Here is a 144,179-nt window from a genome sequence, read left to right as displayed (position 1 = left end):
GGCTAGAAGATAGACAAATTATGTATGCTCTAGGAAGAGATGTTCAGAATCCCATATGTGCAGTGAGGAGAGTGGAACAACCCAAATTCTACAAAGCATTGTACTTGACTATCACTTTCACATGGAATAAATACAATGTCATGATGCTTTGTACTTTTAGTTAAGTGTCTTAACTTTGTCAATCCTACACAAGATTGTGTTTATGAGTCCAAGCTGCCATCTTGGAACCTAATTCACTTGTTTGTCTCTACTTGTCTATGTCATCATGAGTTTGGTCCTCATCTTCCACCCGCCATAGCTTTTGTCATGCTCTAGATCTGCATCTTCTAACATGGTATCAGAGCGCAGATGAGCATGGCACACCTCCATTTTGCTCTTATTTAGCTCACTTTGAGCTCATTCCCAACTCAGGACAAGTCCAGGACCTCACCTCCCACTCCTTCTTCTCCACTTAGCAAATGATGCTTGCCCATAGAGACTAAATGTATGCCCTGAAGAGGCTAGAAGATAGACAAATGATGTATGCTCTAGGAAGAGATGTTCAGAATCCCATAGTGGAACAACTCAAATTCTATAAAGCATTGTACTTGACTATCACTTTCACATGGAATGAATACAATGTCATGATGCTTTGTACTTTCAGTTAAGTGTCTTAACTTTGTCAATCCTACACAAGATTGTGTTTATGAGTCGAAGCTGCCAACTTGGAAGCTAATTCACTTGTGTAACAGATTGTCTCTACTTGTCTATGTCATCATGAGTTTGGTCCTCATCTTCTACCCACCATAGCTTTTTTCATGCTATAGATCCACATCTTCTAACAAGTTTAGGGTAAGCTCACATGTTTATGGTGATGCCCTCTTTTTTTTCTAATCCTAGTTCTCCTTGTATGGGTTGTTCATAGGTTTCAAAATATTGTCAGGATATACAAACAAGATGGAGCTAAGGATGGTAAGGGTTCCATAGTAGGAGTTTAGAATGCTAGGTCTCTTGGGTAGGCACTTTGAGGTTGCCTTTTGTTTATGATCTCAGACTCAAAATAGCCTACTTAGTGGTGGCAATGATTGACCAAATGTGGGCTTACTTTGAAGGAAAGTCATGTTCCTAGTATGTTAGCTTGCATTTGGGTGTCAAATGTCCTCCCAAGGTTAATGCAAAAAACAAAGGAATGGTGGAGGAGAGGAGATCACATGCTTGTTAGGTATGATTCCTAGTTATTGAGCTTAGGGGTCATTCATAGTTATTGGATTTACTCTAGATTTGAGCACAATTGTAGTATGTCAACTTGCCTTTGGGTATCATATTCTTGCACATGCATGTGTTAAGTGTGGTTTGGTATCAATGTCACAAATGAAGGAAATGTGGATGAGGGGGGTTGTAGACTTGAAGGTCTTTTCTAGTTACTAGGTAAAGGGCGTTATCAAAGGACAAGCCACCTACATAGCTTGTGCCATCACAATGTTAAGGCCCTTGACTTCTTTAGACGTTATGGGGTTGTGAATGATTGATGAGGAAGAGTTGTGGGAAAGTGCCAAGTTCATTAACATTATAGCCAATTCGCAACCAAACTAAAGTGTTGAATTGCCTAAATAAGAAATAGAATAGTTTATAATTTTTAGGGATCCAAACTCTGCCACAAATAATAAGGGTAGCCATTGGTGGCCCAATTGAGATTATTTCATATGGTGGAAGCAAAATTGTACATCTTCTTCTTAGTAAGGTGGGTGTCCCAAGTGACATTATTTTATATGGCACCAACATAATTGTACAATAGGGTTTTGGTTACTCCTAGGTCTAAGTGGTTGTGACCACGTGCTCTTAATGTTTCTTTAGCTTGATGATATGCATTCTCTTCAAATTGCACTTTAAGGATATCTTGCTCATATAGATAGATTTTGTTGCATCTTTACAGGATTCTCATTATATGATTGGAATTTTTTGGCTGGTGGCATTATGTTATCACTTGACAAGGCTTGTAGAGGCGAGTACGAGCTTAACCGCGAAGACCCATGAACCGCTTATTATTCAAGCGTTCCAAGTCGAGCACTAATGGCTACCTCTCACATAGCCAACGTGCTATCCATCTCTACGAGTGTAGTGAGCTTACCTCCATGCCCGATCGAGTTGCCTCCTCTCCCAAGCACTCCGGTGGCTCCACAATCTAAGTGCAAGCTTTAAGCCAGCTCCATCCTCAAGCTCCACGCACCGAGCTCCATTGCCGCGAGAAAGATAAGAGAAGAGAAGAGAATAGAATAAGAGAGGAGAAGACGGAGAGCTTCTCCACCATGGTCGCTCACGCTCACGCACTCACTCCCTCAAGCACAAGCTCAAGCAAGCAAGAATAATAATAATAATAAGAGAGCTACTTTTGGCCACACACAAGAATGAGCTTCTCATTCACTTTTCAACTTTATATACAAAACCCTAAATCCCTTTTGGGAGGTCATCCCCTTATCCCCTTTTTTACATGGTCGGTCGTGGCCTAGGCCCTTTTTCCCATTGTCCTCCTATCTTCCTAGCTCCCTTCCCACGACCCATCTACCTTTACAATTTGCATAAGTGAGAGCTCGACGCTTTTAAAATAAATCCTGATGGGCCTCGTGCTCTTTTACAAAAGTATTGACTTGTACTTTTTCTTGTGCATCTTTCTCCTTAATTCGGGACTATTTTGCACTTTTTGTGTTTTCGGATTCTTATTTGGTGCGCCTTCATCTTCCATTTCACTTTTGCCTTAGCCTTGTCTTTTGCTTTAGATTTTTCGGATTTTCCACCTTGTTCGTTTGAGGGTTAACATTACCCCCCTCCTAGATGAGTGCCAATCCCATGGCACTCACCGTCGTAGGTAGCAGGCTTTGGCATGCATCAAAGACGTGGATGGAAGGGACATGTGTGGTTTTGCCTTGGAGAAGTTTTGGTGGTGGTCCAAATAAAGGTCGTTGGGGGCATGTTGTTGGCATGGGTGGCTAGTGGTCGGGTTGTTGGAGTTGGGGATAGGGCAATTTGTTGTTGGGAATTGCATGGAGGGCTGGCACATGTGTTGGTTTATGGGGATTCTGCACATGACGGTTCTTTGGTGGGCTTGCATGATGAGAAAGGACAAGAGTTAAGAGTCGAGTGGTGATGAAGAGGTGTCGGTACTTTCGTTGGAGTCGTCAATGCCTGCAATTGAAAACCTCTCATATGGTCTCTCCCTAGGGGTTGGTGCTAGTCTTCGTATTGTGTGCACAAGACGTAGTTTGATTAGTTTGGGAGATAGGTCGAACTCTAAGTAAGCTGAGAGTAATGGCCTGCACTTGAGGACCCATACTATGGATAGGTTGTGGTTCAAATATTATGTGAGTGCCTGTGTATACTTAGATATTAGGTAGTTAGAAGACTGATGGTCTGGTTCCTCGTAGCAATGTGTGGATGAAGCAAGGGTTCAATGGGGTGGAAAATTTTGTCGATGTTGAGGAGAAGTACACACGAAGGTTTGTTGAGGCATCATTTGTGATTGTGACAACACGATGTAGCATAATTGAGCTTATTGACACCTTAACTTCTGATAGCTAGTTGTGTTGTTTGAAGAGGATGGTGTACTTTCCATGGTCTTTTGTGCCTTACTTACCACTATTGATTGCAATTATACTGAAATGGAGTGCAAAAAAAGAATCATGCAAATGGGTCAGGGTGATAGGTCTAACCATAGGCGAGACAAGCTCTCTAGGCATGCCTTGCCCTTCATGTGCCCTGAACAATTGTGGGGGATGTGTAAGGGGCTAGGGGGGTAGGGACGGAGCTAGTCGACCAAGATCACTAGATGTACCTAATTTGAGGACCTCTAGGTGCGGTGCTCTGATCGTGAGTGTTTTTAAAAAAAAAAATAAAATTATAACATGAATACAACCATTGCAATATGTTGAGGCTATCAGCCTTTCATTTGGATTGGAAAATGTCGAGATCCAAAAGCTGTGAAAATGGATAATACAACGATGATTGTGTTACTAGTCTCGATGCTAGAGGAACAATTATTGAGATGGAGAGATACACTTGAGATTTTGCAAAACTCTTTGTAATATGTGAGATATCGGTACAATTGAGGTAGCAACTACAGTGAGCCAAATGTAGAGTTTGGCCAAGAAAGAGAGAGAACCCAGTGACTATGCTTTTGGCCATGCTCAAATGCAATGTGGGCGTTCTGCAAGGGTGATTTTCTCTTCTAGCAGTGGGGCTTCCATCATGGTTCTTTGTTCTTGGTATTTTTGTTGCTTTTCTGTAATGGCTCTTTCTGGGGCTAGTGGTCTTCTGGTAACTTGGACATTGGACACTTTTGTACAGAGACTTGTGTCGTCCTGTATCCACTTAACAACTCGTGAGAGTACATGCAAGTCATATGTTTCAACTATAATGAATATGTGCAATGCAAAGAGACATCACATATCTGAATCCCATGGTGTTGACTTCGATGCATATCATCTGTGCTTGATTAACTTTTTCGTTAAAGACGTGAAATGTATTAGAAGAGGTAAGGCAAGTTTGTACAATTGGGGAACCTGCCCCTTTTAACCACCTAAAGACAAAAAATCATGGCAAGATAGCACTTGGTAATCATCTTATACAAAATAGGAGCTATTCTATTTGTATGAGGCAGAGTGAGTTCGGGTGACCAGATGACTGGGGCATTGCTGGTGGTGAGCTCCTATTAAGCAAGGTAGGGAAGACATCGACTAGAACCCAAATGGTGTAGTCCCTGGCCACTGCCGTATCAAGAATGTGCTAGAACAATTCAACAATTTCATTATTTATTTTTGCTTCTTTTTCCTATTTGGAGCATTTGGTGCTCGAAGCGTTCGGGGAAGGTCTGCAAGTTAGGGTTCGCTACCCTCCAGACATTCCTTTGAACCTTCATTTTCTTGGTTTGGGCCTGCGTCCAAAGTGGTGCCACTTTGGGCCTCGTCTCGGCAAGTATCTCTTTAGGGTGGGCACGTAGCATTCTAGCAGTGAAGTCTGCGCCATGTGTTCCCTTCTACAAAGGAGACCTTCCTTGCAGACCAACAGCATGGGGTGCTTCATGACTGGTGATTGCTGAGAAACTTGCAAAATGTGAACCAAGGGTTAGACCCTGAGGCAGGACAGAGCTATTCGCATGAGAGAGATTACACAGCGGGTTAACATGCGCATATGATGAGGAGAGGTGAGGCGAGGTATGCAGTATTTGCTGTAGAGGGACGGTCCGGTGATGATACTTATTCTGCCTTAAGTGTGGGATGGATTCCAACCAGTAGCAGATCTTCGCTCATGCCAAGTTGTGTGGATTGGCCGTGATGGAATGGAGAAGGGCTCATCCCCAGAACAATAGATCGAAAAGGGAAAAAGCTTGTCGAAGGGGATGGCGCCATGTCTGCGCCCTCAGAGGTGTTGGCCAAGGCTTCCAATGGAAACAATGAGGGTTGCATGCCCTCCACCTGGAAGCAAAAATAGTCACACGACTTCTAGATACGTGGTGAGGGGAGGACCTGGGGAGCTCAGCTTGTCAAACCCAAAATTTTCTTCATACGCTTGACTATCATTGCTTGTGTGTTGGTATTATTTATACACAATCATAAAACTCATTGTTTATTTATGTACAATTTATGAATCCATCACTTTATGAATATAAAAACCTGTTGTAGAACTCAGGATTGCACTGGAGTGTGGCACATGCATCCAGTACTCGTGGCAACCTACTTAATATCAACAGATATTTGGCAACATCGAGTAGCATGGTACCTTGTCCGAGTCTACTCGCAACATGTAGCTCCTCCTCAGTGAGAATCTTATCAACCAAAGAGTTCTCTTGGCTAGTTTCGTCTAAGTCCATACCCTGAATGGTAGTTAGTACTCGAAAGGAAGTTGGCACCACATAGGTTGGGTCTCTTTGAGACCACCATTTGGCCAATCGCTCCCTTGAGACTGTCATAATCATGGCTCCAAGTTTGGCCATTGTAGCATGATTTTCAAACCAACATTTTTCAAATTGAGTTGGACTCTTTGATTTCGTTTTAATTCCTCTATCTCTAGGAGATTTGGTTGGCAAAGCGCTTCATTGAATGTCACATTTAGGGGTAGTTTGTCGGCCTTCTCATTAGAGATGAGTTGCATGCATTCATAATGGTCGTTAAGATATTCCTACTTTTCCCAAGATAGAGGATATGGCAAGTATTCCTCAAGCTGCTCATTAGGGAATATACCCATGTCTTCAAGGACGTAGACACATGCGAATAATTTGAGTTTAGCATCCAACTCAGTTAAGCATTTTGTGACACTTCTATGTTCAATGAGGGCTTACTCGGTTGCTATCTCGTGCAAGGTTTTGGGAGTTTCCCTAGGCTTTAGCATGACTAGGGGCTAGATGAGAAAGATTGGTCAACACTAGGATTGCTTATGTCCTCGGGGTTTTCAGGTTTCTCCTAAGGCTTTGCTACTATTGTGTCATGGTTCTGCTCGGATGTGATTGGTATATTTTTGTCAACTTATTGTGACAGTGTTGTATCCACTCATGATTGGTCAATGCAAGTTATGTTGTTGTCGGTGGAGTGAGATTTGCATGCAACCGTTGATGGTAATGGTTGCTTTGACTTATCAGAACACACATATGTGTCTGAGGTTTCATCGTTTATAGGAGAGATGGAAATGGGTTCATTCGTGGATGGACTCGATGCTTTATTCCTCAGCTCTTCAGCACTCTTGGTCTCAATCTTCTTGGCATCTACAATCACTTGTAACTACCATTGTTTTCTCCTCTTTTTCTTGGGCAATTGAGATATATCCTTTAAAGATTCTAGACCCTGAACTAAGTCAGTCGTTGATGTGCTTGGTTGGGTCTCAATCCTCTCTTCCTCTAATGTGTCCTCATGAGATGTAGCTGCAGCTTGTTGAACAACCTCGCTAGGTTGTGAGGGTACAATTGCCTCTCTTTTTGGAGAGTCTAAGTCTTCAGCTAAATTTTCTCCATTTAGCTCCTCATCCGATTGCATTGGCAATTGCTCCTGGTCGGGTGTTTGCTCTAGACTCTTGTCCTTACCCATTGTTGGAACATGCCTCCATTGCTTGTTATTAGTGCAGATGTTGTGTTTAAAGTTGTTTTTCTCTTGCTCAGGAGATTTGGGTGACTCCAAGGTAGAACCAAGAGACAGTTTAGGATTCTTGTCATGTAGGCTTGGACGGAACTAACTGAAGAAGTCAAGGTTGTATTGATGGGAAGCATAGAGATCTAGGATTGCAGGGTCTTGAGTGAGGCAGGATACATATGCGTTAACATCAAGAACCATGCCCCCTACTCCTAGCCTGCTAGCCACGTGTAAACCTTCTTCTACAAGCAGTTTATGGTACAAGGGATGTTTTTGGATAGTGGCAAAAAGCTGGACCTCATGGACCACTACCAACACTCGTAATGAGGTTGGGGCAATGTACGTGGGATCATGTATTGATGTCAAAAGGGATTTCCTTTGCTCATCGAGGGTCATTAGTTGGTGGCCAATTTTGGCTGCCAAACTTTGATTGGAGTACCATTTCTATGCAAAGTTGCCTTGTCCTTTCCCTTTTCGCTTGATTGCTTCGAGCTTTTCCTTGTTTATCTCACATTGGGCAGTATAGAGTGAGGGTATCAAGTGCAATTCTCTACCTGTGGCCTTTGGGATATCCTTTATGACTTTCTCATGTGCTTCTTCACTTTTGATACGATTTGCTGGTTTTCAGCTGACAGAGATGGTTTAGCCTAGGGTGTTGACACCCAAATCCATCCGTTACTAGCGTAATACCCTTAAGCACATAGCAATGCTTTGGATATCCATTGTAGCATTGTGTTGGCTCTCCATCTATACCTTCATCTATACGGCTTGGGCTTCTTTTGTGGCCTTCTACGATATTTGTAAGTCCAAAGCCTATCCTTGGCATTGTCTCCTAACCTTCTGGTTTCAAGCATAGCCTCACTCGCTGGTTCTCTCTTTTCAACATGTGCTTGTATCAACTCTTCCAACAAGTCCTTGCTCTAATTACTAGGTTTGCATGGTATGCCAGAGCATTCCTTGTCTTTCCCTCAAGGTTTAATGAGGCCAGCCTTGCTAAAGGTTGTGATTATCCTCACACCCGATAATGTCAAGTGTATCCTCTGTGCTACATAGTCGACCTCACACTTCATCGCTTTTTTGAAGGGTCTTCCTAAGAGGGTTTCCTTTCCACAATCAGTACTATTTGGGGGAACGTGGAATAGGATATGCAAGCTTTCAATTTCAATAGTTACAAGGATTTTGCACTTCCCTATAAGTGCTTGTGGGTGTCCCCTATATGCACTAAGAGTTGCATTAAACGGTGTGAGCTTTGGTTGGCCTAGTAGGGTCCATGCTTCATAGGTCAAGATATTGAAATCTCCTCCTTCGTCGATGAGAGATTCGATATTATGCTCTGTTTTTATGGTGAGTTTGACCCTAAGATAAGCAAGTCGTACTATGTCTTCATCTTCTGGGTCTTGGCTCATAAATTTAAGCCTTCTAATACATGCCTTTGAGTCCCCAACTGCACAACTGGATGTGGAGCCATTAGAGGTATCACAAACATAGCATCCTCTCTCTCTCTCTCTCTCTCTCTCTCTCTCTCTCTCTCTCTCTCTCTCTCTCTCTCTCTCTCTATCTATATATATATATATGCGTGTGTGTGTGTGTGTGTGTGTGTGTGCGCGCGCACACACGTGTAATGTCCATTCTCCTATTACACTTTCAATAACCTGTACCAAAGCAAGAGGGAGTCTCCAATGAGCACAACCAATAGAAATCTTCATAGTCTCTATTATGGATGAGATTTTATGTACATAAAGAGGTTGAATAATTATATGGAGAGAGCCCATAAGAGATACTCTACTCTATGAAGCTATTTTGGGCATTATTTTTTACATGTTAAGTGTTGTATAGATTGTTTCATCTTTTTCTACAATTTTGCACAAGTGATTCACAAACTACAAAACATATCAAGGCTTATAGTATTCATTGTAGAGACGTATATAGCTTACTAGGCATTGGTATTTTATGATAGAGACTATTAAAAATAAGTAATTTCAAGGTATATCCTATTTAACACATGTTGCAAAATTTATATTTCATAGTTTGGGAGGTTGTTATTGGATACTATTATATACAATAAGCGTTATTGGTATAGAGACTTTGATGCATATGCAAGAGCAATTATTGATATATATATATATATATATATAATCATCATGTCCATAAATATTTACATGTAAAAAAGCAAGAGCACTATTCATTGATGTATTGTAGTGGTTTCATGGAGATCAATCTTTCAATGTACTTCTAAATAGTTGGATGTTGTTATACTACTATATCTTAGGAAGCATTGATATTGTAATACCATGTTTTATCTAGATGTAGTGGTTTTCATAGCATTTAGACAATGATACATGCATTATTACTAAGCAATGGTTTGTTTTCTATACAGAAAGTTTACTAGTTTTGTAGTGCAAATTATTGATGATTGTCACTTAACAATGCTTATTATTTTGCACAAAGGGCTTTGTCATCTACAATGAATGTGGAACCATATAACATCAAGAAGTTTGATGATGGTACTAGCTTGAACTCATGGAAGGAGCAGATCCAAGAGATCCTTATTCAAAAGAAACAATTAAAGCCCATAAGAAACCCATGTATGTTTGAGGATGAGTGGTTAGAGCTTGATACATTGGCCAAATCCACTATTAGGCCGCACTTAGTTGAATCTATGTATTTCATGGTTGTGAATGAGACCCCTATACATAACTTATGAAATAAGCTATGCGATACTTATGAGAAAAAAACTACATCTAATATATGTATCTCATGAAAAATATGTTTGAGTTGCACATGTTGGAGGGCTCTACTATCACCTCCTAGCTTCTATGAATTCAATATTAAAGTCAATTAGATGCATGCCCAAAACTTGAAGTTTGAATATGATGTTAAGACAATCTTTTTGTTGTGCTCCTCGCTTGCCTTATGGAACATCTTTAGAATAGCTATCAATAATTTAGCTCTATATGGTGAGTTGAAGTTTAATGATATCATGGGTAGTTTGTTGGTTGAAGAGATACATAGGAAATCCATGGACCAAGAGAGAAATGATAAAGCATTTGCAACTTAATAAGATAAGAGGCATTGGATTATACACAATAAGAATCAAGTTTGTGGATAGCCATGCAACAAATCTAGGTCTAAGAAATATATTGAATGCTTCCAGGATTGATACAAATGGAAGCGAGAGCAAATGGATAAGAAGAAGAAGGATAAGGATGTTGATAGGAAAGAAGGTAAAGGATAGGTAATGATTAAAGAAATCAATGTAATGACTATACATACACTACAACATATAGGCCACATACCAACATCTAAAGTGATGAAAATATTCATTAAAAAATTTACCCCTATCATCGTTGAAACTGTCAATATATATGTCTCTACAAATTGCTATTTGCAAGGTGAATAGCAGCAATATTTTTCAAAACATTTAACGACATAGATAACGATATGTGTAGGGTTATTTGTGATGCTAATAGTGATGGTTGTAAATTTAAAAAATGGGTGGTAGGCATGTTGCCCTGCCACCCTTCTAGCCCCATGTGATGAACAATGTTCCATAAAGCATTTATAAATTTACACAATTGTCATTGAAACATATACATCATGAGATGCTCTGAATAAAGAGTTGTTGATTCAATATTCAAAAAAGTACAATATCGATGATGATATCTCATAAAACTACATGGAATGATACTGAGAGAGTCCAAAATAAATAAAGAAATGTATCTATAAAAATCATAAAATGCAAGTCCATACAAAGTATGAGAAATATATCCAAGGAAAGCTACATATAGAAAGAGCCTACATGGACCATGGAGCCAAAAAAGGAAACGATGTGCACTCCACAAATCCAAGTAACTGCTACAACTACTCACCATCTAAGAGCTTGTCCTGATGCAATGGAGCATCGAGCAAACTCTGCAATATAAACAACTAGAGATTAATCCAGCATATATAATGTATTACAAAAAAACTAATAACTAAAAATAGGAAAGAGGCATGACTTACTAGGCCACTACGCATATGTAATCTATCAATAATTGTAGTGAGACCATGTCTCTCTATATATCGAGTCTCCAAACCTGTAGAATTGCAGTTTGTGATCAAGTACTGCAATTAAAAACAAAGTAGCATTATTAGAAACAAGGTTATTAGTACAATTAGTATACCAAATAAGAAAGTGAATATACCCAAAAGAAAACTTATAAACTCCTCCAAATAAGTTATATGTCCCATGATGCACGACCCTAGCCTCTAATCGTGCCCTCGTTACCTCTCCTGCTAATGGCGCCATCGTCCTAGAGTATCTGTGGCCTCCTCTCTAAGTATTTGCTAATTCTTTATGTCCAACCACTCATGCTTTGGAGTGCCACTCTTGATTATCTTGCATGCATTTGACTGTATATGTGACATGTATACATGCATACAATCCATTATTCATCATGTGGAAATTTGGTCTGTCATTATAGGTACCAGAAACTCCTCGTGCAAGGACACTACAACATAGTCCTTGCTTCTCTCTAGTATATTTTTTCAATGGTCTAGAACATTGTGCCTAAATACTTGTTGGCACAACTCCTCATGCATGCCATCACCCTCCTCCCCTCATCATTCATGAGCATGGCATCAGTTTTCTCATCCACTAGTAGGTATCCATACCTTGGTATGGTACATCTAAGAAGCACCCTCTTCCACCTACAACTATGCTCATGGACATAACTAGGAGACCCTTGTCCATCTGACGTACTTGTAAGGGTGATATCTCTCAAAGTAGCATCCATATAGGGGTGCCGCATATGAACGACAGAGCGAAACCTAAAGTCAAGAGAGTAGACATCCCTACAAGTGTAGCAAACCCTGGAGGTGATAAGTATCCACTTGATTGTCGAGATGGAGACACTAAATTGGTGTCTCCATAGCACCCATCCGAGCCATCCTCTCTAGAATCAGTATGGGAGCGAGAAGGCAATCGACCATGGGGTCACAACATTTGCATTTCCCACAGGATGTCCCAAAACCATCCTTGGAATGATGAGGAGAGAAAGTCTATGGCTCTTCAAGGCATCCACCACAATCACCCTCTATCCGAGTCAAGTGAGGCATCCCTGAGTCTCCCTCTATAGCCCAGTCTAGAGCATCAACTCCACTATTGGAGATCAATGCATTGGAGCATATTGAGGTAGAATGAGTAGAATACCCAAATGATGAACTCTTGGTCTGCCATATATTTAAAGTGTATGATTTGACCCAAAGGTATATACATAAAGATCTCCTATAGCTTTCCATCTACTATCATCCCGCAACTAATCCTATTCTCTCGATCATTAATAGTAACCTATATAACGAGAAAGTAATGTTAGTGTAATCAATATAAGGATGAAGGTAAAGCATAATAACATAACTTTGCAAAGAAGCATGTTAGTTAAAAAAACAGATACTAAAGTATCAATAAAAGTGCATTATCAAACAACATTGACAAGTGAGCGCAAATATGATTGGGTCCTACAGATCTATGTTAAGCTTTTGGCATAGCTTAGCGTACACTAGAAGGTCTATGTAGAGGTCTCCACATAAAGAGAAGTCCACTTCATTCTCAAAAATTTATTGTATTCTTGTCTCTTTGTCTACATTACTTGTGCTGCATGCTCCAAGCCCTCCTCATCCTCCGCCCCTACAACATCGAATCCAAACTTACATACTCTTCTTGTCCATGCTAGGGACATTGCTTTCATTATACACTCAAGCACTCCGAGGTGTTAATAACACAACATATCACCAATGAGATTGTTGGGGGTTTGAAAAAAAGATTACATATTCAATATCACATATAAGCTTGCCGCAAAGAATGGAAAAGCATTTATGGCTATTTTGTGCTATGATTTTTTATTAAAAAATGACATGTATTATTCACAATAACTTGGCAAGACAAACATGTCGTGCAAATTGTTCCATCTTTCTCAGAATCTACCTTGAACAATCCAGGCGGTCCTCACCGAATGTTTTCCCTTGTTCTTTTCAATGCTACTTTAAACCATTGTATGTCAAATATGATCATGGAGAAGCTGCGATAATCTATTGAAATAACATGTTGCAAATTGCTAAAATACTCCATCTCATCTACTACAATATTCGGATATGTGGCCTGCCGTCGACCCTCTCACTCAAACTTTGTAATGACACTATAGTCTATCATGGGAGCTCATTTGATCAATGCACTCAACTCAAAAATATCACCCACATAACTATGCTACACTGTAGATTTTCTAATATATATCAAAATAGCTAGGTTAGTTCTCATATACAAAATCTAGATTCAAAAACAAAGAAAGCAGGCGGTCATCTTTGGACTACATTCCCTCGAGAATTCTCACTCCTCCCCAGAGAATTCTATCCCTTTGTGTGAAGCAGTGGTCAAGGCATCATGTAGACACCTCGTAGGCATGAATTGCGGCAACTCCTCCCTAGAGAATTCTTACTCCTCCCTAGAGAATTCTATCCCTTTGTGTGAAGCAGTGGTCAAGGCATCATGTAGACACCTTGTAGGCATGAATTGCGGCAACTCCTCCATGCCCTCAAGATATTGAATTAGCTGATGGAGTGTGCTACGCCAAAATTCTGATCGCATTGCCTCCCATTCCCTTCTGACCTACTCATACCTATCGAGCCACTTCTCCATGGATGCATGGTGTAATACACAAAAACAATTCACTTTCTCTTCTCTATTCCATTTCAACCACATCTCTTGTCAGCCTATCATCATCCTTTAGTGTCCACAATATCCTATTATTTGAATCCATCATTGATAGCCACTCTAAAATATGTACTAATGCCTCTGACACTAGCCAACCTACAGCCATGTTGTCCTCTAGATGAGCCCATTGTTGCACAAAGCTCTTCATGCTTTTCATGAAGAGCTCCAAGAAGAACATACATTGGGTATGAACGGGTCTTGCAATCTCCACTTTAACCACGAGATGTACTAGGAGGTAAGTTTGTATCATGAGCATGCTCATGGGTAGGTACTTTTCAAAGAGATAGCTCTACTACTCCTTGCCTTGCGAATTCAATGGAGAATGTATTGATCTCCTTTTGTGAGATTCATTGCACAAAATTTGATAACTTATAAATTATCGAATGTATCTTTGAAGTGAGACACCCTGCAATCGTGATCAATAGTATGAATTGCCAAAAATTAAAGCATTACAAACTTCAAGTCGACACAAAGTAGTGAAATACTAATTGTACTTACTATAAACTTGGCATATTTTGTGCCAATCATGGGATTTTAATTCTATTAATTAGTCATCTTTAGAAAATGTGGACCTAAGAGAACACATCATACCCATCAATTTGCGGATAGACTTGATAATCTGCTTCACCATGTGCTTCTCTTTAGTGGACAGGACCCAAGGAGCACGAGGTAGTTGCATACAACCATTAGAGCTTGACTATGGCCAAAAGTGCCTCCATCTTATTTACCTTCTTCAAATCCATCCGTACACTTACAAAGTTTCTTTCTTGTGATATGGTCCCACAATAAGCTACCAACATTTTGGAAAATGTGCATGGATCCAAAAAATGGTTGGGTCCAATATGGCAACTCGTAGAAAACTAAGAACCATGGCATTCCTCTTGGAAGTGAATCCTCGTGGACCATCTTCCACTCATACCAACTTTGGACATTCATTCATATTGGAGGTTGTTCAAGGAAAGTTTCCCTCAAATCATGGCCCTCTAGCAACAATGTGACATGCCCCTAATATACCATCTTCTTCATGGTTCACAACCTTTGGGAGTCCACACAATGGATCACAGATATGCATGATAACATGACCTAACCAGACATGCCACGACATCCCTACCTAGTAAACACAAACATAAACAAGCCATGTTAGATATCAACAATGAGAATGGAAGCTCTTTTACTTGAGTAATCCCCAAACCCCAAAAAGTAATGCATGGTCCACATAAAAATGTCTCTCATACTAATGGACCACATACCAACATGCTTGCTCGTGGTTTACAAGGACTACTAGCCAAACACTATAAGAAGTTAAGCGAAGACCGAATAGATTCATGCCATCCATTAGCAACTACCATGCTTGGGGTTTTAGCAAAAAAAAATTCTCAATTTGTCATTGCAGTTTGTGTCGCAACATGTGTTGCAAGCCGTCCCTATACATGTCGCAATAGGCATCGTAATGTGCATTGCTACAAAAAAATTGCCACGTAAATTGCGATGCTACTAATTTTTGTCAAAAACAAGCGTCGCTATTTGCCTATTCCCTTGTAATGATAATGATGACGATGATGTATTTTTTAATTTCACTCTTCTTGTACATGTAGTAGTTATTCTTAATTCAGGTGCATCTTTTCATGTGGCTCCTCACAAGGAGTGGTTCTATGTGTATGACACGGTAGGTGTGGATTAGTCCTTCCTAGTAAATGATTATGTATATGATATAATTAGTGCAAGTGATGTGCAATTTTCTTTTCGAAATAGATCTACCTTTATTCTTTGTAAGGCACACCATAGACCAAAGCTTACTGAGATTATTCATAGTAATGATCTGATCATCAATGAGAAAAATATACATAAGTAGCCTCTTAAGAAAGTGGAGAAAAGGAAGATCACTTTCCAAGATGTAGTGCCACCTATTCTTTTGCCATGCAACACAATTGCTAGTGCATCAAGTGTTTAGAAAGATGGCACAAGTAATACTTCAATTGGTGAGCAAGAAGCAGGGAGATTTATTAAGTACCAGGTTGAGAGCCTAATGGTGCCTAATAAAGAGAGAGTGAAAGCAAAAATTCCCACTCCAAGTCACCTAGTTGTCCTATGCAAATCTACTCATATCTCTCACTGCTAAGAGATTTTAGCTTGGTGTTAACTATGTGATGTTGATAGATTATGAGGAGACATCTTGTTATAAAGAGAGTATGAAGATAGTTATGCAATGTAAAATGGATTCCATTATAAAAATCAGAGGTGGGACTTGTTTCCTTTGCTAAAGGGAAAAAATGCTATGCCATCAAGTGGATCTATCAGTTTACTTGTTGCAAGTATACTGCACAATAAAATGGAGTTGCAAAAAGAAATAATAGGTATATTGCAAAAGTTGCATGGGCATTAAAGTCTTAAAAAATGTGCCAATTTGATTTTGGTTTTAGACTATTTACACTTATATCTATAATGAATAGAACTCCCATAGGTGTAATTCATGGTATGACCCTTAAAGAATGCTTTATAGAAAGGAGATCTAATGTATTTCACTTTATAGAAAGGAAATCTAATGTATTTCACTTAAAGGTGATCTATAGAAAGGAAATCTAATGTATTTCACTTAAAAGTAAAGATATACAAGTGTTTGGATACATGTATGTAAATTGGATGGTAGCATATCTGGTAGAAGATCTACTAGTGGATTCACATTTTCTCTAGGTAGTGCAGTGGTTACTTTGAGCAATAAAAAGAAACTTACGTTTGATTTATTGGAGTACAAAAGCTAAGTGTAGAGGTGTTGCCATGATAGCATATAAAAGGTGATATGATGCAAAATTTATTAAGTGATTTGGATGTACAAGGAGATAATCTAGTTGTCATTAATTGTGATAACATAAGTAGTATACATTTGGCTATGGACCTTGTGTTCCATGCTAGGATAAAATACATTAAGGTGCATGGCCATTTTTGAGAGAGAAGGTACTTGTAGGTGAGATTGACTTAGTGTATGTTAGCATACAAGATCCAATAGTAGTTGACATTTTCATGAAGGCAAGGTATAGGGAAGCTTCGAAGATTTTGAAGCTTACTTAGAGTTGCAAAGATGGAGTTAAGCTTGAGGGGGGATCAATGTGAACATGTACTTGTCCTATTAAGAGGGACAAGATGGAGCTTGTGTTTATTTTGGCCAATCAACCCTTTGAAAAATAGGAGATGGGCTTTATGGAACCAATGATCCCTACATCAATACATCATAGTCACACGATAAACTACATGATAAAATGAGTTGAGACAAGAGTGATATAGAAGAACAATAGTTAAGCTCCTATGGAAAAAGGTCATATCTTGCTGATGTAAATTTCTGATAAAAATAGTTAAAGACATAAGAACCCACTTTATTAATAAGCTCATAGAGTACATACCCTCCATGTATCTAATCATCCACCAAAAGTTAGCATCATACTACCCCAAATAAAATGGCTAAGCAAAGGCAACAAATAAGACCTTGATCAACATATTAATAAAAATAGTTTCAGAATTAAGAACCAACTCATGCAACAAACTCATAGATACTCTATTGGTGTACTAAGTTGTGTACAAGATAGCCATAGATAGGATGCCCTTTAGATTGACCTATGGTAGTGATGTTATCTAGAATTCTCAATCCTTAGCTTGCGCATTGTAGTAGAAGAATGTTGCAAAGGGAACAAAGCACGAGCTCAATATCTCATTGAATTAGAATAGTTGACAAAAACTCCACTTCTAGTCAATCATAGGAAGGTTTGATTCAACAAACACATCCAGTAACAAACATTTGATCAAGGGGCCCTAGTTCTCCTCTACTCGTTTAAGGAACATAAACAAGAAGTGAAGTCCAAAGGGCTAAGAAATTAATGAGTTTGTGCTATTAGCTGAACTAGAAATGTAGTGTTAGGAACCCTCAAGGAGGAGGGATTGGTTGCTTCAATGAGAGCCACATCAAGCTATCGCTTGTCAAGACACTTGAAACATGGACAATCTCTAGGACCTGCTAAAACTCTAGCTGACTATGGTACATAGAAAGCTTCCTTGTGATAAGACCATTATGACCTTGTTGAATGACAAAACTTCAAAGCAAGGGTAGTCTAAGCAACAATCTTGATGATGAGAGGGAGAAACTGGTTGTACCACCACCCCACCTCTGGGTTAAACTTGTAGTTGCTATGGAAGTCCTATCCCCACAAGGGCTCCAACTACATAACCTTGCCTTATCACTTTTGGCATCAAGCACGCTAGCCCATCACTTGTGTTGATTGATGCAAACCATCCATTGAAGGGTTGTGCCTACTGATTTGCTAGGAAAACTTAGACTTATCTTGACAATGAAACTCAAGGCATCCTCCCATTATTCTATGCTAACATTGAAAATCAAAACCATACGAACATTCTTTTAGTCATTTCTGCCAGCAAATGTAGATTGATGTTAACAATGATATTTGAAAGTATCCCATCATTCTTCTATATTCTCCTAAACAAATATATAGAAAAAAAAATTCTATTAGACAAGCCCTTTAACATTCAAATTCACTACCATGGTGATTAGTGGAAAGCTGCATACACCTAATGCTTCCTTGAGCCAAGGTAATCTCTACCTTTAGCACTATGATAGACATGAATGCATAGCAAAAAACCAATGAATCTCTAACATAGAAACACATTTTTTAGTGTACTCAATGTGGAGGCAATAGAACTCTTCTCCACAGTACACTTGTTTTTTAATGTGAATGCCTAAACAAGCCATGAATGTGTCTATGCATCATGCAAAGATATCAATGACAAAAAAAGACGAAATCAACTAATCATTATATGTAATTAAATCCCCATATATTGCACAAATGCAATTAGCCTAATTGTAGTTCGTCTAATTTCAAGCAAAATGTGTGTGAAGAGAAAATACAGTTATTGTACATTTCAGGGGGTCGAGAGTAGGCCACAAAGAGGAAGACCCTTAACCTAAAGAACAAATTTCCCCCTCAACAATGTAGGCATAGAAAGATGTGACATAGGTGGAGAAGAGTTGGGCAAAGTAAAATGTTCTTTTTTTTAAGAAAATAAAAAGGTGTAGTAATTATGATGCATTTATGTGAGAATTTGGCTTGAGGGGGGAGGGAAGGGAAGGGGATGAGATGAGGGAGACATTAATTACAAATGAAAATATCATCATTAATGTAGGGCAACATCTCAATGTGTGCAACTAACTCAAGAGAGGAATCGTCAAACAATGCAAACACAATATACTTGGGATATGGATGCAAAGAGTTAAATTGTCATCAATGTGGCACATGGTGTAGAGTCAAACAACACTCGATCCACAAGTCCTTCAAGATGGCAACTAACCTTGCTAATGTATAGGAGACAACTGGTCTCTCTCTCTCTCTAAATTGCAATTTCTCCCCTCAATAGGACATTCAATTTCTAGATGCATGATAGGCTCGGGAAGCTGTGACATAGGTGGAGATGAGAATGGCATAGTAAAACATTTGTTTGAGCTCTTAAATATTAGAAAATAAAAGCGTGTAGTAATAATGATACGTGCTTGTGAGATTTGGGGGGGGGAGAGAGAGAGATGAAGGAGACTTGAGTTTCAAATGCAAGTATTGTCATTGATGTAGCATAACATCTCAGTATGTGTAGTTAGCTCAAGAGAGGAATCGACAAACAATGCAAACATAGCATACCTGGGATATGAATGCAAAGAGTTAAATTGTTGTTACTACTATAGGTGCAAGGTCAAACAACACTTGATCCACAAGTCCTCTAAGATGACATTTAACCTTGCTAACATGCACGAGACAACCAACATCATCATCCTCACCTTCTTCTTCTCTCCACCCCCCCATCCCTCCCTTCCCCTCCCCCCTTGTGTGTGTGTGTGTGTAAAGGTGCATGTCCCTAACCGCCCGTGTATTCATTACATTAACAATAATTGCATACCTCTACACTATAGGTGATGGTTGCCCATCAGTATCACTTCATTCTTTATTCTTTCAGTGGCATTTGGATAAGGGAAGGTTGTTTATACATTGTGATTGTTGGAGTTTCTACATAAAGATTCTACATAAAGTGTGTCTCTCTCTTACTATCTTGTTCCATCTGCCATAGCTCTTACTTCCGCTTGCATGCTTCCACTTAGGCTTTACCTTTCAACTAGTATGAGAGCCAACTATTCAAGGAGATTCTTCATCCTTTGCCTTAGTCCAGATTCAAAGCTTCAGCTCAAGGTTTCATGGCAGCTATTATTTCTTTCTCCCAAGGTATGCATTGAGTCTTTCCTTCTTTCGGCTTGTTCCAACTTGCTCTGCATATGTTGAGGAGCTTTGTGGGAGCTTTCACTCAACCGCCAAGACCCACGGACTGCTTATTGTTTCAAGCGTTCCAAGCCGAGCACTAATGGCTACCTCTCACATAATCGACGCGCCATCCATATCTACGGGTGTAGTGAGCTTACCTCCGTGCCGTTCGAGTTACCTCCTCTCCCGTGCACTCCGGTAGCTCCACGATCCAAGTGCAAGCTTCAAGCCTCAATCCTCCCCCTCCAAGCTCCAAGCTCCATTACCGCGAGCAAGAGAAGAGAAGAGAAGAGAAGAGAAGAAGAGAGGAGAAGATGGAGAGCTTCTCCTCCTCGGTCCCTCACCCTTGCACACTCACTCCCTCATACTCTCACACTCCCTCTCTCTAGCACAAGCTCAAGCAAGCAAGAAGAAGAAGAAGAAGAAGAAGAGGAGAGCTACTTTTGGCCACACACAAGAATGAGCTTCTCATTTACTTTTCAACTTTATATACAAAACCCTAAATCCCTTTTGGGCGGTCATCCCCTTTTCCCCTTTTTACATGGCCGGCCGTAGCCTTGGCCCTTTTTCCCATTGTCCTTCTATCTTCCTAGCTTCCTTTCCATCGCCCATCTACATTTACAAATTGCACGGGTGAGAGCCCAGCGCTCCTTGAATTAAACCATGATGCACTTGTGCTCTTTTACAAAAGTTTTGACTTGCGCTTTTCCTTGTGCGCCTTTCTCCCTTATTTAAGACTCTTCTCCTTGTGCGTCTTTGTCTTCCGTTTCTCTTTTCCTTGGCCTTTGTCTTTTTCTTATGCTTTAGCTTTTCCGGATTTTCCACCTTCGTTCGTTTGAGGGTTAACATTATCCCCCTCCTAGACGAGTGCCAGTCCCATGGCACTCACCATCGTAGGTAGCAGGCTGTAACATGCACCGAAGACGTGGGTGAGAAGGACACATGTGGCTTCCGTTGAGGAGTGTTGGTGGTGGTGTGGCAGAAGGTCCTGGGGGCCTATTGGTGGCCAAGGTGGCTGGTGGACAGTTGTGGGAGTTGGTGGTAGGGCTATTCTATGTTGGGGATTGCATTGATGGCCAGCACAAGCGTTGGTTTGTTGGGGATTCTGCACATGACGATTGTTTGCGGGCTTGTCGAATGGTAAGGGATAAGCATTCGAAGTTGAGTGTCAGTAAAGAGCAATTGAAATTTCGTTGGAGGCTTCAATACCTCCAATTTGAAAACCTCTCGTGTGATCTCTCCCTAAGGGGTAGTGCTAGTCTTCTTATCGTGCACAAGACATATTTGATTAGTTTGGGAGACATGTCGAACTCTAAGCAAGCTGAGAGTATTGTCCTGCACTTGAGGACCCAAATTGCGCATATACTTTGGTGCAGATATTATGTAAGTGCTCGTGCATACTTAGATATTACGTAGTTAGAAGACCGTGGGCTAGTTTCTCATAACAATGTGTGGATGAAGCAAGGTTGTCCATGTTGAGAAGAAGTACACGTGAAGGTATATGAGACATCCTTTGCATTGTGATTGCACGACGGAGCATAATTGAATACAGGGACACTGCACTTTTAGTAGCTGGAAACTATTGGACTTGCTTGATGAGTACAGTGTACTTTTCATGGCCAATCGTGCGGTGCTTATCACCATTGATTGCAATGGTACTAAGGCAGAGTGCAAGAGAGAATTGTGCAAGTGGGTCAGGGTGACAGGTCTAACCATAGGCGAGACAAGCTCCCCAGGTATGTCCTGCATTTGATGTGCCCTAAACAATTGTGGGTGATGGTAAAGGGCTAGGGGACTAGGGACGGAGCCAGTTGACCAAGGTCATTGGACGTACCTAATTTGAGGACCCCTAGGTGTTGTGCTGTGATTGTGGGTGCTTTTTTTTCTTTCTTTCTTTCTTTCTTTCTTTATTTTTGTTTCTTTTTCTTGTGCTTTTTTCTTTCTTTCTTTCGGTTCTCTCTCTCTTTTTTTTTTTGGACTTTCGTGAGTACAACCATTACAATATGTTGAGACTAGCCGCCTTTCAATGGGTTGGAAAAAAGCTTCGAAGGCTCAGGAAATTGATATTACAATGATGATTGTGCCCTAGCCTCGTTGTTAGGGAAGTAATTGTTGAGATGGGGAGATACACTTGAGATATTGCAAACCTCCTTGCGACACACGCGATGTTGGCACAAGTGAGGTAATGACTGCCGTGAGCCAACTATAGAGCTTGACCCAGAAAGAGAGTGTGGCCCATGAATGTGTGTTGGTCCATGCGATGTGGGTGATTTTTGCTTTCGGCAGCATGGCTTTGTCGCGGCTCTTTGTGGGGTCAATGGTCTTGCGGTGATCAGGCATTGAACACTTTCACACAAGAACCTGTATTATCCTGCACCCACTTGTCACTTCGTGAGAGTATATGCTCGCTTGTGTTAAGTACATCAAACAAATGCAATCATGTTGAGACATAATTTTTCAGAATTCTATGATGTCTATTGGGATGCCTATTTCCTTGCTTGTTAAGGTCGCATACAGTAACGAGAGGTAACGGAAATGTGTACAAGTGGGGATCTTGCCCCTTTACTCATCAAAAAACAAAATGTGCTGGCATGCTGACTTGTCAAGCTACTTGTACATCAAAGGGGTTTAGTCGATAGGTACGAGGCGGGGTGAGTCTGGTTGGCTAGGCGACCGAGGCGGTGCTAGTGTGGGGCTTCCGTGAGGCTGGGCAGGGAACATGTCGGCTGGGACATGAATGGTGTAGTCCTGGGCCGTGACCGTTTTCAAAATGTCTTTAAACAGTTCATTAAATTCTTCCCTATCCCTGGCCGCCTTGTCACTTCGTGAGCACCTGGTGCCCGAGTGTGCGTTGGAGGTATGTGCAACTGGCGTTGCCACATTTTGTGTGCCTCCCTGAGCTTCTGCTCCCCTGGCCCATGAATTATTCGGCCTTCGTCCGGGGCGGTGTCGCTTGGGGCCACGTTTCTTGGCGTACCTTTTAAGAGTAGGCACGTAGCGCACCGGTGGAGGGGCATGTGTTGCATGTTCCCGTCGACTGCGGAGAGCATCCTTGCAAGCTAGCTGCCCTTGGTTCTCTATGTTTTCCTTGCGAGGGGCCTGTAAGATGCGAATCAAGGATTAGGATTTGTCACATGATAAGACCATTCATATGTAAGGGGTTATAGTGCAGATTATCAAGCGCATAGGACGAGAAGGGGAGGGGTAGGGCATGCAATGCTTGTTGCAGAGGGATGGCCCCCGTGATGTATATTTAGCCTCCTGCCATTAGTAGATCTTGGTTTACGCCGAGTTACATTGGCTGGCGGTCATGGATTTAGGCAGGGCTCCTCCTCGGAAGGATAGACCAGAAATGGGGAAAGGTGTATAGAAAGGGACGGTACCCCATCTGCACCATCGGAGTCGTCGGTCAAGGCTTCCTATGGTGGTAATGAGGGTTGCATGCCCTTCACTTGGAGGTGGGAATGGTCACATGACTTTTAAAAGTGTGATGAGAGGAGGACCTGAGGAACTTAGCCTGTCAAACCCAACTCTTCTCCCTGCGCTTGACTATCATTGCTTGTGTGTGTTGATATTGTTTATACATGGTGACACAAAAATCAGTGTTTATTTATATATATATTTATGAATCCATGTCACTTCACGAGGATAAGAACCAATTGTAGAACTGGGGGTTGTACTGGAGCGTGGCGCACACATCCAGCACTCGTGGCAGCTTACTTAATACCGATAGATATTTTGCCACATCGAGCAGCATGGAACCTTGTCCGAGTCTACTGGCAATGTGTAACTCCTCCTCAATGAGAACCTTATCAATCAGAGGGCTCTCTAGGCTAGTTGCAGCTAAGTCCACACCCTGAATGCCAGTTAGCACTCGAAGGGAAGTTGGTGCCACATAGGTTGGGTCCCTTTGGGATCGCCATTTGGCTAATCGCTCCTCAGAGACTGTCATGATCTGAGCCCCTAGTTTAGCCATTACAACGCAGGTTTTGCACCAACGCTGCTCAAATTGACTCTGGCTTGCTGTCAGTCGCTTTAGTTGCTCTATGTCTACGAGATTTGGTCGGCAGAGCACTTCATTGAACGTGACGGTTAAGTGCAGTTCATCAGCCTCCTCGTTAGAGATGAGTCGCATGCGTTCATACAGGAGCCTGTCATAGTGCTCGTTAAGATGTTCCTGCTCTTCCCAAGATAAAGGGAAGGACAAGTAATCTCCAAGCTGCTCCTTGGGGATTGTGTCCATGTCCGCAAGGACGTAGACACATGCGACCACTTTGAGCTTAGCATCCAACTCAGTTAAGCATTCTGTGACACTTCTATGTTCAACGAGGGCTTGCTTGGTTGCTATCTCATGCAAAGTTCTAAGAGTTTCCTTAGGCTTTAGCATGGCTGGGGGCTCAGGCCTAGATGAGCAAGATTGGTCAACGCTAGGATTTCTTATGCTCTTGGGGTTCTCATGTTTCTCCTGAGGTTTTGCTACTATTTCGTCATGGTTCTTCTCGAGTGTGACTGGTAGGACCTTGTCACCCTGTTGTGACAGCATTGTATCCACTCTTGATTGATCAATGTGAGTTCTATTGTCAGTGGATAGAGTGTTACAAGCAACTATTGATGGCAACTGTTGCTTTGGTTTTTCAGAGCACACGGATGTGTCTGAGGGTTCACCGCTATTAGGAGAGGCATTAATGTGTTCATTGGTGGATGGACTCGATGCTTTATTCATCAACTCTCCAACGCCCTTCGTCTCAATGTTCTTGGGGTCCACAACCACCTGCAACTGTTGTTGTTTTCGCTGTTTTCTCCTCTTTTTCTTGGTTAACGCAGGTGCATCTAACATCTCAGGACCCTGGGCTATATCGACCGTTGATATGCTTGGTCGGACCTCAGCATTTCCCTTCTCTAGTGTGTCCTTATGGGACATAGCCGTGGTTTGTTGAATAGCCTTGCCCGGTTGTGAGGGCACAACTGCTGCTCTTTTCGGAGAGTCTAGCTTTTCAACCAACTCCCTTGCGTTTAACTCCTCCGTCCTAGGCTTTAGGCACTTTGAAAGTGCTGGAGTTGTCGAGGAAGTTGGTTGCGACACCTCCTCCATAGGTAAACTACTAAGGACATGTTCCACAAGGGGCGTTGTCATGGCCAAGGGCTGTGACTGCTGTGATTTCTGATTGGAAATAGTGGTGGCTAGTTCAGTGGACTGGCTACCATTGGTAGCTTGCGGGGTCAAGTCCTTAGGCAGATCAAAAGTGGTCGTGCATTTTGTTGCCCTTTGCGTATTCACTTGTGCAGATTGAGTAGCGGTTGAGCTATCCACGGCGGATTGCACAGGCACATCCTTAGGTTGAGAGCTAAGGTTGGTGTCGTGTCTTGCCTCTTGGACATTTGGAAGCTCTGATGTAGGTAGAGATTGGGATTGAGTAGCCTCACTTGACGAGTGTTGTGCTTCGTGTGTCCATTTAGGGGAAGAGGGTGTAGGAGGCTTGGAACTCCTAAGTGGCTTTGACACTGGCTGGGAGATTTGCTCATGGCTGATAGTAGATGATTGTGCTATTTGCTTTGTTGAGCATTTAACATTGCCCTGAGCAATGTTATGCCTATGATGCTTGCTATCCTCTTGGGGAATCAAAAGCTCCTTGGGCACTAGCGGCTTCTGCGTATCCTCAATGACTACATCTGGCATTTGCTTGTCAAGCACGCTAGGCCCAGGATCTACCCTCTGATTGGTCCCGTTTGGTTTCTTGATTTCGACCATAAGGGGCTCGGTCACTCCACTGTTGTTGACTCGAGACTTGGTTTTTCGTTTAGATCTCCTCCTACGCTTCTTTGCTTTTGATACGATCTGGCCTTCAGTTGACGCGGAGGTTTAGCAAGGGGTTTTGGTACCCAAATCCATCGGTTGCCTGCATAATACCCTTGAGCCCGAAGCAATGCCTTGGATATTCATCGTGGTGTTGTGCTAGCTCTCCATCGAAATGAATATTTAATAAAGCTCAATTGGCTCTTGACAAATAGCCAAAAGAATCAGTCAACTGCATACTTCCCCCCATGCCTATAAGGCTTGGGCTTCTTTTGGGGTCTTCTACGATATTTGTAAGTCCAAAGCCTGTCCTTGACATTGTCTCTTGACCTTCTTGGTTCAGGCATGGTCTCACTCACTTGCTCTCATTGTTCGACCTGTGCTTGTATTAACTCTTCCAACAAGTCCTTGCTTTCGTTAATGGGCTTGATTGTTACGTCAGCACCTTCCTTGCCTTCCCCTCGAGGTTTGCTGAGGTCACCCTTGCTAAAGGTCGTGACTATCCTCACACCCGGTAGTGTCAAGTGTATCCTCTGAGCTATGTGGTCAGCCTCACACTTGGTAGCCTTTTTGAAGGGCCTTCCTAGGAGGATTTCCTTTCCACTATTCTCGCTATTGGGAGAAACATAGAACAGGAGTGGCAAGCTTTCTGTTTCAATTGTTACAAGGATTCTGCACTTTCCTAGAAGTGCTTGTGAGTGTTCCCGGTAAGGATTAAGAGTTGCATCACTCAGTGTGAGATCTGGTTGGCCTAGTAGAGTCCATGATTCATAGGTCAAGATATTAAAATCTGCTCCTTCATCAATTAGAGCATCAATAGTATGCTCTCTTTTCGCGGTGAGTTTGACCCTAAGATAAGCAAGTGGTACTATGTCTTCATCTTCCGGGTCTTGGCTTGTAAATTTAAGCCTTCTGACAGATGCCCTTGAGTTCTCGACTGCATGACCAGATGTAGATTCTCCACTGCTGTCTTGGATCGTCAGTGCAGTGCTATTCAAGGTACATCTCTCGTCAAGAGTGTCATGTCTAGTCATCTTCGCATTTGTAGCTTGCTGAAGTTGCATTTTTCTCTGACTAGTCACGGTTTGAACACAATGTCTTTGTGTTCTCGTGGTGTGGCCTTTTTGCCCTTGATGGCTAGATTGGCCATTGATGTTCTAGGGTCTCTGTTTCTCTCTGTTCGGGTATAGGCTTTTGGTTGCTCTATTGCAAGTGAGACTTCATGCTGGTGCAGAGCCATTGCTACACTAGGGTCTAATTTGGAGGGCCTGTCACAGCGCGTGTTTTCTCTCCAACCTACTTGGGGGAGGTGCGAAGGGGGAAGAGCCCCCTCTGCGGGGGTCCGGGGGGGCAGTCCCCCCCGGCCCGCAGGGCCGTTACGGTAAAATCCATACACAATCTGGAGGACCGTTTATAGCCAAATTTTGAACTACATGCTCTAATTTTTAGCCCAGTGATGGATCTGTGATGTGCCTTTAGCTCTACGTAGCCTTTGGGGTCAATCTCGGGGTTTAGATGTGTCAAAATTTGTGTTCTAGATACATGTCCGATTTTGACACTTTTTTGCCAGATTCTCAGATGTCCAATTTTCAGCAGTCCGATTATCAGAATCGGACGTCCGATTTTGGGTTGGTTCGATCGGCCCAGTGGTCCGATTTTGATCACGTCCGATTCTGGGAGTCGGATCGAAAAAGTGGTCCGATTCTGGGAATCGGATTGGACAGGGTAGTCCGATTCTGGCTGGTCCGATTCTGGGAATCGGATCGGACAGGGTAGTCGGATTCTGACTGGTCCGATTCTGGGTGGTCCGAGTGTCTTGAGTGTTCGAGTCTAACGGGTTGGTCCGATCGGACGAGCGTCCGAGTCCGAGTGGTCCAATTTCCAAAATCGAACGCGTTGGTCCAAGTCCGAGAGTCCGAGTGGTCCGAGCGTCCGATTCTCAAAATCGGATGGGTTGGTCCGATCGGACGGTTGTCCGAACGTCCGATTCTCAAAATCGGACGTTCGATTCTGGGACTCGGATGGCCTGCTCCGACGGCGTGGACGATGGCCTGCAAGTTGCACGCGATACCTCTAGGCTGACGTCTACTACACCGAATCGTCCAGTGCCTTCCAGAAAGGTGCAGGACACTACAAGGGAATGCCAGACATGCCTAGAACCACTGTGGTGCTCGAATCGAACGGCACTCCAAGGATCTGTGCCCCTATTTCCCTGTTTTAGCCTGTTATACAGCAACAGAGAACCCTACTGTTTGTTTCTTTTTCTTTGTTTTTTCCTATCCTAATGCATCCAATCACAAAGTAAATTCCTACACTACTTCATTCCACAACATAAATCTCAAGAAAGCAAAACACCTACTTGCCAAGGAGATCGAATACCATCTTCAACCCCCTCGCTTCCTACCTATCTACCTCAAGCACCGGTTCGGGGAAAACCCTACTCAAGTGCTCGATTCAAAGCGCACAAGCGCTCAAGGCTTGAATCCGTTGGTCCCGGCAACGGAACCAAAATGTGGGAGCTTTCACTCAACCGCCAAGACCCACGGACTGCTTATTGTTTCAAGCATTCCAAGCCGAGCACTAATGGCTACCTCTCACATAACCGACCCGCCATCCATATCTACGGGTGTAGTGAGCTTACCTCCGTGCCGTTCGAGTTATCTCCTCTCCCGTGCACTCCGGTAGCTCCACGATCCAAGTGCAAGCTTCAAGCAAGCTCAATCCTCCCGCTCCAAGCTCCAAGCTCCATTACCGCGAGCAAGACAAGAGAAGAGAAGAGAAGAGAAGAAGAGAGGAGAAGATGGAGAGCTTCTCCTCCTCGGTCCCTCACCCTCGCACACTCACTCCCTCATACTCTCACACTCCCTCTCTCAAGCACAAGCTCAAGCAAGCAAGAACAAGAAGAAGAAGAAGAAGAGAAGAGCTACTTTTGGCCACACACAAGAATGAGCTTCTCATTCACTTTTCAACTTTATATACAAAACCCTAAATCCCTTTAGGGCGGTCATCCCCTTTTCCCCTTTTTACATGGCCGGCCGTAGCCTTGGCCCTTTTTCCCATTGTCCTTCTATCTTCCTAGCTTCCTTTCCACCGCCCATCTACATTTACAAATTGCACGGGTGAGAGCTCGGCGCTCCTTGAATTAAACCATGATGCACTTGCGCTCTTTTACAAAAGTTTTGACTTGCGCTTTTCCTTGTGCGCCTTTCTCCCTTATTTAAGACTCTTCTCCTTGTGCGTCTTTGTCTTCCGTTTCTCTTTTCCTTGGCCTTTGTCTTTTTCTTCTGCTTTAGCTTTTCCGGATTTTCCATCTTCGTTCGTTTGAGGGTTAACAAGCTTCCCACCAAGGCTTAGCTAAGCCGAGTACTTACTGAGTTGAGGAGCAACCATTTTATCCATTTTGAGTGGATATAGAGCATGTTGTAAAAGTCATGGACAGTTATAGCAGCTTGAGAACACTATTGCATTTTAGCCATAACTTTTGTATATAGTATCGGATTTAGGTGTTCTATAGCTAGAAACGAAGAGCACCGTGAGAGCTACGAATTTGGGCACTCATAGAGTTGAGTCAATGCAATTTTCTATTCTTTTTTTTACACATAACATAATAGTTCTAGTTTGGATAGCAAACAATAAATTCCATAATGTATGTTTGATGCTTTGTGGATGTTATTTTGGTGCCTGGATGGTATGGTTATGCTTTCAGGATTGATTTGAGCTTGAAGTAACTCAAATTGTATTATCAGTTTAGTGCTACAATAGTAGGATAACAAGCATTTATCAATGAAAATATTATGCCTAATCCTCATTGATGGCTTAAAGAATCTATCGGGTTTTATACTCGAAGCTTATGCTTCATGTATATGGAAATACTTAGATATCATGTACTTGATGTTTTGAGCTTGCATTACTCATTTGGAATAAGATTTTGTTACAGTGGGAGTTACCTACACTACTTTGTATGTTACATAGAGCTTTGGATTTATGCAATTGAACTTGAGCTTACTTTCATCGAGGCTATGGGACACTTGCTTCATGTATATACTCTCTTGATATGTATTGGATGCGATTACCTTATAGTAAGATGATTTCATCACTTACTTTGGGCTTGACACTTATGTCTATCAGTGTGTTGTTAGCAATATTTATATGATTTTGGGTTATGTATTGATCTTTGCTTAGTGGGTTATGCATTTGGCGATTCTCCTCTCTTTACCCTGAGATCTCTTATGTATATGATATATATGTCTACTGCATGTATGGTTACTAACATACTACAATTGTGATATCTTTCAATGCTAGTTGTTCTTGGTCTTTCTTTCTTGGTTACTCACACATGGTCGTTGGCATATTGCTAGAGTTTATTATAGTAGCTTCTCATTTCAAATTTATGCATTCTATTTGAGGGGAGTTGGTTGGATTTGACAATTACTTGATTACTATTAGTGGATAACTCATCCTTCTCATAGTTTCTCTTAACTCTTGATTTGGTTGTGATATTGGGATTGTTTTACTATCATTTGTAATAGCATATTTGTCTTGGATGATACTTTCATCTATTGTATTATGGATGGTGGATTGAATGACAATGTTATCTTCAACATTGACAAGTTGGATGGCACCAACTAGAGGTATTGGAAGGCACAAATTTGGCAGGTTCTAGAGTAGAAACTATAGATTAGGCCATTGAGAGATGAGGTGTCAAGTGAGAGTACATTGATGTAGAGGATTATACATAAATCTACAATCATTTTATCACTCTCTACGTAGATCTATTATAATGTTGTCTCTGATTGATGGGTAGACCGCCTAGCAATTATGGAATAAGATTTGTAATGTCTATGATAAGCAAAGCCATGGCTGCCTCTTAGATGTATTAACTAAAGCAACTCATGGACCTTCATATGAAGGAGGGACTTTCATGTTCATCCACTTGAATGAGTTTCATTCTATTTTCAGCCACTTGTCTCCCAAGGGAATTGAATTTTAAGACAACCTTTCTCTCTCATTCTTACTTGTTAGATTGCATAAGTCATGGGATACATTCTGTACTCTTATGTGTGCAAATATGCCTATTGATGGGTTGAAATTGCAGAATGTAAAGGGTATGCTCTTAATTGAAGAGGTTAATAGAAAGAATGTCGATGGTTCTCACATCTCTCATGCTTTGATAGTCAAAGACAATAATGGTAGGAGCAGCAATGACTGTCGTGGGAGAGACTCTTAGATGTCTCATTCTTAGCAATCACATTAATAGTCCCCTTGTAAGTCCTGTGTTTGGTTGTAAGCCGCGTTAACTTGTTACTATTGTGTGAAGCAAGGTCATATTTGGCCATATTTCCATAAAATGTGTGATGATAGCACAAAGAAAATGGAAAGCATAAAGCACAAAAAAGAAAATACGATCATAGCATTGTCCCTAGCAATTCATGTGAAGATTAAAGAGATTACTATCATAGAGACTGATTATGATGATGACTACATCATTACATCTTCCTCTCGTGATGCTTTGCATTTAAGTGATAATGTGTCTACCTATGATGAGTGTTGGTTGCTTGATTCAAAGGCTTCATTTCATGTCATCCCTCATTGAGACTAGTTCTACTCCTATCACAAGAATTACAGGATCTATTAGATTGGGTATTGGCTTAGCATTTGATATTATTAGTATTGGAGATATCTAGTTTCTATTTCCTTCAAGTAGTATGTTTACTTTACATGATGTATGCTATGTTTTGGCTTTGACTAAAAGCCTACTTTTAACTAGATAGTTGGATGATACAAGTTGCTATGTTGTTTCTTTTGGCAATTCCTTATGGAAGCTTACCCATGGGAATCTTTTCCTAGCCTAGGTGCCAAGTTTGGCACTCTTTATCCCTTGTATCTAGGTTTATCAACTATATTTTGGCAATGGCTACAATACCACATATATGGTGATGGCATCATTGCCTTGGACACATGTCCTTAAAGGGAATGTGGGAGCTTTCACTCGACTGCTAAGACCCACGGACCATTTATTGCTCAAGTGTTTCAAGCCGAATGCTAATGGCTACCTCTCACATAGTTGTATGCACTCTCAAGCCTACGAGTGTAGTGAGCTTATCTCAATGCCCGATCAAGTACCCTCCTCCCTCAAGCATACTCACCTATGCCCATCTACTCTTTACAACTTGCATAGGAGGGAGCCTGGTGCTCTTTTACAAAAATTTGGGGGCTCCTTTACATTTTAAAATGCGCATTTGCCTTTGCCTCGACTTTTAAGGTTGCCCTTGCGCTTTTAGCATTTTCTTCTCTTTATCCGTGTGTCGAGGCCAGTTTTTTCCTCTTTGCTCCATATTTTTGAATTTTCTTTTGCTTCCTTTTTCTCTGTCTTGCACCGGGTTTAACTTTACCTCCCTCCTAGTTAAATGCGAATCCCATGGCACTTGCGGGACTTTCTTGATGAGGGCTAGGATGATTGAAGGGTGGTTGTGTAAGTTAATGATGGGGCCTTTGTGGGAATTGGACATGGGAGAGAAGCATGTCAAAATGGGTGAGGTTGTGGAGACCGAGGGTATATTGAGTGTGGGACAGGGGCCTCTAAAGTTGGTGGTTAGGCGCAAGGGTTGTTAGATTCACCTGAAAAAGAAAAGAGAGTGCACTGCCTAGGGGTATGCTTACCTCGCAGTGTCGTGCATTGTGTCCGTGCTAATGGAACTAGGAGCTGGGTCACTTGGGTTGTTGTCCTATACTTGAGGACCCAATTTGTGTACGGGGAAAGTGTGGTGATAAAAGCAGGATCAGGACAGGAAGAGAATTTGCTAAGGAAATGCAAGATGGAGGATCCTAGAGAATATAGGAGCTTCCTCCAGCATAGTAGCATTTACATTGTAGATTTTAGGAAAATCGTAACGACCATGGATGTTGAAGTTAAAGTCCACCCCTACCCTTCTTGGGTATGGCATGTATGTTGGGTCGTTTCTCTCATAGGATAGGGTGCTATAAAATGACATCCATGCATCCACATTCCCGTCCTAATTTCTTTGCCTCCACTTCGGCTATGACTCTACCCTTTGACGATCTTGGGCACCTCCATAACCTTGTCTTCCTAGTACTCCTATGCCTTTATCCCCCATAGTGTTGGATTCTTCTCTTTTTTTGTGCTCCATTGATCCCTAAGCCTTTTGCCCATGCTTATCACTTCCTCTACCACTTTAAGGGATAATAATCAGCTTAGTGGGGGTGAGCATCGAAAGGTAAATTCAAAGGGCTTGCACTTGTTTTTCCATTGTTCCCACACTTTGAGTTCTAGGTTCCAGGCGGCTAGAGATGGTGGAACATGGACATGACAAATGTCAAAATGAGTCCTTTAAGACCACATTGGAAGCTACCAATGTCATAGTTGGCTCCATTGTAGAGGTTGCTCATTGATCTATAGATTAGCTAGCTGTCCAATTTTTTTAAATTTTTTAAAAAATTTACTCCTTGTTTACGTGATGTGACATTGGCACTTCCCCTGGATATTAGATGTTCTTGAGACCACACTTTGCTTGTAAAATTATTTTTTATTTTGCACATTTTTTGTGTCTTCTCCCTTGGCTTGCCTTGTAATTTGAAAGATATTGATTAGTCGTGCCATGGATTGTCATATAACATTAGAATAGAATGTACTTCTTCGCTTACTTTTATTTTACGTAAAAATAACTAATATTCAAAAGCCTCATTGCATGTAATTGGCATTGCCATTGCCAAATGGGTCTTCTCTTATGCTCCGTGATGTCTTGCATATACCTACGCTCCCTGATCTCTATCAGTCAGTTACATGGTGCAAGATATTATGTCTCTCTTGGGGATACTTCATGGAAAATCTGTCGTGGTTGCTTGGTATTGGCCAGAGGTGCTAGATATGGCAGTGACTATGTAGTGCATGTCTCTCATGTGGGAGATTCTATGGTTGCAATTACGCAGATACCACATGCATTGTTATGGCATTGTCGCCTAGGCCATGTACGACACACTGACATGGATGCTTTATGTGATATGGGCTTATTGCTTGCAGATGGATTATGAGAGTCATGCTATCTCTCCCAGATTACGGATCTCTTGTCGAAAATGTGGCATTGATTTCTTATGCCCATGGTATTATGGGATTGCTCATGGCATGTGGCTGACTTTACAAGCAAAGGTTGCTTCTATGCTTACCATAGCTAGGTTGTCTTATGGCTTTTGGGTTGAGGCCCTTATGACGGCAGTCTACTTGGCTAATCGGACGTCGTGTTTCTCTTTGGATTTTATTACTCCGCATGAGGCATGGAGTGGCATGAGACCCTCCTATGATCACTTGGGGATGTTTGGCTACAAAACATCTGTCAGTATGCCACATGAGCCTATGTCACGTAGATGCATACTCCTTGGTTATGGAGATGGTGACTTTACGGCTTGCAGGTTTTGGGATTTAGATGCCCAACAAGTTCTATGCAGCCGTCATGCTGCCTTTTATGAGATGCAGACACCTCTCAAGCCTCTTGATGCACGTTCAGTGCGCTTTATGGCTGATTCTATAGTCGTATGTCAGTCTTCTGCTTTGCTGAGGCCGCATACTGTCTTGAGACCTCGTTTGACTTGTGTCCAGGATGCTGGCCCTCTTTCGATGATTGAACTTGGAGAGCCTGCATGCTCTCCACTGTCTTTTATGTGCTACTGACTCTGCTCTCATGTCTAGTGCAGCGCAATCTTTTTTGCTCTCTAATCCACTTGAAGCATTACGCTTCATATGCCTTGCCTTTCCACAATGAAAGCAAACAGAACCTGTAAAACCTGTAAAAGAGGACAATTGTTCTATAATAGTATGAATAGGGCTGTCCAATAATACATTCAAGGAGCTCAAAGAATCAGGGAAAGTCTCATCAGAGAGAACAGGCTCGTCAAGAGGACTGTCTGCATGACTAGAAGAGCTGGAAGTTGTCATAGCATACTGCAAAGGGGACTCATCCAAACCAGAAGGGGAGAACACAGAGGCATCAACCACGGATGCAAAAGCTCCCACACAGACAAGTTTAGCAGACAAAAGCATGACATATCCAACCACTGTAGCTCACAGCCATAAAAACATAAGCATGCCTCAGAGCCATAAATGCATAAGCATCCTCGAAACATAGGAGTATACATAACTTTCCAGTGTCTCATACCATGTACTAACATACATGTCCAGCCAAGAACGACAAATAAACCTGCAAGAATCAAGCTCCAATAAAAGCCCAAATATTTGTGTAAAAGCATTCAGGTAAGAGGCTCTGTAAAATACATAGCAGCAGACCATGTGCATACATGGGCGGCCATAAAGATTAACTGCTCCCTGACATACACAGGCAATAGCAGCCCAAATAGCATAGATGCCATACAACAGAGAAGCAGGATAGCCATAACTGTAAATCCCAAGCACTATCCAAGTCCACTGATCAATAAGTATCGCGTATATCAAATGCAAATGAGCAATCACAGCTCAATAGGCAACTGCCAAAACGAGGGAGCAGTTCACTGCTCAATACCTGAAGTGCATCCAAGTAATAGCCAAGATCCATAACCAGAGCATCTGTTAATCGGTAGACGAACAAGGTGGAAAATCTAGAAAAGCTAAAGCAGAAGACAAAGGCCAAGGCAAAGTGAAATGGAAGACGAAGGCGTGCCAAGAAAAATCTAGAAACACGAGAAGCGAAGAAAAGTCCTAAATAAGGGAAAAGGTGCACAAGGAAAAGCGCAAGTCAATACTTTTGTAAAAGAACGCAAGCCCATCATGATTTAATTTAAGGAGCACCGGGCTTTCACCTGTGCAATTTATAAATATAGACGGGCGGTGGAAAGGAAGCTAGGAAGATAAAAGGACAATGAGAAAAAGGGCCTAGGCCACGGTCGGCCATGTAAAAAAGGGGATAAGGGGATGACCGCCCAAAAGAGATTTAGGGTTTTGTATATATAGTTGAAAAGTGAATGAGAAGCTCATTCTTATGTGTGGCCAAAAGTGGCGTTCTTCTTCTTCTTCTTGCTTGCTTGAGCTTGTGCTTGAGAGAGGGAGTGTGAGAGTGTGAGGGAGTGAGCGTGTGAGGGTGAGGGACCGAGGAGGAGAAGCTCTCCCATCTTCTCCTCTCTTCTTCTCTTCTCTTGTCTTGCTCGCGGCAATGGAGCTTGGAGCTTGGAGCTTGGAGCTTGGAGATGGAGCTTGCTTGAAGTTTGCACTTGGATCGTGGAGCTACCGGAGTGCGCGGGAGAGGAGGTAACTCAACCGGCACAGAGGTAAGCTCACTACACCCGTAGATATGGATGGCGTGTCGGCTATGTAAGAGGTAGCCATTAGTGCTCGGCTTGGAATGCTTGAAACAATAAGCAGTCCATGGGTCTTGGCGGTTTAGCAAAAGCTTTCACATTTTGGTTCCGTTGCCGGGACCAACGGATTCAAGCCTTGAGGACTTGCGCGCTTCGAATCAAGCATTGGAGTAGGGTTTTTCACGAACCGGTGCTTGAGTAGGGCTAAAAATGAAATTTTGGGTAAATGTTAGTAAGGGAGGCAAGACTAAGGTGAGTACATCTTTGGGCAGGGTGATAAGGGGCCAGGAGTGGTAAGAAAGGCCACATTATGCATTGCAGGGTTTCAAGAGAGTAGGAGAGAGGGAGAAAGCTTCGTCGCATAGATCTGCTTCGATCAGGCCATCGAGAGTTATTTGCCCAGCCTTGGTAATTCTACACCTTCCCCTCCATGAGTAGGTTGGATATGGAGTTGCTCGACCAGGGAAAAGGCCTTCAACACTCAGCGCGGTGAATTTCGTGAAGTTCGACGAAAAAACGTACCGCACTTGACTTGTCCGAGTGATGGCGATTCTGGACCGAGTCCCAGAATCGCTCGGCCATTCGGCCCTCGGTCCACTACCACTCGGACCACTTGACTCGACCCACTCAACTCGAACACCCACCCTCGGCCCGTTCGAATTGATCATTCAGACCAACTTCGAAATTCGACCTCGGCCCACTGGACTCGGCCCACCTGACTCGGCCATCAAACAACCAGACTCGGATTGGCTGAATTTGACATTCGGACCAATTACATTCGGCCCTCGGACAGTCCGAATCGGACATCGGCCCCTACAATTCGGACCTGTTGGGCCGAATTTAGATTTTTTTCAAATTTTAACTTGTAGACCTTGAAACTGATCGAGAGACCATATAGAGCCAAAACCATATCATAGATCAATCACTGGGCTGAAACTTAGAGCAAGTAGTTCAAAATTTGGCTATGAACGGTCCTCCAAATTGCGCATGGTGTTTACCGTAACGGCCTTGCAGGCTGGGGGGGACTGCCCCCCCCCCCCCCCCCCCCCCCGAACCCCTGCAGAGGGGGTTCTGCCCCCTCCGCACCTCCCCCAAGTAGGTTGGAGAGAAAACGCGCGCCGTGACAAGTCCTCCAAGTTGGACCGTGGTGTAGTAATGGCTCTACACGAGCATGGATTCTCACTTGTAAAAGAGCGACCAAAAGCCCATACCCGAACAGAGACAAACAGAGACCCTAGAACCTCAATGGGCCAATCTAGCCAACAAGGGCAAAAAGGCCACACTATAAAAACACATACGTGTTACATTCGGACTGCATCTAGTCAGAGCAGAAATTAACAACATCAAGCTACAACAGCAAGGATGACTAGATATGACAGTCCTAACGATACATGCTCCTTGAATAGCATTGCACCACTAATGATCCAAGACACCAGTGGAGAATCGACATCTGGTCGTGCAGTTGGGAACTCAAGGGCATTTGTCAGAAGGCTTAAATTTACAAGCCAAGACCCGGAAGATGAAGACATAGTACCACCTGCTTATCTTAGGGTCAAACTCACCGCGAAAAGAGAGCATACTATCAATGCTCTGGTTGATGAAGGAGCAGATTTTAATGTCTTGACCTATGAAGCATAGACCCTACTAGGCTAACCAGAGCTCACACTGACTAATGCAACTCTTAGCCCTTATGGGGGACACCCACAAGCACTCATAAGGAAGTGAAAAATCCTTGCGACAATTGAAACTGAAAGCTTGCCTATCCTATTTCATGTTCCTCCAAATAGTGCTAATTGCGAGAAGGGAATCCTCCTTGGAAGACCCTTTAAAAGGGCGAACAAGTGTGAGGTCGACTATGTAGCACAGGGATACACCTGACACTACCGGGTGTAAGGATAGTCACAACCTTTAGCAAGGGTGACCTCATCAAACCTCGAAGGAAAGGTAAGGAAGGTGCTGACATAACAGTCAAGCCTACTAATGAGATCAAGGACTTGTTGGAAGAATTGATACAAGCACAGGTCAAACAACGAGAACCAATCAGTAAGGCCATGCTTGAAACAAGAAGGTCAGGATATAATGCCAAGGATGGCCTTTGGACTTACAAATATCGTAGAAGACCCCAAAAGAAGCCCAAGCCTTTTAGACAAAGGCATCGATGGAGGGTTAGCACAACACCGCGATAGATATCCAAAGCGTTGCTATGTGCTCAAGGGTATTATACAGGTAACCGATGGATTTGGGTACCAAAACCCCCTCCTAAGCCAGCTCTATCAGTTGAAGGCCAGATTGCATCAAAAGCAACAAAGCACGGGAGGAGATCTAAGCGAAAAACCAAGTCTCAAGTCAACAACAATGGAGTGACTAAGCCCCTCATGGTCGAAATCAAGAAACCAAACGGGACCAATCGAAGGATAGATCCTCAGCCTAGCGTGCTTGATAAGCAGATATCAGATGTAATCATTGGGGATATGCAAAAGCCACTAGTGCCCAAGGAGCCTTTGATTCCCCAAGAGGATAGCAGGCATCATAGACACAACATTGCTCATGGCAAGGTTAAATGCTCAACAAAGCAAATAGCAAAATCATCTAATAGCCTCGAGCAAATCATTCAGCCCCAGTGCCAAGTCCACCTAAGAATCCTAGATCTCCTATACCCTCTTTTCCCAAACAGATACAGGAAGCACAACAACAGTCGTCAAGGGCGGCTACTCAATCCCAATCTCTATCTCCATCTAAGCTTCCAAACATCCAAGAGGTGGGACATGACGCCATCTGTAGCTCTCGGCCCAAGGATATGCCTATGCAACCTAATGTGACTAGATCAACTCATGCTCGATCTACATAGGTGAATGCTCAAAGGGTAACAAAAGACACGACCACTTTCGATCGCCCTAAGGGCTTGGCACCACAATCCACCAAGAGTAGCCAGCCCACTGGACTAGCCGCTACTACTTCCAATCAGGGATCACAGCAGTCACAGCCCTTGGCCGTGACAATGCCCCTTGCGAAACGTGTCCTTAATAGTTCACTTGGGGAGGAGGTGCAACAACCAGTGTCCTTGATAACTCCAGCACTTTCAAAGTACCTAAAGCCTAGGCTTGAGGAGAAATCTCTCAAAGATGTGGCCAAGGAGATGGTGCATCTGACCAATTAACCTAGCAAGGCTGTCCAACAGGTCGCAGCTACGTCCCATGAGGACACACCAGAGGGGAAAGCTAAGGCCCAACGAAGCACATCAACGGTTGACCTAGTTCAGGGTCTTGAGTCATTAAGTTATGCACCTTTACTGACCAAGAAAAAGAGGAGAAAATAGCGAAAACAACAGCAGTCACAGGTGGTTGTGGACCCCAAGAACATTGAGACCAAGAGCGCTGGAGAGCTGACGAACGAAGCATCGAGTCCAATGAACCCATTGATGTCTCTCCTAATAGCAGTGAAACCTCAAACACATCCGTGTGCTCTGAAAAATCAAAGCAGCCATTACCATCAATGGTTGCTTTCAATACTCAATCCATCGACAATAGGACTCGCATTGACCAATCAAGAGTGGATACAATGCTGTCACAACAGGGTGACAAATTTATATCAGTCACATCCAAGGAGAACCATGACGCAATAACAAAGCCTCAGGAGAAACATGGAAACCCCGAGAGCATAAGAAATCCTAGCGTTGACCAATCTTGCTCATTTAGGCATGAGCCCCCAACTATGCTAAAGCCTAAGTAAACTCCTAAAACCTTGCATGAGATAGCAACCGAGCAAGCCCTTGTTGAACATAGAAGTGTTGCAGAGTGCTTGATTAAGTTGGATGTTAAGCTCAAGGTGTTTGCATGCGTTTATGTCCTGGTGGACATGGGCACATTCCCTAAGGAGCAGCTTGGAGAATAATTGCCATTTTTCCTATCCTGGGAAGAGCAAGAACATCTTAACGAGCACTATGACAGGCTCCTACATGAACGCATGCAAGTCACCTCTGACGAGGAAGTCGACAAACTACGCTTAACTGTAATATTCAATGATATGCTCTACCAACCAAATCTCTTAGAGATAGAGCAACTAAAGCGACAATCGGAGGGTCAAAGTCAATTTGAGAAACATTGGTTTGAAAACTGTGTTGCAATCATGACAGTCTCAGAAGAGCGATTGGCCAAATGGCAGTCTCAAAGAGACCCAACCCTATGTGGCGCCAACTTCTTTTCGAGTGCTGACTGCCACTCGAGATACGGACTTACCTGAAACTAGCCAAGAGAACTCTCTGTCTGATAAGGTTCTCACTGAGGAGAAGTTACATGTTTCCAGTAGACTCGGACAAGGTTCCATGCTACTCGATGTTACAAAATATCTATCAGTATTGAGTAAGCTGCCACAAGTATTAGATGCGTGTGCCACACTTCAGTACAATCCGGAGTTCTACAATTGGCTTTTATCCTCGTAAAGTGATATGGATTCGTAAATATGTATATAAATAAACAATGATTTTTGTGTGGCCCTGTATAGACAATATCAACACGCACAAGCAATGATAGTCAAGCGCAAGGAGAAGAGTTGGGTTTGACATGCTAAGCTCCTCAGGTCCTTCTCTCATCACACATTTAGAAGTCGTGTGACCATTTTCACCTCCAAGTGAAGAGCATGCAACTCTCATTACCGCCATAGGAAGCCTTGACCAACAACTCTGATGGTGTAGACGGGGTACCATCCCTTTCTATACACATTTCTCCCTTTTCGGTCTATCCTTCCGAGGATGAGCCTTGCCCCACTCCATGACAACTAGTCCACACAACTTAGTATAAGCCAAGATCTGCTAATGGTTGGAGGCAAAATGAACATCATCATGGGGGCCATTCCTCTACAACAAACACTCCATGCCTCACCTCTCCCCTCCTCATTATTTACGCTTGATAACCCACTGTATAATACCTTCCATGCAAATAGTTTTATCCTGCCTCAAGGCCTAATCCTCGGTTCGCATTTTGCAGGTCTCCCTAAGGTAGCCGACATGGAGCACCCAGTGCAGCTGGCTTGCAAGGATCTTATCGAAGGGAGCATGCAATACAAGCTCCTCCGCCAGGACGCTACGTACCTACCCTTAAAAGGTACGCAAATAAACGAGGCCCTAAACGACACCACCCAAGATGTAGGCCGAAAACCCCCCCAAGCCAAGAGGACGAGAGCTCAAGGGAGCACACAGGGTGTGGCAACATCGGTCGTGCAGGCCCCCAATAGACACTCGAGCACCAGGTGCTCGAAAGAGGAGAGGGCAGCTCGGGACAAGCAGGAATTTGACGCATTGTTTAAAAGCATTCTGGAAATAGTTGTGGCCCGGGACTACACCATCCGAGTCCCAGCTGACATTTTCCCTGCCCAGCCTCACAGGAGCCCCTCACCAACACAGCCTCAATCGCCCGACCACCCAGACTCACCCCGCCTCGTACAAATAGAGTAGCCCCATGTTGTATAAAAGGCTTATCAAATGCTACCTAGCCATGACTTTTTGTCTTTAAATGGTTAAGTACTGACATGTTCCCCAATTGTACAAACTTTTCATATTTGCGTTTAATATATTTCCGACTTTAGCAAAAGAAAAAGCTAATCAAGCGCAGTTGATAAGTATCTAAGCCAACACCATGGAATTCAGATAAGTGATATCTCCTTGCATTGCACTGGTTTATTATAATTGCGGCATATGCCGTGCATGTACTCTCATGAAGTGACAAGTGGATACAGGATGACGTAGGTCTTTGTGCGAAAGTGTTCAATGCCCAAGTCACCGCAAGACCACCGGCCCCACAAAGAGCTGCGACAAAGCCACATTGCCGAAAGTAAAAATCACCTGTGAGAGTGCCCACATCGCATAACCCAAAGCATGATTTTAACCACTTCCTGTTTCTGGGCTACACTCTCGACAGTCACTCATGGCAGCTGTTACCCCAATTGTGCCAACATCACATGTTCCAAAGAGGGTTGCAATATCTCAAGTGTATCTCCCCATCTCAACAACTGCTTCTCCAACAACGAGGCTAGGGCACAATCATCACTGTAATATCCATTTCCTGAGCCTTTGAAGCTTGACATTTCCCAACCCATTGAAAGGCTGGTAGCCACAACATATTGCAATGGTTGTACTCAGGCAAGTCCAAAAAAAAAAAAAGGAGAAAGAAAGAAAGAAAAAAGAACAAGAAAAAGAAACGAAAATGAACACGGAAAAGGAGAAAAGAAAAGAAAAGAAAAGAACGAAAAGATAAGAAGCACCCACGATCACAGCATAGACCCAGGGGTCCTCAAATTAGGTACATCCAGTGACCTTGGTCAGCTAGCTTCGTCCCTAGTCCCCTCGCCCTTTCGCATCACCCACAATTGTTCAGGGCACATCAAGGGCAGGACATACCTAGGGAGCTTGTCTCGCCTATGGTTGGACCTGTCACCTTGACCCATTCACACGATTCCCTCTTGCACTTTGTCTTAATACCATTGCAATCAATTGTGGTAAGCACCGCAGGAATGGCCATGAAAAGTACATCATCCTCATCAAGCAATTTCAATAGCTCCCAGCCCGAAAGTGCAGTGTCCCTGTGTTCAATTATACTACGTCGTGTAGTCACAATGCAAAGGATGTCTCATACACCTTCACGTGTACTTCTTCTCAACATGGACAACTTTGCTTCATCCACACCTTGTTACGAGAAACCAGCCCGCGGTCTTCTAATTACGTAATATCTAAGTATGCACAAGCACTCACATAATATCTGCACCAAAATATATACACAGTTTGGGTCCTCAAGTGCAGGACAATACTCTCAGCTTGCTTAGAGTTCGACTTGTCTCCCAAACTAATTGAACTGTGTCTTATGCACAATAGAGAAGACTAGCACTACCCCTAGGGAGAGACCACTTCTGAGAGGTTTTCAAATTGCAGGAATTGAAGACTCCAACGAAATTGTCGTTCGCTCTTTATCGACACCCAACTCAGAATTCTTATCCTTTATCATCCTACAAGCCTGCAAAGAATCATCATGTGCAGAACCCCCAACAAACCAACACTTGTGCTGGCCATCAGTGCAATCCCTAACAAAGAACAGCCCTACCACCAACTCTAACAACCCTTCCACCAGCCACTTAGGCCACCAACGTGCCCCCAAAAATCTTCCTCCACACCACCACCAACACTCCTCCACGGCAACCACAGGCGTCCTTGCCACCCACGTCTTCGGTGCATGCTAAAGCCTGCTACCTACGACGGTGAGTGCCATGGGACTGGCACCCGTCTAGGAGGGGGTAATGTTAACTGGTAGACGAACAAGGTGGAAAATCTGGAAAAGCTAAAGCAAAAGACAAAGGCCAAGGCAAAGTGAAACGGAAGACGAAGGCGTGCCAAGAAAAATCTAGAAACATGAGAAGCGTAGAAAAGTCCTAAATAAGGAAAAAGGTGCACAAGGAAAAGAGCAAGTCAATACTTTTGTAAAAAGAGTGCAAGTGCATCGTGATTTAATTTAAGGAGCGCCAGGCTCTCACCCGTGTAATTTGTAAATATAGACGGGCAGTGGAAAGGAAGCTAGGAATATAAAAGGACAATGGGAAAAAGGGCCTAGGCCACGGTCGGCCATGTAAAAAAGGGGATAAGGGGATGATCGCCCAAAAGGGATTTAGGGTTTTGTATATAAAGTTAAAAAGTGAATGAGAAGCTCATTCTTGTGTGTGGCCAAAAGTGGCTCTCTTCTTCTTCTTCTTCTTGCTTGCTTGAGCTTGTGCTTGAGAGAGGGAGTGTGAGAGTGTGAGGGAGTGAGTATGTGCGGGTGAGGGACCGAGGAGGAGAAGCTCTCCATCCTCTCCTCTCTTCTTTTCTTATCTTCTCTTCTCTTGTCTTGCTCGCGGCAATGGAGCTTGGAGCTTGGAGCTTGGAGATGGAGCTTGCTTGAACTGTGCACTTGGATCGTGGAGCTACTAGAGTGCGCGGGAGAGGAGGTAACTCAACCGAAACGGAGGTAAGCTCACTACACCCGTAGATATGGATGGCATGTCGACTATGTGAGAGGTAGCCATTAGTCCTCGGCTTGGAACACTTGAAATAATATGCGGTCCGTGGGTCTTGGCGATTGAGCGAAAGCTCTCACAACATCAAATTTCATATAGCATCTAAGGTCGTAATGGAAAAAGCCAAGTCATAACGTAAAAAGCCAATAAGTCAATGTCTAACTGCTCAAGGGAATACTCAAATGAATTTCGAGACGAGCTCAAACAACTGCCATCCACAGCCAAAGCATAAAGCATTCACCAACACATCATAACCTATACTGGGTAGCCTAGGCATAAACCATGTCATAGATGAAATGCCAGCTCCAAAGAAGTGACAGTCAAACCCAAATCGAGCTCTAATCTCATATCAAAAGCATTCTGGATCATAAATAAGACATGTGGCATAGTCCAAATACATCATGACAGCATACAGAGTAGCCAGGAGCACCTCGTGACCAATAGGCATAAACCAACTATAGCATAAATAGCTTCAGCCTCGAAGTTTCCAGCAGCAAATAACAGTCCAAAACTGAGTAAAATAATGCTCAAACCAAGTTCAAATCAAGTGCCAACTCATAAGCATACATTCCCATACATGTAAGCACCAACTGGGCATAATCGGGCATCAAATGACTATGTAGCATGAGCATAAAATGTAATGACAGGGGGCTGCCCTATTTTGGGGCTGCCTATGGACTGTGTAAAATAGTCAATGGCTGAGCAAGATCAGCTCCAAAACCATCTCACATGATAGGCATACATTCCCCATCATTCGGGGAGCATTCGGGACCAACCGGGCGACCAATGTCAATGCCAATGTGGCCCAAACATAAAATGCTAATGTAGCACTGCTGTAAACTATCTGTGAATAGTCCTGGACTGAAGTAAATCAGCCCACAAATCAATGCCAAGTCAAATGCCAAGTACCAAGATCAAATGCCAAGTGTCAGGGGCTCTCATGAAGCCATTTTGAAGTGCCAAAGAGTGCCAGCAAGGAGGGGAGCTGAAGGAAGAGAATCACGAGCTGCTTTCAAGTGTCAAAAATTGGCGCAAACTGTAGGGAGGGGGCTGATCACGTTTTTTATGAAGGGGGGGCTCAAGGAAGCCAATAGAAGCCTCCAAACCAAGCCTCAACAAGCCAAGTTCAAAGGGGGAAGCTTCAAGCTTCAAGGGGGAAGATGTGGACTGAAATGAATGAGAGAGAACAAGATCTCATGCCTTGTGTAGATGCTGGGAAAAGCTCGCGAAGGAGTGGCTCTGATACCAGTTGAAAGGGATGCAGGAGATGCGGGAGAGAAGAGCACACACAATGTAGGTGCTGTCAACAATGTTATGAGAGCCTTATTACACTTTCATATATATATGAATAAAGAATATGGGCGGTCACTATACACGGGTAGGCCCAAGGGCCTTTTACCCAACAACACACACACACACACACACACACACACTCTCTCTCTCTCTCTCTCTCTCTCTCTCTCTCTCTCTCTCTCTCTCTCTCTCTCGCATACAAAGAGACATTGGACATAAAAGGTAGCTCTCAAAATGTCTGACATGTACTTGAAAACTTAGTTGCCTTAGCATTTAAGAATCCAATACAATTATAGCATCATCAAACAACCAAATAATTTTTGACACACACACACACACTCTCTCTCTCTCTGTATAAGTGCGGGTGAGGGTTTCTTTCTTGTTGGGGACCAGCAATCAAGGCATGAAGTCCCAGGTTTAGGTTCTGTATGTCTAGGGGAGGTCTGAGTAGTCATTGCCTCCTACAAGGCATTGCCAGGCATTGAAAGACCTGTTTTAGATGGGAGCTTAGCGCTATAGACTTTGTGATGTACGCTTGGGTCACATTATGTATACTTTTCTCCTCAATTGTAGGCCTTATGGTGTATTGATGGGTAACATTAGCATATTTATTTTTTATACACTCTTAAACTTATCCAAAGTATTTTGAATTTTTTTCTAAAAATACAACATTAATTTTTAAAAAGAGATAACTTTTGGCTTTTTTGAAACTCATTTGCTATTTAAAAATATTTTTAAGTTATGAAATATTAATAGCATGACTCCTGAAAGTGGGTGGATACTTTTTTTCATGTTATTTCAAGTATGTCAAACCCTATCACTTGGATTGGGAATCAATCTCCACCTAAACTTGCAACATTTTTTGTCTATGGAAGGAGCTTCATGTCTCCATAATATGCATAGGCTTGAGAACAAAATTTGATTGCATGATAGTGTTATAGTTGAACTTGGGGATGAAAGGTGTTTGGTGGAGAGAGAGAGCCTATGTCAAATTGTCATTGATTTGTGAAGACTCAAAATTAAGAATATTGATGTCAATTCTTAATGAAAGTTTCCAATGTTTGGTATTTGTAAGTGTTTAGAAACACAATGAAGGTTTTTATGTGCATAGTGGTCTCGAGGTTGATAGTAGTGTGGTGTAATAAGAAGTGGTTTGCCTCCATGACTCCCATCAACAAGTTTAATGTTTGGCCACTCTTGCAATTTAACCAAACTATTAGAAAGTACATTTCCCTTACAAGCAATGCCTTCTCCTTTGGCCACTCTTGCAATTGCACCAAACTATTAGAAGGCACATATCCCTTTCAAGCAATTATTTATCCTTTGAGACAAAGGTCCTTCACTTAGATTGTTGAGGACATCTGTCTTTCTCTATCATTTGAGATTGACATTCTTGAAACCATTTGAAATGGTCTTCAACCTTTTTTCATGCTATATCCTATAAAGTGGGGAATGCTTTCCATTCGTATAATTCTTACTGCATCCCTACTATCTTCATATTCTTTACAAGATATACACATTTTCTTAAGCCATTGCTAATTGATTTTAATATTTGATTAACTAATAAGCTAACATTTATGGTCAATACTTTTAGAAGCATGTATATTTCATGTAATCTTACCACTTCTATACGTGCTCTTATGTCGATAAGGTTATCTCCATCATGTGAACATTGGTAGCCATGTCACTATTTATATTGTAGGATTGTATTAATATATGAATATTTACATATCCATGCGCTGGGGGACATCAAATAGCTAAAGCATAGTTCTATCCATACTCGACCCAAGGTCGTGGATGCTAGGTTCCACTTATCCCTATTCCTTTATGAGCGTGTATGTCAATTTAGTCAATGGACATACTCAAAGTACTTAGTTCATGATTAAGGTTAAAGCTATGGGCTCATATCAAAGTTGATTTCTATTGGCATGGGTGAAGGCTTCTCACACGAGTGTTTCATAAAGTTTATTAGTTGTGTTCACAACTTAAAACAAGTCTCAATATCTCAATATAGAGGCTCAAGGCAATTCAACATATCCTTGCATCTCATTCAAGAATGTGAGTATGAGATTGTAAGTCCACCAAGGTGATTGGTCACCATTCTAAGTGCAAGTTGTATTGATCTCCAATGTAAATTTCAATATCCACCTCCGTGTTGTGTGATGGAATCTTTGGATATGCTATACACTCCATCGTATGCCATCAATTTTCGATTGCCTTTAATATCACTTGCTTGGTCTTGGATGGCTTTCTTATAGAAGTTTTTCAATGAATAGTATCAAGATATTCAAACTATGTTTGGTTTGAGGGCTTGTTTTGATCAATTTTATTGGTCTCATAAGTAGGCCTTATTGCATCCTTCATTCCTAAAAAGATGTTGCTACCCACCAGGTTCTAGTTGCATTACATAAGAGGAACTCCAAATTGGACTTGGGAATTTATATTGCTACCACTCCTTGCTTGAATCAATAACCAATATATGATTTTGCTTGGATCAAGACCTTGGCTTGCTATATACAAGGTGACCAAGATTACTTGATTCAATGCACTCTACATTTTTGGTCGAGGGGTATGGTCACGTGTCCTTGTTATGAATCACATGTTCATTGCTTACTCAATTCAAATATATAGGAGGCAAAATCTCGGTCTATGCCATGCAATTCAAATACTTCAAAACTTGGGAATTGATATTCGCTTCTCATTATATGCTTTTCACCTATTTCTTCCTCAAAAAATTAGAAATGGCATGCCCCTTTCCAGGGGCATGGATCCAAGCCACTCTTACTAGTTTGTGTGTTGTACGAAGCTGCATTGAACATGGAAAAAGAAAACAATAATGGTCAACCTGGATGATTGCATGGCTTTTGAATGAATAATGCAATGTCCTCTATTCCTTGAGGCAGTTGTAATGTCAAAGAGTACATAAAATTTTCATGGTCGGACAGACATATTGCAATGCAATGGGCTGCATGGCCACACACACATAGGTAGGATAAATGAAACTCAATGGTATAGAGAAAGAGTGCAATAAATAATAATTTTTATCCATAGAAGTTGGATATTTTGTAAATCCATTGAGCCAACAAGGAAGACAATAAACAAATTAAAATTGCAAAATTGAAAGTGAAATGATAATAAATTTTAGGCTTAAAAGACAAAAATTGTGAAGACATGATGAGGACAAATGGTCTACTTGTAGGTGCAGTTGCTGTTACATACACATGTTTTTGAAACTCCTACATATCAATGTCTTCCTTCATTGTATTGGCATATTCCATGAGGTTGTTTCTCATTAACTCACCCTCCCTACACTAGCTTGCCATGAATATCTCATCATCCCAATTGAAGTGATATAGACGGGGATTGTCCACTAGTGGATCATTCAAATTGAAGTCCTTATGGGCTTCCACATTATTCCCATCATGGTCTATCAATATATTATGCAAGATGCAACATGCATTTATAATCTTGGGCAATGAGCGCAAGTTAGGTTTTGCTAAGGTAAAGCCATGATCACTTGAGCCTATCAAGAGCACATTCCACCATGATCCTTGTGGAAAATTTGTAGTTGTGCTTAAAATCGTTAGTAAGCTTGTCTTGTTGAGAAGAAGTTATCAACCCTGGAAGGAGAGGATACCCTTCATCAGAGCCACAATGTATTCAGTGATTCAAAGATCCCCAAATTCGAATGGAGCACCTACCAATCTTCTTTGGCCATGGCAAAGCTTAAAGAATGGAGTTGGGCATGACTCTAGTGTCATGAGCAGAGTCTAGCCACCCCATGTTGACATTGAGAAAACGCATCCTTGCATCCAAGATTCCATGTATAATCATGCTATAGTATCCATTGTGATTGTAGATAGTTAACAACATTTTCAAAGGGAGGCAAATTTAGCTTGAGATGGGTTGCATCAATGACCCCACAATAGTTGGAAAATGAATGGAGAGCTTGAAACCCCTCCTTTACCTTCACAAGCTTTGACTCTGTTTAAGGCCACTATAGCAAATGCCTTCCATTTTTTCCCATGTGAACATGCAAAGTTATTAACAATGTTTGAGACAGTCGAGTGGCAAAGGATTCATATGGCAACTTTTCACTCCATTGAGAATATTTTGTCCGGCACATTTTGAAAATACAATGGAATCCTATCTTGATGTGAGTCATTGCGAACAATTAAGCAAACAATATCAAATAATTCAAGAGGAAGACAAATACCTCTATGAATCTTGCATCATCGGCATGCACAAAAGGATTAATTGTATTAGTAACTGACCATAAAGGAGGTAGCTGTTGCAAAAGAAAGGTGTTGTCATCTTTGCTTTCTTCGCCTTCCTATGAAATATATGCATTTTGGATGCATATATCTAGAGCTTGCGTAAGAATGATCAACATTGCGAGTAATGTTTGTAGGAGTGTGAGAAGCACAAAGCTTGTCGTTTGCACCTTGGATGACAAATGTGGATCGACATTAATAGATTGCATGGTTGTGTCGCTAAGAGAGTCATTAGAGTTTGATGATGAGGGTGAGTGGCTATCCATCATAAATGAATGAAATCTTGGTTATTTCTTGAAGCTAAAATGAAAGGATTGGGATTTAGGTTATGTCTTTAAGTTGAAATGAAATTTGCAAAGGCTTGAATTTCAAAGACAGAAAGATTGGCTGGCTTGTAGTGGATATGTCATTTGATAGTGGTAGGGAGTGAGATAGGGAGATAGATAGAGACAGAGAGGGGAGATCTAGTAACCTTGTGGAAACGCAATGCAAGGGGAATAGCTACCTGTGTGTGTGCATGCACCCACATGCATAGAGCTGGTTACAGGCTTTGTTAGCACGCAGAGCCACCACTATGCTTCACAGGATTGGTGTCATTCACACGAGGGACAACGTAGAGAGAGAGAGTCATAGACACATGAAAGCGAAAGGAGATAGATAAGACGGGGGTTGCTGCCGGTAGTGCGCACCTTCCAAATAGAGGACATCGAGATATACCCTCATTATTTGCAAAGCAACGACCGTGTGAGGTTAAGTGAAAGACGTAGGTGTGACGCGCCTCTTACCCCCCCCGCCCCCAAAAAGAAAAATCGAACGCACACACTCTCCTATCGTGCCAAAAAGCCAGTCAGAATTAAAGCTTCCGTACGTGATTTCCAGACATGGCAGCATTCGGGGGTGGTCGAGGCCTGCAACCTCTTCCTCCAGAGAAAGGCGTGTTTCCACTGGATCATTTCGAACAATGCAAGCCTGTACGAAATAGCGCGTCTCACGTTGTGTCCATACAATTGGTACTTCCGTGTGTCCATAACCGTTGCGATGGTCAAAATACGTTTGCAGGTGATGAAAGAATACATGGCTTGCTTGAGTGCCAACAAGTATGACGCTGAGAAGTGCAGAAACTTGTCCAGAAGATACTTGGAGTGCCGCATGGAAAGGTATTTTGAGTAACATTCATGGTCGTACCTGTTTCATGTCAGTTAAGATGCGCTAAAAAGGCTTCCTTGGTTGCGTCCTTTTGTGGAATTTACTGCTGTTTACAGGAATTTGATGGCAAAGCAAGACTTGTCAGAGTTAGGCTTCAAGGATAAAGACAGATTCACAGACGAGATTTCTCCATTGCTACATTAACGAGTCGATCTTGCCATGCACGATGATAAACTTCCTGTAGATCTTCTAATGTAACTATTTTGTGAGAAGTCTGTGTTTCACAAAGTTACTAGACTTTAGCTGGGTTGAAACCTCAAGTTGTAACTATAACGTTTGCTAATGGATTCTTGGTGTATTTCCGGTCAGCTACAAGGTACATGTCTCTAAAGCGCACACCCACAAATTGCAAACCTTGAAGCCTTGAGCCACAAAAATCTATTGCAAAATCCTCCAGATACTAGTGCACATGTGCTTTAAAGAAGTCCTTAAATCGCCTTACTTATGGAAAATAGAGATTGAATTGATGAATCGTGTAAGGTGTCCTAGGATCCTTTTAGCAGATCGCAGTGGTTTTCTATCTCGGATTCTATGTTCCCAAATTGTTCTCTTCTTAGTTCGGGACTGAGCTCCATGGATAATTGGCTTTGCTTGTACTACTAAAGAATACTTCCAAGCTTCGACATTCTGGTAAGACTCAATTCGTATTAGTTGAGAAGAATTGACTTAAGAGAAATTCATTGCACGTTATAACTGTTATTCCTTGCCAGAGTATCTCTTATCATTTGCAAGTTCTAGGCTCAAAATAGATGCAACTCATATTACTCAAGTTAACTGTAGTTACAAGAGTAAAGTTTATTCCAATACAAGTTGTATTTCATGTCGACAAAATTTCTAGATTTCTAGTCATCCTGAAGAGGTGTTGTCGGTTCTAGGTCTTCATCTTCATCTGATTCCTCTATATATCCATAGACTGCACATGTGTAGCTTCGTTTTCTTGGAGGCTCAATGTCTTCTGGACCTAGATCAGGGCAGTTTGCTTGGATATGTCCTAGCTCATTACAATGGAAGCATTGACAATAGAGACATCTCCTACGGATATGCCCTATCTTTCCACGTGTATGGCATCTCTTACCCAGATCTCGGGAGTTATCTTTAATATAATTGTTCGATTTTAGTTCTTGGACGATTGGATTCACTCAGAGTAATGCATCTTGCAAGTCCGTTGGACGCGTTGCTTTAAGACGATGGTTCAGAGGAGTGTTTAGGCCATGGCAAAACTTGGATACTTGCTGCGTAATATCCATAGGTGGCGTATATTTTAGTAGGGTTATAAACTTTGAGTAGTAAGCTTCCAAGGTTAATTCTAGCTGCTTGAGCTTAAAAAATTCATTCATTCTCAAAGTCTGGTAGGTTGGCGGAGGGTATCGTCCGCGTACAACATCTTTCAGCTGAGTCCAAGTGATAGCGGCTTTGAAAATATATTGATTCTTGCACCATTGCTTCCACCATAATCGAGCTTGGCCAACTAGCTTAAGTTTGGTAATCATTGCTTGATTGGTAGAAGGAGTTCTCGAAGCAGAGAAATAATCATTCATTGACTCAATCCATATCTTTGCCTTTGCTGCGACGTCTATTCCTTCTTTATCAAACTTGGGTGCCTTAATTTGCTTGAGAAGAATTTCTTCTCTTGTATGTTAGCATTTGTGGGTGTAAGAGGTGTTTAACAATCAAGCCATACCATTTAGGTTATTTTGTTTAGGATATGTCTATGAACCATGCATTAATCAATCACCTATCATTACGAAGTTTGGCTCTGATACCAATTGTAAGGTGTCCGCCCATCAGCTATCCAGGCACGCTTTTAGTGGTCTATCGAGAAACGAATCTAAGTGTTGCTGCTCGGTACTCCCATGGAATATTCCGAGTTTTGTCGCCTAGGGTTTCCCAAATCCGTCTCGCAACGGAACGCTCACGGTCGAACCCACTAGGATCGACCTGAAATTTGGGCTCCTAGTGGCCAAGGTCTCCTAACAGCATTCTAGCGTCAGATTTGGACATCCTACTTTACGCAGAGATACCTAAGCCGAAGCAGATCCATGTTGCACTTAGTTCAAAGAGAATGGGAAACGAGAGGAATGCGCCGCTCAACCTCTCTGCCCATAGGGCCTAGTCCCATTCTGGTCCCCTAAAAACAGCATGAATCGGGTTCTAATCTAACCATACCTAAAGGTCGAACGATGGTAAAATCTTGTGAGAAGCCTCCCAATTCTCTAGGACTACCCTGTCGTAGGACAGATCCGTCACGGGGGTTCCGTCCACCTACTTCCCTTAATAGCTTTAGTTTTCTAATTAGGTCCTACCACATTTATAGGTGACACTTAAAGTCAGCTTCATTAATTAAGCCTTTTAGGAAATATGATTCGTTCGCATAACTTATAGCACAAACACGAAAACAGAGCAAGCAATCTATTGATAAACAAGTTCAAACAAGTTCCTTAACTTATCTTCAAGTTAATCTTTGTCTTCCACCCATACAGGAGAAATTATGTATCTCTTCTGTCCAAGAGAAGTATTCCTTCTGCTATGCAAAAGTAACTGGTCCAAATCACATGGCACCACAAATTGAATCCTTTATCTAGAATAGGATCTTCCAACATGCCCAGACGTTGGGGGCCACGGAGGTCTTCAACTCCATTCTAAACCTAGCAAGGGGTGTCCAAAGCTCCACCTGACCCGCAAGTTGTCTAGGAGCGAAACATCATTCCCGTGGTTGGCCTTTTCACCACTTGACCTTCGGCCCATGAAACGAGCAGTGTCCTCTTTGGGTTAATCCGCGGTGCGATCATGGAGATGATCCATCCTTCCTTAATTAAATCCTTTTGGAATCTAGCACAACAAGGCATTCAGCCCTAATATCATTTTCTAGGAAAACATTCCTTTATCCCCATGGCAACTTGTCATCGTAGATCCTTGCCATGCATTTACCATAAATCACAAGCACTTGGAACATCATCCAAACAACAATTAACAACCAGTTGAATGTAAAAGCATTTAGGATGTTGTTAGATCATCCAATAAAAAAATCAATTGTATTCTTCCCAAACAATGCGAGAATTGTTAGCCAGTGTCATTTCTTGGACAGTCGGCCAGCGTACGGCAGCAGGCGGGATGCCACGTCAGCAAGACTGTGCAGTCGGCCAATTTTTCTGCAGTTGGCTGCATTAAATGCGGCTGACATGGTGCTGGGAATTGCTATTTTTTTCAGCTATTTATAGTCGGTTTTGTGGACACTCCAACATTCATCTTTTCAGATTCTGATCTTGAGATTTGTTGGCTGAGACAGACTATGCTCGGGCTGACAGAGATCGAGGTCAAGTTGGAGACATACGTAGATATTTTCTCTGTCCCCTTGTGTATTTCTGCACTCTTATACAGCATACTATACCGCAGATTTTCTGCGTTTATACTGTCTCCTTCTCTCTCTCTCTCTCTCTCTCTCTCTCTCTCTCTCTCTCCTCTCTGTGTTCACTCTCTCTCAGTATTTGTCCTACGCTTCCGCATCGTTGCACTCTGACATGGTATCAGAACGGTGAAGATGAACTGACTGAGGGCTGAACCTATCTGAAGAGGAGATTTCAGCGCGACACAAGGCTGCGTTTTCAGGATTCGAGGGCGAGCAAAAAGGCTGCGCATCAGATTAAGCGAGTGTGGGCATGCAGGAAAGGAGTCTAATTGGTGAATTTGCTGCAGGTTATTGCTGTTCGAAGGGGAGGAAGGTTGCGTTCGAGTCTTTCCATTGCAGATTTTACATTTTCATCGCCTTTGGCGGGTGAGGAAGGTTTGGGTAGCGGAGGAATTAGCCCTAGAAGGCTGCGTTTTCATAGTCAGAGGGGGTTGCTTTTGCATTTGTGCAGGTATTGCAGGTTAACATGTCTACAAAGACTAATTTGGAGTTTCAGGCGATCATGGACAGGAAGGTGCCTGTCCTATCGGCTCTTCCATCAGATCAAAACCTTGATGGTGACAATTACCGCATCTAGCGGGTGATGATATCGGCCATTTTAGAGTTTTATGATTTGGCGGAACTGGTGATGGAGGAGATTAACAGGCCCTTGGTGAGGAATGAGTCCAAACTCTCTTCCAATGCTCGTGCAGAGTTGACCAAGGCCTAGTCTCATTGGGACAAATTGAATGCCAAATTTCGATCATTTCTGTTTCTGTCTCGCACCACAGTCGTAATAGCTCGCATATAGCACTTGATGGTGGCTCGTGAGATATGGCTGGAGCTCGACCAGATGTATAATTGGATGACCCTGATGAAGAGGATTTCTTTGGAGATGCAGATGCGGACTTTGTTCGTGAATAAGTCTTCTTCGCTTCGGGAACACATCAACAAGCTTCGGTAGCTTCAGATGCAGGTTCAAAATGCGGGGAAGCCTATTTCCTCCGAAGACATGGCGATTACTTTACTATCCCAGTTGCCGCCACGATTCGGTACTTTTTATTTCGCTTCTATTACATCAGGGCGAGAGTTGACACTTCGGTGGGAAGAGTTGGTTCCTATGGTCTTATACCAGGAGAAACAATTGAAGGGACAGAATGCTTCCAAATCGGAGGCATTGGTTGGTCAAGCCTCTCAAAAGAAGGAAAAGGACCAAAAGAAGAAAAAGGAAGACAACAAATCCAAGAAGGACAAGGAGAAGGAATCGACTTGCCATATTTGTGGAAAGATCAGTCACTGGAAGAAGGATTACCCCGACAAAGACAAGAACGATACCAAGAAGAAGGACACGAAGGACTCTGGAGCAGTGGCTACATCCTCATCAGCTGCTTTTCTACACTTAGCAGTCATTGAGGACACTACACCGACGACTTCTGATGCTGCGATGACAACTCCCCAGGCTCTAGAGTGGATTGTGGACAGTGGTGCCTCATGGCACATGACTCCTTCTGTTGGTGTTGCCCATTTGCGACCTTTACGTGGGTAGATTCTCATTGGAGACAGCTCTTTTGCGTCTATTGTTGCGCGGGGTGAGATGCAGCTTATTCCAGATGGACATGGTGATACCCATATCTCTGAGGTGTTGCATGTGCCAACATTGGGGTATCATTTACTTTCGGTTCATAAGATTTGTGCTCTTGGTCTCTTGGTGGAGTTTGACAGTGATATTGTTTGAGTCCTTGATCGTGGATCGAGGAAGGTTCTCTCTGCAAGGTATGAGGAGAATAGCGTCTTCAAATTGAAGTCTTCTTCAGCTCTTATTTCTCAGACACAGTTTGAGCTATGGCATGCTCGATTTGGCCATTTGAACTACGAGTACCTTCGGAAGGCGTTGCGAGGGTCGTTTGTCCAAGGCTTGCCGGACATAGTGGTGAGCCATCAACCATGTGTCTCCTGCATTCGTGGAAAACTGCATCGAGATGCGATTCCCAACAAAGCTTCTAGGCGGTCTCCTTTACCCATGGAGCTTGTATCTACGGATCTTTGTGGCCCGATGAGGATCGAGTTCCAAAAGGGGATCAGCAGGATGACTTGGGCCTATTTCTTGACTTTGAAATCGGAGGCTTTTTCTCATTTCAAGGATTGGCTTTTCTTTGAGGAGAACCGTTCTGGCCGATGACTGAAGACCTTGCATTGAGACAAGGGAGGTGAATTTATGTCTAATGAGTTTGCTCGTTTTTGTGTAGATAGGGGCATTCACTAGGAGTTTGCTAACACCAACACTCCCCAAGAGAATGGTATTTTGGAGCGGAAGAACCGAAGTGTGATCGAGATGGCACGCACCATGATGGAATACTGACAGACACCTCAATTTGTGTGGGCCGAGAAAGTGGCTACTGCAATTCACATCCTCAATTGATCTCCCACTTCGGCCGTTGATAGGATGATACCTTTTGAGGCTTACTTCGGGACTAAGTCTGATGTCTCTTATTTCAGGATCTTTTGGTGTGACGCTTATGTGCACATTCCGAAGACGCAGCGTGATAAGTTCGAGGCGGCTTCTTGACAACAGGTTTTTGTTGGCTATAGCTCCTAGTCCCAAGGTTATCGTTTGTTTGATCCTGTTAAGTGGGATGTCTACACGAGCCGAGATGTGTGGTTTGTGGAAGTTCCGGCCTCAGAGGGGGGTGAGAAGCACCCCGTCCTTGGAGATCCAGGGGAGAGTTGGCTTCCGAGACAGTTCCTTTGGAGCCAAAGCCTCTTGATGGAGATTCTTTTTCTGATTTAGAGTCATCTCTTTCACCGGCCGCCCCCGAGGAGTTTCCGCCGGTGGATGTTTCTGAGTCTTTAGCAGATGGAGAGCAACGGGGAGAGGTTCGCGTCCTCCTCCTCGTTGGACCCGTGCCACACTCCGAGATTCAGGGATCGAGGGGGTCCCTGAGGAGTAGAAACCGAAGGATGGATGTAACCGGCCTGTTCACTGGGAAGGGCGGTAGTGTACAACCAAAATAAGTAAATGCTTTCACCCAATTTATAGTTGTCCACTTTACCTGAACTTAAAGACACAGAATCAAGAAGACATACAGGAAGCTAGAATGCTCCTGTTGCAACACATACACCCTGTTGGCCCCTAAGTTAGGCGCCCCTTGCAGTATTTCTTTATTTTTAAAAAGAGAAAGTATAATGGGCTGTCTTTCACCTATTCTGGGTGAAATTTGACAGCATAACAGTACAATTACTGACCCAAATCAAGTTGACCAGGAGGGGAAACTCTGCCCAAGTCTGAATCTTCTGGTTGGAGTGCAGAATTGGCCATTTCAACCTGCTGTATTTACTGGTTCAGACCTATTTTGAAACCTGTTTTACAACTCATGCTGTTCCCTGTACTGTTCAGCCCACTATAATTACTGGTTCAGACCTGTTCTGAAACCTGTTTTCAGTTCATACTGCTCCAGCACTGTTCTGCATCATCTGTGCCAAGTGCCCCTTGATTCTGACATCAATTGGGCTCTGAAATAACCTCTGAACAGTCCAAAAACAGTACTGATTCAGTGCTGTTTCAGATATTTACTTGGTGAGGTTACCACCCTCACCTGTCCTTGCTGGGACAGCATACAACTGCTCCTGTTCCTGGAGAAAGGAGGCTCTTGCCTCATGCAAAAACAGCATATTCCACAGAGCTGTACCTGAATCAGAAGAAAGGCCCTTGATTCTGCAGCATAACCATATTGTCAGGGAGAGAAAGAGAGAGAGTAGGAAGCAAGCTCAGCCCTCTGTGCATCATAGACAAGGTAGACCAGCTCTCAAGAGCTCTCCATCTGCAGCTATCCATCTCCCTTTCACCAAAATGAGCCCCCCATGCATTGAAACTCGTTTTTGTGCTGCCCTCTCTCTCTCTTTTGGGAATCTATGCCCAAATTGTGACACATGGCATATATGTAACAATTTTCCTGTTTCAATCTTTCGGTCTAAAATTCTCTATCCTCGGTTCAAAATTTGACCTCGGCACAGACCAGAGGATTAATCCTCGTACAAAAACGAAGATAATGATGCGAACAGATTCTGAGGTTCAAAAATAGTAACTCCCTAAATTTTAGGAGTTGCTTCCATTGCATCCCACTAGTCTTCTGACCATCTTTGCTGACTATGGCTACATCCAACTTTGCAATGTAGCTCAACTGAAAGTGAATTTCCACTGATGACCCCACATAGACTAATCTCTTGAAGATTTGTCCATCTTCACTTTGAACTAGTCTCTTCCAGGCTAGTTCTTCAACACACTTGTCCATATACACTTTCACAAATCTCTTCCAAGCTTGTCAATCTACAGTGCCATCAGTCTCTTCCAGACTTATACTGGACCTTAACTGTCCAGTCTTGACTTACGAGACATTTTTGTCCGTTTCACAAACTGGCCATGCAACTCTCAGGCGTTTAGATTTCAAGAGGGATCCTTCCAAAAAGAAAAACCAAATAAAATATGTAATAAAGAAATCAACAAAAAGGTAATAGTTATCACAGTCTTGTGACAATGGACCGCGGAGGTCACGAAGGAACTAGGCCCATTCTTCGGAGCTTGTCTGCTCCAACTATTGTTTGCTGACCAGTGTTATGTAGGATCGAGAGCCCACTTCCGTGAAGGAGGCTTTGCAGTCTGATCATTGGCGGAAGGCCATGGAAGCCGAGTTGGAGGCTATTGAGAGGAATGGCACTTGGTCTCTTGTGCCTCGTCTCTCTCACAAGAAGGTGATTGGTGTCAAGTGGGTCTTCAAGACCAAGTGCCTTAGTGATGGTTCTTTGGATAAGCACAAGGCTCGCCTTGTTGCTAAAGGTTTTGCTCAGCGCCCAGGCATTGATTTCCATGATACTTTTGCCACCACTGCTCGTATGGCGACTATTCGCGCTGTTCTTGCCTTGGCTGGCCATAGGAGATGGCATGTTTATCAGTTGGATGTGAAGTTGGCCTTTTCTGAATGGTGACTTGTAGGAAGAGATCTATGTTGAGCAGCCTCCTGGCTTTGGATCCTCGGATGGGAAAGTTTATAGGTTGAAGAAGGCCTTGTATGGCCTCAAGCAGACTTCGCGTGCATGGAACGAGAATATTTACTTGTTTCTTCAGTCGAAGTTGAGATATCGACGCTCCAAGTCCGATCCGTAGCTTTATGTGCACACTTCCGAGGTTGGTCGTGTGTTGTTCGTGTTATATGTTGATGATTTGATTTTGACAAGGGATCATGCACAGAAGGTCCGAGAGACCAAGATAGCTTTACATCAGGCATTCAAGATGACGGATTTGGGGCTTCTTCATTTCTTCTTGGGTCACAAGATTTATTAGTCTCAGAGGGGGATTTTCATCTCTGAGCAGAGGTACATTTAGGAGCTCTTGGTGACTTTTGAGATGGAGACTTGTCGGCCCATTACTACTCGTATGGATCCAAATTGGAAGGCCACTTCACACTCCAATTCTCCCATGATGGATGCTTCACGCTATCGTCAGTTGATTGGATCCTTGATTTGGCTTCTCAACACTCGTGTTGATCTTTGTTTTGTTGTGGGTCTTTTAGCAGGGTTTATGACGGAACCCAAACAGGTGCATTGGCAGGTAGCCCTGAGGATTCTTTGGTATTTGAAGGGGACTTCTGACTTAGGGATTTCTTATTTCGCAGGTACAGATGCTTCAGATCTGGTTCTTGCAAGTTGGAGTGACTCGGATTGGGCTGGCGATGTGGACCACTGACGGTCTACTAACGGCTACTGTTTTACCTTGGGTATAGGTGTTATCTCTTGGAGTAGCAAGAAGTAGCCCACGGTAGCCTTTTCTTCTATTGAGGTGGAGTATCGGGGTGCGTCTTCCACCACATGTGAGGTTGTGTGGCTTCAGAGATTGTTGGAGGAGCTTGGCTGCCCCCAGATTCGTCCTACTCTTCTACAGTGCGACAATGAGAGTTACATTTCCTTGGTGCGAAATCGTGTATTCCATGCCCGGACGAAGCATATTGAGATCCAATATCATTTCATTCGGGAGAAGCTTCTGGATGGGACCATTGATGTGGAGTATTGCAAGACGGAGGCTAATCTTGCAGATTTAGTTACGAAGGCGGTTTTCTAGGCTCTTCTTCAGCAACATTCCAGCTCCCTCAAGTGTTTTGACCTGTCCAGGATTTGAGAGGGGGTGTTAGCCAGTGTCATTTCCTGGATAGTCGGCCAGCGTACGGCAACAGGCAGGATGCCACGTCAGCAACGTACGGCAGTAGGCAGGATGCATGTTAGCAGTGTACGACGGCAGGCAGGATGCCACGTCAGCAGGGCTGTGCAGTCGGCCAGTTTTTCTGCAGTCGGCTGCATTAAATGCAGCCGACCTAGTGTTGGGAATTCCTATTTTTTTCGGCTATTTATAGTTTGTTTTGTGGACACTCCAACATTCATCTTTTCAAATTCTGATCTTGAGATCTGTTGACTGAGATAGACTGTGCTCGGGCTGACGGAGATCAAGGTTATCAAGTCGGAGACATATGCAGATATTTCCTCTGCCCCCTTGTGTATCTCTGCACTCTTATATAGCATACTACACCGTAGATTTTCTGCGTTTACATTGTTTCCTTTTCTCTCTCTCATCGAAGATGGCACATTATTATACACAGTTCTTGAGCATATCAGAGCAGGGATTGATAGAGATTCCGAGGTATATGTAGATCTATATGCCACATCGATTGAGAGTTCTTATTGGACAGCTCAGGGTATCATCACATTAGCTTATGATTGAGAGTGGCAGAGCCAGTGGCATCCCACGGGAGGAGAGGATATGCCCCCTTTGCAGATCAGAGGTGGAGAGTGAGGAGCATTTTGTTCTCAGATGCCCGGCATACTCAGAGTTGAGATCTAGATACACATTGAGGAGCTCACTTCAGGGATGTATGACTGATATAGATCAGAGATCATTTGGCCGTTTTCTGGGAGAGGCATGGCACATCAGAGAGCAGAGCACACAGCGGGTCCCAGTCAGAGAGGGGCCCACCCAGACGACTATTACACAGTTCTTTCAGACAGACAGAGTGAGAGCTACTGTACCAACCTCCAGCTAGACCTCCGGGCTCACACTACAGCAGGCTGAGGACCAGCGTATCCAATGCCGCACGAGGATCCGTGGGTTTTGGACCCCACAGCCACACCGGCAGGAGATCCGGAGGATTCTTGATCTATATCGACAGCAGACTGAGATCCGACGACACTCGACACATTGGATCTCAGATCTCCAGTTTGCTCTTTCTCCACCGCCGATGTACCACATCCTGCATCCAGGAGGGATCACCTGCTATTAGCGACTTTGACGACTGCTACTACATCCCAGGATAGTATATCTCCCTGCATCTGTTACATATACACATCGCACCACTTTATCACAGCCGACAGTTGTTCCCCTATCACAGCCGACATTTGTTCCCCTTTTGTAGCCATTATCTGGAGTACCAGAGCTACATACGCACATACACATACACGACACTTATCACACTCACAGCATCGTATTTTCAGTTTTCAATTTTTAGCTTTTCATTCAGCACTTTTATTTTGGATAGCTGGACCTCATCAGTTGTATCACAGTTTGTCTCATAAGCCAGTTTTGGTCTTTAGAAGACGTTAATATAACTTTCTTTCTGTGACACTAATGTGACATTAAAAGTGATATTTAATGTCACGTTAAGGTCATAAATATGGAATGTGACATTAAAGTGATATTTAATGTGACATTAAGGTAAATCTAGGGGAACAAGCACGAGAATGACCGTCCGGGCTCTTGGGCGCCCGAACGGGGTTAAGGGGAGCCTAGAGAGTAAGAGAGTCCAAGAATAGTAGGACTCCAGAAAAGTGGACGGCTGGCAAAGGAATACGGGTGAGAGGTGCCAGCACTTATCTAGGCGTGGTTGGGAGGAGAAGAAGCTCTCGTGCTCAGGGTTTTTCATCGTTTTTGTCTGTCTATTCCGAAGCCATCTATCATTTTCTTTCTTTCTTTTCTCTCTCCCTCTCTCTTCTCTCTGTGTTTACTCTCTCTCAGTCTTTGTCCTACGCTTTTGCATTGCTGCACTCTGACAAGAATAGTTGCGATAATATTTCCATCGCATATCTGCTCTTTCCCTTGGGATCAAATAGCGATTCTATGTAAAATTTATTTAACTCTTGTATGCACAATTTTTAATGTCATGATTATGCCATCCATAACCTTTGACCGATTCCTCCTTGTAATTGCTCTATCAACGAACAAGCCATATGCAACTAGGTGCAATTAACTTTTCTTAGTACATGCACTTTGCAAGCTCGATCTTTTGAATACATGAGAGAAAATTTATCCCTTCCGATGACCTATACTCATGCATCATAGTATGGGGCCTAATGTATCTTATACGAGAATCAAAGCAAGCATCTATCAATTTGGAAATACATTACTTATGACCGGAACCGCAGTTGGATTGACGATGATGCCTTTGCCCGAAACTTGGTTTCTGGTTGTGGGATTGCCATCCACACGTGACATTCTTCGCTTGGGGGCTATTGTCGCAAGTAGACTCAAGAGATTAAAAAGGCGGAATAGATTCGAGATGGGAGAGTGCAAGAGCAGATGGTTAAGTCGAGGATCGAGATAGAGGGAATTGTGCAGCCTCTCAGGGCAACTCTTCTCTCTCTCTCTTTTTCTCTCTCTTTCTCTCTCTCAAGCTCTCTCTCACAATCTCTTTGAAGGTATTCTTCTTTATACCTCTCTCTAGCAGCCTCTCGGGGTCTCCTTATGCTCCCTTGTGCCTCCCCATGCCTCATATTTATAGTGGCTGGCGATTGTGAATTAGAGAAGAGGCTTGTGGCTGGCGATTGTGGCTGAGAAGAGGATTGGGCTGGTGATGTGGACCACTGACGGTCTACTACCGGCTACTGTTTTACCTTGAGTATAGGTGTTACCTCTTGGAGTAGCAAGAAGTAGCCCACGGTAGCCTTTTCTTCTATTGAGGTGGAGTGTCGGGCTGCATCTTCCACCACATGTGAGGTTGTGTGGCTTCAGAGATTGTTGGAGGAGCTTGGCTGCATCGTGTATTCCATGCCTGGACGAAGCATATTGAGATCCAATATCATTTCATTCGGGAGAAGCTTTTGGATGGGACCATTGATGTGGAGTATTGTAAGACGGAGGATAATCTTGCAGATTTGGTTACGAAGGCGGTTTCCTAGGCTCTTCTTCAGTAACATTCCAGCTCCCTCAAGTGTTTTGACCGATCCAGGATTTGAGAGGGGGTGTTAGCCAGTGTCATTTCCTGGATAGTCGGCCAGCGTACGGCAGCAGGCAGGATGCCACGTCAGCAGTGTACGGCAGTAGGCAGGATGCATGTTAGCAGTGTACGACGGCAGGCAGGATGCCACGTCAGCAAGGCTGTGCAGTCAGCCAGTTTTTCTGCAGTCAGTCGGCTGCATTAAATGCAGCCGACCTAGTGTTGGGAATTCCTATTTTTTTTGGCTATTTATAGTCTGTTTTGTGGACACTCCAACATTCATATTTTTAGATTCTCATCTTGAGATCTGTTGACTGAGATAGACTGTGCTCGGGTTGACAGAGATCAAGGTCATCAAGTCGGAGACATATGCAGATATTTCCTCTGCCCCCTTGTGTATCTCTGCACTCTTATATAGCATACTACACCGTAGATTTTCTGCGTTTACATTGTTTCCTTCTCTCTCTCTCTCTCTCTCTCTCTCTCTCTCTCTGTGTTTACTCTCTCTCAGTCTTTGTCCTACGCTTCTGCATTGCTGCACTCTAACAAGAATAGTTGCGATAATATTTCCATCGCATATCTGCTCTTCCCCTTGGGATCAAAGAGCGATTCTATGTAAAATTTATTTAACTCTTGTATGCACAATTTTTAATGTCATGATTATGCCATCCATAACCCTTGACCGATTCCTCCTTGTAATTGCTCTATCAACGAACAAGCCATATGCAACTAGGTGCAATTAACTTTTTTTAGTACATGCACTTTGCAAGCTCGATCTTTTGAATACATGAGAGAAAATTTATCCCTTCCGATGACCTATACTCGTGCATCATAGTATGGGGCCTAACGTATCTTATACGAGAATCAAAGCAAGCATCTATCAATTTGGAAATACATTACTTATGACCGGAACCGCAGTTGGATTGACAATGATGCCTTTGCCTGAAACTTCGTTTCTGGTTGTGGGATTGCCATCCACACGTGACATTCTTCGCTTGGGGGCTATCGTCGCAAGTAGACTCAAGAGATGAAAAAGGCGGAATAGATTCGAGATGGGAGAGTGCAAGAGCAGATGGTTAAGTCGAGGATCGAGATAGAGGGAATTGTGTAGCCTCTCAGGGCAACTCTTCTCTCTCTCTCTTTTTCTCTCTCTTTCTCTCTCTCAAGCTCTCTCTCACAATCTCTTTGAAGGTATTCTTCTTTATACCTCTCTCTAGCAGCCTCTCGGGGTCTCCTTATGCTCCCTTGTGCCTCCCCATGCCTCATATTTATAGTGAATTAGAGAAGAGAACTTGGTTAGAAAGCTCTCAGTTCACTCATTCTTCTTTTCTCTGTTCGAAGTGCTGTTTTCTGTTTGTAGATTGTGATCAGGGCGCGCACGATTTCGCAAATCCCTCTGTTTATTTCTTTCTTTTAATAAAATCTCCAAAACTAACTAAAACATCACTTGTCTTTTCTTTTAAATGACATTCAGTTCTAGAAATCTCCATATCTTTTTAGGACAATATCTAAAAGATTTAAAATATTCTAGTTTTGCCCAAAATCTAATATTTTTGGACCATCCAAACTATACACATTAATATTAGTGATTAATAGCTCATAAGCCTCGTTCATGTTGTAACTTACGTGAAGGGTGGCTACGGTCCTTGTCAATCCGAGAAAAATATCGGATTTACGACTCTCGATTTTTTAAATAAAATATTTTAATTAAATAAAAATTATTAGTTATTAATGTTAGTTAGTTTTTACGTTAGTTAGTCTTTAGTTAGTAACTTGACTAACTAATTAATTGACTAACTAACTTTCGAACTAACCAACTAACTTTTAATTGCATTGAAATATTACAAATCGGATCTAATGATGATACAATGGGAGCCTTTGGCCTCCATGTCTCTAGGACTGGGGTTGAGGTGTGAACCACAAAGTCTAGAGTTGAGGGAGTGGCTTGAGACGACTACATTGTCCTGGATGATCAAGCAACAACACTTGTGAAGGAGAATGCTCTATGGAGGGAGTGAAACATAGTCCTCTTGGTAGGGGGATGTTGGAGAAGACACAGGATGAAGGTGGACAGCAATGAAGGGAGTGAAACCAGTCTTCATAGTTGTAGGTGATAGCAAACATGACTTCCAACAGTCTATTGTAGCAAAAACGAAGTTGTCTGCTGATGGAAAGACCTATAGTGGCAAACACAAATGTCTGCAGATGGGTGGGGCCTCCAAGAAGTAGGGTGGCTGCTGTAGCACATCTATCACTAACTGTAGCAGCAAGAACAGCAGAAAATGCAGATGCAGCCCATGATGTTGATGGTGACAATCTATAGGAAAGGAATAGCTGTTGTGACTGATAGCTGACTGCTGTATCACAAAGGGAGCAACCTTTGATGATGGTTGCCAGTGTCCAAGTGGGATGAATCAGCAAAACGCAGGTAGCAACCACAGGATGATGATGGCAAATAGAGTAATGATGAGGTGGAGGGCCGGTGGCAACATATGACACCCTTCAAATGCACCATCAAGAGGAAACTTAGAATTTGAAGACGATTAGATGCAGAGTGAAGGTGGCTAGCAGGTCATCAAATTCTGGCAGCTGCTGGGCGACAGCAAAACTGAGATTGCAGCAGCTCCAGAATACTTTGAACAGGACAATAACAACTTCGACATCATAGCATCCGCCAGGCACTTGTAGGAGGAGGGGGGGCAACATCAGAGAAGAGGAAGAGCGGTGGAGAGAATGAATGAAGGTGTGGGTGGCCTGAGAATTGATAGTGGGATGCCCACGACATGCCTTTAATAGGGGATTTGGGGCATTTGTCATACTATGCAAATAAAAGCCTTTTAACATAAATAAAGCTTTTTGGGGCTGAATTAAGGAGCAAAAGTGAGGTGTAAATGTATGTTTTGGTTACTCAACACCCCCTCTCAAGCCCAAAAAGGTACCCAAGATGGAGAGAGAGACATGCTCCACCCATTGATTAGCTGAAACATGTAAGGCAATAAATACATAATAGGATTTCCATGAAGGACAATTATGTGGAAGGGGAGTCCGTGAAGATGATAATTAGTAGTTGAGATGGGAGTGAAACACAATCCACCCTAGCTATTTGAGAGAGGAATATTGAAAGAAACACATGTACAATAGTGGAAACCCTGAAGAACAATAGACAAGGTGATAGCTGAAGGTGCCCAAAACTCAACTTCAAGAGAGAAGTCAATATCTTTGTCTCAATGCTCTAAAGTACGAAGGCACAACCACCCAGTCATGGTTGAAACATACAAGGTCTGACGTGTTCATCTGTTGGTTGTGAGCTCCATCAAATCCTGATGAGGATTATGGAACTTTGACAGTCAGTGCATGGAAATTTTCCAGCCAGTCAGTTTTGTTTTCAGTTGTGCTCACACTGTTCATATTGTGTAGGACTGAGTGCAGTAGAGTTTTTGATGATGTGGCAGGCTGATTCATACTGTAGAGTGCAGATGGCAGCATTTTGACTAGGTTGGCCAGTTCATTGGCCATTCTCAGCACGTGGTCAGCCAGATTCAGCTATTTGCAGCTATGCCTATTGCTGGGCAGCCTTCCCCATTCATTTGCTGATTGCCGTCACACACACACACACACTCTCTCTCTCTCTCTCTCTCTCTCTATGCATGCAATATTTGCATTGTTTCAGTCTCTCTTCTCTTCTCTCTCATTGTTTGTGTATCTCTTTCGTTGCGCACTATCATATGGTATCATCGCCAAAGGAGAGGAACCAGAATTGCCTCAAAGAGGAGGCCACACCCTTGTTTGCTCTGCTTGTTGCAGGTTTCTTGTGTTTATAGCCCCTCAAGGCTAGGTGATTGGCCTTGAAGGCTATGTGTCTATTCTTGAAGATTGGGTGATATCAAATTGCAACTCCCATGACAATGACGAGTGCCTCGGCCTAGACAATGCATCTACAAGTGGCTGCCATCAAAACCAATATTTGTAGCACTTGCCTTCATCAATTGGAGCAGCCAGGCATCAAAACATAGCCTCTTTCTTGTATGTGTTTGTGCTTTGTGTAGATATTCCCAAATCCCCATCTGCCATCCATTAGTGGACTCCCATATTGGTTCGACTTTTGATCAGGCAAACCTTTGGGCTGGGCTCAATTCTCAAGTTTGTTTCTTTCTCTTTATGAGGTGTCAATGTGTGTCGTCCCCCAGAGACGGATCTTGAGTGCTCATCAAGATTTGTACCTATGAAAGGATGTTGCTATTGTGAAGAAGAAGAAGAAGAAGAAGAAGAAGAAAGGGGAGGAACCTTCAACCTTGCTCGTCATCTTCACACGTATTGTCCCACAATGGCATTTGAAGAACAAGAAGAAGACGAGCACAAGTGAGGCGACCTTTTGCCAAAGTGTGCTTTCTTGCCTTGTGATTTGCGCCTCCCCAGTGCCTTGTCTAATTGCCTATGGATCTGCCCGATATTACTCATGTGTCTTGATCTGATGTGCCGGTCCAGCCCTGTTTTGATGTGCAATCCTCACACATGTGATGCATGTCCACTTAGGGTTCGTCTCATTATCGGCAAGCCATGTTATCTTTTTTTAAAAAGAGGCCCGACTTAAGGTAACTAGATAAGTTTATTTTTTTAAAAAAAGTTATTAAAAAAAACACTTAGCTGCCTTGCTCTCACCAGTCGCCTTGCTCGCATTTGCCATGTGTGCTTGGTTGCCATCTACCTCAGATACTCCATGTCTCATTCTGGTGAATTTTTCTACCCGCATTTTGTATGACACTAAGCACACGCATTTGATTCTTCATCAAAATGTGGCCCTTTTTCATTTGAGCTCTCTTCATGGCATGTACCATCGAGATGTCGAGATATGACATCACAATTGAAAAATTCTCGGATGTCTGCTTCTCCATTTGGAAGACAAAGATTCAGCTCATACTTATGTGAGAAAGCGAATGGAGAGTTGTCTCCACTAACGAGTTAGAGGATGTTTGGGGCAACGCACAACTTCATCAAGAATGACTCGAGAAGAATGAAAGTGCACTCGCCATCATTGGGCTCGGCCTCTTTGACAACCTTCTTCTCACCTTGATATTGCAAAAATGGCAAAAGAGGTATGGGATGGCCTTCAAACCACATTTGGGGGAGATATTAATAATTCCAAATTAGTTGTAAAGATGCAATTATTTAGTATCTCCTACAATCCTTTGGAGACTCTTAAGCAACATCTTGATCATTTAAGTCTTCTTTATCAACAATTGACTACTCTCGATAGTTATCTTGATGATAATGATAAACAGGCTATTCTTCTTAAAAGCCTAATGAAAGAAGCACGATTCCATGAAACCGTGATAGCTCTTAAGGCGGCTCAAGAGATGAAATATGAAGAAATGGTTGCCATCCTTTTGGAGGATGAAAGACGCAACAAAGATGCTGATATAGCATTGACAGCCTTCTACACCAAGAAACAATTGCCGAAGTGTTGATACTGTAAGTATATTGGCCACATTGTTGACCAATGCTACAAGAAGAAAGACAAGTAGCAAGACAAGCAACATGCCTAATATGCTACTGCTAATATCTTATAGATAGTGACCTTAATGAGCCACCTACTAGTTTTGACAAGGCCCTTAATGTGTTTATCCAATCATTGTCTCTTGGCAATGTTGAATCTTATTTGTATGTTTTTTGAATCAATCCTCAATAAATAAATAATGTGTCTTGGAATTAGACATTGACCATGCTAATACATGTGTTAAGACCTTTCTAAACACATCCACTTATTGTGTGTGGTACTTTGCCCGGATTTTTATCCAAAAAGATTCGTATTTTTCTTTTATGATTCTACTAGGAGCTATATTTTGGGGGGGATTGTACCCACTTACCACATGACCTTTGAGTTGATCCCAAAAGCTATACCCATGTATTTGGCCTTTGGTCATGTGCCTAGTGCCTTTGAGCCATGTTGGCTTTTGGTCAGCCTTTGAGCCATGCACACACATCTCTAAACTATGCCTTACTTTAGGTCCTTGAGCTCTTTGGTAGACCATGTCATGATCTTTCTCAGAGTGCATCTCTCTCACTTATGTATCTCCTTTCTAGAATCATTGTACGGGATTAGACACTGTCTTTAGAGGTAAGGCCTTCCCTTGTCCTTTTTCCATATGTTTTGTGTCATGGGTTACCCATGACCTGAAGGGGAGATTTGCTAGATTTATTTATCCCCATGTATGAACACATATTATTGTGTGTAAAAGTGCGTGTTTAGATGTGAACACCTTTTATACCATTTAGTATTTAATAATAGTCAAAGGTGAAGGTGGATACCTCAGCCTATATGTTTAGGCCCTATCACTTATACTATCATCTCACAAACTATCACATCAATCTAAGGAGCTTGTACCATCACTTGTACTATCTCAATCTATATATTTAGGCCCTATCATTTTTACTATCATCTCACATCAATCTAATTAGCTTGTACTATCACTTGTACTATCTCGGTCTATATATTTAGGCCCTATCACTTGTACTATCATCTCACAAATAGTCTCTCTCTCTCTCTCTCTCTCTCTCTCTCTCTCTCTCTCTCTCTCTCTCTCTTGCCCCCACCATGGAGCTTCACCCTCCGTAGCTTGTTGGTCCATCTTCATGGGCTCCATACCAAACACTCTAACCACCAGTGTAGCAAAGGTGGATGAAGATGTCAGCGGAGTGCGCGAGGATCGAGACACGTGATGTGGTTCACACAATGAGAGCGAGTGCAGAGTAGAGAGAGAGCACAAGACTCGATGTGGGTACAATCTCAAAGTATCACTTTAGGTTTTTGATAATGTATATATAGTTCATGTGTAAGGGTACGTGCACACCCAAACAATGTAGAAGGCACGGTGACCTTTGTTCCTAACAACTTCCCACCTAAAGGCAATGTGCTTGAATGTGGAGGAAAGAATCGGCTAAGTCTATGTATGTACAAACCTGAAATACACATATACTATCCAACCCCCATCATTTGGCGGCAATGAGCAAATCACTCTGTTGAAAGACCCTTCATGAGAAGGTGTAGGGTTATCATCGGTATGTACCTTGACACGGTCAATGCTCTTGTTGTCAAGTACATTCGTGGTAAAATGATACTTCACCTATATGTGCTTTGTCTTTGCATGAAAGACAGGACTTTGTGCTAGCATGATAGCACTTTGACTATCACAGTGGAGGATAGGAACTTCTGTAATTAATGCCAAGCTCTCTCACCAAATGTGAAAGCCATAAAGCTTCCTTGCATGCCTCAGTGGCAGCCACATACTTTGCCTCTATAAGTAGATAATGCAACACACTTCTGCAGCCTAGGTATCCAAGAGATTGCTCCCCCTGTGAATGTGAACACATCTTGAAGTAGACTTCCTACTGTTAGGATGACCAGCATAGTCTGCATCCGTGAAGCCAACAACAAATGACTTTTGCTTCCCAAAGCAAATGCATAAGTCCTTTGTACCCTTAAGGTATCTCATGATACCCTTCATTGCTTCCCAATGCTTTTTACTAGGATATGCCATGTACATGCTAACCACTCCCATCACAAATGCAATGTCAGGGCGTGTAGCAACCATAGTATACATTAAGCTACCAATAGCTGAAGCATAAGTAATCTTGGCCATCTCAGCCTTTCCATCATCAGATGTAGGGTTGTTATTTGCACTAAGTTTCGCATATGGAGGTAGTACACGAACAGCTTCCCCCCTCCATGTTCAAGCGTTGCAAAACCTTAGTAACATACTCCTGGTGTTACAGATAGAGAAGACCATGCGATCTGTCCTTGAGTATACAGATGCCAAGAATATGATTGGCCTCACTAAGATCCTTCATATCAAAGCTACTGTGTAGGCTTTGTTTCAAGGAGTCCAAAGCTTGAACATCCTTGATTGCAATCAGCATGTAATCCATATACAAAACCAAGAGAATAAGGCTGCCATCTATTGCCTTCTTGGTGTATAAGTAGTGACAAACTTGAGATCTATGGAATCCTTTAGATTGTTAGCCTGCCCTATTTTGTATGTCAGTCTGTCATCTCCTAGTTGTGAGCTCTTGTCAGAGTCTTGTAGGAGACAGAGGACCTTTGCCAGTCTAGGGTATTGCTATTTTAGTGTGCATTTCTTTTTGGGGTGGCAGTCTGTCCAATTAGGGTATTTTCTATGCAGTCGGCCCATTTCTTGGGCAGTGGGCCAGTTTTAGGCCTGCTGCCAGCAGGTCGGCCAGATTTGGAGGTTGGGGGCTATATATTGCAGCCTCCCTATTCATTCTTACTCACTTTTTATTACAGATTCAATACACACTGCTCCCTCTCCTCTGCGACATCGGTGCTGCCATCTTTTCCAGCCCGATTTGGTGCTCATTGACGCTCCGGGCTGCATGCAAGGATTGATCAGTCCACAGCTTTGTATCTAGCATTCATTTCAATTAGTGCAATATTTCTTCCTTCATTTTCTACTTCCTCTCTCTCTCTCTCTCTCTCTCTCTCTCTTTGTGTTCGTGTTCCTACTGTAAAGAAATAGCTTAACACAGAAACATAAACAGAAACCGTACGACAAAGCACAGACTGATAAAAAAACACAGTTAGGGTTAGGTTAACTCAGAGACAATGAATACAGTGAATGAATGAAGTGATATGACTACTGAATATATGATGCTCATGTAGTAAACACACTATGCAGTGAATGAATATTGAACCTCGAACTCGTGTATCTCAAGGATCAAGGTATGGGTAATGAGCTGGAGAGTGTGTCGTACTCTGGACGGATTCCGAATCGCAGCAAGGCAGCCTTCGTGAGTCGAACATTAGTAAACGCGGCCAGAAGAGACTGGACCTGGTGCAGACGGTAGTGCAGAAGAGTAGAAAGATGCAAATGCAAAGCTGGCAGTACTTGACGGAGTAGTAGAAGCTATTCTGATGCAAATGCAAGCTAGGACACAGTAGGTGACAGTGTGGAAGATGTAGACGACTGACAAGGAGTGACAAAGGGCATTAGGAGACCCAAAATGCAGGCACTCCGGAGATGGGCGATATCTATATGATGATGGCGACAGCTACAGATGAGAGCGACAGTTGATGGAGGCCTTTGATGCAGCAAATGCAAGCTTGTGGATAATAGCGACAGCTCCCAAGCACTGGCGATGGTTGTAGAAGGTGGAGGGTGAAATCAAGCGCTCGATGACTGTAGACAACAAGGGGTAGCTTGTGCTGAGATGTCCTCCGCGAATGGGGTGTGGGCAGCAAAGCTAGATGACTTGAAACCTGCAAAAACGAGATTAAGGCTGAATGGAAGGCAACATACCTATTTATAGAAAGTTTGGGCCCTTCCAAGTGGGTTTGTGCTTATGGGACACAGAAACTCTCTAGGATCGCGTTTTTAAAAATAAACAAGGTTTCTTCATTAATTAAGCATGTTTTGGCATTGCTTAAGTAAACCTAATGCATTTTTAGCTCAACATCCCCTCTCAGGCCCAACAATGGTGCCACGAGAATAGAGGCCAACCAAGCCCTTTCTTGGTTTATCTTTTACCCCAAGGCATCCCACCCCAAAGCAGCTAGAGTATCAGACAAAGGGTGCGCTTCAGCTGCCCAGTGGCCTACTAGGACTACAGAGGTGATGGTTATCTTACCAAGGGAGCCCAAGTGATCACCTCAGAGAGGATAAGGCATCGGACAAAGGGTGCACGTTGGCTGCCCAGTGGTCTACCAAGCCCTACAAAGGCGGATAGAATCAGTTATGGATTTTTTTTTTGTTTTTTATTTTTGTTTTTTTGTTCTTTTTTTAAAAGGGCTTTTTAGGTTTGATAGATTAAGCATTAAGTGAGGGTTTCAAATCAGTTTTCGTCCTATTGAGTATCCGTGCTCCAAATGGGAGAGTGATAAGGGATGGCCAGACCCAGGACCTTCACAAGACAAGCATACTATCCCTACCATTACTGGGTCTCAGTGACGAAGAAAACGGCTAAGGTGTGTGTATAGCAAATATGTCAAGCAAGCAAGACAAGCAAAGCAAGTAAGCAAGCTGGGAAAGATTACCTTGGAGACTGCAATGTGCAATGCCACGAATATGGTGGATCCTAGAGTTGACCACTCCAAATGACCGAAAAGGGATAAATGCGCATAGATGCATGTGTACATGAACAAAATGCCAATGCATGGGGTAATGCAAAGGGAGATGCAAGATATCATGCTCATGCAATATGCAATGCAATGGTGCCATTGGACAGTGCTCTCGCAGGGGAATTGTTCACTTGTCCAAGCGCTCTTTTACAATCATGTTATCCTGACAGTATGGATGAAGTTATAAATGTCCATAATACAATAAAAGAATGAATGTCTAAAAACTATAAGCATCATCACTGTCACTATCAAGAGTAAAAGCCGCCTCCTCTCAAACTGGAAGGGAAAGCCAAAGGGAAGCATCCTCTTCCCATCAAGTTGAAGAAGTAGGGGAGGGTGTATCCAAGTCCGATCCTGGGTAGAAGATACTGAAGAACCGACCGGTTGATGGCTTTGGTCAAGAAATTTGCAAAATTATTTGATGATAGTACAAACTCTAGGCGAATAGTGCCTAGCTCAACCTGCTCTCTAGAAAAGTGGAAGTGGACTCCCGTATGTTGTGTTTGTGGTGTGATGATCGGATTGCCGACAAGGGCAATGGCACTCTGGTTGTTGTAGTAGACAACTGTGGGAGAGTCGCATGGAAAGTGAAGTGCCGCTAGTAAACTCCTCAGATAGATGGCCTCGGTGGTGCCATCGAAGAGAGCCCGGTACTCAGCCTCGGCTGTGGAAGTCGCCACCGTCTCTTGCTTACGGCTGGACCAAGATATGGGAGCCATGCTCTAGGTAAAGAGGTAGCTGCTATGGGAACGTCGAGTATCAGGATCTCTTGCCCAATTAGAATTAGTGTACCCCTGCAAACATAAACTAGAACCATATGTCAAGCCATAAGAATAAATACACCGCAAATAACACAACACATGAAGACACGCAATCCAATGTGACATCCTAGGTGTTGTGAAATACTGACCGAGTATGCTAATTGAGTAAGCTAAATTTGGCTTAGTGTGAATTAACCAAATAAGTTTTCCTACAATAGAACGATAGATATGCTCATTGAAGGGTTGTCCTAGGGTATCCTTCGACAAGTGGATAGTAGGATTAAGAGGTGTGGCCACTGGCCGTGTTTGATCTGGAGTGTATTGTTCCACGAGCTGAAGGGCGTACTTCTGCTATGACACAATAATACAATCCCTAGAACAAACTACCTCCATCCCCAAGAAATAGGGCAACAAACCAAGGTTTGTCATCTCAAATGTAGCTTTAAGCTTAGCCTTGATTGCCACTATGGCAGGAGAATCTGAGTCTGTGATGAGTAAGTCATCAATGTATAGCAGGATATGGCTAACCCCCTCTGTCGTAGATCAAACATATAAGCTTGGGTCATAAGGAGTAGAATGGTATTCGTGGGTCTGCAAGAACTTATCCATCCTATGGAACCAAGACCGCGGTGCTTGCTTTAGCTCATAAAGAGCCTAGGGTTCCCTGAAGGAAAGCCCGGTGGCTGCTCCACATAGACTTCCTCCTTTAAGAAACCGTTCAAGGATGCACTCTTGACATCCATTTAAAGTGTCAGCCAACCGTGGTGAGCAGCTAGCGCAAAGGTCTCTTCATAATCAATGCCATGCTTCTCTTGAAACCCTTATACTACAAGCGAGCCTTGTACTTGTCTAAAGTCCCATAAGCTTTTAGCTTGGTCCTAAAAATCCACTTTCTCCCGATGACTTTCTTGTGGCTCAGACGATCCACCAATGTTTGAGTCTCATTTCGGTCAATACTCTCTAGCTCCTTCTCCATGGCCTCTCGCCATTGAGGGTGCTGAAGAGCCTTCTGCTATGTATTCGGCTCAAGATGCGCTATATAATGAGTTGTAAATAGCGACGCAAATAATGCTTGAGAAGCAAGCTAGGCAAATCTTCTAGGTTTCTCTGGAGTGGAATCCGGTGGTAGGATCCCCGAATCTCGCATGGTCTGCTAGTACTAGTGAGGTAACGGGTCTCGCGAAAAGGAACCCGGGAGCGAAAGAATTTGCGGAAATGTCAGGAGCGGGAAGTAGACCAAACTCAGTAGGCACGATCTTTGATGATGTGGAAAAAGGAATCGGATCAGAATTCGATGCAAAGGACTGCATGATATCCCTCTCGTCAAAGGCGACATCCCGCCTAACGATCACCTTGTTTGTTCGAGGATCAAACAAACGATAGAATTTTGCTTCAGAGAAATATCCCGCAAAAATAAGGAGATCAGCTCGGGACGTGAGCTTCCCTATCTTGTCATCAGGCGCGTGTGTGTACTTATGACACCGGAAGACTCTGAAGTGGGAAATAATAGGCCGAGAGCCAAAAAATGCCTCATACGGGGTCTTCTGAGGAAGAGCCGTAGTTGGGCACCGGTTGAGGATATACACTGAAGTGTTAATTGCCTCCACCCAAAGGCGCTCAGGGAGGTCTATTGCGAACAACATAGAGCATGCCATTTCCATGACTGTCCGGTTCCTATACTCTATGACTCCATTCTGAGAAGGGGAGTTGGTAGAGGTGAGCTGGCGTGAGATGCTATGCTTCTGTAGAAACTGGGAAAACTCGTGGGAGGTGAACTCACCACTGCTATCACTCCTCATGCAACTGATACACGACCAGTTTGGTTATGAACCAGCAGCACCCAAGCAGAAAAATATGTGAAAGCATCTGACTTATGCTTGAGAAAGTACATCCACATGTATCTGGAATGATTATCCACTATCGAGGAAAAGTATAGCGCGCCGTTCAAGGCGGCAGTGGATGTCAGCCCACAAAGATCAACATGAATCAATCTAAGAAGCGTCTCAACACGATGTGAGGTTTGATGAGGGAATGGGGTACGGTGCTGCTTCTCGAGCTGACTTACTTTACAGACATCTCGAGCTAGCTTCAGGTGTGGAAGGCCCTCAAGTAGCTCACGGCATGATAACTCATAAAGAGAGTCATAACCAAGATGCCCTAAGCGAAAATGCCAAAGGCGTTCATTGTTCATTGGCTCCCGAGATGTGGCTAAGGCCTAGAAGCTATGGAACATGGAGCCCTCAGTTGTTGGCTCGGTCAAAAAATGTATCATGTGGTATATGCCATAAGACTATGCCTCACCGCGAGCAATCATTAAACTAGTCTGAGAGTCAAGGACCTTGACTGTGGTCGCTGTAAAGAAGACTGCTCGCCCCAATCGGCAAAGCTGTTGAACAGATAACAAGTTCACCCCAAGCTGAGGGACGTGATATACATTGTCCAGTGAAGCCAAATCCGGACCCTTGTCAGTGGCAAAACTGACGCAATCTTGAGCTTGAATCCTGACCGAGAAGTTGTTTCCTATGCGGACCCACTCAGCTGCAGGGGCTCAGTAACGGAAAATGTCTGCTATAGGAGTCATATGATGTGTAGCTCCACTGTCCACAATCTAAATAAGAGTTGAAGTGCTTGGCTGTGACGAGTGGGCCTCTGCAGTAACCTCGTCAAGACGCAACTCACAGATGTGGATGAGATTGGCATCTGCTGTCTCTATGGAGACGATGTGGGCCTGTGCAGACCAGTCAGACAAGCCCTCCGGAGTTGAGAACGTTGTCCGACTGAGATGGCTGAGTGGTGGTTTTGGTGTTGTGCCTCTGGAGTTGACAATTTGGCCAACTTGATACGTGACTTAGGTTTTGGTGTTGTGCTTTTGGCCAGCTTTTTGACAATGTTGATAATACCTGTTCTTTTTAGGTACATTTTGCCACCCAGGTTTGAGAGATTGGGATGTTCCTTGTGATTTTCCGGATTGATTTTGCTTTTGATTTTGAGTAGAGGTTTGGTTTTGTTTTCCCTTCCTTTGTTGCCCTTTCTGAGAATGAGCAACAAGAGCCCCCTCCCCCTCTGAAGAGAAATTCATATGAAACTGATTGAACAACCGTGCGTAACGCAATAGCTGAGACTCAAATTCATAGAATGTAGGCATGGTAGGCTTTGAAACTATACCTTCCATAAAATTGAAGTGTTTCATGGGGAGTTTATTTAGGAACAATGTGATCTTATCGTCAGAAGACTTGGGAGTCCTTGTAGTGGAGAATTCAACGAGAAGACGCCAATACTCAGCCAACTAGGCTTTCAAGTCATCCGGGTCAGTAATTTTGAAAAGCTGGAGCTCATTGTTAAGATTGATACGACGGGTCCTATTCCGAGCTGCATGCCCATCGCTTAGACGCTAAGTCAAAATGTTGAAGCTGAGAATGAAACTCAAGAAATAAGCCTTGCATCAACTCGACAATAGTGAATGCATTTCTAGCCTTCCATGAGTAGACAACCTCGTATAGGACAAGTGCGGGATCGGGTTGGGGTTTCAACCCTTGCACAAGATCCCATAGGTGCTGGGAGTCAACGACATGTCTCATCAAGTTTGACCAAGTAGTAAAGTTTGATCCGTTAAAACGAGTCTTGTCATTAAATGCATGCTTGGCAGAAGATGAACTAGAACCATGAGGTGTCGGGTAGGTGGGGTAAGATGGATGTGGGGGATAAGATTGTGGGGGGTAAGATGGTGGAGGTGGATATGTCTGATAGGTAGAATGAAAGGGTAGAGGTGGGTAGGCAAAAGTAGGCTGTGAGTGTCCAATGAATGCTGATTAAGGCAGAGGCATTGGAACATGAATGTTTCCATAAGGTGCCGGTGTAGTTGGAGGCACTGGGACATGAAAGCCCTGTCCAAAGTGAGGCTGGGGCACAGCAATATGACTAGAAGGTCCACTAGGTAAACCCATGTAGGCAAACTATGGAGTCAACTGATCCACACTCGGGAGAGACGGGGGGATATCAGGCTGCAATGATCCCAAAAATGTGTGTGAAGTAGGTGGAACACCACTCGGCTAAGGGAAGGATGAGGTTCTAAAGGATGTGCCTATGTTTCCATAACCCCTCGGTATGATGTGTGGTGCGACATGAGGCGTCTAAAATGAAAATGTAAATGGTGTGAATAGAAGGGGAGAAGCAACAGAAGAATGTGGTGGGATGGGTGGGTTTTGAAAATGTGGTGTGTGAGATGCAGATGTATTTTGTTTATTTTTAACATTTAATGATTGGAAATGAAAGTGTGAAGATGATGATGCACCATGCAATGAAGAAAAAGGAATACCAAATTCATTCTGATTTTGTGAAGTAGACTTAAAAGAAGAAAGGTTAGAAGAAGAGTTACTTGGCTTTTTCTTATAATTCCCACGACGTATGCTAACATACAAGAATTGGTCCTTAAGAGGGCATTTTCCGTAGTCAACAGACTGGACTCTTTCTTCCACATGATCTCTATTGGAATATTACAAAGCAGAAGAGGTAAAAGAAAAAGGAACAAAAGACAAATCTAAAGTACCTTGCACCGAAGTGGATAGAAGAGGATGAAAGAAAGGAAAATACTTCGGGTCTAGTTCTCCAAGAGGGGGGTCCATCCCTGATGGAGGTCTCAACGACCTTGCAACATCATCAGATTTACGTGCAACATCTGAAGAGAGAAATTCATGCATACCTTCATTTAGAAGCTTTTCTTAAAGTGCAATCCTTCCATCGAGCTCTTTAATCTTCTTTCGTCTATAAGCTATGATCAGTTTGTATTCTTCAGAGGTTAGCTTGTCTAGCTTTTCTTCTATGTAATCAAAAGTATCTTCCACCATGTCGGAACTTTGTGGAGCAAGTTGATCGGCCCACTCTCGCTCGGTTCTCGGCATAGTTGGCTCTAGAGACTAAATCGATATTGTTGTGTTCGAAGTCATTTGGACCTACTGTTGTTTTTGCTTCTTGTGTAGAGATTTCTCGTTGAAGGCCTAGGTTTCTCAGAGAGTACCAGGCTCTGATACCGTGTAAAGAAATACCCTAACACAAAAACATAAACAGAAACCGTACGACAAAGCATAGACTGATAAAAGAACATAGTTAGGGTTAGGTTAACTCAGAGACTATGAACGCAGTGAATGAATGAAGTGATATGACTAATGAATATACGATGATCATGCAGCAAACACACTATGGGCTGAATGAATACTGAACCTCGAACTTTTGTATCTCAAGGATCAGGGCAGGGGTAATGAGCTAGAGAGAGGGTCCTACTCTGAACGGATCTCGAATCGTAGGAAGGTAGCCTCCGTGAGTCGAACACCAGTAAACGCAGCCAGAGGAGGCTGGGCCTGGAGCAGACGACAGTGCAAAAGAGCAAAAAGATGCAAACTCAAAGCTGGCAGTACTCGATGGAGTAGCAGAAGCCAGTCTGATGCAAACGCAAGTTGGTGGTGACAACGTGCAAGATGTAGACGATTGACAGGAAGTGACAAACAACAGCAGGAGACCCAAAATGCAAGCATTTTGAAGAAGCTTAGCAAAACGTAGGCACTCTGGAGATGGGAGACAGCTGGATGATGATGGCGATAGCTACAGATGAGGGTGACAGATGATGGAGGCCTCTAATGCAGCAAACGCAAGCTTGTGGATGATGTCGACAGCTCCCAGGCATTGGCGATGTCTGCAGAAGGTGGAGGGTGAAATCAGGTGCTAGATGACTGTAGATAGCAAGGGCAGCTTGTGTTGAGATGTTCTCTGTGAACGAGGTGTGGCTAGCAAAGCTAGATGACCTGAAACCTGCAAAAATCAGATTAGGGCTGAATGGAGGGCAGTATACCTAGTTATAGAAAGTTCGGGCCCTCTCAAGTGGGTTTGTGCTTATGGGACACAGAAACTCTCTAGGATTGCGTTTCTTTTAAATAAATTTGGTTTCTTCATTAATTAAGCATGTTTTGGCGCTGTTTAAGTAAAGCTAATGCATTTTTAGCTCAACACCTACTTCTGTTGCGCCCTCTCACATGGTATCATCGCCTAACTGAGAGCACGGAGAAGAGCTTCCATTGTAGAGGGCACCCACCAGCCAGTTAGCCCTTTCTCTACCTAGTGCAACCAAGGCGGTGCAGCCCTAGGCTGAAACACAGCTTGCTCAACCTGTGTTTTTCTGTTCTGGCACTCTTGGTGGTGGAGGTGACAGCTTTCTTGGTGGTTGCTGCCTGCGTTGTCATCAAACGCAGCCCTCTGGGATCCTCGATAGCACCAGACAAGGAGGTGACTTCCTCTGGAGGACAGGCGGTAGTTTTTCTCTCCAAGCGGCATATTTTTCTCCCTCGTGCAGGCAATAGCATTTATTGTGGTCTCCTTTGAGTAGGTGGCCCATTTTGCTTGTCTTTTGTTGTAGATTGCTTGGTGATTACAGATTTGAAAGATGTCTTACCGGTTTTCAGGCTTTGATGACTCAGAGAAGGAGCTTCTTTCTTGCCACTCCTCTGAACGGAGACGTGCCTATTGGGAGTCTTGTGATCGTAGACGGGATGAGTCTCCTCGAACCATTTTTCTGTCCATGTATCTGAGAGGGTTCCCTCTATTGTGAAGGCACCGTCGGAGAAGGATCCATTTGATGTTCACATGCCTTCCGTGATTCCCTCTATACAAGTATCCATTTTCCCTTCCTTTCCCAAGGAAGATAAGCTAGATGGTTCTAACTATTCCCTATGGTCGTGCAAGGTGGAGTGCATCCTCGACGCTTTTGATCTATGGTTTCTTGTGTTTTCACTGATTCCTCGTCTCGATGAAGACCCTGATGATGGCGTCTCCATGGACTGTGCTGCCTTATGGGATCAGCTCAACTCTCGAGCCCGTTCCTTTCTCTTTATGAGTCTAGGATTTTGTTCTTGTACATGTTCGTAGGTTGCCGATTGCGGTGGAAGTGTAGGCGAAGCTTGCATCTTTGTATCAACACATGACATTTGCCCACAAGATCTCCCTTGGAAGAAGTTGTGGTTGCTTAGTCTTGATGCTTCTCCTTCTATGAAGGAGCACATCACGAAAGTCTATAGGATTTTGTTTTTGTACATGTTCATAGGTTGCCGATTGCGGTGGAAGTGTGGGCAAAGCTTGTGTCTTTGTATCAGCACATGACATTTGCCCACAAGATCTCCCTTGAGAAGAAGTTGCGGTTGCTTAGTCTTGATGTTTCTCCTTCTATGAAGGAGTACATCACAAAGATGGAGGATATGAGGGGTGAGCTTGCCTCTCTTGGACAGAAGATCTCATCTGAAGACATGGCTATGATTCTTTTGACTAAGTTGCCATCTCCTAGATTCGACGTCTTCTACACTAGTCTTATCACCTCGAGGACCCGTGAGAAACTCTTATGGGAGGAGCTTTCACCGCTTGTCTTGAAGTATGATGAGCGACGCAGAGAGGTGGGGACTAGTGGTTTTGGCTCCACCAAGCTTTTACTGCAAGAATAGGTGGTGGGAAGAAGCAGTAGCAACAAAAGGAAAAGGCGAAGGACAAGAAGGAAGAGGACCAGAAGGATTCAAAGAAGAAGCCCAACTGCCACAGTGTGGGAAGGGCTCTTACTCTGAAGAGAAGTGTTGGCAAAAGTACCCTCATTTGAAGCCAAAGGAGAAGGATTCGACGGCTACCCCTACTACCATAGAGTCTGCCTTCATAATTTGTTTGAGGCGGACGATACAGCCCTAGCTTCTACCACTCAGGAGAAGCCTTGTCTCATGGAAAGCGGTGCATCTTCTCACATGACCTTCAAGAAGGATTGTCTTCAGGATGTACGTTCCAGAGGGGGCACTGTCACCATCGGTGACAATTCTATTGTCCCTGTTCGAGGCGTGGGGATTTTACCTTTGTTCTCAGACAGACGGTCTTCTGTCACCAAAGTTCTTTATGTAATTGATTTGGGTTTTAACCTCTTGTTTGTCCATGGTCTTACATAGCTAGGTACCTGAGTCATTTTTATCCAGGATGCGATCACTATGGAGGATGGTTCTACAGGTACAACTGTTTGGACAATTGGACAGGTACAGAGGAGGTTGGGCTCTACAAGCTCATAGCCTTAGCCGCGAGGGCTTCCCACAAGCTTGGGCTGCTTTGGCATGCTCTTTATGGGCATCTAAACCTTGATGCGATTCAGCGGGCTTCTTGGAGGATGGTGGAGGGACTTCCTGATTTCCCTCCTCTTCACACTTTATGCCCTAACTTCTTGAGGGGCAAGCAACATAGGCAGCCTCACCCACAGATTGCTTCCAGGAGGGCTTCTTCTCCACTGGAGTTGGTGCATAGTGATGTTTGTGGCCCTATGGGCGCGGCCTCCCTAGGGAAGGCTAAGTATCTGATGCCGATTGTTGACGACTTCAGTCATTATGTGTGGCCATATTTTTTGGAGTACAAGAGTGATGCGTACTCTCGATTCTGCGAGTGGAAGGTGTTTGTTGAGATGCAAACTACTTCAAAAGTTCGTGCTGTATGAGATGATCACGGTGGTGAGTTTACTTCTCACCTCTTCTCTCAGTTTTGCAGGGATCACGGTATTCTGGTGGAGTATTCCCATCCGAACATACCATCTGAGAATGGTGTGGTGGAGTGTGCGAATTGGACCATGGTAGAGATGGCCCTGAGCATTGGAGTCTTCAGGAAGCAGTATTGATCGTTGGTACCAAGCACGAGTAGCCTGCTTTAGGCCATAAAGGGCTTCCACAACCTGTAGACATGATCCTCCTACCCCTACACAAGAAAACCGGGAGGTTGTAAAACATAAATCTCCTCCTCAAGGATGCCATTCAGGAAGGCAGACTTGACGTCCATCTGATAGACAGGCCAACATCGGTGGGTGGAAAGAGCCAAAATAACTCGAATAGTAGACATTCGAGCCGTCGGAGCAAAGGTCTTAAAATAATCCAATCCTGCCCACTGGGCAAAACCCTTGGCAACAAGCCTAGCTTTATGCTTGTTCAAGGAACCATCGGCACGATACTTGGTCTTAAAGACCCACTTGGCACCTATCACCTTCCGCTTCTTGGAGCGCGGTATAAGCTCCCAAGTCTGATTGCGCTTGATGGAATCGAGCTCATCCTGTATAGCTTGTCTGTACCACCGAGAAATCCTAAGAGACTCCACCTGCTGTGAGGGAGACTGGGTAGCTTCCGGAACCTGCAAAGTACCTGTCTGTGAAAAGGACTCCCCTCACTAGGGGAAGGTAGATTCTTCTGATCGAAAGAAGGCTCCCTCTCTGACGGTTGAGTAACCCTAGAAGACTCCGAAAGGGAGGCTGGAGGGGTAGTAGAACTCGATGTAGAAAAAGTCGCGTTCGTCAAAGGCGGAAGGGAAGCCAAAGTAGAGATAGAGAAGGAGGAGGAGGGTGAGGAGAGGGAGGAGCCGAGGATGAAGGAGTGCTAAGAGGCAACTTGGAAGGAAGAAGAGGAATAGAGGGTGGGGAAGGGTCAATCGATGATGAAGTATCACCTGTAGTAGAACCATCAATAGGATCCTCGAAAGCCGCAGCCTCATCGAAGTTCACACCCCGGCTCACCTCAATCTTCTGTGTCGCTTAGTCATAGAGGTGATAGCCCTTCGTGGTCATGCTATAGCCCACAAAAATAAGCCTCCACGACTTCGAGTCGAGCTTTGTCTGCCTCTCTTCTTGTCCATGGACATAGGTATCACATCCAAAGATGTGAAAGTGAGACACAAAAGGCTTGCTCCCAAAGAAAGCCTCATAAGGAGTCATGTCCTGTAAGGCCGAAGTCGGCGGAGAACGGTTACAGATGTGAACCGCAATAGCCACCACCTCACCCCAAAGGGAATGAGCACTTTGACTATCACAATGGAGAACATGTAACTCTGTGATACCAAGCTCTCCCACCAGATGTGAAAGCCATAAAGCCTCTTTGCATGCCTCAGTGGCAGCCACAATCTGCCTCTGTAGTAGACAACGCAACACACTTTTGTAGCCTAGAGATCCAAGAGACTGCTTCTCCTATGAAAGTAAACACATACCCAAAAGTGGACTTTGTGCAATCGGCATGACCAACATAGTCTGCATCTGTAAAGCCAACAACAGATGCCTTGTGCTTTTCAAAGCAGATGCACAACTCATTTGTGCCTTTGAGGTATCTCATAATACCTTTCACTGCATCCCAATGCTTCTTGCCAGGGTTTGCCATGTATTTGCTAACCACTCCCACTGCAAAGGCAATGTCAGGACGTGTAGCAACCATAGCATACATCAAGTTGCCAATAGCAGAAGCATATGGTATTTTGGCCATTTCAGCCTTCTTATCATCAGATGTAGGGTTGTCCTCTGCACTGAGTTTCACATATGGAGGCAATGGAAGCCCAATTGTTTTCTCCCCTCTATATTGAAACACTGCAAAACCTTGGAGATATACTCCTGTTGAGATAGATAGAGTAAGCCTTTCGATCTATCTCTGAGTATTCACATGCCAAGAATGTGATTTGCATCACCAAGATTCTTCATGTCAAAGCTGCCATGAAGACTTTGCTTCAGTGAATCCAAAGCGTGAGTATCCCTGCCAGCAATCAACATGTCATCAACATACAGAACCAAGATAATCAGGCTGCCATTTGCTGCCTTTTTAGTGTACAAGCATTGATCCACTTGACTTCTATGGAAACCTTGAGATTGCATAAATGGATCAAACTTATGATACCATTCTCTTGGTGCTTGTTTTAGCCCATACAAACTCCTTTTGAGTTTACATACCATCTTTTCTTTCCCTTTTTTCAACAAACCCTTCAGACTGCTGCATATATATGCCTTCATGTAGATCACCATGTAAGAATGCAGTCTTTACATATCTTCAACTGCAACCAAGTCCTAAATGGTTCTGAAAGTAGTCATTTTGACTACAGGAGAGAAGATTTCATCAAAGTCAATTCCATGCTCCTGCTTGTACCCCTTTGCAAACAATCTTGCTTTGTAGTTTGGTGAGGAACTAGAAGTGACCTTCATCTTGTCAACCCATTTGCATGGAAGTGTTTTCTGCCCTTTAGGCAATTGCACCAAGTCCCAAGTCCCATTTTTCTCAAGAGATTCCATTTCTGACAATATGGCTTTATACCATTTTTTGCCCTGTCTGTCCATTGCTTCCTTGAAGCAAGACGGTTTACCATAATCTGTCAACATGACATAATCAGCCACATTATTTGCACCAGGAATGAATCTATTAGGTTGACTAGTAGCCCTAGATGAAATCCTAACCCAATGATAATTGTTTGCTGGTTGTTGAGCATTTTTCGGCTTGCTATCCCGACATTTCAGCCTGCAAATCAGCATTAACAGCTTGCTGTCCTGGCTGTTCTTGCACATGTAGTGGCTCATTATCATGGGCAATAGCTGGCTGATCATTTCCAGCATTATTTTTTGCATCTATAGGTTCATTTACAGCAGGTATTTGCTGCTGTACAGCGGGCACATTTTGCTGTCCAAAAGGTGTTTTTTCTCGGAATACAACCTTATGGACCTCCTTAGTCTTTTCAGGCTATTTATGAATGCGATCTTCCCGGAAGATAACATCATTGCTACGTACTACTTTCCTTTTCTTGGGATCCCACAGTCTATACCCCATTTCACCCTCGTCACCATATCCTAGGAAAATGCATTTACAGGACTTTGGCTCAAGTTTACTGCGTTTTTCTTTACGAATGTGCACAAAAGCCTTGCAGTCAAACACTTTCAAGTGAGTATATGAAGGTGGCTTGCCCGACCACGCTTCTTGGGGAACTTCCCCTCCCCCCAAAAAGACCTGTTTGGTGACCGATTAATTAAGTGTACGGCTGTCATAACAACCTTTGCCCAAAAACCATGGGGTAATGCAGCATGAGACTTCATCGTACGGACCTTATCCTGTATGGTCCGATTCATACGCTCTGCAACTCCATTTTGGGGTGGATTATGAGGGGCAATGAGCTCCCTCTTTATCCCTTTGTTGTCACAAAATGCCTGAAAGGCCTTGGACACATACTCCCCACCATTGTCAAAGCAAAGATACTTAAGTGTCTTATCTGTTTGATTTTTAGCCAATGCCAAGAATTTTTTAAACTTGTCAAGCACTTCATCCTTGCTACGAATAGGATAAATCCATACCTTTCGTGAAGCATTATCGACAAAGGTGACAAAATATTTCTTTCTCCCTAAAGAATATCTTGGCATTTGACATACATCTGAATGTGCTAACTCTAGAGGAGAAGATTTCAAAGAAAGAAACTTTTTATGAGACCTCTGTGCATGTTTACCATAAATACAATGATCACAAGGCTCAAAATCAGCATAACAAAGATAAGGCAAGTAACCCAAACGAGAAAGCACTTTCATTTCTGTTTGACTCATGTGTCCCAACCGGCAATGCCACAAAGAAACACTTGGTTGCTCGGTCATGGCAACAACATGATCACTCACACTAGATACATGGAGAGAATACAAAGTATCACTTTTACAACCTCTGGCAATTACTCTAGATCCCTTACAGATCTTTCATTTTCCATCACCAAAGGTGGTATGAAAATCATCATCATCTAGCTACCTTGTGCTAATCAAGCTTTTCTTGAGCTGAGGTACATGCCGTATATGCTGAAGTGTAAAGACAGAGCCATGCTGAAAGTGCAACTGCACATTGCCAATACCTGCAATGTCACATGCATAGTTGTCCCCAAGATGAACAACACCATGTCGACTCCCTGTATAGGTAGAGAACTACTCACGATGAGGGGTGACATGAAAGGAAGCACCTGAATCGAGAATCCAGGTATGCATGTCATCATTTGTATCTGCAAGTAAGGCATGTGCACCAAAGTGTGAAGAGACAAAGAGTACGTCACTCCCACTATCACTCTCATGAGTGACTACATTCACCTCTTCAATTTTGACACTGCTCTTCTTAGGCTGACTATCTTTCTTCTCTTCCTTGCTATCATCTGTCTTCTTGCCCTTTCCTTTATCTTTCTTCCATTTGTAGCAGTCACGTTTAAAGTGACCCTTCTTGCCACAATGATGGCATTCAACATCTTTGCCACGTGATTTACTGTGTCCCTTGCTATCATATTTGCATTTCTGCTGCGATCTGCCCTTATTATGCAAAGCACCGGAAGACTTATCGGATGCATTGTTCTGCTGATTCATTTCTTCCATAAGTAGAGCACTCTCTACATCAGCATACAAAAGGATCACTGTAGAATTGCTCATAGCAGTCATGAATGTATCCCAACTCTTTGGTAGAGTGCAAAGCAAGAAAGTAGCCTTAAATTCCTCATCAATCATGAACTTCAAGGCAACCAGCTGGCTGATAATGGAGTTAAACTCACTCAAGTGAGTAGACATTGTACCCTCTTTCATATGCAAATCCATAAGCTTTTTCAGCCAATACGCTTTGCTTGCAGCACTTTTTTGTGCATATAGTTCTTCCAATCGAGTCCATATAGCATATGTAGAATCCAAACCTTCAATGTTGAACAGCAAGGCATCAGAAATCAATAGCTCGATGGTTGAGCGTGCAAGCTCATTTAACTCATCCCAATCATCCTGTTTCATATTTGCGGGCTTTGCCCCTTGTGTCTTAATCGGCTTTGCCTGCTTCTTTTGCAACAGGATATTGTACACTGTTGTTGCCAAACTGCAAAGTTATGTGCTCCTTCAAGCTTCTTTATGTGCATGAGATTACTACTGTCACTGCTGCCAGCCATGATTTTCAGCCCAAATGTGACAAAAAAATCAGCAAATGCAGGCCCAAAACTGTCACACAAATGACCAAGGTACAAACAAGTATCAACTAGCAATAAATGACCACGTAGAAGCAGAGATTTCAGATCTGTAATTAAATTTTCAGAAGCACCAAACCATGTGCTACAACATTCCACAACTGATTACAGCTGTTCCAAGGGCAAATGCATCACATTACATAAGAAATCCCAAATTTTAGCTGCAATTTCTGTTGTACATATACCCACGGGCATAAAATTTGACACGCATGGTCAAAAGGCCCAAAATTTTTGTGCTCAAAGCATCAACCACATATCTGCATTTTCTCTGTCATGCACAGAACATGCCAATTTTGCCAAAATATAGCAATTTCAGCAAAACCCTCAAAATTTTCCAAGTGTTAGATGTCCAAATTGCATGGAATTGAACCTGCATGTACATAAAATGACCAAATGGTGCATAAATTTTGCCCAAACTGCAAAAGCCCCAAATTGCACGGGGTCCAATGTGCATCAATCTTGAGAAATTGGGTAAATTTTTACCCAATTTGTGCATTACATGAAAAGCCCCAAATGTCAAAGGCAAGATGTCACAAATTCCTGCAATTTCTGAGACAAATTTACTTGTCCTATATCACAATCCCCAAATCTGGGAAAAGCCCCCAATTTTCGGGTATAATGTTGAGGAATTTAACTCAGATGAGCAAGATTTCAATAATATTGGCGAAATCACAAATTCAAATGTGCACAATGTCTACAATTTTTGACGCAGATGCCTCAATTTTGCATGAATAGTACTCAATTTGGAGAAACCCCAAATTTCTAGACCAAAATTGCACAAATCTGACCTTTTGTGCTTGCGTTCGCGAAACCCCGTTAAGAAAGAGGGGTAGAAGTTGATTTTTTTTTTTGAAAGAAAAAAAAAATTGTGCGTGAGCTAACGTGGGTCCGTTGACCCGTTAGGCTTGGACGTGACGACCCGTTGAAGTCTCTTGTCCGTCCCGCGCCATGGTCCTGCCATTTCGCCAGCTGCCATCAGTTGGTCGCGACTGTTGTCCTGTCGACCTGCAGCTGCTGCCGTCACCTACTAGCTGACTCACGCCATCGACTGTCTGCTGTTTGTCGACGTGTCCAGTTTGCAACTTGACGTCTACTCCTCAACTCACCCTCTGCGCACATGGTCTTTTGCCTCAGCCCGACACACAGGTCGCCAAGAACTGCAGCTGTTTCTCGTTAGATCTTGGGAAGTACACAGAATGTGATGGCTCTGATACCAGTTTGTAGTGACCGGGAGGCACGAAGATCGAGATAGTTGGTGTTCGTTATGCTCGGAGAGAGAGAGAGTGGGAGAGAGCAAAGCAAAGAGTGTGCACGATTTTAGGTACAATGACGAGTGTGTACCTTTAGGTTTTTGGATAGATATATATATGTGTAAGTACAAGTGCTAAGGGTGTGTTCACACGCGAACACATTTAAAGGCACAAGGGCCTTTATTCCCAAAAATGTGAATGTTGTCGCTTGCTCCTAAAAGGTTGCGTTTGACTACAGAAGGTAATCACCTAGCCAATAGATAGTCCCCTCCACCTAGCAGGCTCCAAATGATGATGCTTGAGCACCAGATGCAGTCATCAGCTACCAAGAGCTTGCATTTTCAGCAAACGCAGATGTGGATGGCATCACGAACTCTGTGTGGCTCTCAGATACCATGCTCTAATACCACGTGAGAATCGCAATGGAAGGAGGAACTCGTACACAGAGGAAAAGAGAGAGACATTCTACAAGAGAAGAAGAAGAAGAGAAACTTGCATTGAACAAGGAACAAGTACTGAATACAGAAGGAGGACTGATCAATCCCTGCATGCAACCCATAGCGTCAATGAGGGTAGCAGATTAGGCTGATGATGATGGCAGCAGTGAAGATGGAGGAAGATGACGAAGTTGGAGAGTGCACCTAGCAAGGAAGGAGGGAAGATGTTAATATATGTGACTGCCAAGTGGGAAATGGTTATAAATAGCCAAAAATCCCAAAAACTGGCCAACCTGAAATTGGGGGCCAAAAATATGGTCGACTAGCACCTAATGTTGGTAAAAATGCTAGAAATGCTCAAAAAAATCATGGAAAGGGTGGACAATGTTCGGCATGTGAGGTAGGCTGAAGAAAATCCGGATTGGAGGAGAAAATGCATTGAAATGCAATAAATTGAGTGCTCGAGAATGAGCTACCTCCTCTGTCAAAACAAGTGATAGACAGGTTAGAGCTCCTAAAGTCCTTGTCCGACTCAGATTGAGGCTCACAAGTAGAAGATGACAAGGCACGACAAACATGATTGCTAACAAGACAAACACAAAGCTAGGCTTATTGCCAAGGGATTTGCTCAAAGGCTAGAAGGGCAGGCTTGATTACTTAGAGATCTTTGCTCCGACAGCCCACATGTCTACTATTTGGGCCATCTTGGCTCTTGCAGCCCACCATCATTGGCTTGTTTACCAAATGAACATTAAGTCTGCCTTCTTGAATGGTATTTTATAGAAGGAGATAACATAATTACTATCTACTAATAAATATAGTTTTGTGTGTTAGCACACAAACTGAAAATTATATATACTCTATAATAACAACTTTTATTGTGAGTAACTACATTTATATCATATCATTATTTAGATCAATCTCTAGGCTTTTGTGTGCCTCGAATGGAGCATTATATCCATCCCTTGCAGAAGGCTAGGTATCAATCAATTCTTCCTTCAAAGTGACTACTTCTGATGATTAGATCATGATTCCAATCTTTTCTATCAGTGTGAGGGTCAACTTTGTGTCTTTATGCCGATGATGTCATCATTATAGGTAGTCACTCTCAAGATGTGAATTGTATGTGGAAGACTCCACACTACGAGTTCAACATCATTAATTTGGGCATTTGCCATTTCTTCCTTAGATTGGAGATCTATCAGATGGCACAAGGTTTCTTTATTTTCTTAGCACAAGTACATCTCCGAGCTTCTTTCAGAGTTTGACATGGATTAGTGTAGGCCCATTTCCTACCCCATGGACATAGAGTCCAAACTATCTATCACATGTGATCACCTTCTAGATGCCACTTGATATAGGTGCCTTGTGGGCTCTTTGATTTGGCTTATATATATGAGGCTAAAAATGTCTTATGTGGTGCATTTTTGTCTTTTTGATTCCTTGGTAGGCTCACTAGAAAGGTGCTTTGCACAACTTGCACTATTTATTTGGGACTAGATCCCATGAGATAATGTATGGAGTAGAAATCACTCTAGCAGATTGGAGTGACTCAAATTGGGCTAGAGATATTGACACTCCACACTCCATTATTATAGATTCTACCTTCTCCCTTGGTTTAGGAGCTAATCTCATGGAGCAACAAAAAGCTGCCTAGCATGGCCTTATCTTCTATATAGAGGTTGAGTATTGTGCCCTTCGTAATGGCAGTTTGGCTTTGTTGAATGTTGGCAGAGTTTGTTTTTTTCATAGATAAGACCTATAGAGCAAGGTGTGGATAACCAAGCAATGTGTCTCTAGCAAAGAGTCCTGTGTTTTCTGCCCATGTGAAACACATCAAGGTTCAATACCATTATGTACAAGAGTAGATTGTGGATTTTCAGCTAGTAATGATCTATTGCCTATTGGGGGTAATGGCACCTCTGCCTAGTCGCCCGTGTATTACTACACTGACAGTATCCATGCTTGTATACTACAAGTTGCGGGCGCCCATCACTATCACTTCATTCTTTATTTTTTCAGTGACATTTGAATAAAGGGAAGGCCAGTCACACATTGTGACTATTGGAGTTCCCACATTGTGTGTGTGTGTCTCTCTCTCTCTCTTGCTTTTGCTCCTTCCACCATAGCTCTTGCTTCCGCTCATGCTTCCACTTGAGGGCTCACCTCCCTTCAATTGGTATCAGATCCTGCTTCTTTGCAAGCTTGAGCTTGGTCCGGCACACATTTAGCATTCATTCGGATACCTACAGCTTGGTCTTCACTCTTGGTAGCCACATAGCTGCACCTTCGAGCTTCCAGTTGGTCTCATCCTTCTCGGTCTCGCATTGGGGCTTCTTGGGCACCCTAAGGGAATTCATTTGAAGGTACTGGAGCTCTCTTTTGTTGCTTTAGTTCAGTTCACAAGGTATGAACAACAGGGCAGCCATGCCTCTTTGCTTCTTGTGAAGTATACACCTTCTGGTTGCATTTACCCTTAAAGAGGGAGCTTCCTTGTGTCCTTGGGGACCCCCAACACCTAGCCAAAGCCTTGTTGCAGCTCCTCCAGGACTGAAGGTGCCATTAGTGTGGCTGCTCACAGGATACGTTTCAGCTTCCCTCTAGTCCAGAGCAGCTCTCCCAGGCCTCGGGCACTTGAAACGGGTTCATCTAATGCATACAAACCTGCCTAGAGCTTGGCATTGAAGGCTTTGATTATTGGCACTGGGTTTAGACTGATATACATCAGTTCCAGGACTGTTTTAACAGTCCACAGGCAGTTCACAAGCAATGTTACATTAGCATGTGATGTTTATGCTTGGTTGACATTAGTTGTTGATGCCATTTGGTACCTGATTGATGCCCAAATGTCAGGGAATGCTATGCATATGTTATGGCAATGATTTGGAGCTGATTTTGGCCCTCTTTTATCTCAGTTTTACAGTGATTTTACTGCTGTAATACACCAGGGCTGGAGCTTATTTGGTCACTTTATGCTTTGCCTATTGGTCATGCGTGCTTCTTGGGTGATTCGTATGACTACACGGATGTATACGAAGGTTGGCACATGTCTTATATTGCTCCAGAATGCCTTTTGAGCTTCGATCGAGCTCCGTCTTGGTTAGCATTTGATTGACATTGTTCTATAGTGGTATGCTTTGTGATAGTCATTATGCCTATGGTCTATGCTTGACCCTTCGGTACTTGATTTGAAGCATATATTAGAAATGCATGCTTCTTACATTGTCTGTGTTTGATTGCCACTTGGAGCTTCAGCTGGGCTTTCATTTGCATACTTTGGAGCTCTTGGATGCTTATTTGGGTTGTCACAGTTTTGACATTGACTGTTATATGATGTATTGGATGCTCTAGGTGATGTTTGACCAATCCCTTGCTTTGGATGCTCCATTGATATACGGTCTTGGCTACATGATGTCTTATGTATTCACATGCTATTGTTATTGATCTTTCTACTTGTGAGAGCTTCATGCTATCTCTGGATATTGCAGAGCATGTGGGTTATGCAATTGAGCTTCTTGAGTATATGAGATTGGGATCTCTTACATGTCTACGCTCTTGACAGATACTTGTTTGTATTGGATGCTTTTGGGCTGATTTGATCCGTCTTCTCTTTGCGTATACACCGACCTTTGTCGGGTCCTGTCAGTTAGGCATACACCTAGCTTGGCTTACTCTCTGAGTTCTTTATGACAGGGGTTGTATCTTCCTACTGACATGGATTGCTCTGACACATTTGGATGTTTGGCTCATGGTTCTTGACTGCTATAGTGTTTGTTACATGTCCACTTGATGTAGGATCTGACTTGGCAGTCATACTTGTGGATCACTGTTAGCTCATTGTTTGCTCTCTTTTTCTCATTGTTGTGATTTATTACAGCAAGCTGTTTCATGCGGACTGTGATGCATTTATTGGGCTTAATCATGTCATTTTGATGTACTTTTGGTACTATTTGGTGGACAGCTGGTCATTTTAACAGTTTCTCTCATTTTCAGCTTGTTTTTTTTGGCATGTTTACTACTAGTTATAGTAGTCTATTTTCTACAGTGTCTGCCTCTGTTTGACTCATTATGATTGGTCATCTCAAAGATACAACTTTGTTTAACATTGCCAAGTTGGATCGCACCAACTATGTCTACTAGGAGTCTCAAATATGGCAAGTTTTGGTGCAGAAATTGCAGATTAAGCCACTAAGAAACAAGGGTAGTAAATCCGAGAACATGGATGATAATGATTAGGCTGATTTAGATGCACTATACAAGTCCACTGTCATTTTATCACTCTGTGAAGGGGTCCACAATAATTTTTAAAGATGAAGATCAGAGTGCATGGCATCGCATCTATGGGAAAAGATTCAGAAACTTTATGCACAGTAGAGCCTTGCTTCGTAGATATATTGGCTTAAATAGTTGATGGATCTTTGCATGAAGGAGGGGATCCCATTGTCTGCTCACTTTAGCCAGTTTCATTCTATCATGAAGAATTTGCTTCAAGAGGGTATTCAGTTTCAAGATAATCTACAGCCTTTGTTTCTACTTGGCACTTTACCTGAGTCTTGGGATGTATTTCGCACTGCAATCTATACCAACAAACTTGATGGGCTGAAATTGAAAGATGTAGAGAGTGCTCTTTTGATTGAGGAAATTAACAAGAAAAACAATGATGCTTCTTGCAGTTCACATGCTTTATCTGTTAGAGGTGGTAGAAGTAGCAAGAAATGATTGTCCTAGGAAGGACTCTTAGAAGTCCCGGTCTAAGTCACGTGGATGTAGCAAGTCCCGTAGCTATAAGTCCGATTTTACATGCCATTATTGTGGGAAAGCAGGACATATATGGCCACAGTGCCATAAGATGTGCAATGACAAGCGCAAAGAAAAGAGGAAAGAGAGTGCAGGAGAAATCCAATGATTGCAGTATTATACCTATAAAGTCTAGTGTAAAGATTGAGGAGATAAATGTCATGCAGCCCGAGGAGTCCGATGATGGCTACATGTTAGCAACCTCTTCATGTGATGTCTCTTAGTTGACCGAGGTTCAGTCTATGCATGCACAATGTTGGCTCTTGGATTCTGGTGTATCTTTTCTTGTGACTCCCTACCGTGAGTGGTTTCATATCTATCACAGTGTATCTGGTTTTGTGTGCTTGGGTGATGATCCGTCTCTTGCTATTGTTGGTCTTGGTAATGTCACTCTACAATTTTCCTTTGATAGTACTTTTTTTCTGTATAATGTATGTCATGTACTCGTATTGACTAAAATCCTTATGTTTGCTAGGCAGCTTGATGAAGTAGGTTATCATATATGCTTTGGTGATTCTGCATGGAAGATAACTTGTGGTAGGCTTGTTCTTGCAAGAGGTGCCAAGTTTGGCAACCTCTATCCCTTGGTTGTATTAGGTACTATTGACCATGTTTTGTTAGTGGGTTCTATCCCTCATGTATCTCTCTGGCATGCTCATCTTGGGCATATGTCGCTTAAGGGAATGAAAATGCTTAGTGCTTTGCAGTATCTTCCGTCTTTTCACTACTCGCATTTTGAGTCGTGTGATCACCGTTTATATGGTAGGCAGTTTGGGAATTCACTTAAAAAGTCTGGTATTTTGCACATGGGTGAGCCTTTGGCTCTTGTGCATTCAGACGTATGTGGACCCATGCCTTGTTAATCCTTAGGGGGTACGAAGTACTTTATTACATTTATTGACGATTATTCACTTAAGGTTTGGGCTCATTCCATAAAGCAAAAATCTGATATCTTGGCAATCTTTGAGTATTGGCTTGCTCTAGCAGAGAACCAGTTTGAGTATAGGTTGAAATGCCTACAGATAGATAATGGGGGTGAGTATGTCTCACGTGCTTTTGAGCAGTTTTGTGATGAGTGGGGTATTAAGCGTCGGTTGACCGCCCTTACACCCCTCCCTAGAATGGTATGGCTGAGTGTATGAATAGGACTATCTAGGAGAGGGTTCGTAGCATGCTTAGTTAGACTAGCTTACTGCAGCATTTTTGGGCTGAGTCAGTTACTACTGTAGTACATATCATTAATAGGTCGCCTTGTAGTGGGATTGACTTCCAGGTTATAGAGAAGGTATGGACAATAAATCCTCCCTCATATGCTCATTTACGTGTCTTTGGATGTGAGGCTTCTGCTATGTGCCTAAGGATAAATGCAATAAGCTGGATCTTAAAAGTGTGAAATGCATTTTTCTTCGCTATGGAGATGTAGGTAAGATTGGATATCGTCTTTAGGATCCGCAGGTGCGGAAAGCGATCCGCAGCCATGATGTTGTGTTCCATGAGGACAAAATGCATATCCAGCCTAAGAAAATTGTTGAGATATGCAGGGTTATCTTTCAAGAGGAGCCCCCTGTCCCCACACAGCCAGCTAGATAATCTATATCAGTAGTCGATGCTCATGGCAATGATATTAGATAGGATGTTAGACAGGATATTGGATAGGTAGCACAGCCTGCATTGAGGTGTTCTACTAGAGATAGACGACCTCTTGACCATTATGAGCCCTTCATAAATTATGTCTTGGTTACAGATGCAAGAGAGCCTCTCACCCTATGATAAGGCTATATGTATGGGTGAGAGTCACTCCTAGGAGAGGGCTATACAGTTTGAGATTGACTCGTTGCATGAGAATCATATGTGGGATTTTGGTTTTCTTGCCTAGTGGCAAGAGAGCTTTGCCTTGTAAGTGGGTGTTCAAGTCGAAAAGTACCTCTGGATTCCCCAGACGGGCATACAAGGCCAAATTGGTAGCAAAGGGTTTTAAGCAAGAGCATGGTGTTGACTTTGATGAGGCTTTCTTTCCTGTGGTTAAAATGACCACCCTACGCTTAGTCTTGGCTTTGGTTGCACAGCTTGACTTGGACTTGTATCAGTTGGATGTCAAGATAGCTTTCTTACATGGGAACTTGGATGATGAGATATACATGGAACAGCCTAAGGGCTTTGCAGAGCCTGGCAAGAAACACCTAGTGTGTAGATTGAGAAAGAGTCTTTATGGCTTGAAGCAGGTAGCTAGGGAATGGTACCACAAATTTGGTGCATTCATGCAGTCATAGGGTTACAGCTGTAGTGTTATGGATCCGTGCTTATACACGCAGAAAGCCCATGATAGTTCATTACTGATTTTCATACTCTATGTGGATGATATGCTTTTAGCATGGAAAGCTCATGATGAGTTAGATGCTCTTAAGACTCAACTCAAGAAGAGCTTTGAGATGAAAGATCTGGAACATGCCTCTCATATACTTGGTATGCGCATTACGCGTGATAGATCTTAGGGACTACTCTATTTGTCAGAGAAGGAGTATATTCATAAAGTCCTTGAGCGCTTTCGTATGCAGGATGTGAAGCCTATTGGCTATCCATTGCCTTCTCATGTGAAGGTATCATATGTCAATTGTCCATAGACAGATGAGGAGAGGGCCGAGATGGCCAAGATTCCCTATGCATCCGCAGTGGGCAGTCTTATGTATGCCATGATAGCCACCTGTCCAGATATTGCATTCGCAGTTGGTGTTATGGCACGTTATATGGCTATACTCGGCAAAAGGCATTGGGATGTTATGAAGGGTGTCATGAGGTATCTGAAGGGCATTGCTAATATGTGCATATGTTATGGCAGCTAGGATACAGGAGTCGTGGGATACACTGACTCTGACTATGTAGGACATGCAGATAGTAAGAAGTCCACTTTTAGCTATGTGTTCACTTTTGCTGGAGTTGCTGTTTCATGGATGTTCAAGGTGCAAAAATGCACGACTCTTTCTACTATAGAAGCCCAATATGTTGCTACCACTAAGGCTTGCAAGGAGGCCATTTGGTTTGGTCGTCTAGTTGCTGACCTTGGTATTGCAGATGCTATTCCTACATTGCATTCAGATTCTGTGAGTGCTATCCAATTAGCCAAGAATGCGGTCTTCCATGCGAAGATGAAACACATTGATGTGAGGTATCACTTCATTCGTGAGGTCATTGAGGATAGGTCTGTTGACCTTGTCAAGATCTCAACTGATCACAATCCTACAGACTTGCTCACGAAAAGCCTCTCTATAGAGCGATTTGCCTTTCTTAGGAGGTTGATGGGTGTTGGATGAGATGCATCTTTCCTCATCCTGTTGTATCTATGTATATATTATACTGTTTTTTTTTTTCCTTTTTACTCCTCATTGAGGTAGATTTGCCTTTAAGTGGGAGGTTGTTGGGGGTAAAGACACATCTGCCTAGCTACTCGTGTATTACTACACCGACAGTATTTGTGCCTATATATTACAGGCGGCGAGCGGCCATCACTATCACTTCATTCTTTATTCTTTTAGTGACACTTGAATAAAGGGAAGGCTGGACACACATTGTGATTGTTGGAGTTCCCACACTATGTGTGTGTCTCTCTCTCTCTCTTGCTCCCGCTCGTGCTTCCACTTCAGGGCTCACCTCCCTTCATTGCCCACAGAGGACAGTGTAGCAAATCTCTTTATGAAGCCCTCCCCAAGATTTGGGAGGGGGTGTTATCTTGTTTTATTTCATATTGTCATCTCCTAGTTGTGAGCTTCATTAGAGTCTGACGGTGACTTAGGAGCTTTGATCGTTTCCAATTCTAGTATTAGAGTGCATTTTAGTTTTAGACTATTTAGGAGTGTTTTCACACAGGTTGACTTCGCTTTTAGCCAGTGCATTTTGATTTTATGCTGCCCCTGGTGTGTTCACACCTTGCAGGCCGGCGACGATCAGGTTTGGGACTGGTGACTACCTTAATTGCAGCTGGCTATACAGTAGTCAACAATCTTTATGTGGGCAACCATGCAGGCCGGCCCAATTTAGGGAATGCCCATGCAGCAGTCCATCTTTATGCATGCAACCATTAATATATGCTGGTCCCCCCTTTTAGCGAATGCTCATGCAGCAGTCGGTGAAATTTGGAGCTGCTCCACTATTTAGGCAGCACCTCCTCACACTTGGCATTCTCTTTGTCATCTTGTGCATTCTTTGTCATCAACCTCATCCGGCATCCTCACTAACACTTCAGGTTGCATGCAGGGACTGATCAGTCCACATTGTATTCAACATTCCATTTTGAGATCAGTGCAGTTCTTTCCTTCTATTTTTTGTGCTCAAGTCAGTCTCTCTCTTCCCTTCTCTCTGTGTTTGTGTTCTTTTTCCATTGTGCACTTTCACAGTTTGCATGGACAACAAAAGGAGAAGTTTCCTTGATCACACTTGGCATTCTCTTTGTCATCTTGTGCATTCTTTGTCATCAACCTCATCCGGCATCCTCACTAACACTTCAGGTTGCATGCAGGGACTGATCAGTCCACATTGTATTCAACATTCCATTTTGAGATCAGTGCAGTTCTTTCCTTCTATTTTTTGTGGTCAAGTCAGTCTCTCTCTTCCCTTCTCTCTGTGTTTGTGTTCTTTTTCCATTGTGCACTTTCACAGTTTGCATGGACAACAAAAGGAGAAGTTTCCTTGATAAAGGTTAACATACCTAAATATTGTGTTACAAGCCCAAGCATCTCATAAAATGTTTTAACGCCTAGTAGTAATCTTTTTTCAATGTGTCATACTTGCCAACTCTAAAAGTCATATCAAATAGAGCTTGTAGTTTGCAAACAATACCATCTCAATGGTGATTTAACTTTCAATGTAGTGATGGTGTTGTGAACATTAAACTATATGAGAGTATCAAACCCTAGCCACTAAAGCTCTTTATGAAAACCAAAATTAATCAATCTTGTGAGAATTCATCACTACCACCTCAACCATTTGATATCAAAAGTTCATTTAAATATTCTAGTTTGATATGTTTTGATGCACAAAAGTAATGGGTGTTTAGAAACATTAACCCACATTAGGATGCTCATCTCTAAAATACAAAGATATTTACAAATGCCACAACTTACCATGAGTATCACTCTTACAAAAAATCCATTCATGTCATCTCAATGGTTGGTTGGTCCAAATTACTTATATCTCAACTATACATTTATAACATTGTAATAATTTTGGCAAACAAACATAAGATTCTAAGGATATGTTTTCTCAATCCTAATGTACATAATGTCTAAGGTACATATGCAACATACCTTTAGCATCAATCTTGAAGTTTTGTAATAGTGAAATCTTGTCTTTACGAAATTAATGGAACTTGCTATACATCAATTTTCAAAAAAAATAGAATGTTTTCAAAATTTTCAATATATTGATAATTGCAATCCATTGGTATGGGTTCAATGAAATGACTTTAGGCTACTTAGAAGCTTTTTGGGCTTGGTGCAACAAAATAGAGAGTATGGGTTTCAACACTATCACAAGAATATGCATATATTTAGCAAATAAGACCAACAATATGTATGTAATAGCAATCAATTACTGAGAAATTAAAATAATATTATTTAGAAATTGAGTCACAACACTCCTTCAAAAAGAGTTAATGAGATAATCTTGTCCACCATAAAGTCACGATAGTGGCCTTTAATATTTTAGTCGTGAAGGCTCCTTGTTTATTGGTTGTATTGTTGATAATAGAAGCCTTAGTTATCAAGCTTTTTTAAATAAAATTTGTGAAAATTGTAGACTGGAAATAATAATATTTTTGTAGAAGCCACTTGAGAATGGAGATTGATTGAGAATCAAGATGAGAGAAAGAGAGAGATAGGAATAAAGGCTCACCGAGCCTTTTACGCTTATACTCTTATATCCTATATTGATTGCCCTCTCACTCGTGCTCACTCTTTTATATACTTCTTATTGCACTTAGTTCGTATAGCACTCAGTCTTGATCCTAGCTCACTTAGTCTCGATCTTAGTAAGGCCAACAAGTTGGTATCAGAGCAAGTGATTGGCGTAAGCGGATAGACGAGCAACTGACAGTTTGACACGTAGCTTGTAGGATCGCGAATCTGGTCCTACACAGGCAACATGTTATAGGTCGACGCCATAGGCTGCAGGTCGCAAGCAGCAGGTTCATCGGGGCGATGCAGGCAACTGGTTTGACGGGCATATGCAGCGTAGCTGCGAACTTGGTCGATTGATCAAGCAGCACCAGGTGGGTACACGAAGCAGGTTTGATCGGCGATGGGTCTTGGTCAACGGCAGGACAACCTCATTTTTCTTTTTTCTCAATTTTCTTTAATGTTTGCTATCTTTTAATCTCCCCTTTGTCGAGCATTCACACACACAAGCACAACGTGTAATTTTTTTCAAGAAAATTAGGGCTTTTCTTGGATTTGGGGATTTCAATGCATAAGACAATCTGGCTCACAAAGTGTACATTTTGTGTATATTTGCTTGAGAAATTTTGAGATTTTTTACATTTTAGTGGATTTTTTCAATTTCATTGAAATTTGTGCACTTTGGATCCAAGAAAATTGTGGCTTTTATATAATCCCTTCAATTTGTGCAACAGTGATAATAGCAATCTTTTGCACATCAAGAAGCTTTAGGATACACATAGTTTTGCAATATGGCAAAAATAGTGCTACAATGTCTTGGTGTAGAAGAAACACGTAAAGCCCATCAAAACAATGGGAATAAAACCAACAGACATGGAACAAGACAAGTGGGATGACTTGGATGAGCTCGCTCGCTCTACCATTGAGCTCTCAGTGTCAGACAACTTGCTATTTAACATTGAGAAGTTGAATTTAGCATATGCAATGTGGCAAAGGCTTGAAGTATTATATGCTCAACAAAAAGCAGTCATTAAGGTTTATTGACTGAAAAATTTAATAGATTTTTGCACGAAAGAAGATACAACCATGTTTGTACATTTAAACAAGTTTAACTTAATTTTCAAACAACTGATTGCTTTGGATTTCCATATTAATGATGAGTTCAAGGCTACTTTCTTCTTACTATGCGCTTTGCTTGAAAGACAGCTTTGAGTAACTTGAATGCTCAACTGTTATATTTTGATGTGGAGAGTTTTTTATTGATGGAAAAACTGAATAGACAAAATAATTTAATAAACAAGTCTTCCAATGCATTGCACACTAGAGGGAGATTTCAGTAAAAGGGCAATTCTAAAAATAGAGCACTCAACTAGTCTCATGGCAAAAATATGGAGTGCCATCATTATGGTAATAAAAGACACTACAAATAGGGCTGTTTTCAATTGAAGACAAATGAAAAAACAAAAACATAGAAGACAATAAGACTGAGAAAAAAGATAGCCAGCTTGCAAAGAAGAGCAATATGAAAATAGAACATATTAATGTAGTCACTCATGAGAATGATAGTGATCGTGACGTACTTCTTGTTTCTTCTTTAAGTTCACATGTATTGATTGCAGGTTCTGAGGATGACATATACACTTGGATACTTGATTTAGGTGTGTTTTTTCATATTATACCACATCTAGTGGTTTTCTGACTACAATGGTGGTGCACGTAGTGTTGTTCACTTGGGGGATAACTATGTATGGAAAATAACATGCATTAGTAGTGTAAAATTGAAATTTCAGCATGGCTCCGTGTTTGTTTTGCATAATGTGAGATGTACCTTAGCTCAAAAAGAGCTTAGTAAGCACATGATAGCTAAATGATGAAGGCTATCACACCACCTTTGGGGATAGCAAATACAACTTTGTAAGGACTCTCGTATTGTTTCGAAGGACTCAAAAAGTGATACTTTGTATCTTTTGTATGTATCTAGTATGCGTGACTATGTTGTCGCCATAACTGAGTAGCCAAGTGTTTCTTTGTGGCATAGTTGTTTGAGATATGAGTCAAATTGGAATAAAATTGCTTTCTTGTTTGGGTTATTTGTCGTCTTTGAGGTATGTTGATTTTGAATAGTGTGATCATTATATTTATGATAAATGTGCTCAAACGTCATGTAAAAAATCTCTCTCTAAAGTCTTCACCCTTAGAGTTTATACATTTAGATGTATATGAAATGCCATGATTATCATTAGGGAGAAAGAAGTATTTCATTACCTTTGTTGATGATGCCACACGCAAAGTATAGATTTATCCAATCCGTCGCAAAGACAAGGCCTTGGATAAATTAAAAAATTCATGGCACTTGTTGAAAATCAGACCAGTAAGACATTAAAGTGTGTTTGCTCTAACAATGATGGGGTATATGTGTCCAAAGCCTTTCAAGACTTTTGTGACAGCAAAGGAATTAAAAAGCAACTCGCTGCTCCTCATAATCCATCCCAAAATGATGTTGTAGAGTATGTAAACATGACCATTCAAGGCCAAGTCCGTACAATGCTATCACATGTTGCTTTATCTCATGGATTTTGGGCAAGGGTTATTATAATAGTCGTATACTTGATTAATAGATCTCCAAATAGATCTTTAGGGAGGAGAGTTCCTCAAGAAGCATGGTTGAGCAAGTCACCTTCGTATGCTCACTCGAGAGTGTTTGGTTGTGCGGCATTTGTGCGCATTCACAAGGAAGAACGTGTATTTTTCTATGGTATGATAATAAATGTGAGATAGGGTATCGATTATGGGATCCTGAGACAAAAAAAGTAGTAGGCAATAATAATGTTATCTTTCGGGAAGATCGATTGCATAAACAACCCAAAAAGATAGAGGTCAAAAGGGTTGTATCTTAGGAGTATGTACCGATAGAGTAGCAAAGAATGCCCATTAGATAGCAGTAAATATATGTTATAAATGTCCTTGAAAATGCATGGAATGATGCTAAATATGATCAGCAAGATCTTGCCCATGATGTACCACAAATTTAGCAAGAACTAATGTCTTTGGAATAACCAAAACCAGTTGTATAGCATGTTGAACCTACAAAACAACAAGTTAATGCAGATTTGCAGGTTGAACAACTAGTAAATCTTGACCATTGGGTCAGTAAGTCAATAAGAATGCAAAGATAACCAAATAAGTTTGTTCTTGGTATTAACTATGTGGCTGATTATGTCATGCTGACAGATTTTGATTCTCCTTTGTGTGGACCAAGACTCTAGTTGCTTTGAGCCCTCTTAAGTGCCTCTCGGAAAGAAATCTTTAAGCTACCTTTTAGATAGGACCTTGGTATCTTGGAGCTATACCACCGAGGAGCATCTCACAAAGACATATCTTAAAGAGACAGGTCGAGGCATCACTGGTTAGTAAGATCCTTACTCTAGATAAGGATCCAAATGCATCTTCGAAATCACTATTTCAGTGGCTCAAAATCAAGGTAGTATAGGAAGGGGGGTAGCTTGCCCATAGTAAAGCCATGTAGCTCAGACTGTGCAATTATCTGTGCATATTAATATAGGTATCGCCCTCTCTCGTAAGTTGATAAAAGGACTCAAGAGCCAGTGGTGCATATCTATATACGGCACTTGGATAAATCCAGTAAGTTGTGTATGTATGTGATTGATCAACTGAGGGCCTCTACTACAATGTGTGGCTACTAACTTAGCTTTGATGATCTTATGTGAACCAAGGCTCTAGATACTAAAGCCATTTCACTCAAACCGTGCTAACATTTGTGCATATAAATATGAGGTATCGCCCTCTCTCACAAGTTGATAAAGTACTCAAGAGCCAATGGTGCATATATATATATTGGACTTGGATAAATCTCGTAAGTTGTGTATGTATGTGAGTGATCAAGTGAGGGCCTCTACTATAATTTGTGTGGCCGCTAACTTAGCTTTGATGATCTCATGTGAAACCAAGGCATTTTATCTAATGTTTTTGGAGATTATGGATATGAGGGTCTCTCCATCAACCTCCATCCATCATAAGCGCTTCCTAATCAATTATAGTGATTAAGATTGGACCCCTATATCTATCCTCCATAGAGTAGTGTGGATGTGACCAATGCATCGTGTGAGCACATCTTCTACAAATCACCTAGTGGTGTGTATCCTCATGTTAGTCTAGTGTTTGTTGCCTCTCTCATAGAGAAAGTGGGACTTGTAAACAAAACTCGTAAGTATATATAAGAATCCACATACTCCACAACTCCTACCCATATGTAAATTGGTGCTAATCTCTTGATCCACTACAATGTAGTATTAAACACCATAACCTTAGTCACTAAAAGCCCATTGTCTAGTGCATACGAGTGTAATGCATCCAAATGCCTCCATAATCCTTGTGGAGAGTGTGCTGTCAATACAATATCATATGCATATAGTAGGAGAGATATTCGAGTGCCAACAAGTGGAGCTCCTATATCTCCTCTCTAAGAGATATAATCAACAATCCCATCAATGTATAGGCCAAATAGCATTGGAGAAAGGGGGCATCCTTACTTTACCTCAATGGTGGAGCAAATAGGTGCCAAAAGGCCATCATGTGTCCATACTCTACCAATAACCCTCTCATACATTACTAGAATGCACCAATTGACGTCCTTAGCACTCCTATACTGTGTAGTTTATGAGCGAGTAAGATTTTTTTAAACAAGTAAAATTTTACGTGTATTTTAATACTATTTAGTTTCTCTCTCTCTCTCTCTCTCTCTCTCTCTCTCTCTCTCTCTCTCTCTCTCTCTCTCTCTCTCTCTCTCTCTCTCTCTCTCTCTCTAATTTAATTATGATTGACTATGAATTTATCATAATGTATTGAGTTTCTATTAGGAATTATGATGTGATAGTAAATAGATTTGAAGATATCACATCATACTTGATACAAGTGTATATTTGGTTGACTTTTAATAGTAATTGGTTGTAAAGCATAGTAGACATGCATTTCAAGCTGTATAGTTTGATGTACATCAACTATAGAGTGAAAGTTATAGATTCATAAAATGCTCTTTCACCTTCAAACAGTTGATTGATTAATTGGAAGTTAGAACTTTTCTTGTGATTAGATCTATTTAAAGAAAAAATTACTAGATAAGTTGCTTAATACATATGATGGATGATGGATTATTGATCAGCTCTTATGTAGGCCCTTATATCGTCATTATTGTACTAATTAAGCAAATTCGTGGATTTATGAGTGTAACATTGTGTTAATAGTTACCATACATTATATTTTTTAAAATGCATAGATCTAATTGAAGTATGTTGACATCTCTTTGAACTAATGACAATTTTGTGCGTCACATCATTTGTATATAGTTAATAGCATAACTTGTGTTTTATGGTTATGTTTATATTGCTTGAATATCTTCATATCTAAATAGGAATAAGACCATATTCATTGCATGATGAGCTTATTTTCAATCAATCTCTCAACATTTCATTGTATTAGAAATAATACCTTTGGGAAATTGAGAAAATTTCTTCTACTTTTTTGTAAGCAAATATGCTAATAGCTTGCCTTAAAAAATACGCTTGTTTAAAACTAATTTTTGTATTAAAGTCTACACCTACTCCTATATCGTTTAAAGATTTTAACCATCTAGGACACCCCCCCCTCCCCCCCCCAATAGAAAAAAGACAAAAAACCAAAGGTGAATGTTGGAGAACTATTTGAGAAATGAAAGGGTAGATCGGGATTTATTAAACTTGGTTCTTTAGGACCTAAGTCTTAGCAATTGCTAAGCCAATGATCTTACCCTTCAACCTTATTAATAGGCTATTAGCTACAAGAGGTGGAGTGAATATTAGGGTGAGTCCACCTCGTTAGGGACATGGATCCAATTGTGGGATGCCCTTTGAGAGCTAGAAGAGTTGTAGCCAATACCTATGTAATGACAACTTGATAAATTCTCTCTCTCTCTCTCTGTGTGTGTGTGTGTGTGTGTGTGTGTGTGTGTGTGTGTGTGTGTGTGTGTGCTCTCTTTTAAATTTATAGTCTTTTTCCAGTCAAATATCCACTACTCTTTACATTTTTCTTCACACTATGCATATGAAAAGGAGGCATTCTTAAACATGCATGGGACACAATGCTTGAGGTGTCGAATCTTGAAATTAGTATGTTAAATATTTAATTTGTACTTGTCTAGCAAAGAAACATAATTTATCGTATACTCTTGGACATGGATCTGATTATGGGATGTCCTCTCTCTCTCTCTCTCTCTCTCTCTCTCTCTCTCTCTCTCTCTCTCTCTCTCTCTCTCTCTCTCTCTCTCTCTCGTGCGCACACATCCCTCTTATATATTTATCTTGTGTAATCTAAACACACTTGTTTCAATTAAATATCTATCATTGTTTACATTTTCTTCACACTATGGATATGAAATGGTAGCATTCTTAAACATAAATAGGATGTGGTGTGTGAAATTTCAAATTTTGAAGTCAATAGGTTAAATATTTGCTTTGCACTTGTCCAACAAAAAAACTTAATTTATATTATGCTCATGCTTTAGCTTGTAGTATAGGGATTAAGCTTGGAAAAATGGCAACAAATCATTCATGTTGAGGCCACATAGGTGGGTGTAGCCCAAGATGTATAACATTTAACCTTATGTACTCTTTCTTTTAGATTATTACGATGTTTTGTAGTACATCTTAAGGTCAAATGTAGAGAAAAGGACTTTCGTATATTATGGTGCAAATAATAACTTTATAATATTATGAATGCATTCGAGGGAGTTGTGTATGAATAGAAATTATGGCAATTGGGTTTATTGTGTAGAAATTTGGGAGCTCAAACCTTAGAGCTAGCCCTTGATACATTCACATAACAAGGTTGTATGTGTATTTGATAAGGATTTTACAAAGTTTAGACTTTAAAGTAGGATTTGTAGGTACAACAAATGTTATTATTCCTAAACTAAGTTGAATGCCACATCTCTACTTTCTATTATGAAATTAATGCAACATGGCGAGCTAGAGACCACATGTTATGAATGGAATGGACTTATAAGGTCCTTTATATAGCTTGTCAATTAACATGTTTCATGAATCATTGTATTTATTGTCATGACATAAGTACATCATATGGGGGCCTTCTTGCATCCATACTCCAAAACACAATAGGTCTATATTTAAGTAGAGGTTACAAATTCTAACTAGCACACTCCACATTCACTTGTGTCTAGGAAAATGCATGGAAGGACTACATTTGAACTCAATTTAGTGTGAGAATATTGGGGCCATGTTGCATTATGCATGGTGAAAAAGGAGGGATTCTAGAGAGGTTACTTTTATCTCCACTTGATTGCACATTTAATAGCGGCACAAGTATACATTATTTCATGTAAAATGAACTTGTGTAAATTAGTTTTTCCACATTCTAAGTTTCACGCAAGGTTGCTTCCTAGTCTTTATGGATCCTTTTCAAATTATTTACTTTTTTGGCGACGTCTTAAAAACATTTATTTGCAATGAAAACTATGGTTTTTGTTGGAAAACAAGGATAGTTAATTCAATAGCATATAAAGGAGCACCAATGTAATAAGAGTAATCCATGTGCCAATTGGACCACAAGTCAAAGTAGGTGGAGAATAGAGTCTCAATCATTGAAAAGGTGGAGCTCATTTAGTGGTGCACATTTGATGTAGTACTCTTATCAATATGAAGTCCATGGTTACTGCAAATTCTAGAGCACGCACTCTCTCTCATTCATGACTCTAATATTATCTTGCTTGAATTTGTTACATGGTTTCAAAGCACAACATGCATTCTTTATTCTCCTTTATTAACATAACCAGCATAGCCATTGCATATTAGTTCACTAGGCCCGTTTCTTCATAGCTAATATCTATGCATAGTTAGGTACAAACCAAAAGAATTGCACATTTTCCTCTTCACAAGCCATTACGTCTCTCCAACAAGGCTTGAATCCTACTCAAGTGGCAATTAGAAATCACCATTTACTTTTATGTGGACACTTGAGCTCTTTATTACGGGGTAAGCAAAATAAAAAATCACCATTTACTAATATACTATATTTGACATAAACATAGTGAATAAATCATTATATCATACATTTGACTCAATGGACAAAAAGCATTGCAAATGTGACAATAAAATAGCAAATGCCATTGCCAATGAGATCAATCGGTATATTGTAAATCATGAATCATCAACACATTAGAGAACACATTTTGGTAGTACTAATCAGCAAATCCAAAAATATTACTACTAACTGCATTCATTTTTTCAAACCATCAAATCACAAGGTTAATGTAATGCTACTTCCTTCTTGGCCTTACACCTCTCTCACTCGTCATTTAAGTCCACAAGTATAAAATTAAAGCCAAAAGCTTGTTTACATCATAGTTATACTACTACTAGAAAGACCAATATTACTTAGCAAAGGACATGAATCATCCCATTCAAAAAGCTTGAAAGGAAAGTGTTGCTCATAATTTTTTGTCATCATTTACAAGCAAAAAGTTAACATACAATTGAGAGCAATCACTCTTTTGCTCAAATTTTCAGTCATTATTTTCAAGCAAAAAGTTAACATGGAGTTGAGGGCAATCACTCTCTCTGATGAAACGTCAAAAATCTTTAGTGTAAGAACTATTGTGTTGAGCTCTTCATCAAAAATTACAATTTTCTGTACAGTTTCATAATATTCAGGTTCGTCTTATACCATAAAGTATCATCCACTCCTCGGCCATGTTCTGTTTGTTCTGCTTTGGACAGTGAGGTTTGAATTAAAAAACCTGTTGTCAACCTTAAAGGGCTGCAGTTACAACCACTCACAAAGTAGACATTGCTTTGGAGTCTAGACACTTCTATTCAAGTATCCTTATAAAGCAAAATAACCCATTATCTAATAGCACAATACAAGTTAACAGTCGACAACTTTGAAGCTTACATGAGCCTAAACTTCTCAACATATGAATCATAAACTTGGTATTAGAATGTTAGACTTGGAATCATAAACAAATAGGCATATACACATCAGTGTTACAAAATTGTCCGTGTGACTCGGCGGGCGTGTGTTGAAGACGAGCACCAGTGTCAAACTGGTCAAGTCTGGTGCTGTTGCAAGTACACAACATGATGAAAGATAAGGTTGTGCCTTCTGCCCAAAAGCATGTACATCAAGTGGCAGATGCCCAAGAAATTCAGTGTATCCACAGTCAATAGGCAGAAAACGTACCTGCACATTGCAAACTGATACACATTTAACTATGTACCTGTGGCCATGATACAGAGAGAAATGCAGCCTTTTGTCACTTCTCACTTGAACCATTACTCTCAGACCCAGATTGGTAGAAACAGGACATGTAACAGCTACCAGGATTTCAATAGGTGGGAATACTTCTGTCAGCTTTTAATGAATATTGATGAATCCCCCCAGCAACGTTGTATAGCCTTCTAAATCCCTGAAACAACACAGAAAAACTCTCAGTTTATGTTTGAATCATAACTTTAGAAAAGATGTCAAATTTGCACGTACATTTTCTGGAAATTACTTGACCTGAAACTTAGACTGAAACACAGCAAAACTAGAGTTAACATTATTTTGACAGCATCTTTATCAAGGGAGTGCGAACCTGTGTCTGTAGCCATTGTGCTGCTTGCAAGGACCTTACACCATGATGACACTGAAACATCAAGAAGAATGATTCAATTCATAAGCTCATTAAATTAGAACCCCTTTTCAACATTCGAAAGGCCCAACATAACCTTTCCTCTTTCTGGGAATACTACAAACATGCAATGAGACAAATAATACCAGAACATAAGTGTCTTTTGAAGGATCAAGTTCAGATGCAATCTGTGGTCCCCATTGTCCAAACTGACTTAATGGGTAAGCCTTGAAGCCTTGAATAGATGCAACTGATCTACTTGTCAGAACAAAAAATCAAGAAAGTCATTGATGCGCAAATAAAAGAGCCATATGCTAGAATATTTCAAAACAATTTAGACAGTAGTAAGTGAAGATAACACTAAACGTTAGAATTTTTGTTCTGCTTTGTTTCACAAGACCGGCAAATAAAGTAGTACTCCATTGAATTGCCTTTGCAGGGTCAAAAACTTTGACAGTGCATCAGGTCAAGAACATTATATGACTCTTTTTATTCCTTAAGGATTGAAAGCATCAATAACCAGAATCAAAATATTTGAGGGATACATCTCCCAGGCTGGCCAGTCTCTGTAGAAAAAAGTCTACTATTAGATTGTTTGCATTCATGACCAACTTCGCATCCAAATGGCTGGGTAATGAGCAGCCAACTGTTAGCAAAAGTTGAAGAAATCCATCCATTAAAACACAGCCCTCAGCACCCATCTCACATCTCATAGTCTCAGCGAGGTGAACATTTTCTGTTCTGCAGAGCTTAATGGAAAGGTATCATTACATTTCGAAAGTCACAAATTTTCAACCTATAAAGCATACTTTTCTGCATCTCAATGAAGAATCAGCTTTAACAAAGACAGTGGCCACTGGGAGCTACAACAGGAAAAGTGGCAGAACCAAGATATAACATTGTACAAACCATATCGATACCATACTTAAACATCATTCGTAGCTCAGCAGGAGAACTGTTGACAACCACCTTTGTGATAGGACATTTCAGAAAATCAACAACAGACAAAGGAGCATCACCAAAGCAACGGGTAAGAAAATAAGTACGGATTACTAGGAAATATCTTGGTATACTGAAACATGACCATGCCAGAGACCTTGAATACCCAACTAGAGTTATGATGAATAGGCAGACCACACTTTGAAGTACATGTTAGAAGTACTAGCATTTTACTAGGTTTCAAACAAGATTTCACCTAGTACTCATGTAACTTTGTGACAGATAAGTTCGAAAACATCTGTCCACTCACTGGACAAATTGACCAGCAGAGCTACATGCTGGACGAGAAGCTATGACATTCATCATCCATACAGCAAACTGGACATTATATCATCCCTCCTAAAATTATCATCATAAAGTTAGTCTCATTTTATGCACACTGCAACAAGCTGGCTTTTTGGTGTACTCTAAAAAGGAATGGCCAACTGCCTAAAACTCATCAACATGCTGGACATGCTTACATTTCAGACGGTTCTCGTACATCCATAAGTTGGGCAGCATGAACAAACTCCGAATCTTGGAGGCAAATGTGTAGCTCCTCAGGATCCATATCTTGTAAAAAGGCAGCCTCCCTGTCTCATCAAGAATAACTTGCCATGGTCATTTATAGAAAAGAATTTGTGTTTGTTAGGTTGCAGATATGCACTACATAGAAATAGAAATATGACTCCATTCTCAAAATATGTGGGAAAATTTCAGGTCCAAGATGAGACAGCATTTTCAAACTGATTACCTTGTATCTATTATCAAATTCAGATTTTGAAAAAATAATTCGATTCTCTTCCAGAGCATTCTCTGGTGAGCCTAAAGTTTCTATTCCTAACTATGTACTTGACCTAGCTTGCACAGTGTGCAATAATCCCAGGCCTATCATGGTCATAAACATAATACTTGATGCTCAATTTGAGTATGTCTGAGCAGTTGTGGCCCACCCATTCATCCATCCTCCAGCTTTCCATCAAAACTCTACTGCTACAAATAAGCCTTTCAAGAGAATTTACTTAGACTAAAAAGTACTTCAACAACCACTGAAGTATACATACTTTAAGAGTACTTAATTACGGAAATGTGCTCCCTAGTGTCACATGAAAGGGGATGTGACAACCAGACGACCTCAACATCCTCGACAAGAATAAACAAATTATGATACTAATGACATCGAAAGAGAATGACAAACATATTAGAAAATCAAAGAGGAACAGACCTTTCTGAAAGTGCCTGAAGAAGGTGCCAACCAAACTTTGTTTTTACTCTAACAACTTTATTAAGAGGAGATGAAAATGCAGCTTCCTCAAACTCAGGTACCTGAATTTGCATGAATCAAACAAACAGTGCATTTCATTCTCAAAATCAGCCCAATCAATTTTATAAGTTTGTCACAGCTGGCGTTGCTTACCATACTCACAGACCATCTAATAAAGGTCGTTTTAATGTGTCAACATTTTATTTCAAAAGCACGCACACCCCGTAAATTTCTTAATCATCATGCCAAGTACACAGCATTTTATTCTCTACTCGACTCCTGGACACTAAAAAGACAAGCTGAGAACACAACCTTAAATTCACGCTAAACTGTTCTAATTGTTCACCACCCAAAAATGATACGACTTTGAAATTTCCATTAACAGTTTTCACTGATTACTTTTCATTTGCAGCACGCTTTTGCTGGCATTAACCACATTTAAGCACAAGAGAGTCATCATTATGTTATTGTTGCCATCTCCAACTGCCAACTTGCATATACATAGACTTCAGCATGCAAATGTAAAAAAATATGCTTCTCGACCAATGCCTAAACTGTATTCTATCTGCATATCCCAACTTTCTTTCAACCAAAAGCATGTGCACTTCCACTAGACATATTTGAAAAGCCACAGGTTACGAGGCAAAGTTTATGACAGCCATTGCAGAACTAACAAAATCAAAATTAGTAATTCTTACAAAGTCACAAGTTGTTTCCTGAAGTTTGTGACAAGCTATTAATCAGAATACAACCAAACAAGATTTGAAAAAGAGATAATGACATATGAAGAAGTGAGATGCCTCCAAGATAGAATGCTTTGTTCGATCCAAGTACCTCAGAACCTCAGCTCTGTAACAACTCGCTCAAAAATATAAACAAAGCTCTTGCAATTACTCAAGCTCAATTCACAAAACAACATCTAGATCTCCTGGAAAGGTATTGCTGTTTACAACTACATGTTCCTCTTGTGCACGTGCTGATCTGATGTAGTATGTTTACCTTCTCATTGAGGAGGCGGTTTTCCCCTGTGACCACCCTCCTAAATCAGTGGTAATTTGTACCTTAGAGATATAGCTTGTATTTTATTCAAGATATTCTCCTGCAAGTAGAAGCCACAGTTGCAGCTTGCACTTTCATCTTTCTCAAGAACCAACGATAGGACAAGAATACCAAGGTAGATTCTTCTGCTAGAATACCCATGATCTCTTCGTGTTGTGTGCTTCTCCATTTCATAGAGAAGAAGAAGATAACAGAGAAGAAGAGTGAACAGAACAAGTGAACAGCTCATTGTTTGGGTAGGCTCACTTGTTCACAACTTCGTTCAGTTTCTCAATTGTCACGCCCCAACTTGATAGATAGACACACCATGGGCCACATCAAAATTTGTTGTGCTCCAAATCACATCAAATCAGCAGATCATCACAGCACTTATCCTGGCACCAATTTTTCAAATCTTGAACAGATCTTTCAAATGTGTGCACCAACCTTGAACCTGTGCTATTCTGCCCAAAAATCCCTTTCCTTTTGAACACTCCATTCAGAATTGGCCTCTAACCATGAAGTTCAAATAATATGCTCATCGCCACCCAACTAGGCAAATGTTGCACGTGTTGAGCTAAAAATACATTAGCTTTATTAAAGCAGCCCCAAAACGTGATTAATTAATGAATTATACCTTTATTAAAAAGAGATGCATTCTCGAGAGAGATGCATTCCTAAAGAGTGTCTATGTCCCATAAGCACATAAGCACAAAACTTGTTGGGAGGACCCAAACTTTCTTTATATAGGCATGCTGCCCTGCATCCAGCCTCAATCTCATTTTTGCAACTTGCAAGTGCTAGAGCTTTGCTGTCCACACCCTGTTTGGAAAGGATATACTCAACCAGAGGCTCCAGAGCTGTCCATCATTGTCATCTACCTTCAGGCACTTGCTTCCCAACCCTCCATCACAGATTTTGACTATTTCCAGACCTCCATCCACTGTTGATCATCAAGGTGGCTGCTGTCTACACCTGAAGCTTGCATTTACTGCTGCATGCTGTCTGAAACCTTGCGTTTCAGCCTGATCAGCCATCACCTACAGCTAATGACCATAAGTGCTGCATTTTCGTCACACTGCTGCAGCCCTGTTCTTGATCATCACCAGCTGCCACATCATCATCACTCTGCTGTGTTTGCAATTTCTGGTCCATCTTCTGCCCATCTATCACTGATCTGGCATCCTACTCCTCCAGAGGATGCATGCTGCATTTTGGGTTACAAAACACTCTAACTCGTACTCTCTGCCCTGGTCCTTGAGACATGGGAGTTCGGGGGTCAATATTCTACATTGCATAGTGTTGGGAATAAAGGCCTCGTGCCTTTAAATGTGCTCAGAGGTGAACACACCCTTAGCACTTGTACTTACACATATATATCTATCTAAAAATCTAAAGGTACACACTCGTCATTGTACCTAAAAATGTGCACACTCTGTTTTGCTCTCTCTCACTCTCTCTGTCCCTTCGTGCCTAAGGAACTCCTACTATCTCAATCTTCATGCCTCCCGGTCACTACAAACTGGTATCAAAGCGGGCAAGAGACAGCTCAAGTGCTACAAGAGTCCCAGGTGGACTCGCCGAGCGTTAGTAGGCAATCAAGTACGAGCGGCAGTCCCTGGCAAGCAACAGTCGCAGGCACTGAGGACAGTCGATAGCTGCAGGCATTGTGGGTAGTCACATGCAGTGAGGACAGTCGACAGGCGCCATGTGAGACTCCAACGAGGAGACATGATAAGCGAGGCATAGGTCGCGTTACATGACGGGCGACCAACGAACAGCCGCTTGGAAGGCCCGACAGGTCATGGACCTGAACGGCCGTTGACCCGTAATTCTTCTTTTTTCTTTTTCAAAAATTTTAAGTTTGCTTTTGCCTCCTCTCCTCCTGGTGTTCGCACGTGCAAGCACAGTGTGCAAATCTGTGCAAATTTGGGCCCAGAAACTTGGGGCTTCTCCCGAATTTGGGATCTTAACGCAAAACTGAACAATCCGACTCAGAAATTTGCAAAGTTGGTGCACATTTGCCCGGGAATTTTGGGGTTTTTCACATTTTAGTGAAATTCTTTCAATTTCACTGAAATTAGTGCACGCAGGACTTTGATACATTTATGCAGTCTCAAGGTTTCCATAGAAGTCAAGTGGATCACTACTTGTGCACCAAGAAGGCAGCAGATGGCAGCCTGACTATCTTGGTTTTGTATGTAGATGACATGTTGATTGCTCGCGAGGATACTCATGCCTTGGACTCACTGAAGCAAAGTCTTCATGGCAGCTTTGACATGAAGGATCTTGGTGATGCAAATCACATTCTTGGTATGCGAATACTTAGAGATAGGTCGAAAGGATTACTCTATCTATCTCAGCAGGAGTATATCTCCAAGGTTTTGCAGCATTTCAATATGGAGGTGGGGGGAAACGATTGGGGTTCCATTGCCTCCATATGTGAAACTCAGTGCAGAGAACAGCCCTACATCTGATGATGAGAAGGCTGAAATGGCCAAGATACCATATGCTTCAGCTGTTGGCAGTTTGATGCATGCTATGGTTGCTACACGTCCTGACATTGGCTTTGCAATGGGAGTGGTTAGCAGATACATGGCAAACCCTGGCAAGAAGCATTGGGATGCAATAAAAGGTATTATGAGATACCTCAAAGGCACAAAGGAGTTGTACATCTGCTTTGAAAAGCACAAGGCATCTATTGTTGGCTTTACGGATGCAGACTAAGCTAGTCATGCGGATTGCAAAAAGTCCACTTCTGCGTCAGGTACATGGCAAACCCGATGCTGTGAAAGGTATTATGAGATACCTCAAAGACACAAAGAAGTTGTGCATCTGCTTTGGAAAGCAGAAGGCATCTATTGTTGGCTTTACAGATGCAAACTATGCTGGTCATGCGGATTGCAGAAAGTCCACTTCTGGGTATGTGTTTACTTTCACAGGAGAAACAATCTCTTGGATCTCCAAGCTACAAAAGTGTGTTGCATTGTCTACTACAAAGGCAGAGTATGTGGCTGCTACTAAGCATGCAAGGAGGCTTTATGGCTTTCACGTCTAGTGGGAGAGCTTGGTATCACAGAGTTACATGTTCTCCATTGTAATAGTCAGAGTGCTATCATGCTAGCACAGAATCCTGTCTTTCATGCAAAGACAAAGCACATACAAGTGAAATACAACTTCATTAGAGATGTACTTGACAGCAAGAGCATTGAGCTTGTCAAGGTGCATATAGATGATAATCCTACAGACCTTCTCACGAAGGGTCTTCCAGCAGAGTGGTTTGCTCATTGCCGACAGATGATGGGAGTTGGATAGATATATGTATTTCAGCTTTGTACATACCTAGACTTAGCTCATTCTTTTCTCCTCTTAAGGCACATTGCCTTTAGGTGGGAGGTTGTTGGGAATAAAGGCCTCATGCCTTTAAATGTGCTCGGGTGTAAACACACCCTTAGCACTTGTACTTACACATGCATATCTATCTAAAAACCTAAAGATACACACTCGTCATTGTACCTAAAAACGTGCACACTCTCTACTCTACTCTCTCTCACTCTGTCTCTTCATGCCTAAGGAACTACTGTCTCGATCTTCGTGCCTCCCAATCACTACACATAGTGTGTTTGATGCATTGAGCATTGTATTCTATTCAATAGTTATTCATTATCTTTCATTAAGTTCATTGTCTCTAGGTTACCCTAGACCTAGTTGTGTTTCTTTATCAATCTATTCATTTGTCATACAATTGTGTTGTTTTCTATGGTAGAGCATTTCTTTACATGGTATCAGAGCTGGATACTCGCTGAAGAAACCTAGACCCTTAATCGAAAAGGTCATCGGATACCCAAGCAAAGGGTAACCAAGCCACCACCATGACACCTCGTGAGACACTGATGTCAATACCAATGTCTTCCAAGGCACCTTGATCCCTTATCACAAATAGTAGAAACACTCAAATCTTGATGCGTATCACTAATGCCCTACAAAAGCACATCATGGCCATGGATTCCCTCCTTCAATGACACTATAAAGTACTGTTCACTGTCTAAACCCCCTATCATGGACCTGGACCACACCAACTCCAAGGCTTACCAAAAATGCACACCTATAATAAAGGGAGACAAAGCAAAAAAAGAAAACCATAAAAAATGAGATGATGATGATATCATCAAAACTATACCGCATACAAGGGTCTATTGTTGAAGGAAAACACAATAGGAAAGGGATAGAGAGAGGAAAAGTTAGCTGAAGAAAAGGCGGCAAAGGGAAAAAGTTGAAATTTAATAAAAACTACACCACAAACGCATGAACCGTGACATTACCTACTACTACCACACTAAAAAACTTATCAATCCTTTGTCATTGACAATGCAAATAGCATGTCAAGGGAGTTAGAATGATCATATAATGAATGTTAGATAGATGCAAACCTGTGTGATGTTGAGCTAAAAATTCATTATCCATTGATTAGCTCTTTAAAACAATCCCAAAACACTAAATTACCAAAAGTTCCATTAAACAAGGAGCAGTTCTAAAGAGTTTGTGTCTCACATGCAAAACCCTAATTTGGGAGGATCCTTCCACATCTATAAATAGATAGGCTGCCCACCATTCAGCCCCATCCTCCTATGCAGGTTGCTCACTCCCACATGCATATTTCAGCCATCAACCACCTTGCCTCTACTATCCCTAGCCCCTGCCAACTGCAACATCATCCTCTCTAGCACCACCCAGTGTCTCTATCCCTGCTATCATTTTGCTGCATGGAGGCCTCACATTGCTGCATTTTCAGCTGCAAGCTCTCACCTGCAATTTCCTCATCATCGGCACTCAGATCAGCTTACGTTTATAGCTCTAGACTTGGTGGCAAGCCAATCTCCACCTAGCAATTGTATTAGCCTGCGTTTTTGCTAGTGGTGTGGCCGTCTGCATCGTCCTCCACTTCCTTTGCTGTCGTTTGGGTCTCTTACTACCCTTGGTGATCAGCGGTTTGCAATTTCTCACACTCCAACATCTCCAACTGGTAGTTATAGCACTCGAAATCCATCTTTGGTGAATGTCACACTTCGACGCTTTCCAACTCTGCCCTTAAGCATATCTTCACATGGTATTAGAGCCAATGCTCGTATAAAGTGTATCCTGCAGATACTCTTGAGGCTTGGTTTTGTGTGAGGTATACGAATGACACATAACTGATTTATAATGTCTTAGATACCTTCTCGAGATCCTGTGATGTCCTATCAAGCTTCTCCATCATTGGAGGCCCTAAGGAGGTATTATGGACTTAGCGAGAAAGACAACACCCCACCTTCACATTCACCCTCTTTTTCTTCTCCTGTTCCGAACTACATCTAGACCGATTGGTGAGGTTGGTCATCTCTTCGATTATGGAGGACATACAACATTTGCGACGACCAGCGACCCATGTTCTTCATCTCAGCTAGGGCCAATCTCAAGTTCCTACAACCCCTTCGAGATGTATGAATCAAAACACTCTCCTATTTCTCATTTTGGTCTACAAGATCCAAACAATTTTCAATATGTAAACTTCAAAAGTGGGGGCTCTTGAAGCAGACATTCTTCATTAGATATATATACATCTTCTGTTTCATTTGAGCATGTTAACCAATCTTCTCAAATCCCTTCCATCCCACCCTCTTCTAATCCACATCTCAATTTCCTCTCTTCTTCAATCCAGAACCTCAATTCATGCCCACATTGGAGCCAGTGTACACACTTTCCACATGCATGGTGAGCACTCTCAAATTAATTCCCACATGCACTCCACTCACCCACCCTATCCCCCCTACACACATTATCTTTTCTACAATACTACCACTACTATTGCTATGGCCAAAATGTTTTCACAAATAAGACTCGTTTCAACGGGTCGAGTTTTCCCACTTGGTCGAACTTCATGCAACAAGTGCTTGAATCTCAAGGACTTTGGGACCTAGTAGTTGTTCTTGAGCCTGTGCCGACTAGCTCACCCTAAGCACATCTATCGATGGAGAGCCCGCAATGCCACAGCCAATATTAAGCTTATGCAAGGGTTGCTTTCTAAATTTCACTCTCGATTACAATATTTTCCCCCGCATCTAAGAGTTGGAGTCATCTCATTGACTACTAAGCAACACAAGATTGCACTCAATGTATTAATCTCAACTTTGAGCTTTATGAAATTTCCATTAGGAAAGGGGATGATTTAAACATCAAGTTGGCCAAATATAGGCGGTTACTAGTAGAATTTGCCACTACTAGCTCACCAAAGTCAAATGATAATCAAGTTAAATTCATTCTAAACAAGCTTCCTAGAAAGTATTTCCACTTCATTCAACATATTATCTTGTTGCCTCCATTGCCGACCTTCTATGAGTTTGAGTGTCAGTTCTTGTGTTACGCAAGGCTACACGATGAAGTCCACAAGAAGTCCTACATATACTCTTGTTCAGAGAGGGGCATGGTTGCCTCTTCCTCACAAGGGAAAACCGATGGTGGCAAGTACTCACAAGATGCAAAGACAAGCTAACACGATGAAGTCCACAAGAAGTCCTAAACATACTCTTATTAAGAGAGGGGCCTGGCTTCACAAGGAAAAACCCACAGTGGCAAGAACTCACAAGACATGAAGACAAGCGACACACCTTCCTCTGACAAAACCAAAGAAACCAAATTCATCTGTCAACAACTCCCTAAGAAAAATAGGATTTGCACACACTACCAAAGATTGGGCCATGTGGACCAGGAGTGTTATACCAAGACCTTGTCAGAAGTGGTGCAGCAATGGAAGCATAAACAACATGCTGAAATAAACTGCTGAAACACAAGACAAGAAAAAATAAACACAAATACTGATGAGAACTCAGATGTATGCCCGGGAAACAAAATCCATATCGAACACGAGACAGCAGCATACAACAATGAGTCACTGGCTGTGTAAGCACCCTGGCATCGACTCCTCTATCCTCATAGGAATCCACAAATGATGGCTGAAGTACTGAAGAGGAGGAGCCCCAACAATATATAGGTATAAAAGGGAGGGAGCATTAAATGCAGTCGGCCAGCATTTAATGCTGGTCGGTCAGCATTAAATGCTCCCTAGCCCTAAAAAGGGCATCAGAAAATGCCAATAAAAATACTATAAAAAAGGCCACAGCCTCTACAGCACAGACTCACACCTGAGCTGACTATTCTGCTAACACCCTCTCTCAGATAAAGGGTAATCTGATACAATACAATAGTACAATGATGGGGTATCATAAACTATGCAACATAGAACCATCAAAAGAACCATGGATATCCAAGCAACGAGTGGCTAGCCCACCACCAAGATGCCTCGAAGAGTATTTGACATCGATGTCGAGTATAACAGCACCACCTGAAAATAGAGAAGAATCATAGCAACTCTCTGTGTTATGTCACTCAAGACATATAAGACCAATCAGCCAAACATGTCTCTGAACATGTGACCATGGAATCCCAGCCTTTGGCCAAAAACGCCAAAGTGTCCCCTCATGTGGGCTCCAGACAAAAGCCTCCCACTCTCTGTCAAGTAACCAGCCCATCATGAACCTGGATGTCAATCTTAGCTGCAGGATTTGTACCTGCTAGACTTCGTGCGATGCGTCAGGGATATCCCTCTCTGTATCCTGTGCATCTATATAGACATATAGATGAGGCGCGTACGCAATGGTAGCCACAACCTTGGGTTTTCCTTCTTTGGTCTTCTCCTACATTCAATCATACACACACACTTATCGCATTGTTATTTCATTTTACTTTTTTATTTTGCTTTGGAGCATCTTACTAATGATCTCTATTTTGCATATTATGACGTCTCTTTGCAAGGTTTTGTATTTCAATGTAAAACTAATGTGCAAGCTTGCACTAGTCCTTCCTGGGCTAGTGACATTGAATGTGCATCATTCCTTGCGTGGTTTCATCATCCAAGGAGTTTTGCTCTTTTACCAACATAGAGGCTTCCCCTCCCAAGGTGACTCAAGCAACATCTCTCTTGATGCTATCATGGCAATGACTTCTACCTTGCTCTTCCAATTGAGATGCTTCACCCTGATCTTCATCTATCATCATGGTTCTCAGCACCACACAAAGACCGACATCAAGCTTTTCTTCCTCCTTCGGGCTCACCATCTAGAGTTGAGAGGAGGTTCCTCTCCTTTCACTATACTCTACACATTTCAATACTTTTCAACAACATTGGCTGTCACCAGAACGAGAAATGAACTTACGAACTTAACAATTTAATTAAACTTTACGAAATTTTTTAATTAAAAATGAACTTTGATTCTAGTACTCCTAGCTCTTTGCATGGTGACCATTGCACCAGCAATGAAGGATTTGACACTAGGGCATGTGGTGGACAAGTGTATGGACCTGAAGAAACAAGGTGCATTGTGAAAATTCCACTACGTTGAAAATTTGCACCTTAGAATTGAGTTGCATTGAAAGTTTTACCCAGTAAGAAGCTCACTTAGGGCACTTAAGTTATTAAGCACTTATAATTAATAACTAAGTCATTAATTAGCCCTTAAATCAAAAACGTAATATGATTCAGGAGCAGCTGGTTACTCATTAGGAAAGCTTATCTAGGCTATTTGGGGCTTCTTCTCTCTCATTTTGGAGGAACCCAAGTTTGGAGACGATCACTCTTCTCTTTTTTACTGCAAAAAATTGCAGATTTCAGCCATGGAATGAACTTACAGTATAGATGGAGTGTGGACAGCATCCAATTTTTCTTCTCTTGGTATGGGGATTCCATTGGGCAATCTCCTAACTCCATATACAGCAAGGTATGCTGCTGTTTTTTAGCAAAATATCAACAAAACAAGTTATGACAACACTATCAGCTGAGATCCTTTCTTTTTCTTCAAGATCTCAAGCCTATTGCACTTTTTGGGCAACTTTGTCACAAAGGAAGTGACATTTTCATAGTTTCATCGCAAGAAAACCCCTTGTTTATGAGAGGAATAGCGTGGGACTACATGGGGACTGTGTAGGAGAGTTATCTTAGTAAATGCTCTGCGAGATTTGGTTCAAATCCTTGTTGACATTTTCAAGATTTGGTAGGCTAAAGTGTTTATTCACAGTTTTCAACACTCTATAGCTGATTCGAGACCAACAATGAAGGTGTCAAGGCCATTGTGTACTTATGGATCACTTATGTCGTGAGAAATCACTAAAATATAGCCGTTTATTACTAATTTCGAGCATATTTCAGTAATCTAAAGAAATATCAAAAGGGACACTAAGCTTTGAGCCAACCAATGTAAATGTGTGGTACAGAAGCACTCTAGCTCCAATTGTGTGTGGAGTTTTCTTGCTGAATTTATTATTAAGCTGAATTGAGTGTTTGCTAAAATGTAGTTTATTGTCCTTTGGGCTTCCAAAGGCCGGTTTCATCGGCCATCCCCATCTGTTGTACCTTCTCCTTTGCATCACATGATTTCATCATCTTTGTAAAGGGCACTTGGGCAAGTACACAATTTCCCCACGAGGGACATTGCCCAAGTGGCACCTACTGCATGTGCATTCTCATCATGTAACATTACTCTATATATCTCATTGTGCAAAGCACACCTGGACAAATCCTAAGATGTCTCCATTGGCGATTCTTTACCATCACCTCCCCTTACTTCTTTACCCCTATTGCTCATCATCAACATCCACGAGTGGTTGGAATAGCTTGTTTGTTTTATGATGTGTTGGATCTAACCATCCCTTTTCGTTCTCCCCACGGAGCACAATTCATCCGCCTTAGTAGGTGTTGGTAGGCCATTGGGCAGTCAACAAGCACCCTTTGTCCAATGCCTTGGGCTCCCAAGGTGATCACTTGGACTCCCTTAGTAAAATAACCACAGACTCTGTAGTCTTGGTATCTAGGTCTCTAGGCAACCGACGTCCACCCTTTATTTAATACCCTAGTTGCTCTAGGATGGAACACATTGGGGTAAAAATGGCCTTAAGCTTTTCTTCCAATCCCTTCTTGGTTCCAATTTTGGGATCAAGAGGGAGTGCCTAGCTTAAAATTCATTACCCGCTGATTAGCTCTTTAAAACAACCCCAAAACAGTAAATTACCAAAAGTTTCATTAAAGGGCGAGCAATTCTAGAGAGTTTCTATGTCCCACATACAAAACCTTGATTTGGAAGAATCCTTCGATATCTATAAATAAACAAGCTACCCAATCACCATTCAACCTCATCCTTATGTGCAAGTTTCTCACTCCCATGTGCAGATTTCAGCCATCAACCACCTTCCTTGTGCTATCCTCACACTGCTGCATTTTTAGCTGCTAGTTGTCACATACAGTTTCCTCATCATCGACACCCGAGTCAGCTTGCATTTACAACTCCAAACTTTGTGACAAGTTGATCTCCACCTAGCAACTATATCAACTTGCGTTTTTGCAACTAATGTAGCCACCTACAATATCCTTCATTTCTTCTACTATCACCTAGGTCTCCTACCTTTGTGATTAGCATTTTGAAATTTCTCACACTCCTCCATCTCCAACTAGTTGTTACAATACTCATGATCCATCTCCGGTGGACGTGACATTGTGACACTCTTTAGCTCTGCCCTTGAGCATTCTATAGACTCTTACATTCATTTACAACATTCATTCACTTTAGAGTTCTTCTCTCTCTTTCTTTGTTCCTATTTGTAAATTGTTTCCGTGTCTTAGTTTTGATTTATACATCACTGTCTGAGTCTTCATGTTTCAGTCATGATCGTACATTTCGTGTTTTCTCATGGCAAACCCCAACATATCTTCACATGTGATATGTCCAATCTTACACATACCAAGGTGCAAGCTTGTGATAATAGAACCTAGAAAGAGACAAGGCTGGTTATCCTATTACACATTGAAGGGTGGGTGGGAGTGACTCCTAGATGTATGGTTGACCAATAAGTGAACCATAAGTCTCAGTTTGAGAGCCAATACAAGTGACATGTAAGACTAGGCTTGTGATTACTCTAAAAGATACATACCCACGACCAAGCAAGAGCACCGGCCAAAAGGGACGGAAACAATAATTACTATATTAGCAAAACGATCAACTCTGATGACTCCGTAGAGAGAAATGCACAACCAATCTTTGCGACACTTGCACAAACAGCCACAAGATGATCTTCAATGGCAAGGGTAGACTCTATGCTCTAATGTTGTAATGAAAGCACATTTGCACTGACAACTGTGTATGTATGTTTACTTGAGACTATTTCAAAACCCCCATGCTGAAGTCATGCACTACCTTATATTGATTTTTACTAAACCCCTCCTCCCATACAATGGTCTATCTACAAGCTATGGTAATATATAAAGGACCAGTAATTCTGCACTTACTATTCTGAGTTTCATTATTTTTATTGGATCGTAACCCCCCCCCCCCCCCACAGATGATTCATGAACTCTTTCTTGCTCATGACCCATTAATGCATGCAAAGAGACAAGAGCTTGTAGACATACTGGAGCCTTACAGTAGTATCAAAATTGTCTGACGAGACTATGACATTGACATCCCTTACCATCTGGCCCTTTCGTACCCAGCCTAGCATGCCACCGTCGGCTTTTGATGGGCAAATGGAATGCTCTATAGCCAAGTCACTGAGGTCCAGGTCCTCTGCAGTGATCAATTTCAAGGCTAAGTTGATAAAGTCAAAATATGAGATCAAATGCAATCAATGTTCACGGGAAACATTTTTTGGTACCTTTAGCTCAAAATGTTGGAGGGATTTTTAAATCAAATTACATTTATATAAAAATAATTTATACAGTCCAAGGTTTTGAATGGTGGACTTTCTTCTTGCAATTTTGAGGGTTTTTATGAAAATTTTGCAGTTCATTTTACAATAAACCTCGGTCTTGCGTGAACACTGAATTCAATTGACCAATGAGATTGTGAGACCCGTAAGTCCATGAGGCAATGATAGCACAGAGACGATAAGTGGGGTAGTGGGGACTGGCCTTGTATCAGCTTGCGTTGGAGGTCGAGAAGCAGAGAGAGCTGATCTTCCTGGACGAGCAAGTGCTGGATCAACCTCTCTCGATCCTGGTTATCGGTGGACCCCTTCGCACCTGACCCGACGCTTGCCGCTCTACAGGCCACTAAAAGAGACCAGGAGACAACAAAGAGCAAAACAGAATGAGAATGACAGCAATAGCCACCAACAACCCTCTCTCTCTCTCTCTGGTTGTGCTCACCTGCGGAGAAAGAAATGGGCCTTGTGAGGTGCATTATCGGCCGGCTAGCGAGACGTGGTGAGACAGCTGAAAAGGACGCGAGCTTCCATGAATGTGAAGAGGCTCCTGGCAGCACCACCGGAGTTGCAGGTACATGAGGACTATGAGGATGATGATGATGGAACCGGCATGAGAGCGAGGTAGTCCTGGATGTGCAAATGGCGATTCTCGACATAGCTTTGTAGGTAGTTTAGTCCCAAATGTTAGATTCTAAGGTGCCCTCTGCAGAAGCTCCAACAAACAAATTTATTTGCACAATTTTTGTGTATTACGTTGGGAGAATCTAGGCGCACAGTGCTTAGTTACCCCTTAATTAAAGAGGCAATCACAAGTAGTTTTAGATGAATTCCTACTATAATTCTCACATTGCGAATTGCGATAACATCTTAATTTTTGCAAAAGTCAGGGACCATAGACTTAGCTAGGTGTGGTTGGTTGAAAATAGATAGCCCCTTACCCCCAAGCACACCTAGCTAGGTGTGTAATACCTCTTGAGTGGAAGCTCACAATGTTGAACATTGTGGGGGAAAATAAGAGAAAAAGAATCCCTTTTCCCACGTGGGAAATTGTCAAAACTTCTTATATAAGGGTGTATGATGTAATGCCAAAAGATAGATGTATTAATGGGTCTAATCAAAAGAGCCTTGTTTTATAAGCAACTAGGAAGTGAAACACATTTTTTCGGACCACATGAATATCTGAATTGATGGTCTCATCCCTATTGATTCATTTGCATATAGACCAATGGAAGGGCTCCTCAAGAAGTAGTTAAACTTCTTATTATCATTTAAATGAACTTGGTATCAAAAAGCTCGACTACATCCTCATGGTCGAAAGTCATCAAGACTTAAGTAAGCAGAGATCAAGGTATGGAGAAGAAATTATATAGAGACAAAATGTATGAAACAAGAGGAATCCAATAGTCATAGAAATCCCAATTATAGCATACCTGTATTACATAAGAGCTTGTGCTCAACTCTTATATAGCATATACATCAACATAAAGACTAGAAAATGAGGTTATGGCTCAGTAAGACCCTGATTGTAATCAACCCATATGCATTAAAATTTTACATACATGAAATTAAGCAATAAACGATGTATCTATGGCTCAAAAATAGGATCATACATGCATAAGAGTAGTTTGAGACCTATGTAGCCTATATAGACATATAATATCCTATTCTAGAGCTTTAGAATTACCCTTCTTTCATCCCAAAGATTCAATCTCTGAACCTACTACAGAAGTAGATCAAGATACATCAAAACAATCCACAATATCCCTCTATTCGAGACACCTAAGAGCAATATTCCCACATAGATTCAAGGTAGATCAGAAAAAACTCTTCATGAATAGCAACAAATACCTTGTATTCCTTGTTTAGCATTGTCCACAACAGTGAGAATCCACAAGTATTAGACCACAAATACTCTTCAACAACTTCCCCCTATTCTCCTCTTATTTTTCACTTATTTTCTCCTTGTTGTTGCCCACCATTGAGCGTTTTTTCCTTACCCTTTTACATGCAACATTAAGTGCTAGTTTTGCTCAAATTTTACATCACAAAAAGTAGGAGCAGTCCTATTCTACATTCACATTGAGATCCTCCTTCAAATTTTATCTAAGGTCATTAAACAAATGTCCACTTTGCTACCATAAAAGGTACTTTACACTTTACACTCAAATAGAAGTGTGAAACCAACTTCAACTTCATAACGTATGTTCACGAGTAATGTAAATTCAACACAAACACAAATGATTTCAATCCCGTTAGGCACACAACTCAGATACTATCACTATTAGACTTCCTAGAGTTTTCAACCGTTGGACATAGAACCTCATGACACTAGTGCCCAAGTGTGGCTAGATAGCTATAAAGAAACCCTAAGGGGATTAGCACATTGCCAAATCGGCCTATATGCATGTGCACTCATTACCATGTTAGGTCCATATTTGGAGAGTCTACATCCATGCATAGACTCATTACTATACTAGGTCCTTATTTGGAGAGCATGTCATAGCATGGATTTTTCTATTAGGGGGAGGTGTGGAGGGAGATAGGTCCACACTCTACAAACAGGGGGTTTTGCAGCAGCGAGATCCCCCCCCCCCAATAGTCATTATGCTAAATATCACATCAATTTCATGGACTTATTGAATTTGTTGGGGATAAAGGTGCCTCCACCTAGCTGCATGTGTATTATTACATTGACAATACCCGCACCTGCACATTGCAGGTGGCGGGTGCTTGTCACCATCACTTTATTCTTTATTCTTTCAGTGACAGATGAATAAAAGGAAGGCCGATCACACATTGTGACTGTTGGAGTTCCCACATTGTGAGTCTCTCTCTCTCTTGCTCTTGCTCTCTCGCCATAGTTCTCTCGTGCAAGCTTCGATCCTTCTCGCCTTTCAACTAGTATCAAAGCATGGTTGCTTGAGCACTCGAGCGTGGTTCGTGACTCCATCAGCATCCCATTGAATCCCTACACCATTGGTGCCCTACACCATTGATGCATTTTCCCGGTAGCCATATTCGACTCCTTCAAGCTCCGATCACTCCCCAGCTTCTTGAGCACCTACCCAGTCCATTTGGGCACCCTCAAGGCATTCCTTTAGAGGTATTGAAGCATTCTTTTGAGAGTTTATTTCGATTTGAAGGATACAGCAGGAAGGGGCAGCCATAGCTCCAACCATTGGAGCTCCCCCATTTCATATCTTGGCTCCTGCCTGATTAGGCTTGACAAGGCTTTCTTTAGGCCCTACTTGAGCCCCCCTTCCACCCCATTAATGCCACATGGACTAGCAGCATAGCCAGCAACATCAGTCATGTTTGCGCTAGCTTGAAGACCTGCAAAAAATTCATTTTTTACTTTAGCCCTCCCTTAGCACTCATTGGCAACTTGAAAACACTTCATTTGGCACTTGGAAACACCCCCTTTATGCTCGGCAATGGTGGTTTATCATTGGCATTGATTTGTGGACTAATTGACCTCAGTCCAGGACTATTTTCCATAGTCCACATGTAGCCACAAATTATGTTACATCAGCGCTTTATGTTTATGCTTGGATAGCATTGGCTATTTGATACCTAAATGCCTATGGTTGATGCCAAATGTTTAAGGAATGTATGCCTAGTGATTTGCCATCATTTTGGGCTGATCTTGAGCTGAAAAATACTCAGTTTTATGCAGTGAATGTATGCTTGAAACTTCAAGGTTGAAGTGGTTTTGTTAGAGGTTTCTTATACCTATTGCAATCGGGTTATGTCTTGGAAGCTTTACATGATGTATTGATGCTTTGGGGTCGACATGGAGCTTGACATTGCTAGATGTATTGTTGAGCTTGAGCTCAGCCTTGCTTAGCATTTTGGATCTCCGTTTGGATGTACTTTGGCATGTATTGACATGGTTGATGCTTATGTCACCTGCACATGCTAGTTACATTGTTTGGACTTAAATGCTATTGGAGTTTCGTTTGGGCTTGACTTTGGATACTCTAGAGCTTATAGAGATCGATTGGGATTGTCTTCATGACATTTGATGCTATCATTGGATCCTTGATCGCTCATATGTCTCGGATGTCTTCTTGATGTATGACCTTGGATACTCCATCGCTGGTGCTCTTACATGCCTTGTTTGAGCTTGGATGCTTGACTGTTACGGCTTTTGTGCCAATGGGAGAGTTTATGTACATTGTCATTTGATAGACATTGAGCACGTGGGTTATGTACTTGAGCTTTTGGATATCTGAGACTGGGATCTCCTTATGGATGATGTATGGTTGATATGCCTTGGTCCGTGTAGATGTACTTGGGTTGATTCAGCTTTGTATTCATTGAGTAGACACCCAAGACTTGGAAGTGGTATGTACATTTTGCCTTGTTGATTGGGGGGTGTACTCACTTTACTGACGGACTTTGTCCGACATGCTTAGGTGTTGGCTCATGTCAGTTTGACTATTACATGCTTGTTGATGCCCACTTGATGCTGGTTTTACATTGACAATTAGTGGTTGACTTGGAATATTATTTATTGCCTATTGTTAGCTCTCATCATACACTGTTGCAAATTATTATAGCAAGCTTATATCTCCTGACTGTGATGTATTTTTCATGTTGAATCATCTTGATTTGATGTACTTTTGATGGTACTTGGTGGGCAACATCATTAAATACTCGTTTCTTACCATTTTGCCTAGGTTTTGGTGGTTTTTTTGTCATTTTCTGTAGTTTACAGCAAGCAATTTTTGAATTTTCTGCACTATTCCAGCTTGCAATATGGCATCTTCTTCCATTGACTGTGCTATCTTCAACATCACTAAGCTTGATAGTACAAATTATGCCTATTGGAAGAGCCAAGTTTGGCAGGTATTGGTACAGAAATCTCAAATAAAGCCACTAAGTTTGAGTGGAGAGTAGCCTGAAACTATGACTAATGACGAATGGATGGAGCTTGATGAGTTATGCAAGTCCACCCTCATCTTATCTCTCACTAAACAGGTGCATTACAATGTGGTTGAGGAAGCACATAGTTCTTGGCAGCTTTGGGATAAGATCAAGAACCTCTATGACAAGCAAAGTCCTGCAAGTCAAATGTATTGGATGAAACAACTTATGGACCTCCACATGAAAGAGAATGTGACCATATCAGCTCATCTAAGCTAGTTTCATGCGTAGATTTATCTCGGTCCAAGTCACGTGGCAAGTCACGCAGTAAGTCTTGTGGGAGAAACTCCAATTTGACTTGTCATCATTGTAGGAAGAAAGGCCACAATGTCATGAATTGCACAATGAAAGGCGCAAAGACAAGGGGAAAGAGAAAGTGTAGGAAAAGTCTTCTAATCGCAGCATAGTACCTGCTAAGTCAAGTGTTAAAATTAAAGAGATCAATGTTATGCAGCCCAAGGATAGTGATGGGGATTATATCATTGCACAGCTTCATCTAGTGCTTCATAGAGGACAGAGATACACTTTATGTATGCGCAGTGTTGGCTCTTGGACTCAGGTGTGTCCTTTCATGTGACACCTTGCTGAGAGTGGTTCCATTCATACTGTTCTATTTTGGGTTTTGTGTGCTTGGGTGATGACACATCTCTTGAGATTGTCGGCATTAGTGATGTTAGGCTGTAGTTTCCTTCTGGTAGTAGTTTTGTTAGGCACGATGTACATCATGTACCTACATTGACACACAGTCTCATGTCTGCTGAGGACAGCTTGATGACACATGATATCATGTATCTTTTGAAGACTCTGCATGGAAGATTACTCGTGGCAGGCTTGTGCTTGCGAGAGGTGCCAAGGCTAGCAGTCTCTACCCCTTAGTTGTTTTTGGATCTATAGTTGATCATGCTTTGTTTGCAGGATCTTTACCTCATGTATCTCTTTGGCATGCTCGTTTGGGGCACATGTCCGTTAAGGGAATGAAAATTCTTTCTGGTTTGGAGTACTTACCACCCCTTGACTATTCTTATTTTGGTCCTTGTGATCATTGTCTTTATGGCTGGCAGACTAGGTCTATGCATAAGAAGTCTGGTATGTCATGCATGAGTGAGCCCTTGGATTTGGTTCATTCTGATGTCTATGGCCCCATGCCCTATCAGTCTATGGGTGGTTTGAAGTATTTTGTTACTTTCATGTATGATTTTTCACGTAAAGTATGGGCTTAACCCATAATGCAGAAGTCCAATGTATTGGCAATTTTTTAGAGATGGCTTGCTTTGGCAGAAAACCAGTCTACGCATAAGCGAAATGCCCAAGGACAGATAATGGGGGTGAGTATGTCTCACGTGCTTTTGAGCAGTTATGTGATGAGAGGGGTATCAAGCATTAGTTGATTGCCGTGCCCTACACCCCTCCCCAAAATGGTAGAGCTGAGCGGATGAATAGGACCATCTAGGAGAGGGTTCGTAGTATGCTTAGCCATGTAGGCCTACCCCAACACTTTTGGGCTAAGGCAGTTATGATTGTCGTGCATATCATTAATAGATTGCCCTATAGTGCCATTGATTTCTAGGTTGCAGAGGAGGTATGGACAAGAAAGCCTTCTTTTTATGCGCTTTTACTATGGAGATATAGGAGAGATGGGTTACCATCTATGGGTTACCATCTATGGGATCCACAAGCGCAAAAAGTCATCCGCAGCCATGATGTAGTCTTTCATGGAGACAAGATGCATAGATAGCTTGAGAAGACAGTGAAAATACACATGGTTATATTTCAGGAGGAGCCATGAGCTCCCATATAGCCAGTTGGACAGCCTGCAATAGCAACAGATACTCATGGCCAGGGTGTTGAACAGAATGTTGAGCAGGTAGTAGAGCCTGCAGTGCGGCATTCTACTAGAGATAAACGCTCCCTTGACAGATTTCGGCCCTCGATGCATTATTTCTTGGTTACATATACAAGAGAGCCTTTCACTTATGATGAGGCTATGCGCAAGGGTGATAATCACTCCTGGGAGAGGGCTATGCAGTTTGAGATAGACTCCTTGCATAAAAATGAGACTTGGGATTTGGTTTCCTTGCCTAGTGGCAAGAAGGCTATGGCATGCAAGTGGGTGTACAAGTTGAAGAGTACCCCTGGACACCCCAAGCTGACTTATAAGGCAAGACTTGTTGCTAAGGGTTTTAAACAGGAGCATGGAGTTGACTTTGATGAAGTTTTTTCTCGTGTGGTTAAGATGACCACCCTCTGCTTGGTTTTGGCGTTAGTTACGTAGCTTGTGACTTGGACTCGTATCAGATAGATGTTAAGACATCATTTTTACATGGGGATTTGCATGATGAGATTTACATGGAGCAGCCTAAGGGCTTTGCAGAGCTTGGTAGGGAGCACCTAGTGTGCAGGTTGAAGAAAAGTCTTTATGACTTGAAGTAGGCATCTAGGGAATGGTACCATAAGCTTGATGTTTTTATGCAGTCACAGGGCTATAGTCGTAGTGCTATGGATCCGTGCTTGTACACGAAGAAAGCCCATGGTGGATCTTTGCTTATTTTAGTACTCTATGTGGATGACATGCTATTAGGAGGGAAAGCTCATGATGAGCTAGATGTTCTTAAGGCTCAACTTAAGAAGAGCTTTGAGATGAAGGATCTAGGACATGCCTCTCACATATTTACTATGCACATTAGATGTGATAGGCATCAGGAATCCTCTACTTGCCTCACAGAGGGAGTACATTCATAAAGTCCTTGAGCACTTCCGTATGCAAGACGTGAAGCCTATTGGCTGTCCATTGCCTTCTTATGTGAAGGTATCACATGCCAATTATCTGCAAACAAATGAGTAGAGGGCCGAGATGGCCAAGATTCCCTATGCATCTGTAGTGGTTAGTCTTATGTATGCCATGATAGCCACTCCATATTGCCTTTGCAGTCATTGTTGCGGCACACTATATTGCTACACCTAGCAAGAAGCATTGGGATGCTATGAAGGGTATCACAAGGTACCTGAAGGGCATTGCAGATATGTGCACATGCTATGGCAGCCAGGATATAGGATTCGTGGGGTACAGTGACTCTGATTATGCAGGACATGCAGATAGTAGGAAGTCCACTTCTGGCTATGTGTTCACCTATGCTGGAGGTGTTGTCTCTCGGATGTTTAGGGTGCAGAAGTGTGTGGCTCTTTCCATCACTAAGGCTGAGTATGTTGCAACCATCCACTGAGGCTTGCAAGGAGGCCATATGGTTAGGCAATTTGGTTCACAACCTTGGTATTGATGCTATCCCTACACTGCATTCGGATTCTATGAGTGCTATTCAGTTAGCCAAGAATCTGGTCTTCCATGCAAATATGAAACACATTGAGGTGAGGTATCACTTCATACATGGGGTCATTGTGAGGACAAGTCTGTTGACCTAGATCTCGACTTACTAGAATCCTACAGATCTACTCACCAAAAACCTCTCTATGGAGCGCTTTGCCTTCCTTAGGAGATTGATGGGCGTGGGATGAGATGACATCTTTCCTCATCCTGTTGTACATGTGTACATGCTATGTTGTCTTTTCTTTTTCTTGTTTTTTTTCACTCCTCACTGGGGCAGATTCGTCTTGAAATGGGAATTGGGGATAAAGGCACCTCCAACTAGCTGCCCATGTATTACTACAATGACAGTACCCGCACTTGCACACTGCAGGCAACGGACGCCTGTCACCGCCACTTTATTCTTTATTCTTTTAGTGACAGATGAATAAAGGGATAGCCGGTCACACATTGTGATTGTTGGAGTTCCCACATTGTGAGTCTCTCTCTCTCTTGCTCTTGCTTTCCCGCCATAGCTCTCCTGTGTAAGCTTTGATCCTTCTCACCTTTCACAATTTATGTTATGAGGTCGGTTTTAGTTGCATGCTTGAAAATGCACGTTATTTCTTGTATAGCCTTACCACACTATTTTATATACACAATCTTTATTCTTACTCGTTTCTCATGTGCTACCAAAGCTTCCTAACAAAAGCACATGGTTGGGAAGCATAATCTATTTATTGTAATCGTCTATAATAATGAAAGCTTTTTATTCTCCATAATCTTTGTTGGTCACTTGCTTAGAAATGTCATATACATTGTTGCATTCACTTTTCTTACAACCAAAATCTCATCATGTGTGAAGGGTTTTTCTCTCTACGTACCAAAGACCACATATTTGGCCTCCTTAGAGTGAAAGGACAATGCAAGTTTAGAACGATGTTAGTATCCAATCTTGCATCAAAATGATCTAAGCATTCAAAAAATGTGCTACAATAGTGAGAGTCTACCTCAATGTTACAACCTATTGATGAGAGACAATTGAAAAAGAAGCATGCATCCGTAAACATTAGGAGGCTCTTGACACAATAACAATTGCTAATGTACGCAAAGGGTGAGGTGAAAGATGATGGAACAAGCACACGAGCAAGGCTATCCTAGATGTGTGAAAGGCTATTCTTGTCATAGATGCGTAGTCCTAAATGTCTAATTCTAAAATCCTCTTCGTGATCTCCTATAGATCAACATTCTTTATTTGCCAATTTGTTGCCATATCCCTTTTGTAATAGCCAAAATATAAATGTATTACACTTAGAAGGTGAGTTGGCATGCACACTTGGGACTTCTAAACAAAACTCTAAAGCTAACTATTTAAGTCCTTGATCTCCCAAAAATAGCAATAGCTTCTCCCTTGATGTTTTTAAACTCTTCAACCAACACTTTCTTCATCTTGTATTCTCTATGAATGATAGAGTTCCTAAATCCCCAAATGGCCCTCAAGATGTTCCTATAATAGCAATAGCTTCTCTCTTTATGTTTTGAAACTCTTTAGCCAAAAATTCATTGATCCTAGATCTTATACAACCAAGAGAGTTCCTAAATTTCCTAATGGTCCTCGAGGTAACTCATTTGATAATTTGGTAGGTTTTCCAAGTTGCATCATCAATCCTACATGAACCACTGTGTTCAAGGAAATAGAAATAACCCATTTCTTGATTTGCCTCCAAAGAGTGCTAGTCTCTCTTTACCCCTAGAAGAGGTGAGGAATGCTCCCATCTACCCTCTATAAAGGCTATAAATAGAAGCACATATCCCAAATTTAGTTAAGGTAGTCTTGACTAGCAATCACATTGCCAAAACCCTCCATGCTTTAAATTTAAGCCTATTAGAATAGGTAGCTCTCCTAGAACTCTTCAATACATATCTTTGAAGCTTCAGGTTCCTATTGCAATACTTCTTTTTCCACCATGCTTTGACTTTCAAGACAAAAGACAAGTAGAGACAAGTCTTTTCTTTCCAAATCCATCCTATTCTTGCATTTCTTGATAAGTTTTCTCTAGGATCTACGATGCACTTTCCCACAAATCAATGTTAGTGAAAGGAGAACAAGACCAATTATCCTTGAGCTTATCTAAAGATCTAGCAAGCCAAACTTTATCTTTGCTTGAGATCTTAAAGGCATCATTGATTAAACCTAGCTCAAAAAGCATAAGTTATTTGCATCGAATATATTAATCATGTGTTAACCCCTTTGTTATTTAAAGCTTTCACATGATGAGGTTGTAAGCAAGAAGGGGTAGCTTCACCCCTCTAGTCATTGAGATGATCTTGTTCAAAGAAGGGTCTATTCTTCCATATTTGGAGCCCTTCTAAGACGAGTCACTAATACACTATATCATGACTATAGCTAAGTTATCGGAGTCTTGGAACCATGTGCCTTAATTTGGGCCATTAATACACACAATATCTTCCCAAGCTAGGTAATATTACTTGAACATTGATAGATTGCATTAATGCAACCTATAGCTAGTCATTTAATATTCTTTTAAGCCAAGATAGTGCCATTCTTTCAACTTTATATCTCAAGAGCTTTAAGTCCTAGCTAGTATTATTTTTTGTTGAAGTTGAGACCTATCGAAAAATTCAATGGTAAACACATTTGTCATTAAATCTTCAAAAAAAGTCCTAGAATTTCCTTTTGAACTTGAATCATATCGCAAAGTTGAAGGAGAAAACTACACCAACAATAATGAAAGCAAGTGTCAAGACAATATTAAGAATAACTAGCTTGTGAACAACTAGACTCATAGAAGCCTTTAATCATCTCATTAGCTTAGTATGGAACTTAGTCATTAGCCTATCGAATCTCTTCTTAGATGTGATATTAAGACCAAGAGGGGCCTCCAATGGATAGCATTCCTTGTCTCTAATGCCTCAAGGTTAAACTTGATCATACCCCTGATCATGACTACTCATAAGAATGTGAATGAGACACAAGCATCAAGGAAGTTACATAGGTCATGGGTGCATGTGTCACATTATGCTTGGAAGAACTCAACTAGAAGTGCATTAGACCTAACGCATTCCTCTCTTCATAACAAAGATAGCATAAACCTCCTCCAAAAAGGAAGGATGGTCCAAGCTTAGAATAGTGTTAGTATCCAACCAAATATCAACACAATCTAGGAACTCAAAAAGCCTTGTACCATAGTGAGAGTTGACCTCAATGTTAATGCCTAATAAAGAGGCTAAATGATCATGAAAGTAGTAGCAATTAGCTCATCAGGTTGAACTAATTGACCATACGTATTCTCAAGGCCATTATTGTCACTCTCCTTTGTTTATCTTTGAGGGCATCAAAAAATAATCTAATAGGGGAATCTCCTTCAAATATTGAGTAGCTTTTAGTTGAACAACAACATCTTGAAGACAAATCTCTTCTCGATCTTGCATTAACTTTTAAATCTTGAAGAGCACAAGAAGAAAAATATCATTAGGATCCAAAGCAATAGTGAATGGAGTGCATCTTCTTCTCTCAATTTCTTGAGAGATTTCTCTCCTCCTAGTAGCCTCCTTTCGGATTCCATAATCCTTCAAGGAATAGGTGATCACATCAATTGCTCCAACATAACCTTCAATGGATGAACTAGTAGTGATTTCAAGCCATACAATCTTTATAAGTCCCTAAAACCTATGCTCCTTCAAAAAACTTGTATTCAATCTAAAGGGAGGGGACCCAAATCCACTTAATGTGGAGTGACAAATCTAAAGGAGTAGATAATAAGCAAGAGGTCATTAGAATTAAGGACATATTGAAGAACATGATGCACTTTGCTACTAAATGTGTTCCACTAATGCTTATGGAAGGGTAAGATTGATCAAGTTTGGAAATCATCTATGTTGAATCTTGATTCTTATTAAGGTAGTGTGGGAGCTCTTCGAGCTCTACCCCGAGACCTACGGACCACTTATTGCTCAAGTGTTTCGAACTAAGCAGCCGTAGCTACCTCTCACATAGCCGTCGCGCAATGCTTACCTTATGGGTGTAGTGAGCTTACCTTGATGCTCGATCGAGTACCTCCCTCTCTCTTGCACCCCTGCAACTCCACGATCCTTGAGGCAAGCTCAAGCAACCTCAATCCCTCTCCCATGAGCTTCATCCTCCATAGCCATGTTCGAGACAAGAGAAGAGAAGAGAGGAGGAGAAGATGAAGAGAGAAGATGGAGAGCTTCTTCTCCAAGATCCCTCGCCCTCACATGATCACTCCCTCACACTCTCTCAGTCCCTCTCTCGAGCACAAACAAGGAGGCAAGAAGGCAAGAAACAAGAGGAGAAGAAGAAGAAGACGCTGTCTACCACACACGAGAATGCTCTTCTCATTCATTTTTAACTTTATATACATGCCCTCATTTCCATGGGCGGTCATCCCCCTTTTTTTACATGGCCGGCCATTAGCCTAGGCCCCTTTTCTCATTGTCCGTCTATTCTCCTAGCTTCCTTTCCACCGCCTGTCTGCATTTACAAATTGCACAGGTGAGAGCCCGGCACTCTTTTACAATATTTCAGGGTGCGCCTTTTCCATTTTAAAATGCGCCTTTCCCCTTCGGCATTTGCCTTGGACTTTTAAGGTTGCCCTTGCGCTTTTGGTCTTTTTTCCTCTTCTTCCTTTAGTTGGGCTACCTTTTTTCCCGCCTTTGCCCTGCGTCTTTTTCACTTTCTTTTGCTTTCTTCGTGTTGGGGTTAACATTACCCCCCTCCTAGACGAGTGCTAGTCCCATGGCACTGTGGTGGGAAGTAGTGGGATAGATGATGCTATTGCTAGGTGTAACAGGTGGGTAGAGGACACTGAGGCTTGTGAATGAGAGGTGATGGGGTGTGATGACGATGACTAGGAGAGATTCCAGCGTGTTTTAGTCTTCCTGACGATTCTCGGCATCTTTCTCACTGTTCTGGCGCCCTTATGGAGCCGGTCGTCGTTTGAGTATTCGAAACGCTTGAAACAAGAAGCAGTCCCTTAGGAGGATGGTATTGGAGGGATTTATTCTTGAGAAACCCCCCAAACGTTGTTTGCCTTGAAAAGCCGTGGCCTAGGCTGAAAACCCTTGTCTGGGAGTAGAGGACCTTCAGTTTTGAGTTGAAAGTCTTCGGGCTTGTGGTGCTAATAAGCGATCCGTAGATCTTGAGGCAGTGGGCATGGATCATTGGACGGTGAGGTTCCAAGATCTATGCCAATGGCAGCCCATCAATAGGCGGATGGTTGTCAACATGAAATCTGTGGAGCCATTGAAACCTTCGCAGCGAAGCTCCTGAAGTTGTAGTAATGGGGTCATGTTCGACTTCTGGAAAAATTCCTTGTCATTGGAGGATGTAGTAGATGATTGCCTTCAGCCAAGCAGCCCGTTCTTGAAACACGAACATAACCTGCAAGAAAAGTGGTGCACTTCCTAGGAGGTGTGTCTGTCTCACTGTGTAGTGCATGGTGCCCGTGCCAGTGGAACTGGGAGATGGGTCTAACCTTGGGTAAGCCCTTGGTAATGTCCCACACTTGAGGACCCAGTTTGTGCGGCTTCTGAGGTGCGGTGCGGAACTCAGGGTGACAAGTCCGAAAGTAATGCCCTTGATGTGCCCTAAGTGTGAAGTGGGGGAGGGGCTAGAGAGGACTCTAGATGCAGTGAGTATGGTGCACCACAATAGTGAATGAAGACAGCAAGCACTTTTTTTTTTTGGTGGTGAATGAGAGAGAGTACATTGGGCAATGTATGAGGCACCTATTTAGTCACAGGGCAGTCGCAGGCCTCGTGATAAAAATGCGTCACTTTGTAAGTATTCCTTAATACCGGCCCTAGCTCTTATAGGAGTGGTGGATAAAAAGGGGTGATTACACCTTGCAAAACGGGTGTCACTCATATTTTCTAATAGCTCTAAGCAGAAAGCTGGGAGGAGAGTAGCGCGGATCATCAACCTCGTCATGGCTCTACTATCTATTCCTAGGTTAAGATAAAAAAAAGAGTGGAGGGAGATGGGCTTCCTCTGCTGCAGGTTTCTGGAGCAGTAGGAATTTGAGAAGTCGAAGGTAATTACAAGTAGTTAAGAATGTGGGATCGGGGCAGGAAGAGAAATCTACAAGAAATCGATTTATGGAGGGAAGCAGATCTTCTACCCTAAATAGTAAGCACTCCTTCGGGCTTCTAGCATTTACATTATAGATTCTCGGGAAGTCAAAATCCCCATGCAAATCTCTGTTGTAATCCACTCCATGCCTACGGGGGTAGGGCATGTAGATGGGATCATTGCGCTCTTCGGGGAGGGAGCTACAAAATGCGGTCCAGGCATCAAAATTGGTGTCCCAAATCCTCCTCCACCATTTCGGATGTGCCTCGTAGCCTTGGACGGATTTGGGAACCAGACCGACCTTGTCTTCCCAGTATTCTCGTGGCTCTTGTCTCCACCTGGTTATTATCATGCTTCTCTCTTCCATCCATCTATTTGCGAGTTCGTTAGCCAGATCTTTGATCTTGGCTACGACTCCTAGAGGTAGGGCCCGGTCCAGGGAGCGTGGAAAAGAGAATGAAAGCTCGAATGGCCTTCTATGTAGCTCTCTCTGGCACCATATGATCAACTCCTGGGGCCAATCTACAGGATGCATATCATTTCGCAGTGGCATGGGCTCCTGAGGAAGTTGTCGTGGGAGTATGCACACTCGGCGTTGGGCCTCCTCTGTTAGCTCTTGCCTCCTTCTCCTTGCTGCAATTATGCATTCAGGTAGCTCGGCGTCGGTAGGTTCCTCCTGTGGGATCTCTGGTTGAGGTGGACTCGGCATCCTTGGTGGCTCTTCATCCTCATCTTGCTCGAAGTCTGGGCCCTCTTCGACATTTCGCTCTACCACAGGAGGAACGACTGGTGGTGGTGGCGGTGGCTGCTCCTGCTCCTGAAAACCCAACTCCTTGAGCTCTACAGTGGAAAGGCCCTTACAGCGCAGGTAGTAGAACTGTTGCTCTTTAGTTATTCCTGTACTTGTTGGAAGCTCCCACTCTTGAAGGTCGTATCGTAGCGCCCGGGTACTTAGCTCCAACTTTCTTTTTACCTATTCCACTGTATCATCGCCCTTGGCTTGCATCACGTGGAGCACTGTGTTGAGAAAGGCTTGTCGCTAGGTCTTAGTGGTTATCTCTGCAGCCTCAACCCTAGCCTCGGCCAGCATTCTTTCACACTCTGCCACCGCAAGCCGTTCTGTTAAATCCCTCACCCTGTCAAAGTTCTTTCTTTCCCACTCCATGGCTCTCTCCTCCATCTTTTGCCTTTGTTCCTCTTGCTAGCCCGCCAGGGTGGTTACCACCTGTTGCTGCTCATTTGATAAGAACCATAACTGGTTTCTTTCTTTTAGTTTTTGAGCTAGCTGTTCTTTAGCGATCCCTCTTGCTTGATCAACAATGCTGAGCCTGTGGTGCGCTTCGGTCAGGATTTCTGATTTCTCTTGGACCAACTGTTCTAGGCTCTGGATCTTAGTGCGGAGCAGCCTCTTTTGATTAAAAGTCATGGCCATGAGGGCTTCCACATCTTCTTGGGAGGTCTCCAGCGCATCTTGCAATCTCTGTACTTCATCCTGTAGTCGTTTTGCTTTAGCTGCTGGGACCCCCGGCCCTTCATTTTTCAGGAATTCGATTTCCCTGATTAGCCTGTCATGTTCTTCTTGCTCGTGCCATGATTGGGGCTCCGTTGCATGCTCTTGTGGAACAGTGGCTTCGCCTTCCTGAGCCTCCTGGTAGAGCTTTTCCACTTGGGCCACCCTTTGCTGGAGATCACTGTATTGCTGCATCAAAAGTTTTATGTTTCTTTGTTCCGCCACCAGGCTTTGCTCCTCATCCTCCAGCCTTTGCCTAAGGCGGCTTTCATTGGTTTGGGCTTGCTTCGTTTTTTCTTCTAGCTGATCTTGCAGGGTCCTTTATCTCTCTCCGTCTGTCAGCTTCCTACCTTGAGACCTCTAGCTTGAGGGCCGTTGACGTCTCCTTTTCTTTCTCTAAGTCCAGTAGGGCCACCTTCTTTTCTTCTTTTGCCTTGTCCAGTTGTGTCAGTAGCTTGGCCACATATGCGTCATAGTCTGCGGCAAGTATGGGAGTATTGGGCGTGGTTGTCGATGCCTCCAGCCTTTGTCGTTTGGGATCTTGCTGAGACTCTACATTTGCGGCAGCATGCCTTTTCAATCGAGTTTCAGGGACAATTTCGGCCACCCTGCTCACAAGCATCTGCATCATGGTCATGAGCTGTGCCGCGTCGAGAGGAGGCATGGGGTGTGCAGCAGCGGCGGTCGTGATTTCCGCTGTTTTTGGCACAAAGGAGGGAGGGAGTGGATGTAGGAGGGACTTGCCCTTGCCTACGACCACCGGTGCTGCTTCCACACTTGCGTTGGCTTCGGCTTTATGGCCAGGGCTTGCGGGTTCGAGTTCTCCACCCCCATGGGTCTCTTCCACTGACCTTTGGGTGGCTTCCGCCAGTTCGGCCAGTTCCTTGAGTCGCTGCTCCTCGGCTTCTTCCTCTGCCCTCCTTTTCCTGTCCTCTTCCGCCTTCTTCGACTCCTCTCCTATTCTGGTGAGCTCCTCCTCCTCTTTCCTCCTCCTTTCTTCCTCGGCCCTTCGAGAGTCTTTCTTAGCTTTTTTGATGTCAGTCCGTTCTTCCTTACTTAATTTCTCTTTTTTCTCATTCTGTCTCCTATCACTTTTGCTTTGTTCTGCGAGTTTGGTCGCTCGTGGAGGCGGCACTTCCTGCTGTCCCTTGTCGCTTACTGTTCCTTCACTCGATTCCCCTCCGCCGTGGTGAGCTGAGCTTTGATGCGCTGCTTCCTCCTCCATGATGCCCTCATTCTTTATTGCTTCATCTATAATGGCTGTCAGGATGCTCCTGTATCTGATTGTAGCCGCTTTCGACGCAGGTTTCTTCCTTGCGGAGCATGTTGTTGAGGCAGAAACTCTCCTTCTGCTGGTGCTTCCGCCGGGGTGAGGAGGGCAGCTGAACTTTGAATGGTTTTCTATATGAATCCATTCCAGTCTATTTCTTCAGGGGTTCCTGCTGCTATCCTTTCCAATAGTGGGACCTCGATTCTGTTCATCAGCGCATTGTAATGCTGACCCGAGAAGAGGGTATGGATCATTTTTGCTTGTAGTTTCACCACTGGGTCCGGGATGTCAGCCAAGCTGATTCCATCCACAGTACGCACCGCTTCTTTCTTGACCCCCAACATGGTGTAAACGTCTCATCTCGGCCTTCTCTCTTTCTTTGGCACAAGCCCCAGGGCCTTTTCTATGATCATTGCATTGAGGGGCACTTTGATTCTCCTTTCTTGCTCCCCTGTCCTTACTGTGACGGTGCCACAGTTCCTGCTTTTGTCGAAATTCCTCAAGAAATCCACGCACATACTATAATCCACCGCCTGCCCCACCTTTTCCACGTACTTGTGGAGATGACATCTGTCCACCACTAAGTCTTTGATCGCGGGTTCCTCCATGATGGCTTCGTCCAGATTCAGTGTGTGCTTGAAGGTGAAGTGACTGAATCCGCGCGTCTCGACGGCGATGCCGAATTTGGTCATTTTCTCTTCTGAGAATGGTAGTTTGCCTCCTTTGTCCTGTCCTGCCATGGCGGTGACCTGTCAACACACCATGCCAACATTTAATGCCCAACAATCGGCGCATTTCTAATTAGAACTAAGTTTGAGAGAAAAATAGATGGGCTTAAAGTGGGCACACTTGCTTAGAGGCTTGACCATTGCTATTGTTTTATTCTGCAATATTCTTCCATAGAAACTTTCTTAATTATAACAATCTGCTAGCTGGATAACATAACTTTTCATCTTTGCTCTGCTCTTGGTCACCTTGCTCCCCCCTCCATCAGGAATCTTTCAAAGAATCCTTCCTAGGATTAGCACAGGAAGGGCGACGTAAGCACTTGTTTACGTGGGTTGACTTACCTAGCCAATAGCCAATCATAGAAGTTTGGATTGTATTCGAGTTGGGCATGACAATCTAGAGTGGATGGTTGGATGAAGACTTGGGAAATGTATGTCAAAACGTCGTGGAAGAGATCCCCGGTACTGAGGCGACTGGCAACATGTAATTCCTCTTGGGTGAGGAATTGGTCAATGTAGGGGTGGGCGAGCACATGGTCGCCCAAATGCTGATCACGGGTGATGGCCAAGACCTTAAACGAAATAGGTGCCACGTACGTGGGGTCATATTCGATAGTTTTGATTGCCCTTCGTTGCTCAGCATTGGTCATTATGCGACAACCTTTTTTCTCCCATTGGATCCTTAGCGTAAACCACTGCTGCAAGAATGCGGAAGGTGAGCTTGCCATTTGCGTGAGCTCTCGCAGCTCCTGTTCAGGAGCAGAACACAGAGGCTTACGATAAGAAGTGATAAGTCTTCTGAGTGCAGCCTGATCCTTCGAGATTTCATCGTTTGGTACTATCAGCTCGGTAGCAATTTTGG

General features: G+C 42.4%; 2 protein-coding genes across 8 annotated transcripts; one reads left to right on the top strand and one right to left on the bottom strand.

The window, feature by feature from the left end:
• Positions 1-50,499: 50,499 nt before the first annotated feature.
• LOC148040123 (uncharacterized) lies at positions 50,500-102,687 on the top strand. Of its 2 annotated transcripts, none has more exons than XM_087696841.1 (4): positions 50,500-50,800; positions 50,889-50,986; positions 51,092-51,215; positions 51,345-51,647. In XM_087696841.1, exons 1-3 carry the CDS (start codon positions 50,711-50,713, stop codon positions 51,177-51,179), a joined length of 276 nt encoding a protein of 91 aa, XP_087552967.1. In that variant the 5' UTR covers positions 50,500-50,710; the 3' UTR covers positions 51,180-51,215; positions 51,345-51,647. The 2 variants fall into 2 exon arrangements, with proteins under 2 accessions (XP_087552967.1, XP_087552963.1); XM_087696837.1 differs by lacking the exon at positions 51,345-51,647 and adding an exon at positions 102,344-102,687 and having other exon boundaries at positions 50,506-50,800.
• A 6,929-nt stretch (positions 102,688-109,616) lies between these two features.
• On the bottom strand, positions 109,617-126,220 carry LOC148040122 (rhodanese-like domain-containing protein / PPIC-type PPIASE domain-containing protein). Of its 6 annotated transcripts, none has more exons than XR_015694330.1 (9): positions 125,913-126,219; positions 125,676-125,816; positions 125,237-125,331; positions 112,610-112,710; positions 111,867-111,977; positions 110,553-110,661; positions 110,371-110,421; positions 110,058-110,199; positions 109,617-109,973 (listed from the first exon to the last, which is right to left on the bottom strand). XR_015694330.1 is itself a non-coding variant. In XM_087696823.1 (9 exons), exons 1-8 carry the CDS (start codon positions 126,124-126,126, stop codon positions 110,119-110,121), a joined length of 903 nt encoding a protein of 300 aa, XP_087552949.1. In that variant the 5' UTR covers positions 126,127-126,220; the 3' UTR covers positions 109,617-110,010; positions 110,112-110,118. The 6 variants fall into 6 exon arrangements, 5 of the variants coding, with proteins under 5 accessions (XP_087552949.1, XP_087552952.1, XP_087552955.1 ...); XM_087696823.1 differs by having other exon boundaries at positions 109,617-110,010; positions 110,112-110,199; positions 125,913-126,220; XM_087696826.1 differs by having other exon boundaries at positions 109,617-109,987; positions 110,112-110,199; positions 125,913-126,220.
• Between the last annotated feature and the right edge of the window lie 17,959 nt (positions 126,221-144,179).

The sequence above is a fragment of the Lygodium microphyllum genome, chromosome 2 (assembly GCF_053477565.2).
Source record: "Lygodium microphyllum isolate KBCC chromosome 2, Lygodium_microphyllum_v1.1.10, whole genome shotgun sequence".
NCBI lineage: Eukaryota > Viridiplantae > Streptophyta > Polypodiopsida > Schizaeales > Lygodiaceae > Lygodium > Lygodium microphyllum.
This window is presented reverse-complemented; position numbering and strand designations above follow the sequence as displayed.

Coding starts and splice junctions, on each gene's coding strand:
- LOC148040122 (XM_087696823.1), bottom strand. CDS start 126,126: ATGTCGAGAATCGCCATTTGCACATCCAGGACTACCTCGCTCTCATGC. Junction 125,332..125,675: donor CCAACGCAAGCTGATACAAG/GCCAGTCCCCAC, acceptor TGATCACTGCAG/AGGACCTGGACCTCAGTGAC. Junction 111,978..112,609: donor CTTCAGGCACTTTCAGAAAG/GTCTGTTCCTCT, acceptor TTGATGAGACAG/GGAGGCTGCCTTTTTACAAG.
- LOC148040123 (XM_087696837.1), top strand. CDS start 50,711: ATGGCAGCATTCGGGGGTGGTCGAGGCCTGCAACCTCTTCCTCCAGAG. Junction 50,801..50,888: donor ATTTCGAACAATGCAAGCCT/GTACGAAATAGC, acceptor ATACGTTTGCAG/GTGATGAAAGAATACATGGC. Junction 50,987..51,091: donor TTGGAGTGCCGCATGGAAAG/GTATTTTGAGTA, acceptor TGCTGTTTACAG/GAATTTGATGGCAAAGCAAG.